Below are 144,179 nucleotides of genomic sequence, written 5' to 3'. Positions count from 1 at the left end.
GAAACACTGCTGTAAGTCTTTGTTGGCATTCCTTTTGTTCCCTCAGAGGTTCATAAACCATTTTTTTTTTCAAAATATATCAAACTTAAATTTCCATAAATACACATTACTTTTTTAGTTGCAAATGATGATGCCAGGAGTTTTTAATCTGCTCTACTGAATATTTTCCCCTCCAACACAATGTCCACAAATCTAAGGACACTGGGCTTCCTCTACCCACAATGCTCAATGGGAAGAATATGTGAATAGTCCAAGAAAACATGCTTCCAAAACTCCAGTTTTCAGCTAGCATGCTAAAGTGCTGTAAGTCACTGGCTGTATGAAACTGCTAAATTATGTACAGGTAGTCCTCACTTAACAACCACTTGGTTAGTGATGGTTCAGACTTATGACAGTGCTGAAAAAATTGATGACCGGTCCTCACACTTACAACCGTTGCTGCGTCCCCATGGTCATGTGATCACGATTTGGGCGCTTGGCAACCAGTTCGCATTTATGACTGTTGCAGCGCCACATGGTTATGGGATCACCATTTTCAACCTTCCCAGCCAGCTTCTGGCAAGCAAAATCAATGGAGAACCACGTGATTTGCTAACGACCATGTGGTTTGCTTAACGTCTGTGGTAATTGGCTTAATGACTGCTGCAAAAAAGGTCATAAAATCAGGTTGGATTCACTTAATGACTGCTTTGCTTAGCAACTGAAATTCTGGTCCCAATTTTGGTCGTTAAATGAGGACTACCTGTATGATCACAGCCGATTTACTGCCATTAGACTGCATCTAGGGGTGGTCTTAAAAATATCTGTGAATCCAGTGATTAGGTTCACACATGTGCAGAGTTAAAACCAACCAACCGCATTATGGCATGCCACCATATTCAAAGAGGTTCACAGGCTGTGCCTCAGTCGTTAAAGTGAGTGTCTCCTCCTGCTGTTCCATGATCCTTCCCTACTGCCCTTCTGTCTGTGTCTATTCTTTACCACTTATGACAAAAATAACAAAACCCCAAACTCCCAGGCAGGGAGGTACTTTTCTGGATGGCAACAAAGCACCAAGTAAGTAAATAAGTAGGTAAATAGCCTATCCATTTCCTCTAGTGCCCTTTATTGCCAGCTAAAATCTTTCTTGAATAGGGATCTCTTGGAAAATGACAATAGAAATAATGCAGTCTTAAACAGAACAGGGAATATATTGGTGTTTTTAAAATAAGTATTCCTTGGCTGAACTGAGCCTTCCAAGAAGGGAGTATATTAGTTGATGCTGCAAAATAAAAGATGCAAGACTGCACTGGTCATGCTTCAGGAGGCTGCAGAAGCTATTATCCTTCCTGAAAAGTGAAATATTTCATGGGCTAGAACATTTGGCACATCCATGCTGTGCTGGCACAGTGGTGTGGAACTGAACGCCTTCAGTGTATTCCCTTTAACCAGGCTGCACATGCAGGAGAGCAGTTCCCCCCATGCAAGCCTGGGTTCTTCAGGGGAAGACTGGATCGAGCTGTAGGGTGTGCGGGCAGATGCACACAGTGGTAATGCCGACGCATCTGTGGCAGAGCTACATAGGGAGGAAAAAAAGTGTGTGGGGGGGAGAGCATCCTGAGCTCCATGGAAGCCTTGCACTACCCGCTCCCCTCTGCTCTGGCCATCCCACATCTGGCAAAGCAATCAGGAAACAACGTTCCTACAAGGGGCAAAGCAAGCCACTCTAACAAAAGGAAGGAGTCCTTATTGTTCAATAGGACGAAATCTGGTCTTCCTTCCTGGATTTAACAGACAGCAGATCTAAATCTATACCAGGTAGCAGCACCTAGCTAACTATGGATAATTCCTAGAACAGCTAATTAGGGTCAGACCTAATTAATGCTTGGATGGAAGCTACCAGAAATCCCAGGGTTGTACTCTATATGGGCAGTCAAAAACAACAATTCTTGAAGAAGTATCTCTTTGGTGGTGGTGGTGGTGGTGGTGGTGTGGAGGAGGAGGGGAAGGAGGAAGAAGAAGAAGATTCACAGGAGGGTTTACTTGTTAAGATCTAAGATTAAGAGTTCCTTGTTAAATTGGGCGCAAAGGGGTCCTAGGCAAGGTGAGTTTTATGTATCACCTTCTCCTATCCACTAGCTGCAGAAACCGCCCCATTTATCTCCTGTTTTTATTTGGCATTGGTGGTTGCAATAATATCTCCTTCCAGTTCAACTTCCAACACAGAAGTGGAACATGATATAAACATATTTCACAATAGCTCAAATGATTAAAGTGGAAGCCACTGAGCTGCATGACATTTCATATAAAAGAATTTTATGAAGAATAATAGGTAGCGGAACCAATCAGAGGCAGCCTTTTGGGGATACACTGGGAAGGCAATGCTTTATTACGTAGGCCTTCCAAAGTCTGCATGCAATTGGTTCAACTGTCTGGAACTTGCGCTTTGTAAAATTCTTTTATTAAAAAGTTGCGTAGGCCATTGCTTTAGCCTTACTCATAGCCCTTACCAGACTGAAGCCTTGGATGAACAGAGGCACAATTGTGGAGAAGAAAATTACCAAAGTTGCTGTTCTGGTTACTTTTTCTTTTGTTTGGAAACTTTTTTCCCCCATAGTTTATTTGAATGCTGTCTACTGAGAATCCACCTGAGGTAGTAACTCCTATTCTGTTGCGGTGTATTCTGAATTATCTGTAAATATTCACTTCGAACCTGTCTCTTCATTTTGTCCCTCTCTTTTCTCCATCTTGTGGTTCTGCTCTATCCTTTGCTAAGACACACCAACTTGAATGAAAAGCACTCTGTTGGCAGCAATCCTGAGTTTATCCCAAGATATTAACTCTTTTTAGAAAAGCTCTTGGATTATTAATATAACATCCCTGTAAAAGAACCACAGGCAAAAATACCCAGATGAAACCTAGTATAGTATTACAGTTGATGAATGGAAACGTTGAGTCATGTGAAAGACCCTTCATTATAACTGTGCTGTGAGTTTGAGCATAGTTTACCAGCTGCTTTTGAACTCTTGTGCCACGGAATTCTGGGGCAATATATTTGATACAGTATTTCTCAGATCGTTATAATTGAATTCCTCTATCCTCTGTTCCTTCCTCTATTTACCTGAGTGAGCTTTGGAGAATTATAGATCTGCTATTTATAACTTGGTGTAAGGAGGAGAAAGTACAAATGATAATCACGAAGTTGGCAGATAATAGATTAGGGTCAGCCCATCTGTGTGAGCAATGAGTAAGGCTTCAGTCTACTTGTCTTAACAGAGGGCTGAGAGAATGCTCAGGTTGCTCAGGCGGTTTTGCACATCTTTCGCTTGCCAAAGATGAGAATTCCATTCTAAAAGCTGCTTTTTAGAAGCTGTTGAGCCAAACTGGGAGATATTCAAGTATTTGTTCAAACTGCATTCAAGTGTTTGAGTGATTCCTTTTCTTTTCAAGAGGACTTTTGATTGCTTTGCTGGAGCACAGGTAAAAAGGGAAAGGGAGGGAAGTTTTGGATGGGCTAAGGAGCATTTCTCTCTAAGGCAGTGTTTCTCAACCTTAGTAACTCTAAGATGTGTGGACTTCAACTCCCAGAATTCCCTAGGCAGCATGCTGGCTAGGAAATTCTGGGAGTTGAAGTCCACATATCTTAAAGTTGCCGAGGTTGAGAAACACTGCTCTAAGGAGTAAAATTCCCTTTGCTTCATTCTGGGTTAGAGGACACTACCACATGTTTTGAGGGGGCTGTGGATTGGCAGCTACACCAGCTGTTACTGGAAATAGAGGGAAATACATAGAAATAATTCCAAGTTACATGAAGTGGGAATTGTTTTTAAAAAGCGATGTTTCAAAGTTTGTCAGTGGTAACTACTTTTATGTTGCAAATGGAAGCTGACATACATTCCATAGAAGGCTTGACTTATGTCTTCATCAAATACAATAATTAACTATTGGTTGAAGGTTGTGGAAAGATCATCATCATCATCATCATCATCACCATCATCTTATTTATTAACTTTCTATACCACCCTTCCTCCAAGAATGTAGGGTGGCGTATATGATTGCCTCATCATCAGTCTGGCAACAGTCCCATGAAGTTAGCTGCAGGATGAGGCTGTTGTTGCCCCAAAGTCAAGCAATACATTTCATAGCTGACTGGAATCCTGGTAGCCCTTTTCTGAATGAGAAATTTTATTCAAAGGCATGAACTTTCATGAGCTGCAGCTCTCTTCAGGAGATACAGTGGGGTGGCTAAATAGATGCAGGATTTAAGTGGAGAGGAGATTGGGGGGGAGGAAGGGGAAGATGAGTTGGTAATTGGGTCCAGCAACTCCATTACTGAGTGACGCGGTTTAAAGCGCAATGTCACATGACCACACTGACTTATGACAGCAGTTGCAGCAGTCCCAGTTGCTGTCATTAGGCAAATCCCACCTGGTTGCAGTGTCCCGTGGTCACGTGATCACCATTTGCAACCTCCTCTCAGCATCCCCATTGATTTGCTTGTTGCAAAATCCCGCCTTAGGCACAGAGCCAGCTGGGTGACCCTCGGCCAGTCACTTTTTCTCAGCCAAAGGAAGAAGGCAATGGCAATCCACTTCTGAAAAAAAAAAAAAAAGAACTTGCCAAGAAAACTGCATGGACTTCTCCAGGCAGTCACCAGGAATCAAAAAGTTACTCTAAGGCACCACCCTCCAAAAAAGTCTTTACCTATTGGAGGTCTCTGTGATCCACACTATAGGCTTTGGGTGGTTGCAAGTGGCCCAAGAATTCCAGATTTCATGCTTCGACTATCACCAGCAGGATCAGTCAGAACTTGTGTGCAGCTGCCTTGAAATGAACTGAAGGTGGTGACTTCTCTGTGCTGTACATTGAAACTCTGGGTTGGGTACTTACGGCTGACCACCAAGACATAGTATTTCAGTTGGATACAGAAGAAGGGAGTACTTCATTTCTACTTGAACCTTATTTCTTTATAATTTTCCAGTACCTTCTAAACAATCCCCAAACTTCATAGCTTCCCCCTCCCATGGACCCACCTGCTTTGCCACAATCCCTTTTCAACAGTAAAGCTGGCTGTGTTTGAACTTTATCTGAATATCAAGGTCTTCCTGAACACTAATTAATCTTCTTGAATTCTGCTTCCTTGACTGTGTTTCTGACCTAGTCTTTGGTCATTGTTTCTGGCTTCTCCCACAGGCACTTGACAACTTCAATGTCAAATTCTTTGACAACTAAAACCTATTACTAGAAACAAAGAATAAAGACTAAAGTGATACAAGTGAAACCAGCTCCAAACTCTAATTTCAGTGTCCTCTACTGTAATCAAACATGTCTCAAGGTCCATCAAGGATGTTGAAAGCAAACTGACCAGGCAAATTGAGTGGATGTACTCCAAAAATTACCATATCCTCTTGTCAAAAACTGCCTCTAGCTATCACTGAAGAATCTTCTGATTCTTCAAATCTTAAATATGTTTTGTGAGGTTTTCTTTATTTGCTCCCTGCTCCCATTCCATTTTTTAAAAGCCAACTTTCCTGTAGATTCCACTCCTCTTGAAGTCCTTTAGAAGATAGTATTACTCAGTGGTCGTGCTGCAGAGCAATACTGTTGATGTGCAAATGAGTTCAGCTGCCGTGAAACATAGAGGCAACAAAAGACAGTCTACCTGCTGTGCTGGGCTTATGGAACAATCTTGTTTCACCCTAAATTAAAGAAAAATAAATAAATAAAAGGAAAAATGGATCATAGAAATGTGCTCAGTGCACCAAAGATCTGAGGAACTTCTTCAAATAGCAGAATTAGGTGAACTGTGCACTATGAGTGTAGTTGTTAATTCATATGGGTAGCATTCATATATCCTAAATTGCATGGCTTTGCCTCTATTTGTTATACAGGCATGAACCTCTCTTTGTATGTGTTTTCCGCGCTATATGAAATCCTGTGGCTCTCTAAGCGGGGACAGAGAGGCTGGAAAATGAAGGACAAAGGATTCCCTTGAGCCTTGTGTGTTCTCCTCTCTCCTCTCCTGCTTCCCAAACTTGGATTTTTCTGCAAAGCAAACCTTTACATTGTCACTGAAAACAGAAAAGTAGCAAAGGTGACCTCCTGGTTCATTGACCATATCAGGAATCTGTATTTTACTCTGGGCAGAGCGGAATCAGGACCTTCAAGAAGTCGACAAACAAGCTCCAAGTCAGTTTAACCCAAACCAGACCTCTTAGGACAGAAGTAATCCAAGTGACTGAGCAAGTTAAAGAAGCCGTGCAACATCAGAAAAGTTTGCTTCATTGTATTTTTGTGTAACATTTTCTCATCTTGGGTCTCCTACTGCTCATTGCAAAGCAGGGGGAAATATTTTTGAGTACATTACTGCTAATGTCTTCTGCACTTTTCTGAATTATTGTCTACCTTACGTATAATCAGGCTCACAAACACCTACCACATTTCACGTAATGAAATTTGAGCCCAGTTTATTAAGATTTTATTGGAACAAGCCGATGAAGAATATCTTTGCTTCTCTCTCTCTAATTAGGATAATAATGTATTATAAAGTGCAGGAAGATTTTGTATGGCTGCCAGCAGAATCTGACAATGGCTAATGTCTGATTTAATTTACAATTGGATGCTTTTATCTAATAAACTGTGAAGCTATTACATGGTAGTATAGTTATATACTGTGTAATTGTGCCATTCTGTTGCTCAATATTCTGTTCAGAGATTTTGCTCTGTAGGGGCATTAGTTTTCCTTTGCTAGCTGGTGCTCATAAAATAAAGATTGATACTAATATTGATACCTCCTACATATATAAAGAATTGATGATGCAACTAATTATTGGCCTTTGAAGATACTATGATTTATAAAAAGAAGACCCCCCTGATTATACGTGTTTTGGAGATGAGAACTGGCCACAACAATATCTGGAGAAGGACAGAATTAGTTACATCGTCTACCCAGGCTGATTGGGGAATTCTGGGAACTGCAACCCCAACATACCTGGAGGAGGCCAGACTGGAGAAGGTGGGCTTAAACAGACCTCTGAAGGAGTCCCCCCCAATGGAGTCTTTCTCACAGGCAGTTTTTTCCAGCTGGGCATCCTTCATGCATGTTAGGACAACACCCTCTGGGAGTTACAGCTAGGCACACCTAGAAGTAGGGCCATCCGCCAGTAAAATAGTCAAGGTAGTGGCCATGACAGTATAATCGCAGCCATCAGTTTAACATTTTTGACCCCTTCTCCCATAGATACTCATCTCAGAAGGGCACCAAAAATTGTCTTAAAACAAAAGCAATTCCCATTCCCAAGTTAAGTAGGAGCTAGGCTGTTTATGATTTTGTTTATTAAAAAAAATAATAAATGAAAAGTTTAGAGTTCTCCAATGCTTTAACTCTCCTTCTTCTCCTTACTACAGCCTGAACCAGTAGGTTACCTACTATTGGGTAGGTTTTCTGCCACTTGAGGAAAAAAGGGCTCTGCTGAAACCTAGCCATGCACAGTCAATAGCACCCCTGGAAATGGTGATTCTCTGGGTGCACCACAAAAGCCAGTGCCAGTGGGTGCTGTAGAGTTGTTTGTGCTTGGAGACCTCTTTTTGCAAATGCAGACTCCCCTTTGCTGGTAAACAGATCTCAAGGTGACATCACTCTGCATCCATGGAGTTCTCTTGGCAGTGGCCTGCCTTTGCCTTCTTCAGGTTACCTTTTCACAATATGCACAAGCTGGATTCAAATGTCCCTTGTGAATTGCACTCTGAGAAGGCTGACACTTGATTCTGCTGTCAGATACAACTGACCAGTTGCTGTCATTTCCTTGTCAAAGAAGGAAGTGGATATGAAGCATACTTTCTGAAATATTTCAGCAAAATATGGAGGAATTTCTATACTTCCTCAGCTGGTCAGGTGCAAACATTGATATGAGAATCCTGTGCAAAGCCATTTTGTATGTGTGCAGGCTGTTCTGTTTACTAATTTTGGAGATGACAAATGCACGTGAGATACAGACACTACTGCAGTCTTCCTCAACATGGTACCACACAAGTATGTAGGAAAGGTGATTCCCAGAATTCCCAGCCAGTATGACCTTGCATCCCCAGCACAGATTGCCCATGTTTATGGGCAAAATACTGGACTAAAATGCAGTGTACTTTATAATGAGTCTATAAATTGTTAGGAGTTTGTCCCTCTGATTTAAGATTTCCATTGTTTTCTTTAGATAATTAAGAACATTTTATTAGGCTGATGCCACTTGGGGAGGGAGCTTCAGAAGACAATGTCACTGCTGATTCCCAATTCAGGAAAAATCATCCTCAGCTGGTTGGTCTTCAGCCCAGCTTTGACTTTCAATATATTTCAGAATAAAATTTAAAAAAAAAAACTGATTCCAGAGCAAAAGGTAGAGTGATAGAGTAGGTCAGAAGTCCCTAGTAAATAATATGAGTTGAATGTAAGTTGTGTCAATTATTTCCTAACCCCCAAAAGGAGGGTGGTGGTGGTGGTGGTGAAGATGATGGTTTTGATGATTTGCCCAGGCTGACAGGTGATGTTTGTTGGTGGTGGGAAAATAGTAGGACAATTGGCAATTCTGAAGATGTGTCTAAGGAGGCCAAAGCTTTGAATATTGATGAGTAACAATGCACTTCATTTTGTATCACTGCAATCTTTCACGTAATTTCTATGAGATCTTTCGTTGTCAGAAGAAGTTCTGCTTTTAATTTGCTCCTCACCCTAAAACCACGTACACACAAATCAACTGTGTGGACATCTGCTTTAAAGACTACTGCTCAAAAACACTCACTGTTAGGATTATATAGGATCAAAGAAGATCTGTACATTATGCTCCAAAGTCCATTTTGTGGGGGAGGGTGGGTTGTAATTTAATTCCCTTTGGTTGCCTAAATTTTTGTTGTCTGTTGTTGCCTATGTCGCTTTCTCAATTCTGTCCTTCCCACTAGGGCTCAAAAACCTGTTTGAACAAATATGAATATTAAAATGGTACTGGCTTGGTCTCTCTTGCCAATGATTATAAGACCCTGAGATCTGCCACCAAGAAGGCTCTCTTTTGCATTCCCAGCAATCAAGCCAAGCTCATGATAGGAGATAAAAACTTTAAGATAGACTGGCCTCAAGTCTGTTGAGCTTTATAGAGTTTTATTGAAATGTGCCTGGAAATGGAATGGTAGCTAACGAAGTCGATATAAAAAGGAAGTTGTATGTATCCTTTAACCAGCCCTGGCTGCAACATGCTGGGTTAGCTGACATTCCTGAAGTGGGATTAAACATTTCCAGGAATGGGTGCAGGAAGCATGCTAACCTTAGTTGGTCAAATGCACTACTGACCACAACTGAAGTTTCAAAACTAATCCAAGGCAGTAAAACAAATCTCTCAGGAATTTCTTATCCAGCCAAACCGAATCCCCATTCCCTGATCTGCTTTTCAACTGAGCAAAAGTGGCTGTGCCTTGTTTGGATTAAGATTCCAGTCCATTGCCAACTGCAAGCACTGGTCTTTAGTTTGAACTACTTTCATAGATTTCATAGACAGGAGAGATGGGTTTGCATGTCATCAGCATAACGGTCCATGACGCTGAAGGCTAAGGACTCTTCCACATGATCAGAATTTCTACCACCCAGCCCTTCTTAATATAGATTAAAATGCAACGCTATCTGCTTTTATTATTTCAGCACAATCATATTCATCTATTTGTTAGTTTAGGGCTTGTAGAGAACCACCAGTGAATCAGTGTTTGCCCTTCCTGGCTAATATCTAAGCACGGAGAACTGCCAGCCAGTCAACTGCCAACCTGCTACTTTTAAGATGGTCAACAACTGTAAGCCTTGACCAGCTTACTCAACTCCATGCCTAAAAGCCCCCAACCCCTTCTCTATCTTCACAAAAAGTAAATAAATTGCCAGCATTCCATTCTCCTATGCTGGGTGACTTTTGCCCATGCTTTTGAATCTTATTTTCCAATCAAATATCAGAAGCAGTCTGAGGGAAACTCAGATCCGAATTGGGTAAAAGACAAGGTAGATTGCCAAAAGTGTAAACAGAAGTACTGAAAACTCTTCCAACTTTCCCACTTAGCAGGGGCGCAAATCACTATTGCCTTCTAAGTGCTAGTAGGCCAGCAATTCTACATTTGGGCTGTTTGTTCCATTAACTAACAGAACATTTGGGCTTGTTGTTCTGTTTTGTTTTGTTTGCTAGCCAGGTCAGCAAACAGCAAGTGATAGGCCCCCAACAATGGGGAGGTGGGAGCAGGCAAGAATCCCCTCCAGTGAAAGCACAAATAATCTCATTAAAGAGTAGACAATATTTATTTATTCGTGTCAGAAGCATCACAATTAAAATAAGGCATACTGTAAAACATAGAATTTAAAATATAAAATTTAAAATATATAAAAGTTAAACAGATCTTGCCCAGAAACTGGCAACATTAACTGCATTTGGTCGCACTGTCATGAGGTCCTCAAATGTGCATTGATCAGGGCACAAAGGACAAGTGTACGTATGTATTGTCTGCATGTCTCCACAGTCACAAAGGGCAGAGGCCACCAGATAGCCCCATTTGTTCAGAGTATCTCTGGATCTTGTTATGCCTGTGCACAGTCTGTTCAATGGTTTCCATACCTCCCAACTTTTGCCAGACCCAGGTGCCAGCTCCTCTGCTGGTTCCATCCAGTGTTGGTTCTTTGTACCTTTCCATGGGTCCGCTCTACTTTTAAATTCATCAAAATCTTCCATCGACCTAACAAAACTTTTCCTGGATTTTAATCTCTGAGGAGCTGGTTGTAGGCCAAACAGAGGGTGTTGTTTGGACATTGACGATTTAAGCCTCTCTCTATATGCTGCTGCTTCTCTACGGACAGCAGGTGGGGCAATGCCGGCTAGGTGGTAGATCTTATCTAGAGAGGTAGGTTTCAGACATCCAGTAATACTTCTACTATTTTCATTCAAAGCAACATCTACTTTCCCATCATATACTGATTTATACCAAATTGGGCAGGTGTATTCGCTAATGCTGTTGTTTTAAGGACCCTTGGTTTGGCACCCCAAGTAGAGCTCGTTAATTTCCTGAGAATGTTATTTCTTCCACTGACCTTCAATTTAGCATTGATACAGTGCTGTTTGTATGTTAGGGCCCTGTCTAAAGTAACCCCTAAATATTTAGGGTTGTAGTAATGCTCCAATAACACTCCTTTCAAAGTAATTTGCAGCTTCCTAGCAGCCTGCTTATTGCGAAGATGGAAGGCACATACCTGAGTTTTTGCTGGGTTTGGCCTTAGCTGGTTATCACGATAGTATTGATCCAGCTCTTCCAGGGCTTCAGTTAGGCGTTGTTCTACCTCCTCAAATGTTTTTCCCTGTGCAGCCAATGCTCAATCATCAGCGTATATATAGTTGTTAGTGCCTGCAGGAAGCGGCTGATCATTGGTGTAAATATTGAAAAGGGTTGGGGCCAATAAACTACCCTGTGGTAAGCCATTCCTCTGATTCCTCCACCTACTTTGTCTTCTCTGGAACTCCCCGAAAAACAAATGGTCTGAAGCAGATTCCTGATGATGTTTGTAAGTTTGTTTTGTTTCTAAGTCCGAAGTACGCAATAATATACTGGAAAGCCATTTTGGTCTAGTTGTTAAAGTGCTGGACTAGGAGTAGGGAAACCTGATTTTCAGTCCTGCCTTAGGCACAGGCCAACTAGGTTTTTGGGTAGGCAAAAACGCTCCCTCAGTCACAGGAAGAAAGCAATGGCAAACTACTTCCAAAAATGTTGCCTACAAAACTGCATGGACTTGACCATGTAGTTGCCAGGAGTCAAGAGTGACTTGAAAGCAAAAATAGAAAGTAATGGAAAAAGAAAGATAACATTGACATTTCTGAAGGGGCATTCACTGCATTGGAATGGCCCAGAGTCCATTTTTGAGGGAGATGGGCGGTGACGAAATTTGATGAATGAATGAATTAATTAATTAATTAATTAATTAATGATTTTTTCCTGTTCAGGGATACAATGACACTGGCCAAGGGCTATGTGTCAGCCCTTCAACGTAGGCCAGGACAGGAAACAGACTCCCCAAGGACTACTGGAACTCTACTCTATTGTTGCAGGGTATAACAACAAAAACTTGAAAGTCTTCCTCCTACCTTCCCATATATCAAAGAGCAACAAGGCAGGGCAATCTTGAATTTCTTTATCATTCCTCCTCCCTTGCAGCTGCTGTTTACATAATGGCAGCTGAACTACTTCTTCAAGGCCATCTCTGTATTCCTCTACATCATGCCAACAATCCTCCAGTTACAATAGCATGCAATCAATGAAGGGTTTAACTTGCACACTGCCAGGAGTACACCTTCATCTGGAAGACCACCAAGATTTTGGATGGCTCCTTCCAAGTCTTTTATTTAAATATTGAATGGTGTTAGGGACAAGAAGAAAACTTGAAGAATGTTATAAGCAAATTGTAGCATGGCGTTGAATAGGAATCACCTAATACCATCTTCTAAAATTCTCCCTTGAAGAAAAAGTGGAAATGCTGCAAAACAGTGAATCTAACAGACCATCTACCAAATTGAGAGTTCATCAGCTAACTGGCTGTGAAAGCTGTGTTTGCTATCATGTAAAGAATACATAGGATATCTTCCTATATTTTAACTTGGGCTTTCATTCAAGAAGCACACAGAACTATCATTCTTGCATAGTTATTAGGGAACTTTCTTACAGGAGAGTCTTCCTTGCTCTGAATTCAAATGTTATCCATTATTTAGATACCTACATCTATATATAATTCATTATAAACTTTCCTATGAGCTACTTTGAGCTCTAATTTGAGCTAATACAGCTGGAATGAAGAAATGTAAATTTATGTGTCTCGAGGAAGCAAAAGCAAAGAAACAAGCAGAAGACAGAAGCCAAACTTCCAGGCTCAGTTGAATCTGAGACCCATTGATATTTATACAGAAATGAAGGCCTATGAAAATGCTTTGCCTCTTCCGCTTGTTCAGTAATAGATTATGGCATCCAAATTATCCCAACTCAGTTTGATTAAAGTAAAAATGAGGCTCTAGAAAGAACACTTTGTCCATTGAAATTCAGAGCATGAAACTATCAATGCCCTGCAAGTAGAGTAGGACACATTTCAGTCCAGGGCCTGTGACAATGAACCTTGCAGCTTCTCAGAAAGGCTTCTGTTTTTCTGCTTATTCTCTTGGTGCTTAAGAACACCTTTCCACTTTTTATCTTTTATTTTGGTTAGTTTGTGGTTTGGGTCTGGGTTTGTTTGGGCTTCATTCATTGATAGAAGTGGCAGATCACTCTTCAAAGCCCTGCCACTTCCACAATACTATTTTTATTTACATTAAAGAGGGAGTGCTATTTTAAAAAAAACCAAACTCAAAATGAACAACCATTCAATGCCTGGATATCTAAATTCAATATATGTGAGAAGGGCTGTAACATCTGCTTTCTTGGCACTGAAATCTTTGCCCCATGCTTTTACTATCACTCCAGTTTTCCTGGACCAAATGAGCATCTTCCAGTCCCCTTTGGAAAGGCTAACCTGATACGAACACAAGACAGGAGTGTATGGCAAAGCCACAATATTAATTTTGCTGCCTTCTTAGTGTGTGATTGCTTTCTTTTGCTCCCTGCATAATGAGAGGAAAATGGGAAATAGCACAACCCCCCTGTCTTTCAGTTTCAGCTCTTTGATCCCTCTGTTGCTCAGCAAGCCTCCACACTCTCTCGGTAACCCTTTCTCAGCTTTTTGGCTGAGCACACACCACCTTACATGCTTTGTCCTCAGCTGCTTAATTCCTTGTGGCCTTATTTTACAGGCTGCGTTTTGCATCACTTTCCGGAAATGTTATGCAGTGCTGAAAGACGTGTGTGCTGTTTGCAAAGGCGGGCTAGCCCTGCTCTTTCTCTTCTGTTAATTATAGATGCGGCTCTTGATGTCTCCGTCTGGTGAGGAAATGTAGCTTACAGGGGATAGTTGGAAAGGCTCGAACAAAATTGTTCTTTGTTTCCCTGCCCAACATCCTTGTCTTTCCCTGCTTGTTGAGTTCAAAACCTCTCTGTTTTTCTCACGTGTGCTGCTTGTTATAATTGGAAGAAAGCATCCTGTAAATATATTGCAGCTGCAGAGAAAGACAAACACAGCCAGGGGAGGTGATGGGAACATTAAAGTAGGTTCCAGGGCTCAGGTACAGAAATGATGCTCTGAAGTTTCAACCTTGCTTACGCTCATTGTGATCCAGCTCCCAGATGTAGAGTTATTCTTAATAAATAAATACATAAATAAAAGGGAGCACTTTTTCCATAGCTGGTGCTACCACCTAGACTTTGATTGGAAAAAGCCAAGCGGGGTTGGATCTGGTTAGTACTTGGATAGGAGTCTACCAGGAAACCCCAAGTTGAAAAAAAAATCATGGAAGAAGGCAGTGTCCAACAATTTCTTTACTGTAGCCCTGGTGTCCATGTAGTGACTAGTAGCTGAGTCTGATTCAAGGAAGACTTTCCCTTTATGGACTTCTTAATTAATCAATATCTCTGTTTAAAATTAATAGATGTGTATGCTACAGTTTGGGGAATTCAGTCCTCAGGGTATCCTACCAAGCATCTGGATTCAAATAAGGAACAAACAGCATTCAAATCACAGCAACTGGATTCAATCCAATCTTAAATCCTACCACTATGGAATCAGGCCCAAAGTACTGGAATAATAACAAAAAGTTTTTTAGAAGTTCTTTTGAGGACAAGAAAGATGCACACATACGCACATAGAGACCTGCATTATTTGTTAATCTTGTGTGATGTCATTTCCTTGATTTAAATGTTATTTATGCATCAGCCCTTTCCTCACCTTCCGTCAGCTTTGTGAGGTAGATCAGACAGGGTACATGGCCAGATTTGCTATTTCTTCTTTATTGTAAAGTTATATTAACAGAATCTTGCAAGTCTGAAAGTACATTTCACCCCCCCCCCATCCCCTTTACAGCCCACGAAACTAGGGAGGGGCCCTTTGGAGCTGCTTGCCCCACCCACTATTCAGCTGTGGGCTAAGCTGCCTTTTATCTGACCATTCCCTTGGCTGTGTCTCTTTGCCCAGTCTTCCAAGGTCATTCCTACATACCATTACATCTTCTTCTTTGCTATAGCCCCACTGTACCCACCAAAATGAGAATGAGAGCCACTCTGGCCTACTGGTTAAGGCTCTGGGCTAGAAACCCAGAGTTCTAGTCCTGCCTGAGGCATGAAAGCCGGCTGGGTGACCTTGGGCCAGTCACTCTCTCTCAGCCCAACTCACCTCACAGGGTTGTTGTTGTGGGTAAAATAGGAGGAGGAAGGAGCATTAGGTATGTTCGCTGCCTTGAGTTATTTATAAAAATAATAAAGGATAGAAAATATAAATAAACAAACAAACAAATAAATAAATAAAATCTGCTCAGGATACTTCCAAAACAATGTGGGATGCTGAGTAATAATAAGAGGGAAGAAAACTCTTCAAGATAGAATAGGGTATCTTCTTCCTAAAGGGGATATTTATTTTCCTTAAGACACTGTGGCTCACTATGGCCAGTTTCTCCTGCCTCCTGTTCCTGTTCCTGTTCCTGTTCCTTCTTCTTTTTCTTTTTGAAAATAAAAAGCACAGGACTGTGCTGCTAAAGAAAGCACCTGGATTCAAATAATGGAGGAATTAATAAAAGCCATACTGTTGTTGATATCTATTATCAGCTGCCCAACCAGGGAGAAGAAATGGAGACTATTTTCTACAAGCAAATTGCACATGGTCAACAGTCAATCACCTGCTTAGGAGAAAAGTTTGGGCGCTGCATCTTCTCTTGTGGTGTGAACAGCTCTAGTTCCCAGGGTGACTTTTTTCAATGTGGGGACATGAGCAGATAGAATCCATGTATCATTACAATCATCATCATCATCATCACCATCACCATCACCATCACCACCACCATCATATATAGTCCATCTTAAGAGTTCCAGTTAGAGCAGAATAGGCATATTTTGTTCTCTTTCTAATTGCTCCAGAATCCCTCAATATGAGAAGTACTAATAGGAGTCCTGGCCTAAACTATTATGAGAAGCTTGGGATAGAAAGTCCACTTATTTTTATTTATGTGCTGGGTCTTAACAACATGGTAACTAATTCCATCTGTCTGTGTAATTAATGAAGAGGTAGTTCACAGGCTTAATATAGGCGAATGTGGCATTTGACTGAACAAATTGAAAATTAATGATAAGAAGTGATTAATGTTATAAGAAGGCAATTACTGTTTGACATTAGGAAGGTTTTCCAAGGTTCCCCTCATTCATGAAGCTGTGCATGGTATACAAATGGAATTTCCACTGATTGCTGGCACCAAAGAAATGTTTTATGATGTGTCCCAACTTAGGAAGAAAAATGGCAAACCATGTGTGGCCTCTTATTCATTTACTTTTTGGTTTTCTCTTCCTTCTTGGTGGAATCTGTGCAGAGATTCTTGAAGCCTCTGGCATTAAACAATCCAGGTGGGCAGGATGCTTCTGATTAATTTAAGATAGATAGATAGATAGATAGATAGATAGATAGATAGATATAGATACACACACACACACTAATATAGAGTAAGGAAGAAAACAGAAAAAGAAAGAAATCAGAGAGAGAACTAAAAGTGCAAGAAAGAAAAAATAGTAAAAGAAAAATAGAAAAGAAAGAAAAAAAGATACAAAGATGTTGCTTCCAATCCTCTTTCCAGCAGTTATAAGTACAATTATAAATTTACCTCTTACTCTGTGGTCACAACAGAGCTCTCTTCTTTCTATAATCTATCCTGGTTAATCATCAAAACCATAAACCATAAGTTTATTTTTTTCTGTTTTACACAAGAAGTCCATAAGGGGGTTCCAGTCAGCAATAAGCGTAGATACTGTCTTTTCTCTATTCAAACAAATCAATCTGGCCATATCAGCAAGTTCTATCATCTTCACCAACCATTCCTCCATTGTGGGTAATGCCGAATCTTCCAATTTTTGTGCATACAATAATCTCGCTGTGGTTATCGTATAAAAAAAACAAAGTTCCATGACTTCTTTTTCCAACTGTTTGTCCATCAGTCCAAGAGGAAGAATTCTGGTCTCAGTTGTATATTAATCTTTAAAATCCTCTGAATTAGTGTATGTATTTGAATCCAAAATTTTCTAGCTTTTTTGCATGTCCACCATGCATGATAAAAAGACCCTTGTTGTTATTTACATTTCCAGCATAGATTTGAAGTGCCTTTATACATTCTAGATAATTTCTCTGGTGTTATATACCAACAGTACATCATTTTATAAAAGTTCTGTTCAAGATTATAACATAGTGTAAATTTCAATCCTTTCAACCACATATTTTCCCATTGTTCGATCTGTATATTATTATCACATTTTTAAATCACTTTATCATACGTTCTTTCAATTGTTCTTTTTCTGTTTCAAATTTCAATAAAAGATTATACATTTTAGCAATCACATATTCATCATTTGTACACAACTCTGTTTCAAAATCAGTCTTACAATGTTCAAAACCATAAACACTTTTGTGCACTTTAAATCTTTCTGATAACTGTAAATAAGAAAACCATAGGCAGCTATATCCCACTGCCACCAATTGTCCTCTTGATTTTATTTTTTATAAAATAAAAATGTATTCTCCTTGACAAAGTTCTATTATCTCATGATACATTAGCCATTTGTGTTTGCCTATTATTTCTCATCTACAAAATGCTTCTTGTGCTGAGAGCCTGGATTTGTATCTATTCCATATTCAAAAAATGGCATGTCTAACATAATGATTTTTAAAATCCACATTAACCTTGACTTTATCATACTACAAATATCCATGCCACTCAAATCTCAGGTCGTATTCTTCTAACTCCAAAAGCCTTCTATTTCTCAGCAGCACCCACCCTTTCCTCAAAACCAAACAGCAAGCTGAAAAAAAAAGAATTTCAAATCAGGTAAATCCAATCCTCATCTTTCCTTCGCATCTTGTAACACCTTATATTTAACTCATGGTTTTTTCCCTTGCCACACAAACTTGTGTTATTGTTTATTTGTTCAGTCACTTCCGACTCTTCGTGACTTCATGGACCAGCCCACGCCAGAGCTTCCTGTCGGTCGTCAACTCCCCCAGCTCCCCCAGGGACGGGTCCGTCACCTCTAGAATATCATCCATCCATCTTGCCCTTGGTCAGCCCCTCTTCCTTTTGCCTTCCACTCTCCCTAGCATCAGCATCTTCTCCAGGGTGTCCTGTCTTCTCATTATGTGGCCAAAGTATTTCAGTTTTGCCTTTAATATCATTCCCTCAAGTGAGCAGTCTGGCTTTATTTCCTGGAGGATGGACTGGTTTGATCTTCTGGCAGTCCAAGGCACTCTCAGAATTTTCCTCCAACACCACAGTTCAAAAGCATCTGTCTTCCTTCTCTCAGCCTTCCTTATGGTCCAGCTCTCGCAGCCATATGTTACTACAGGGAATACCGTTGCTTTAACTATGCAGACCTTTGTTGTCAGTGTGATGTCTCTGCTCTTAACTATTTTACTGAGATTTGTCATAGCATGCATTACCTTGACAGCATCATCTCGCAAGATTTTGAACAATTCAGCTGGGATACCATCATCTCCTGATGCCTTGTTGTTAGCAATGCTTCTTAAGGCCCACTCAACCTCACTCTTCAGGATGTCTGGCTCTAGCTCACTGACCACACTGTCAAAGCTATCCCCGATATTGTTATCCTTCTATACATGTCTTCTGTATATTCTTGCCACCTTTTCTTGATCTCTTCTTCTTCTGTTAGGTCCTTGCCATCTTTGTTTTTGATCATACCCATTTTGGCCTGGAATTTACCTCCAATGTTTCTAATTTTCTGGAAAAGGTCTCTTGTCCTTCATATTCTATTGTCTTCTTCCACTTCCGCGCATTGCTTGTTTAAAAATAATTCCTTATCTCTTCTGGCTAGCCTCTGGAATTTTGCATTTAACTGGGCATATCTCCCCCTATCACTGTTGCCTTTTACTTCCCTTCTTTCTTGGGCTACTTCTAGTGTCTCAGCAGACAGCCATTTTGCCTTCTTGGTTTTCTCTTTCTTTGGGATGTATTTTGTTGCCACCTCTTGAACAATGTTGCGAACTTCTGTCCAGAGTTCTTCTGGGACCCTATCTACTAAGTCCAGTCCCTTAAATCTATTCTTCACCTCCACTGCATATTCCTTAGGAATATTAGTGAGCTCATATCTAGCTGATCTGTGGGTCTTCCCTAATCTCTTTAGTCTGATCCTAAATTGTGCAAGAAGAAGTTCATGATCTGAACTACAGTCAGCTCAGGTCTTGTTTCTACTGACTGTATAGATGTCCGCCACCTTTGGCTGCAAAGGAGGTAGTCGATCTGATTTCGGTGTTGTCCATCTGGTGAAGTCCATGTATAAAGCCGTCTCTTAGGTTGTTGGAAGAGAGTGTTTGTTATGCAGAGTGAGTTGTCTTGGCAAAATTCTATCAGCTTATGTCCTGCTTCATTTTGTTCTCCCAGGCCATGCTTACCTGTAATTCCAGGTGTCATCTGACTTAGCATTCCACTCTCCTGTGATGAAAATAACATCTCTTTTAGGTGTGTCATCCAGTAGGTGCTGCAGATCCTCATAGAACTGGTCTACTTCAGCTTCTTCAGCATCTGTGGTTGGGGCGTATATTTGGATCACTGTGATGTTAGATGGCTTGCCCTGAATTCAAACTCAGATCATTCTATTGTTTTTTGCATTGTATCCAAGCACTGCTTTAGCCACTTTACTATTAATTATGAAGGCTGATCCATTTCTTCTGTGGTCCACTTGTCCGCAGTAGTAGATCTGGTGGTCATCTGATGTAAAGCGGCCCATTCCAGTCCATTTCGGTTCACTGACGCCCAAAATGTCTATCTTTAATCTTGACATCTCACCAATAACCACATCCCATTTGCCCTGGCTCATAGATCTTACATTCCAGGTTCCAATGGTGTGTTGATCTTTAGAACATTGGATTCGCCGTTCACCACCAGCACCGTCGGCCGCTAGCCATCCTTTTGGCTTTGAGCTAGCTGCGTCATCATGTCTGGGGCTAGTTGAACTCATCCTCTGTTCCTCCCCAGTAGCATTTTGACCATCTTCCAACTTGAGGGTCTCATCTTCTGATGGTATACCGACATATCTCTGGTTGTGCTGATCCATTTAGTTTTCATGGCAAGAATACTGGGGTGGGTTGCCATTACCTTCCCCAGGGATCGCATTTAGTCTGACCTCTTTGTCATGACCTTCCCATCTTGGGTAGCCCTTCACGGTTTAGGTCATGGCGTCACTGAGGTGCTGAAGCTGCAGCACCACAACAAGGTAATGATCCTTTGCTGAAGCAGAGAAACTTAGATATATCCTTTTGCCAATGTTCAAATGGTGCATCATTTGTCAAAACAGGTGTTGTCTGAAATAAAAAACATCATTCTAGGCAAAATATTAATTTTTATCACAGAAATTCTCCCCAGCAATGACAGTTGTAGTTTCTCTCATCTTAACATCTTTTTAAACTTCATTCCATGTCTTAACATAATTATTTTGAAATAACATACAGTTCATATTTGTCATGGTGATACCCAGATATTTACTGTTTCTGATTAATTTCAGATACTCTTGAATGGAAGGTACCTATAGGTTCATCATGTGTTTGACTCCATGCTTCTCTTTCCAACCTGGGGGTCAGTGAAGAGGCAAAAGAATGAGGGGTGATGCTGCATGAATCAGATAATTGGCCAAGTCTTTCAGTGCTGTCTGAGATGATCCCATGGAAATATACCAGCAGTGTACTCCAAATGTCATCTCAGTCAATGAGAAACAAAGAAGAAGGGCACCTGCAAGACCTTAATATTCTGGTTCTGATTATTGGGTTGAAGGTACAGCCCACTATGATTCAGAAGTTATCAAGCAAGATATCATGAGGAGAACAATATCTACCATGAAACCCAATTAAGCAGGCAGGTGGCCAGGGAGTGGGAAGGTGGCCGGTAGCAAGGCAGGTAGGAAGTGAATGCGAAAAGCAAGCTGACATAGAGGATGTTTTGACAGAGATCAGATCAATCCTTTGTGTGAAATCTTTAAATAAATCTAGACTAAGAGAAGAAATCTGGAGATGTATAGGGCAACTTGAAAAGTCTCTGCTCTCCCATGTTACTTGATAAGCAGCTTAGTGAGTAGGACATGTCAAATAATAGGTTGTAATGCTGTACTTTCTTCAGGCCAAAGGAGGAGCAAATCACAGGTATTCAGTTCTCTTTTTAGGATAAAGAGCTTCCAAAGCAGAGGGTTAAGGTTAGGAGATCTACCTTCTGGATCTCTCCATTTGAAGCTATTTTGGACTAGTAATCTATTCCTGAAGTTGGTCATGAATTTATCTTCCCAAAAGGAGAACCATTACCCTGCAGGAGTGCTGTGTGAATAAGCTTCATGTCACCACTTTTTTTTAATAAGCAGTTCATGCACATGGGTTATTGATCTTTAGAGATGTCTTGCCAGTTGAAGAATGTGAGGCATTTCAACTGTTTGCCATCTGGCTTTGCAGCAGCGGAGAGGCCCCAGTGGTTGTGTCAATAAGTCTATCTTGCTGGTGCAAATGAAGGAAATAAAGAAGGCTTCCCTCAATAGCTTTTAAGCCTTGACAAAACAAAACAAAATGGCAGTGCTGCTCATCAATGAGAGACATAATAATATGCTCCTTGTATCCTCTGCTGTCTGGGCACTGTCCCCAAACAATTCCCTTCTCATCAGCAAGCTCAAGTATGAATAATTGCTTAAGTCAAGGGAATCACATCTGGATGGGTGACAACACATAATAGAGGTCAAGAAAGATTGTATCACTTGGTCTTCACTTGAATGGCCAGGAGCAGTCTGGATATGGATAAGCATCCTTAGATTGTACTGACAATTTGTAAGCTTTTTGCTTTTCAACATCACAACTGAATTTGTTGCACAAGCAAAACTTGTGGCTGCAATCCAGATCTTTGATAAATTGCTTTACAGCTGACCCAATGAGTTCTTCATGACAGGAAGATTTCTGCACTGGCTTATTCAACAACCTATTTTCTGTTCCAGAAGTCATAACAGGGGAGAGAGCAGAACAGAACAAGAGAGAGCCATGCTGCTTTGTGAAGATTAATCTGAGATACTGCGCCAGATAGTCTTCATATGTAAAATATGTGCCAGACCACAATTTATCTGCAGCTGATTAACTGCATTTATCACTGGGGAAACAGTGGTACTTCTTGACCTATTTGATGCAAGTCATGTTTTGGCCTTTGCTGGATTAGGTTCGTGTTTATTTTTAGTTTCTTGGAAACAATTGTTGCCTTCTAGTTAAAATTTCAGAATACCTTTGCTATTGCTATTAGGAAAGAATAGAAATATTATGCTATCCAGAGTACTTCTTGTGAGATGGGCAGCCATATAAATTTGATAAATAAATATCTTTGTTATATCAATTTAGCTTCCCATAACAGTGATGCCATTGGAAACCTCCTGTTTCTCAGGTGGCCCATCACTAGGGAGAGCCCTTCACAAAATGGTTACAGGGCACAGAAATGAAATAAGCAGAATCTGAATTTGTGTAAGGTACATTATCTGAAGAAAAATATCATCCATCATCATCATCATCATCATCATCATCATCATCATCATCATCCATTTAAGGTTCTAACTCCTTCAACACTTTCAGCCCATTTGCCTGACTCCTCATTATCTGACTAGCGGGAGCAACAAGAAGAAGCAAAGAGATTCCAGGGCATTTCTACAGCAAAGCTTGAGACCAGAGGATGGAGCTGGATTCACGGTTTCAGCAGTGTTGTGCTCAGCTAATGGCAGAAGTCTTCCTTAATATGTCTGTGGAATAGCAATTGCATCTTGAACAGATGGGGGGGGGGGGGGGGGAAAGGCCAACCCAACCTATTACATATGCAGGTCTCATGCAAATATTTAGAGGGCTTCAATAAATATATTGCATTGGCAATAATTTCTTGAATGCAAGATGGCATCTATAACAGACTTGCTTATCAATGCCAAATTACCATTCTTCCACTTAGAATATTAAATGGAAATAGTGGCCCTCTACTTCAGCCAAGTGTGCAACTTGAAGCTTCAAGACTTGCATTTTCCTTCTACAGCTCTCACTCCACTGAAATAAAATTTGCTTTGAAATATCTTCCAACAGGGGAAAACATGCTGGTGAAAGGTTTATGAATGGAGTGGAATGCTTTTGAATGTATTTACCTACAAAGTGACCACATAATATCTGTGAATCTTGTATTTCACAATAATCTCCTCCTCCAAGTTCTCTTCCAACATCTTGGCTTTCCATGAATTCACAAGAGAAAGCTTCATCCAGACTGGAAAGCTTGGCCACTGAGGGAGGCTTTCAAGTGGGGGAAAGATCTGCAGCAGTAAATAACAATAACACAAATAGCAACACCCTCTACTGCAATAGAGCCAGCTCAAAAACACAAGCAAAAGAAAGTAGAAATGTGGAGTCCTTGGTGCTCTCTGAGCTTAGGTAAAGGTAAAGGTTTCCCTTGACGTAAAGTCCAGTCGTGTCTGACTCTAGGGGGCGGTACTCATCTCCGTTTCTAAGCCTTAGAGCCGGCGTTGTCCGCAAACACTTCCGGGTCATGTGGCCAGCATGACGACACGGAATGCCGTTACCTGCCCGCCGAAGCGGTACCTATTGATCTACTCACATTTGCATGTTTTCGAACTGCTAGGTGAGCAGGAGCTGGGACAAGCAACGGGAGCTCACCCCGCCGCGCGGTTTCGAACCGCCGACCTTCCGATCGGCAGCTCAGTGGTTTAACTCGCAGCGTCACCGCGTCTTATTATTATTTATTTATTTATTAAATTTATATCACTGCCCATCTCCCCCAATGTTAGTTGTTTGCTTGCAGATGTTTCATTACCTGACTAGGTAACATCATCAGTGGAAAGGAAAGGAAAGTGGAAAGGAATTCTTAAGCAGCATGAGAAAGGGTATTAAAATTTAGCCTATTTCTTATGGGAAGACAACTTTTGAACATTTGCAAGATGAATTTCAGCATGGCATCAAATGATATTTCATCTGTGTGAGATCTTAGTTCTTTGGGATCACTTTCTATTTTATGATTATCTAAGAATTTGGTTTGATCTTGATCATCTACCCCTTTGAAAATTGTATTAGATTTAAAACACATTGTCATAGCCCACATATTTAGCAGGCAAAGAAAGAAAAGTGCTTGCTGAGGGATGGTGCGTAATGAGAAGTTGGGACCCTGAAGTCTTGTATTCTAGGGAATCAAGAGTGATGTTATCTGGGTCCCAATGAATATTCAGATTATGAGTCTGTAGCCAGTCCATTCCCAGGACTATCGAACAATATTTATTTATTTATTTGATTATTTATTTATTTATATTCCAACTTTCATCACCATCCATCTCACTCGAGTGTGACTCTGGGCGGTTTTGTATGCTGCCTGGCTCCCAACAACTCTGGTTGGCTCACAAGTAAAAACATTTTTTAAAATAGAAACAAAAGTAGGGAATAAAAGATAGCAAGATGACAGAAAGTGGACTGGAACAGAAAAAGGGGAATACACTTGTCCTTGCTAAAGGCCTGGGAGAAGAGCATTTAGCAAGGACTTTAGGTCTTCAAGCTTCCAATATAATGGGGATGTCGTCAAGCCTCCAATATAATGGGGAGGCTACATAAAGTTGCAGGCATTCCTGATTATTGCCAATTATCAGTTGTAGAGATTATGTGCACTCTGTGATGGGTCCTGAACACAAGAATCAGAAATCATTGGTCTCACGCCTAACAAGTGGCTTGCAATGGAGAATTTGCATGCAGTGGAGAATTCAGTGAAGTCGCCCATGACTTCAGAACCTGTTAAGGCCTGCTGATGTAGTCTAGTGTCAGTCTGGGCCTGAAAGGTAACAATTATGACTAAATGTCAGTGCACACCTCTTGTTTGACCTCCTGATTTCTGGTTGCTCTAGCACTTGAGCCCACAAGGGCTGGAACTGTCTTGTTTCTGCAGGATTAAGGTAATCTGCTCTTAGAATGTCCCCCTTCCTCCAAGGTCAACACCTGATTCTTTCAAGGGGAAGGGTGGTTTTAGCAAAGCATTCATATGCAAAGTGGCTATGTTCTCTACAGTATAGACATAGGCCCTTGTGAAATGACAACTTTTCTCAGGTAGATGGGTTCAACTTTTGAAGTCTCTCATATGCAAGTGGAGGGGAGAGAGGGGCATCTTCCTTCCATAATATTCTGTCACAGTTCCTTGAATCTTCCATCAGTGTCCAGATAGACCTGGATTCATGCTGTCGTAATTCCTGGGGTGCCCTGGCAAATGAGCTAATCTGACAGTGCATCTTTGGTCAATTAACTCTCTTTCAGTCCTGCCCACATCCTGAGCTAGAAGCTGAAACTCAGCAGCATATTCCTGTACTGAACACTTAACCTGTCATAAGAGATGGATTTCACAGTTGGCAGACACTTGCTTGACTAGATCCTTGAAGTAGGTCTCAGGCATGCCACAAAATTAGCACAGTAGTCTAAATCCAACCTGTGCTGAATCAGAAGGGGGTTTCCCACTTTAAAGCTCCCTCAGTGTAGGGGATGGGGAGAATTCCTATCCCAAGAGGTTCAGACATGAAACAATTACAGAAAAACATAAGCTTGATCTGTCAATCAAACAAACATGTCAGTGTAAATAGTGGGGAGTGACCATCAAAGCCCAGTAAAATTATACTTTGAAGAACCAATCAGGAGCAGATAAGTTCCCTTCTCAGATGGGCTTTAAAAAGAGGACAAATCAGCTCCATTTTTTCTTTGCTCTGTGCTTTTCTCTTCCATGTTCACTATGTTAGCATCTCTCCTAAAGCCATCTAAATGCCAGATATTTTTAAAAAAATCAAAGAAAGCTGAATTGGAGATGAGAAAAAATATAGTAAAATTAGGGATTAGTAGAGGGTAGATGTGAAATTGGAACTTTGGCTGTTGAATGTTGTTCTATTGAAAAATGATTGGAGTTTGCTTCCTTTTGTTATACTGTGTCTTCTTTCTTTTCCCTTTTTCTATTTGTGTATGCCTGAGTGAAGATGCAGTCATTGAAGAGAAAACTCTTCAAATTAGTTGCTCAGTTCTCCTTTCTTATTTTGTCTTTCAGTCCCATTAATTCCTTAAAATTGATAAAGGCTTGCACTTTTTAATTGAATCACTTCAATTCTTTTAACAGGACTTCAGCATATTCCTACATATTAGGCTGCTTGGAGAAAAGTCAGAGGACATTGCCACTTTCCTCCTTGTGAAATAAACCAGGGCAGAGAAGGACAAGCCCTGGAGTAGAATAGATGGTGACAACATGCTGAACAGGCCTTCTCCAGACATGTGGAAGAGTGCGGTGATAAGGTTGCGGTGGAGGGTATAGGAGCAAGGCATTGAAAACTTGGTTGGCCATTAATGGGTTGCCAGAAATTCAGAAGCCATTGTGCTAATCCTTGATGTTTGGACGATGGCTAAAGATGGGAGTAGGAGTGGGCATTCAAGGTATTAGGCTGTCCTGACTTGAACTGAACAGTAAATCAGGGATTTCCTGACACTCCTCGCTTGACTTGGCAGAAGACTCCCAGACATGGCTTTGTTCAGCTAGACTAGAGACTTTATAGCAGACAAGGATGAGGTCATACAGAACAGTTTATTGCCCACTGCTAGTGCCAAGATAGAAATAGCTTAAGTATCCTCAGAAGATTAAACTCGTGTTGCCTTTCCAAAGAAATGGAAATTTGATGTGATGCTTGATGGCCTTGAAGCTAAGCAGTAATTGGACATTTGCATAATAACCATCTTAGACCTGGGGACTGCTGGCTCCTGCATCATCCACCTCAATCCTTATACTGCCTATTTGATTGTCATGTCAAAGTAATTCTGCTTTGGTTTAGAGGTTTAGGCTGTTTCCATTGGCTCTGTCTTTCTGGTTTTGTGGGTGGGGTGCTTTGGGATTTAAAAGTATCTCTAATTCTCCAAGCAAAGAGTATGTTCACACTAGGCTGCAGCTGCTACTGTTGCTTTCTGCTGCTTTCTGCTGCAGGATGTAAAAGATGGTGCTTGGTAGGTTATACTGTTCTATGAACTGCCGTATTAGCAAGGTTGTTTTACAAACAATTCAAGGCAAAATGTCCGCTTAGTCTACCTTTATGTTTCATTGTTACATGGAGGATGAACGGAGAGGCTTGTTTAAAGAAAGGCTTCAGGATGCTGCAAACTCCACATGGAAGGCACTACAGCGACTGTTGGAGCTACAGAAGAAGTGAGAACTGATTTGTTAAGTGTGAACTTCACTGCTGCTTTTGCAAAAGGAAAATCAATCTGGGAATTTCATTTTATTGTATAATTGTATAAACATATGGTACGTGCATCTCAGTAGATTCTGAATGCAACTCTCCCCCCAAAATGAAAAATTTGAATGACATACTCTGTACCAACTCAACGCTAAATTCTACAGTCTCAAAAGGTAGCACAAGTGATATACACTTGCATTCTGTACATCCGTGTCTGTGCATGTGTAAGAAGTTCTATTTAATCTAAACTTATGGGGGGACATTGTATAGCATTTAGTCTCTTGATTCTTACGGGTTTACTCAATAGCTGTTTTGTTTTAGCTCTTGTACCTTTCCATAAGTGCAAGAAATATGCTTTTAAAAAAGAACCCCACCCAATGATATTAAACTCTGCATCCATACCAGTCCCTAGTTTTGTGTGAGTTCATTACAAACATTTCAGTTAAGGGATTGTGATAAATACATATGACATTTTAAGAGTATAAGAAACATCTTCTTTTGTCTATAATTGTGGTCTTAGCAATAATACCCCAAGAAACTTTGATACATCAGTTGCAATGCAATGTTAATGGTGGCATTTCAGTTGCTTGTTCATAAGATAATACAGGTGTTCCTTGTACCAAATATCTTGCTTTCCTCTCTAAATTTACATCAGGGATAAACAGCATTTAGACTTGTGGTTACCTACTTCATTTTTCAGTAGAGGGCCATAGAGTGGAAGCAGGTTTAAAACAGTGCATCAAGAATGGTGGAATAGTCTACCACTATGCATGTGCTCAAACCAGGAATTTGTTCTCAGACATAGAAGTGCACAGAGAGCTGGTATGGTATAGTGTTGAGATGTTGGTCTGGGCTGGTTGCAGGTTCCTGCTGTGGGGATCAAATGAAGGGAGAGGCCAGTGTAATCTGCCTTGAGCTCTTCAAAGAAAGGCAGGATAAAAATTGAATATAAAATAAACAAATAACTGGAGTCTGTGCAAACACAAGGAATGATCCACATGGTGATCAGACTCAAGCTGTGAAACAGGATTTGCCCACACAGAGTCCAGCTGTCAAAATGCATACTGTCACCTGCATGGAGGAGGGGGCTATTGCTATCATCTCCTCAAAGACTTCATTAACCAACTACTCAGCTTTTCCAAATCAGTTGCCTTGGTTTCTAAGGCTGACATATGCTACGTTGAGCGCATGTTCCTGATTTATGTTCAACAGGCAGATAAGATGCATAGCCTAAAGAAGACCAGAGCATGAGTGACTCTGTACAAGTGGTCTCTATCAAGGAAGTCACAGCTGGAAATTTTCCTTGAGTCAAAAAGGTCATTTGATCCCTCAAGGATTGTGACAGACTAATAATTATTTTAGAATCTGATTTTTACAATAACTGTTGTAAGAAGTTGAACATCATTCACTCCAAATTATTTCCATCTTACTGGAGTCAACCCCAATTTATTTTCATTCATCTGAGTCCATTACTGTGCTTAGATACTGGATTAGGACAGCTATGGCCTCATGAAATCGAAAAAGAACGATGGGTATCATCCGCATATTGGTGACAGAAGAGATCAAATCTCTGGATGGGGGAATAGAATAGAACAGAGTAGAACAGAACAGAACAGAACAGAACAGATCCAAAAGCACAGTGAGTCACTGAATATCAATAATCTTCCATAACTAATTTTGCTGCCCAAGATTAATTCCTAAATCTGAAATCGTTTAGATGTTGAGTTCCTCAGAGCAGAGATTTTATGTATGTATGTATGTATGTATGTATGTATTTATTGCATGTGTTTCTCTGTGAAAGGCACGTGATGCAAATAAAGATTCAAAAGGGCAGATAAGAATTAGCAGATACTTAGATTCCTCCTGCCAAGCCTCTCAAAGCAGGGGAAGATTAAGGCAGCATGAACTACACAGATTATAATAGTTTCAAAAAGGTCTCTTTAATGCTAGTCTGTGATAACTAAAGAATCTTGGGCACTGTAAGAGAAATTTCCCACCCATATTTCTACTGAGTTAAATGAAGGTGGAAGCCTTTAAATGATTTGAAACACCTTTTTCCCAGATTTCTCCCCACCTGGGCTAAGCTGCTGTATATGAGATAACCTATGAACTGATTCACCCATCAGCTCTTGAATGTTTAGATCTGCTCTCTCCTGGTTCCTTCCCCAGCCTTCTTATGGCCCCTCAATTCTCCCTTTAAGGAGTAGTTCCTTTCTTGTCTGCTACCAAAAGCTTACTGTGGTTTCCCATCAGTTGGAAATCCAGGGGCAGAAGAGTGTCCAAGTGATAAAACGTGCTGCCAAGGAACTTGCCACTAGCGAACCAGAAGTGTCCGATAGAAGCCACAATGATATCACATGTGTCATGTCCCTTGATCCTGGAAAATCCTATGCAGAGAGGCAGCCTGTGACTTTCAGCTGCTTCTCCAAACAATAGTCAGTCACTGTTAATCTACAAGATGCTGTCTCAGGAATGGAAACTTCTTCGAACTTAAAAGAAATCCCTGAAGTAGAATGTGCTAATAGCTTTTGATGTTCTTATATTTTCATGTTCTTATATTTCATTAAAATGATTTCTAATATACAGCCCTAAAATAAGGAAGGGATGAGAATCTCATCTTCAAAAGGATGTCTCAGAAACAGAAAGCCAGATGAGAGGAACCTGATAAAATTATCAAGTTAGAGAATGTACTTCATATACAGTAATTAAGAAATTGCCTACCTCGTTTTTGGAGAGAAGTGAGAATATCTCGACCAATGTTTGAGGATCTTTCCAAATTTTTAAAATGTTAATTTAACTTTTGAAGACCCTTTAATTAATTTTAATTTTTTTACTGGCAGGTAAAAATAGATTACATCCTTGTGAAGTTAAAATATGGCTGAAACTGTATTGCAATGTCTTGCATACCTATGTATAGTACGTACATACCTATCACACAATATTATGCAGAGTACAGAAAAGTATTAGGGAATATTAAGCCAAAAAAGTTAAATACACTGTTTCTTATACTTCTTTTTCATATTTAATCTTCTCTCTCTCTCTCTCTCTCTTTCTCTCTGGACCTCATGGATTCCATTGAAACATAGCTCTCATCCTGGGCACTTTCCCCTCAAGTACTTGTTCTGTAATTCCATCCTCATTCATTCTCTTTCCTTGAGAAAGAAAATAATTTACTTTGGACTCGTAATAGAACATTTCTTTGATGTTAATGAACAACTACAATCTCTATTTTTAAAAACATTGTCATTCAAATAAAACCAGTATATTCAACTTATATCCTTATTATCAAGTCTGAAGTAATGCTGGGCAAGGAGATCCTCCTGCATTTTCTATGATTCTCACTGTATATAATGAAATAAAAGTTTCTTGCAAAAGAAAAGAGAATTGCGGAGAAAGGATGAGTACGGTGTTCTTACACTTACTTAGCTAACTAGCAGCTGTTTGTAAAAGTCCTGTTTTTTTCTTTGTATAATAATCTCTCCAGTGGTCTGTAGCTTTAATTTAATCCCCATGGAATGATATCATAAGGGACTCTTCTTGGGCTTTTTCAGTAGCAATGCTACTATCTTGGCTAAAGTAAACCCTTGAGCAATGGTATAAGAATTTCTCTTTTTCCCAAGAAATTTGGAGAAACCATTAGGGCTATGAACACTCCAAAATTATTTAGAAGGAATGCTTTGATCCTCATGGGAGCACAACACCTCTCTACAATTCAACTTTTTTTCAGATTTCTGCACAAGCCTGAAAGGGATATTCAACAAATGACAGACAGGTGCTGTGCTCACAGGAGGTCCAAAACACTTCTTGTGAATGATTTTTTAAGCAAACAAAGCTTGAGACATAATCCATTGAAGGTCCCTGCTTGGAGAATTTCAAAAGGCCATTTGTCCCCAGCTTTCTTTTTAAATGTAATTGAAATAAGATATTCAAGGTATGGCAGGAAGCTACTCTGAAATAGGCCAGCCTGGAAATTCTGCAAACTATAGTCTTGTTCTGAAAGCACCAAGTTGGGGAAGGCTTGATAGGACAAAAGCTTTGTCATTCATGGTGGAACTCTGATGATGGAGGCAAAATCCATACAACACTTACAAGTGATATGAAAGAAAACCTTTCTTTAATTAGCTCTTAATTTCATCAAGTGAACCTGAGTTTTAGCGTTATTGTGTCTGGCTTCCCTGTTCTACAGTACATGGAAAAATTTCCCTCATATCCCACCTGATTCCTTCTGCCTTCCCTTTTGACTGTATATCATGCAACAAACTTCTTGTCTCAGAACAGAGTTGATACATTTCTGTGTAGCTTCTCTAAGCCTTCTGGGGCAATCCTGTCATTATCTCTCTATCTACCATAAGCCACTTTTGAGAAACTCTAGAAAGGTGTTGTTGTTTATTCGTTTAGTCGCTTCCGACTCTTCGTGACTTCATGGACCAGCCCACGCCAGAGCTTCCTGTCGGTCGTCAACACCCCCAGCTCCCCCAGGGACGAGTCCTTCACCTCCAGAATATCATCCATCCATCTTGCCCTTGGTCAGCCCCTCTTCCTTTTGCCTTCCACTCTCCCTAGCATCAGCATCTTCTCCAGGGTGTCCTGTCTTCTCATTATGTGGCCAAAGTATTTCAGTTTGGCCTTTAATATCATTCCCTCAAGTGAGCAGTCTGGCTTTATTTCCTGGAGGATGGACTGGTTTGATCTTCTGGCAGTCCAAGGCACTCTCAGAATTTTCCTCCAACACCACAGTTCAAAAGCATCGATCTTCCTTCGCTCAGCCTTCCTTATGGTCCAGCTCTCGCAGCCATATGTTACTATGAGGAACACCATTGCTTTAACTATGCGGGCCTTTGTTGTCAGTGTGATGTCTCTGCTCTTAACTATTTTATCAAGATTTGTCATTGCTCTTCTTCCAAGAATTAAGCGTCTTCTGATTTCCTGACTGCAGTCAGCATCTGCAGTAATCTTCGCACCTAGGAATACAAAGTCTTTCACTGCTTCTACATTTTCTCCCTCTATTTGCCAGTTATCAATCAAGCTGGTTGCCATCTTGGTTTTTTTGAAATTTAGCTGCAAGCCAGCTTTTGCACTTTCTTCTTTCACCTTCATCATAAGGCTCCTCAGTTCCACTTCGCTTTCAGCCATCAAAGTGGTATCATCTGCATATCTGAGATGGTTAATGTTTCTTCCAGAGATTTTAACTCCAGCCTTGGATTCCTCAAGGCCAGCTTGTCGCATGATGTGTTCTGCATACAAGTTGAATAAGTAAGGTGAGAGTATACAGCCCTGCCGTACTCCTTTCCCAATCTTAAACCAGTCCGTTGTTCCGTGGTCTGTTCTTACTGTTGCTACTTGGTCGTTATACAGATTCTTCAGGAGGCATACAAGATGACTTGGTATCCCCATACCACTAAGAACTTGCCACAATTTGTTATGGTCCACACAGTCAAAGGCTTTAGAATAGTCAATAAAACAGAAATAGATGTTTTTCTGAAACTCCCTGGCTTTTTCCATTATCCAGCGGATATTGGCAATTTGGTCCCTAGTTCCTCTGCCTTTTCTAAACCCAGCTTGTACATCTGGCAATTCTCGCTCCATGAACTGCTGAAGTCTACCTTGCAGGATCTTGAGCATTACCTTACTGGCATGTGAAATGAGTGCCACTGTTCGATAGTTTGAACATTCTTTAGTGTTTTCCTTTTTTGGTATGGGGATATAAGTTGATTTTTTCCAATCTGATGGCCATTCTTGTGTTTTCCAAATTTGCTGGCATATAGCATGCATTACCTTGACAGCATCATCTTGCAAGATTTTGAACAGTTCAGCTGGGATGCCGTCGTCTCCTGCTGCCTTGTTATTAGCAATGCTTCTTAAGGCCCACTCAACCTCGCTCTTCAGGATGTCTGGTTCTAGCTCACTGACCACACAGTCAAAGCTATCCCCGATATTGTTATCCTTCCTATACAGGTCTTCTGTATATTCTTGCCACCTTTTCTTGATCTCTTCTTCTTCTGTTAGGTCCTTGCCATCTTTTTTTTTTGATCATGCCCATTTTTGCCTGGAATTTACCTCCGATGGTTCTAATTTTCTGGAAGAGGTCTCTTGTCCTTCCTATTCTATTGTTTTCTTCCACTTCCACGCATTGCTTGTTTAAAAATAATTCCTTATCTCTTCTGGCTAACCTCTGGAATTTTGCATTTAATTGGGCATATCTCCCCCTATCACTGTTGCCTTTTGCTTTCCTTCTTTCTTGGGCTACTTCTAGTGTCTCAGCAGACAGCCATTTTGCCTTCTTGGTTTTCTCTTTCTTTGGGATGTATTTTGTTGCCGCCTCCTGAACAATGCTGCCAACTTCTGTCCAGAGTTCTTCCAGGACCCTATCTACTAAGTCCAGTCCCTTAAATCTATTCTTCACCTCCACTGCATATTCCTTAGGAATATTAGTGAGCTCATATCTAGCTGATCTGTGGGTCTTCCCTAATCTCTTTAGTCTGATCCTAAATTGTGCAAGAAGAAGTTCGTGATCTGAACTACAGTCAGCTCCAGGCCTTGTTTTTACCGACTGTACAGATGTCCGCCACCTTTGGCTGCAAAGGATGTAATCAATCTGATTTCGGTGTTGTCCATCTGGTGAAGTCCATGTATAAAGCCGTCTCTTAGGTTGTTGGAAGAGAGTGTTTGTTATGCAGAGTGAGTTGTCTTGGCAAAATTCTATCAGCTTATGACCTACTTCGTTTTGTTCTCCCAGGCCATACTTACCTGTAATTCCAGGTGTCATTTGACTGCCCACCTTAGCATTCCAGTCTCCTGTGATGAAAATAACATCTCTTTTAGGCGTGTTGTCCAGTAGGTGCTGCAGATCCTCATAGAACTGCTCTACTTCAGCTTCTTCAGCATTTGTGGTTGGGGCGTATATTTGGATCACTGTGATGTTAGATGGCTTGCCCTGAATTCGAATTGAGTTCATTCTGTCGTTTTTTGGATTGTATCGAAGCACTGCTTTAGCCACTTTACTATTAATTATGAAGGCTACTCCATTTCTTCTGTGGTCCTCTTGTCCACAGTAGTAGATCTGGTGGTCATTTGATGTGAAGTGGCCCATTCCAGTCCATTTCAGTTCACTGACGCCCAGAATGTCTATCTTTAATTTTGACATCTCACCAATAACCACATCCAATTTGCCCTGGCTCATAGATCTTACATTCCAGGTTCCAGTGGTGTGTTGATCCTTAAAACATCGGATTCGCCGTTCACCACCAGCACCGTCGGCCGCTAGCCATCCTTTCGGCTTTGAGCTAGCTGCGTCATCACGTCTGGGGCTAGTTGAGCTCATCCTCTGTTCCTCCCCAGTAGCATTTTGACCATCTTCTGACTTGGGGGTCTCATCTTCCGATGGTATACCGACATATCTCTGGTTGTACTGATCCATTTAGTTTTCATGGCAAGAATACTGGGGTGGGTTGCCATTACCTTCCCCAGGGATCGCATTTAGTCTGACCTCTCTGTCATGACCTTCCCGTCTTGGGTGGCCCTTTATGGTTTAGCTCATGGCATCATTGAGGTGCTCAAGCTGCAGCACCACGACAAGGTAACGATCCTTTGCTGAAGCTAGAAAGGTGGGATAGCAATATTTATTTGTTGAGTTGTAGTAGCTCATTTCTGAATGTTCAGTCAGTCCTGTTATTGGAAAACTATCCTATCCATAGTCAAAAAGCTTCTGGTAGTCAAATAATGTTATGGAGTTCTAATGGATCAGAAGAATCATCTAGTATTTTGAAATCATGGGTTATATCAACCTTTCTCAATTTTTTGACCCTGGCGGAACCCTTGAAATATTTTTCAGGCCTGAGGGAACCCCTGCACATTCAGGCTCAAATATAGGCCAGAAGTCACAAAATTATTATATTCGTTTCATGGGTAGGCCTTAACAGTGTTCTTAAACTAAAAATAAAGAATGAAGCTAACCTCTTTAATGTGAAGTTGCCCAAATTTGAAACAATTTCTTAAATAAATTGTGATCTCCCAGGGAACCCCTAGTGACCTCTTGCAGAACCCTGGTTGAGAAACCCTGGGTTATATATTCCAAAAGAGTAGATTCTTCTTGGAGATTAATGTGGGATTGGAAAGGACATTCCTGAGATGTGCAGACATAATAAATTCATAATAATCTATGAATCTGATTATTTATTTACTTTATTTTCATTTATTTATGTAGATTTATATGGCTGCCCATTTCACTCTGGGCAGACAACAGGAATTAAAATGCAATATACTGTAAGCACAATGTATCTTTAAAAATTCCTAGCTGACTACATAAAGAGTAGTGCAATTTGTAATGTTATCTACCTTAGTTTTGCTGTACAGAGAAAAGTGGTATGACTTTCCATTGGAAGTGATAATTATAGTAAACATTTTTGGCATGGATAGCAAGTTCTATTTTGTGTCTGTATTTAGTTAGTGGGTCTCTCCCTCTCTCATTCTTTTATGTGAAAAAAGGTATTGAAATTTCCTACCCTGGCTATTTTCCACTTAAAAGCTAGCTCCATCCACATCATGTCATAAGAGTTGTTATGGTAAACCATCATCTTCCTGTGCTTGTTTACATGTAGGTGAAAAGTTGTTTCTTGTAACAAGTCATCCTTCATGCAATCTAGAATAAAAGGAAGCACACACAGAAAAGCCATCTGATATAGCTGCAGGCTGGAAGGAAAGTGGGTTTGGTGACCTTGATGTGTGTGCTGCAGTTGTTATGGCAACAAGAGAGTAAAAGCACTGTTGCTAAGGCACACACAAGTAAGGCAATTTCTCTCTCGCTTAATGGTCACTCTTCTGCAATCCGTTAATTCTGAATTTGTTGCAAGCAAAAATAAGAAAAGTCCACATGAGTCAGCAAAATAAATCTTTAAAACATTCAGCAAAGCCAATGCTGGGTTGCTCCAAAAGGAGCCTGTAATGGTAGTGGATAATGGAGTTGACCAGTAAATCCAAAATAAAAATGTGTAAGGGCCAAACTGTTTTCAGACACAATGCCTTACAAAGAGAGGTGGTAACACAGCTCATCTCTGAGCCATTCTTGGTTCCCCAACATCTCCATGCTCTGAAAAGAGAAAGCCTTCCTCGTGGTCTTTATTATCCTGCCTTTCAGCCATGCTGTGCTGGTCAAGGAGTAAGGCAAAGAAGTAACATGATTTGCTTCAGTGAGACACTTTGTGGCACCTCACAGCCTTCTTTCTGATGACATTTTTAGCAACCTCAACTAATACATTTCTACCCTCTTCTGAGTTCAGCCATGAAAGAACATCTGCCATTCTAGCAAGATGAAACAGGATGCTCCAATGCAAGATGCTGCTTGTATTGGTGTCTCTTCTGGCTTGCAAACTATGACTCGTAATGTACATTTTGATAAAACAATATCATGGCACAAACGGACTTCATCAGTCCCAGCCTGCATTTTGGGCTGATGAATAACTGAATTATTAGAAACTGCTATCTAACTTGCCAACTATCAAGTGCCAGATGACTTTGATATCACACCCCAAACCAGAGCTGGCACTTTGTCAGAACTTTAGCCTAAATTATAAACAAACCATGTCATTGCAAACAGAAATTGATAGAAACTAAACTCAGATGAGGTGCTTCATAGTCTCAGTGCAAGGTCCCCTCCCCTCCACACTTTATGCCATATGACATTTAGTGCATTAGCAAACGAGAACTGTATAACCCCTGGAGAAAGGATGAAGGCCCATAAGATCTCAAGTACAAATGAGAGGAAATGCATGTGACTACAGTATATGAAGACAGAAATAGATACAGTTTAGAGAAATATAAAAAACTTGTCCCTCATGTAGGCTCACGGGAATGGTAATAGTAGCTGCAGAAATGTTACTTTTTTCATCAGTGATGCTTGTTGTTTATTAAGATACAGGTAGTCCTTGACTTACAACCATTTGTTTAGCAACTGTTTGAAGTTATGACAGTTCTGAAAAAAGTGACTTGCAACCAGTCCTCACACTTATGACTGTGGCAGCATCCCCACAGTCATGTGATCAAAATTCAGGCGCTTGGCAATGGCATGTATTTATGATGGTTGCAGCGTCTTGGGGTCATGTGATCACCATTTGCAACCTTCCCAGCTGGCTTCTGACAAGCAAAGTCAACAGGGAACCATGTGATTCACTTAACAACCCTGTGATTTGCTTAATGGCCATGGCAAAAATGGTCGTAAAATTGGGTGCGGTCATGTAATGCCTCACTTAACAACCACACTGCTTAATGATGAATTTTCTGGTCCCTATTGTGGTTGTAAGTTGAGGACTACCTGTATATCTAACCCATAATATTTACAACCCAACTAAGCAGTGGATCTCAGATAGGTGTAAAGAAGAGCAATACAGCTGTAAAAAAGCTCAGTGCCAACAGAAATAGACTCCACAATATAAACAAAAGGATAAGTTAAGGCTAAGCCATGTTCATTAAGTTGGAAGATACTCTGTAATCAAGGTGTGAAGAGAAAGGAGGCCCACTTATATTGCTTCCAGTAATGGAACAGAGTACAAGAACTATTTGGGGAGATCTAAATAATCAGGGAGGTGGGTACAAAAAGAAGTACCTCCCTCAGCATCAAGGTCCCAAATGATTTAGGGCAGGAAATACAATTCCTTTTGGATTAGAGTCATGCGATTTCCCAAAGATGTTTCCAACACAATCTAGCTGCTGCACTTTTGCACTCCTGGTTCTAGGTTTTCCTGAAGGGCAGTCTCCAGAGTGTGCACTACTGACAAACATTTTCCTCTTTGAGAATTAAAAAGAAAAGCAGATGAGAATTGGATGGATTTTCCAGTATCCCCCAATTGGGTGGCTTTGCTTGCTGATTTAGTTTTTCTTGTGTTTGACAACTGGACTGGCTTTTTGAGTGAGGCATGAGTTAAAGCAAATTCTTCTGTGACAACAACTTAGGCCATTTTACATATTGGCCTTATTTTACAAAGCAGCAGGAAAAAGGTCTTTGTTACCTTTCCAGAATAAACCACCTATAATATTAAATAAGGAAGGCAATTGAAACCTATGCTTGCCTTTTCTTTTGTTTGAATAGTCCTTCTAACTCAAGAAAATACAAATTTTTCTGCCTCTAGGTTTAAAACTATGCTGTTGCACTGAATTGGTTACAATATATTGATCCAGCATTAATTGTGCTGATTTTCTGACTATTCATCCTTTTACAGTATGGATCAGACATGGGTCTCCAGATATATTTCTAAGCTGGTAAAAACAGGTTTCTTGCTGTCATTATTTCCTATGTTTATACATCTGAAAAAATTATGATGACTGGAAACTAGATTTCCAAACATAGAGAAAAATAGCTCCCTGGGACTGTTAATTTGTCATCCTCACAAAAGTAGAGAGATATCCAATTATCCTTCCAAATCTTTTCCTAAGACTTTTTTTTTAAAATAGTAATAAATACTTACCACCAGCTACTGTGAATGAATCTTGAACATTTATGCTCAATGTGATGCTAAACATATTTGAAATAATATCCGCTTCACTGAGATCAGCTCAATATGACTCAGTAAAATTACTACTCTGTGTTAAACATTTTTTCCAGAGGAACCTACACCATGTTTCAGTTGAGGTGGTTGTATCTGAACTTAACTCAGAACATCATGGGTATAAATTATTTTTAGGGCTGGCACCGTTAATCTTCCTAATATGGATTGAATGGTACACTAAATGTACCTAAAATGTATACATTTAAAGATAATGTGTTTCTGGTGCTCATAATGTATTTGGAGTTCCCAAGAGGTTGGAAAAGGAGGGCACCAATCAGGAGCAAGAAGAATCATATGAAGATTGTCCTGGTGTCATCATTCAGTTGCAAGTCAAATGGCATGATTGAGAAAGCTAATCCAGGATTTCTATGGCTGGTAAGGTTGTATTTTAATGAACTGCAGGTCATCTTTCTGACAACAAAGCAATGTTTTCTAAAATGTAAAAGGTCTGTACTAGCTGGAATAAGGCATCACAGACTGAATTGCCTAAAACTCTCCAATCTATAGCTAATCTCAGTTGAGGTTGCAGACTCCAGTTATACTGCTTTTTGCTAATCTATATTTCAAATTGGTATTAAAAATGAAATGATGGCAAGAGTGCTGGCTGTATTTGGTTGTTGAAAATGAGGTAATACATCTCTGCAGAAACAGAAACTAATATTTCTCTATAAAGTTAATAAAGCCAGCTTTCATTAAAAAGACAGAATTGTGTAAGAGAGAAAGATCTCTTGCTATAATATAAATACAGAATATTCTGAGCTACACACAACTCTTTATCAAGCAAGCAGCACCCTATTTTATGAAATGAAGGTTTAAGGTGAGATATTTGTTGATAGCATATAAGATACAGTAAAGTTATCCTGCTGTTGCATCCTGCACCGTGGATGGGACAAACTTACTTTGTGTCAGCAGATCACAAGCTTATAGTGGCAAAAAGGGAAAAGTCACTGTCACAATACCCTGCCTATTAGTGGAACCCTATAACAAGGGATAGAAGATAGATGTGGTGTTATAGGACTGGTAAAATAAAATCTTTCTAGGCCACTGCTGTTCTTCCCTGGCATTTCTGTAAACACTGCATCTGCAATGGTAATTTTGTAAGTCAGCCTTCCCTAACCTTGTGCTCTCAAGATGCATTGAACTTCAGCCCCTCTATAATTCCCGCCAAGGTAGCCATGGTCCATGCTGGCTGGATATTATAGGAATTACAGTTCAAGCACGTGTGCAAGATAGCACTTTGAGAAAGCTATTTTTTGGTTAATTTGTATATTATAATTTGCACCCCTTTCCACCCACAGGATAGTTGAGGTGGCTAAAATAAAATATCCCCTTGGAATCCTTAGATCAGTGTTTCTCAACCTTGGCCCCGTTCAGATGTGTGGACTTCACCTCCCGGAAGTCACAACACTTTTGGGAGTTGAAGTCTACACATCTGAAAGGGGCCAAGGTTGAGAAACACTGCTTTAGATGGCTCTAACCATTTTTGCCCACCATCTACATTAAGAAGAAAGAAAGTTCTGACACGTGGAAGCTAAACACAACACACCCCAGAGATAGCTAAGCCCAGCTATCTATACAGAGGGAGAAACTTTTTTTTTGCCCACCCACCATGGCTATAACTGAGAATATACAATTTAGGAATTTGGTATTTAATGTTTTGTTGATGGCCATTCTGCCTTAAGGGAGCGCTGGTTCAAAACCAAACCAATCAAATTAAACAACAGTCTTAGCACAGAGAGAGAACAAAAATAAATAGAAAACAAAGAGCTAAGGAATAGCATAGTCCTCCTAAAAACCTTGTAAGTTTTTAAACTTGTAGAATGATGGGCTCATCCCACTAACCATGGCACAAAGATATCCTGCTAACCATTTATAAAGGATATTTTCTTGACAAATGCTTTATTTCATCCCAAGAGCACTGAAGATGAAGCTTAAATAATCTCCAGCTGTTCTGGTGCCAAAGTTGTGTTTCCCTTGTTTTCCCAATGCAAACAGTGCTGTATCTACAGTGCCTCTAACAGTGGTTGATGACAAGGTCAGGGACAGGGCCCATCTTTCACTGACCAGTGTAGGCTGCTTCAGGCATGCTCCCATCTCTCCTGTTCCTGAGCACTGTTCTCCAGAGCTATTCTGCTCTTGGCAGGTCTTTCATACTGGGCTCTCCCCACTGTGCCCACCATGTTTCCAGTTGCTAAAAGCTGCTTGGTGGGATTGGACACCTGGATGGGAAAGAAGCATCTCCCCCTACTTCTCTTGCCATCCCTACCAGGCCTGGTAAAAGATCCTCAGGCTATCAGGGCCCAGAGAGGTGTGAAGAGAAGTATAAAAATAATAAAAGTACAACATTTAGCTGTATAACAATTAAATCATATCAATACTGAGAATAAGTTTGTAAAAACCCACCAAATATTTAATACCTTGGTTCTGGGCATATTTGCAAAATCCTGAATAAACAAACCTGTCTTAAATGCCAGCTAAAATGAGACAGCGTGGTGGCCATCTGCACTTCTTAAAGCAAACAGTTCCATGATTAGGGAACATCCCTGAAAAGATCCTCTGTCAAGTTTCTGGTGTGGATCATGCCTACAGGGTGAGACTGCAAGCAGGCCTTAAACTCATCTTAATCAAGGAATCAAGTGGCCTGCTTGGAAGTAGACTATTCATCCTGGCTCTTACTTAATCTGAACAGCTTCAGTTATGCTTGGGGAGAGAGTAGGAATTTTGGGCATAAAAGCCTTTGCCTTGGCTTAGAATAACATTGGCACAATGTCTAGGTCAGCCTGCTTTAAATGTTTTGTGCCCTCAGTCTTGCTTTGATAGCCTGAATATTTTGACCCAGGGCTTACCACTTGATCCTCTGAACCTGTATCTTTAGATACAGATACAGACACAGAATGGTTTGTCTTGCCCTCCAGACTGGACCTTGACTGTCTCTTTGCTGCAGTCTTTACTTTGCTATGCTATGCTAGATTCTCAATCTCAAAATCTTACATTTTGCCTTCCTGGACAGGACAATTTTAAGGTCTCATTTAGTTATCCAACTTAAAATATGGCAAATGCATCCTGAATCAGCTACAACTTCCTGTTCATCTTGAGGGTAGCCCATGTGGAATGTACTGCAATATCAAAACACCTTGTTATATCAGGCTATACTATCTCCATTCAGGAATTATTGGAGCTCCTGAACCAACTGAATCAAGCTTCCAAGCTACCAACCTGTTCCCTTGGAGAACTGGAAATTTCTCTTACTTTCTCATTTTTAAAAAAAAAAGATGAGCTACGCTTGCCTTTATTGGAACGTTGAAGGTGATGCATTAATTGTGAAATAATCTCCCAACTGCAGTGAGTTGGGCCTATTGGACCAGCTCCTCTTTTGGAAGGTCACGGATGCTGAGGTCTGTGCATTACAGTTGCTTGGGAGATGCTGTTTAAATAGCTGATTGCTTTTATACTGCCATTATGTGTACTTTTTGTATTTGTCATTCTTTTAAAAAATTTAATATTTTCATTATATTTTATTCATGACACATGGTGTGTTTTGATGGCTTCAGTAAGTACTTGGGCTATAAATCCATAATACATAAATTCATTGCAGGAAGACAGAAGTGGATCTGTTATCTAATATTCCTTACAGATACATCCTTTATCTCCAACTGATAGAACATTCTGGTGATCCTAAATAGACAGGAGGCTAAACAGGATACTTTCAAAAAGTGTCTCTTGAACAAGGAGTAAATTAATAAAAGTAAATCCTGGTGGGTTTGCATCAGTATCAAATGAAGTAACTACTTAACAGTTGCACTATTAAAATTAGCATTAAGAAGAGATGTTCTCCCATTTTTTTCTTTTAGTTCTCTTTCATGTAGCTACACCTGTTAAACTTGGGGGCCCTAGATTTGGGAACCGGTTAACCCAAGAATCCAGTGGGACTCTTCCCATCTCCTATACACTTTTTTCTTAAACAAAATTGGCACCAATGTGGTGACTGTACCCTGGCTGAGACTCTAAAGGAATCAATTTCCAACCCCTCCTTGGGAAATCCAATAAAAAATAATAGAATGATCACCTTGTGATGGGAAACATGATTTAGATTTATCACTAGTGTCTTTCAAACATTTTACTGAAAGCAAATAATTAACACAGACAAGCCTCTTAGCATAGGCTTCACAATGACAGAGTAGTTAAAACATAGAAAACTTTTAGCTTGTTTCCAGAATGACATTAATAGCTCTTGTTCACTGGCTTCAATCTTTACCCATTACTCAAACACAGAGGTCAGCATTAGGCAAATGCATGGTCCTTGGCATGAAGAGAGCTATGGCAAATTAGCAAATCTATTCCTACCCCCTTGGCATATCTTCATAAACTCCTTGTTATTCATTGCAGTGGGGGCTGTTCTTTCTACTACCAACAGAAAGCCCTTGGCTGCTTTCCTCCAGTCCTTGCTGACAGTCTGTCTGGTTCTCTGGTGCTTCCTGGGCAAATGCTGATGGCACATAAGAACCAACATTTTTCTTCCTCTTCCTTTACTGACTCTTTACCCCCCTTTCCCACCCTTTGGCTTTTCTCCCCTCTGCTCTATTCTGGCCTTTTCCTAATTCTGCTCCTTATAACTCTGAACACCTCTTCTGGCTGTCTAGCTTTTTCTTCCAGTCCTCTGTTCTCTGACCTCCTCCACCAAATGTCTTCTCTGACCTCCTCCACCAAATGTGCCCTTCACCATTTTCTGTTCTTCTCTAATATTGTCTTCTGCTGTCCTCCACCTAATCTGTCACTGCCCTTGGTCACTGCCATTGGCCCTACTATCTTCTTGGTCTTCTTTCTGGCCGTGATCCATCACCATGCCTTTCACTGTTGCAGCTGCTGCCAAGTCATCACTTCTTCTCCACAGCACTGATCCCCGCCACCAGCCCAACCACACCATCCTTGTGCCTCCAGCTGCTGATACTGGTTTCTCTCCCTGGTGTGGTTTCTGGCCCTGATCTATCCCTTCCCTCCCTTTGTTCTTGGGATACCTGCTTTCTATCTTGCTTTCCCCCTCCTCAACTTTCTCCTAAGTATCTTTCCTTTTCCTACCTGCCTTAGTTTCTCCTAAGGTTCTGGCTAACTTTAATTCCCTAACCTTTAACTGACTGTAGCTCCTCCTTTTCTAATCTGCTTTGCAACTCTATCCTACCTTTCTATACTGCTCAGCCAAGACCCTAAAAAAGGAGGAGGGTTGCATTCAATCTGATGAAAGAGAATTTGCTTTAGAATTTAAAAGATCAGAATTTCAGACAATTTCTAATGGGTGGGAAGTGTGGTAGCCAAGAAGTAACTGTGGTATCTTGTTGTTCACTCTCTGGCAATCTGCAGCTTTCAGTGTTTCAACTGAATCTCAAACAAAGATACCATGATGGAACTTCTCTCATTTTTTTTCAGCAGCAATACCACTGTCATTGCTAACAAGAGTCCTGCTCATGACAAGTTGTTGGAGAATGTCTTCTTCTGAAGAAGGTTTGCAGAATTACCTCTCTGAGCTTGGTTGTTTGCGTGCAGACATTTCATTATCTGAGTAGGTAACATTATCAGTGCTGGTGAGTGTGAGGTTTGCTCCCTGTTTATATATAGTAGCTTGCCTTGCCAGTGTTGGTGGAGCTGTGGTTTTTCTCCTTGGTAGTTCCTGCATCTACATCATCTATAATATACAGTGCAAGGACTGTAACAGCCAGTATTTATTTATTTATTTATTTATTTATTTATTTATTTATGTATTTATGTATTTATTTATATTTCGAATTTCATCACCTCCCATCTCACTCAGAGAATGACTCTGGATGGTTTACAATAAGACTAAGATAAATACAGACTAAAATACAATAAAAACAGTACCATGTAGGGCAGACAGGCAGAAGACTAGCAGAGCACATCCACGAATGCCAATTATCAGTCGGAAGACACAATTAAACTCCTTAATTTCATAACACATGGACAGACTCAGCCATAGTTTCAACTGGGGAACTGTGAGTATCCTAGACCAAGCTGAATCCAAAAACAGTAGGGAATTCCTGGAAGCTTGGCATTCAGACACATCAGCCATCAATAGACACACAGAGATAAACCACATTTACACACCATTCTAAAGAGACAATAAAAAAAGCTAAGAAGGAAACAAAAAGACCAGAACACACCCTCCCCTGCAGCCAACACCCAGATAAGCAGGGATTAACACCCGATAAGCAATCAAGCAGAAAACAATACCCTAATCAAGGAACTACCAAGGAGACAAACAATCAAGCAGACAAACAATCAAGCAGAAAACAATACCCTGATCAAGGAACTACCAAGGAGAAAACCACACCCCACCAACACTGGCAGGGCAAGCTGCTGTATATACACAGGGAACACTCATTCACACTGATGATGTTACCTAGTTGGGTAATGATTGTTAATGGTTTTCCTACTAACAGATTAAGGTGCTATTGTATCTAATCATTTTGGCCGGGTGCAGAGGTTGAATTCAACTGCCCCCTTTTCGAATGTTAATTTTTGCACCTGGGGGGAGGAACCTGCCCGGACTCTTTCTCTTCTGTGCAGGCATGTAGCAAGCCAGGTAGCTCTCAATGAGAGCCACATCCTTTAAATATGTTTTGCTTTTGTTTTGCTTTCTGTAAATAAATTATTTTTATAGAAATGCCTGGTGTGTGTGACTTTTCTGATCTCTCCTGGGCTAAAGGCTTTCCCAGCGATCTGCCAACAATGATATGTCTGCAAGCAAACAACCAAGCTCAGAGAGCACCACAGTTCAACCCTGAATCAAATATATTCTCTTCTGAAATGCTGTAGTTTCTCGTTATGGCCAATGGAAAGTGTGGTTGCACCTACCTTCCTATTCTGGCACAGCTTAATAGTATTGTGGCAGAGCGATACCTCCAGTGTGGGCAACAATACATAACTGGAAAGAAATGCATGGAGCAGCATAGGTATCATTGGGATCATGGGAAGGAGAAAGCTTAAGACAGAACTGTGCACCTGCTTGGGCTGAATGGCATGCCGGGGAGCAAGACTCCAAAGTGTGGATGGTACCAGAGAAAAAACGAATGTGATTCAATTTAAATTTAAGTTTAATTAGATTAAATTCAGTTGTTTTTACACAGCTATTTAATACATAGATCTCTACCACTATCAACTTGAAAATTCACTAGCAACTTTCACAGAAATCCACATGGCCAAATCTAAGACTTGGATGAGGGGACATGCCAAGGTGGAGTTGCAGTTTGCACACTTTTGGCTTGGAAGAAATCCTATAATGCCTCAGGGCCCATTTTCCATCAATATAATGACATAATTTTACACTAGCAAATGTGATATGATTCTACTGCAGTCAGCAGACACTCCCAAGAGAGCCATCCCACACTTTCTTGTTCTCGGCTCACACATGGATTTTGCACCTTACCTTACCTTGCAAGCCATCCCTGCACCAGAAGCAGATATACGTGCTGCTTTTCCAGGTATTAATCCAAAGTTATGGGGATATATAACTTTGTCCCTATGACTTACAGAACTGTAACATCGGAAATAATGGTGACAGGGAAGTTTGTTCAAAGACAGCGTTTTGTGTGCATGAGTTCACGCACACACAAAGCAATCCAGGAGAAGAAGGTGACCCTCGCTATCCTAACAATTCCGATAGAAGCTCCCTGATTTAGCTGAAGCTCTATGGTAAGGCGTCATGCTCCTGTTATCTTACTTGTTTTCCAAACAAATAAGCCAACCCATGCAGGCTGGGGAATTCTGGGAGCTGAAGTCCACACATCTTAAAGTTGCACTAAAGCATCGTGGATTATGTTGGGCAAGAGGAGATGGGCAGCCATTCCCAGACAAATACTGCAAATGGATTCTTTTTTCATAATATGAGCTGTTTTTCTATGCCTCTGACTGGCTTCTTTCTAGAATCTTCCTAAAGGAGCCTCCCTCTTCAGGCCTATAATGTTTATGCTTTGTGCATGCAGGCCCTTTTACTTCTGATCATTCCCCTTCCTTTGTCCACTGATTGTATTAAGCCAGCATTGGATGCTTTTTTACCAGTAGACAACACCTGGTATTTGTTATCTTGGCTTTGTTGTGTTGTCACTGCTTCTTGTTGCTTTCTAGCAGTCATCTTTATTTCTGTTAGGACAATGCTGACAACTCTGTCACTCCTTCTGACAATATCATCAGATAGTGACTTGTTGACATTACTTGTTGATAGTGTTGACATTCTCTGTCTGGCTGTGCTGGTTATCTTAAATCTGATCTGTTGACCCAGCTTTGCTCTTGTGGTTCTGTTGTTTTGTCTACTTTCCTGAGCCTTGCTTCAGCCATTTTACAATTTACTCTTGGCTACATACAAGACACATAACAGTCATCATAATAATCATAATGATGATGATGATGATGATGATGCTGTCCATTCAATCGTGTCCAATTCTCAGAGATTCTATGGATCAGCTCTCTCCACATCTTCCGATCTTGTACAGCTTTTAGTTGTTTTATGCTCTGGCTGGTGTCAGCCACCGCGTTATTGGTGGCCTCATTTCCTTTTACTGCTGACCATTCTGAGCATAACTGCCTTTTCCAGTGAGTTTGATCACATGACATGGCTGAAATAAATGAAGTGGAATTTTGTGATTTTGCCCACCAGCGAAATGTCTGGTTTTATACGCTCCATTGCTTGTTTGTCATCTTTACTGACCGTGGAATGCGCAGGAGCCTTCTCCAATGCCACAGCTCGAACAAGTCGATTTTCCTCCTGCCTAGCTTTTTCAGGGTCCAACTTTCGCAACCATAGGTAGCTATGGGAAACACAATAGTGCAGATTAATCTGCATTTAGTTAGCAGGCTGATGTCCTTGCTCTTCCATACTCGATTCATGCTCATTATTACTGTGTGACTCACTGCGATTTGATGCTTTGTTTCTGGACTGCATTCACTGCTTTGATCAATCTGTGATCCTAGGCAAGTGAATTCTAATTATAAAATATATTATGATTATAAAATAATCATAATACCATTGGAAAAATCTCAGCAGTACAATAGTTTCTTATGAACCAAACAGCATGCCCAGACCTGCACAAGTATTATGTCCAAGGGATATTTGCCTCTCCTGGCATTCTTTTCCATGCCTCAGTGCTCTTCTCCAACACAGGTTCATCATTTCTATCAATATCCACCCAAAGAACCACACAGAGCATTATTATAAATTGAATACAAGTCAGCACTATGTCATGGCTGCTAAAAATGCAAATGTCATTTTAGGTTAACCAATAAAAGTATGCAGTAGTTTCCAAATGATGGGTAGCAATCATTCTACTATTTTCTGCATTGGACAGATCTAACCAGAAGAGTTGTGCTCATTTCAGAGGACCATAGCTTCAGAGTATGTTGAAAGACAAGAAGGATGATCAAATGACTGGAAACTAAGTCTTAGAGCAGCAATGGATGCAAACATTGGAACAGTCAGGCGTATGGCGCAAGACCGAACAGCATTTTGTTCTGTTACCCAGAACAAATGAATTGTAAACGTCACCATGAATTGTAAACGACTCAATGGCAGCAAACAACAACAAGAAGTCTTAGGAGAAGAAACAGGGAACCAGTTTAAGTTTGACACTGAAGGTGTAAAGGAGGTAGTTGCAACAGAAGGATCATTCTAGAATGCAGGAGACAGAGAAATGATCATGAAGAAGGCAGATTCCGACTGAAGGATAGGGAAAGAATTCTAACAGTAAAAACCAGGAGGACACTGGTAGTATTTTTTTCAAACTAATGATTTTTTAATTAAAACAAAAAAAAGCACACACTTTTATCAACTATAGCTCACTTCATCAGATGTATTAAGAGTTGTTCAATAGTGGAACCAATTATTGAGATAGAGGGTGAGCGCTTTTTCACTGTATAAATTCTACCAGAAGTCTCACAGCAGCTTTAATTTTGGATTTCTGCAGTGAGTAGGAAGTTGGACTTGATGGCTTAAATGACCAATTCTAACTCCTCTATGAATTCCATGAAGGAAAAAACAAACCTTTTCTCACTAGCCTTTTAGATTTTTTTTTTTTAAGGTATTAGCAAGCAAGTAGATAGGTGTTCCGAAAGACTTCATGTAACTGGGTTTCAAAAAGCCTTTGACTAACTTCTTCACTGGTAACAGGAAGGTTGCTTCCCTGGATTAGTAACTATTAAACAACAGGAAACAGGGTAAACATAAATAGACAGTTTTCAAATCTGAGATCCCCAGGCATCAGTGTAAGAGCCATTCTTTTAAACTGTATTTACAAAATCTGGGATTACAGCTGAGCAGTGATGTGGCCATGATTGTAGATGATATGGAATTATTAATATTATTAATTATTATTATTACTACTGTGATCAGAATAGTTCCTGTATATAGAACAACCACAGCATTGTCTGTGTGCACATGCACATGCACATGTCCATGTCTTTATTGGTTTGTTTTCTATCCCACCTTCATTATTTTTATAAATAACTCAAGGTGGGGAACATACCTAATACTCCTTCCTCCTCCTATTTTCCCCACAACAACAACCCTGTGAGGTGAGTTGGGCTGAGAGAGGGGGACTGGCCCAAAGTCACCCAGCCGGCTTTCATGCCTAAGGCGGGACTAGAACTCTCCTACCACGCCTGATTGGCTCTTGCTCTGAGAGAGAGGGACTGGCCCAAAGTCACCCAGCCGGCTTTCATGCCTAAGGCGGGACTAGAACTCTCCTACCACGCCTGATTGGCTCTTGGGCTGAGAGAGAGGGACTGGCCCAAGGTCACCCAGCCGGCTTTCGTGCCTAAGGCGGGACTAGAACTCTCCTACCACGCCTGATTGGCTCTTGCGCTGAGAGAGAGGGACTGGCCCAAAGTCACCCAGCCGGCTTTCATGCCTAAGGCGGGACTAGAACTCTCCTACCACGCCTGATTGGCTCTTGCGCTGAGAGAGAGGGACTGGCCCAAAGTCACCCAGCCGGCTTTCATGCCTAAGGCGGGACTAGAACTCTCCTACCACGCCTGATTGGCTCTTGGGCTGAGAGAGAGGGACTGGCCCAAGGTCACCCAGCCGGCTTTCATGCCTAAGGCGGGACTAGAACTCTCCTACCACGCCTGATTGGCTCTTGCGCTGAGAGAGAGGGACTGGCCCAAAGTCACCCAGCCGGCTTTCATGCCTAAGGCGGGACTAGAACTCTCCTACCACGCCTGATTGGCTCTTGCGCTGAGAGAGAGGGACTGGCCCAAAGTCACCCAGCCAGCTTTCATGCCTAAGGTGGAACTAGAACTCCCAGTCTCCTGGATTCTAGCCCGTTGCCTTAACTACTAGACCAATTCAGTGAAGGAAGGGACATGAACAGAGGTATAGAAAACCATAGTATTAAAATGAGGACATAGAAGTCTTTCTTCTTTTAATAGGTGACTTCAGTGGACCAGAAAGCTTGGTAGATGCCAGGGGACATCGATATAGAAACACTGGTGTCCCAGGGCACAGTGCTGAAACTCTTATTTGTTGCTTCCAGCAGTTCTAATTATGAGATGTTGAATATGCCTAGTCATTCCCTCATTGCTCTGGAACTACCCTCAGTGGCAAAAACATTGAATCATCACATCCAACAACTTCTGTTCCTTAAGGCTTATCAGATTATAGCTGGATTCAGCCTAACTGTTTTTGTAATATTACAATGATCAATCACTGATGCTTCAGAGAAGATTCCTTCTTTTTGAACTTCTCACTCGTACTCATTCATGACAGTTTGAGTCATTATATGCTATGATGACTTTTCTAAGTGTCCATTCAGTTTTTAGCATGTGAACTCTTGCTTCAAGGTAACTTGCGCTCCATTGGAAACTAATGAAAAAGTTACTAAGAACAGATGAAATATTACTTCTTCAGCTACTGTGTCATTAATTGCAACGTGAGTTCTGGGTGGGTGGGTCTGGGCTGTATATCATTACAAATAGATAGCAAATTTGACATATTCACCCAAGTATTAACTTCTATGGAATAATTTTCAGGTGCTACCTTGTTCCTAGAGACCAATTTTTCAGGTGACATAGCTTTAGCTCTGTTTTCTACTAAATCATCCTGGAGGAAAGAGGCATCCACCTCAGTTTTATTTGCAAAATTGGACCAGCCTTCTCTTTCGTATTTGTCTTGCCAATCCATCACACAAAGACCTTCAGGAAACTTAAGACAATGCATATTTATTCTCTAGGCATTGATAGTTTGCCCTACTGGGTTTTGAAGTGTACATTGCTTAGATGGTTTTCATTAGAAAGATCTACTGACGATGGAAAGAAAAGAGAGACTCAGTTCATGACACATATCCCAGAAAACACTGAGATTCTTGCAGTTAAAAATGTGTCCAATTTTTCACCTATCCAAACTTATATAACAATGGATCTGGACTATATTTATTTCAAGAATGCAGCATTAGAATTTAGATTGGATATAGAATGGTAAACGACAAGTTTTTCTAAAACAATGACTCCCAAAGTTTTTCCTTTTGGAGGATCACCATGTCATCATGGTTAGCTTTTCTAGAACACACTGAAAGTCATGGGTAGGCATGATGGCATCCATATGCACCATGGTGCACATCTCCTGTGGATGCCTCCACAACATAAATTAATAAATAACAATGATAAAGGCTGACAATCTCATGAGTTTGCCAAATTCCAAGAGATTTTTGAGTTCTTGCTTGAAATCGCATGAGTAGATAAAAATAACTACTAGGCATCACCAGATACAGATACATATGATTAAGTTTCAAGTCATTTTACATGCTGGGATGTTATGCATCATGTACCTAACATAATGAAAACACAATTTCTAAATCAATGGTTCTTAAAATGGAACCCAGACTTTCTTGAAGAGCTGCTTAGGTTACACTGCTTGGCTTACATGCTTCGTAAATTGAATTGCAATATTCCCATAATCTGTGCATGATGAGGGGGTCAGGGTGGGCATGCATCCATCTGGCTTTTGGTTTTTAGATTTTTCTTTTCAATGGAGCAACCTGGTTTTATAATTCTTCCCTGGGAACATTGCACACTACAAGTTCATACGGCCTTAATGGCAAGCCCCAGCTCTTTTCTGCGACATGCACAGGCCCAAGAGCCACAAATATGAGTTGCCTTTTTTTGTTTGGTCTTAGGTAAATGGATTGGAGTCCATTTCAGCGGAGGACAGAGCAACAGGGTGACTAAATAAAACCAAGGAAACCAAGCAGTCTAGGAAGAATGAAATCATTAAAATATATGAAGTCAGCCTCATTTTTGCCCCTTAATCATAATTTCGGATATGTTTCAGGGCTTCTGTTACTTGTATAATGTGTACAGCAATCATGACAGATTTTTCTTGAAATTTAATCCCAAATTCATGAACAGAGAGAGGATACTGCTCTGGTGAGACTACCATATTTGAACTACTCATCCCAGCAATTAGTGTTAAAAGACATTTTAAAAATTTATTTATTTATTCAATTTATATGGTCACCCATTTCATGGCAGTGACATAATAGGTATTAATGGGACCTTTTCTTCCAAAGGAAGCCTCGTGTGGTGCAGAGTGGTAGGCGGCAGTACTGCAACCGAAAACTCTCCCCACAACCCAAGTTCAATCCCGGCGGAAGCTGGATTCTTGGGTAGCCGGCTCAGGTCGACTCAACCTTCCACCCTTCCGAGGTCGATAAAATGAGCACCCAGCTTGCGGGGGAAGGTGACGACTGGGGAAGGCAATGGCAACCACCCCGCTATAGACTGCCAAGAAAACATCGCGAAAGTGGTGTCCCCCCAAAGGGTCAGACATGACTCGGTGCTTGCACGGGGGACCTTTCACCACCTTTCTTCCAAAGACTAGTAAGAAAGGATTTTCATTTGAATCATAGGTAAAGATAGTCCTTGAACATTCAGTTTTCTGCATTTGTTATTAAATGTTTTATTCCAAGCTTGTCTCTTAACAACATTTAGAATAATGTCTGGTTTGGATCCTACTGGTAGCCTCTATAGGGCATTATGCATAGGTGATCTGATGGGATTTTCTAAAGCCTTCAGTGGCCATCTCTTGAGTTTGGGTTCAGAAGTCCTATAAGATTATGTATTGACCTTTGTGGGGCTGAGCTTGAAGTCAGATTTGATCCTGGTGACTACATTGACAAGTCCATGCAGTTTTCTAGGCAAATTTCTCGCTCACATAAGGTGACTCTGGGCAGTATACAACAATGAGATAAAAACAGTGAGTAAATAAAAACAATCATTATAAAAAAATAAAATGATTATTAAAAATATTATCAAAAAATTTTAAAATATACCAACCCCTCGGAGAGAGCAAGAATGTCAGTCATAGTGAAGCCATCTAAGAATGTATCCTAGTCCCAAAGACCCCCAGGCCTGACAACATAACCAGGTCTTGAGGAACTTCCTAAACAATAGCAGGGAAGGAGCAAGTCTAATTTCAGGGGGGAGAATGTTCCACATGGAGGGAGCCACAGCAGAGAAGGCCCACCTTGTGGGATGCACTAAATGCAAGTCCCTGGTAGATGGAACCCGTAACATGCTTCCCTGCTAGATGTAATGGGACAGGCTGATGTAATCGGGGAGAGGTGGCCCCTCAGATATACCGGCCCCATGCCATGAAGGGCTTCAAAGGCCAAAACCAGCACCTTGAACTGGACCCGGAAGCAGACTGGCAGCCAATGCAGCTCTCAAAGTAGAGATGTAATATGTGCTCTTCTCGGGGCACACATAACTGCCTGTGCCACTGCATTCTGTACCAGTTGAAGCTTCCAGATACTCTTCAAGGGCAGCCCCATATAGTGTTACAACAGTACAATCTGGAGGTGACTAAGGCATGAGTGATGGTGAGCAGAACCTCCCGATCCAGGAAGGGGTGCAACTGGCGCACAACATGAAGCTCTGTAAAAGCCCTTCTAGCCACAACTGCCACTTGCTCTTTGAACAGGAGTTGCGAGTCCAGGAGGACCCCTGGATTGCACACTGGGTTTGTCTGGGGAAGTGCAAACCCATCCAGCACCAAAGATGGCATAATCCCAGAACCAGCAGGACCCCAAACCAAAGCCACTCGGTCTTGCCAAGTCTGATGTTCCCCATCCAAACCCTCACAGCTTCCAGGCAACAGGATAAGGCATCCATGGCATCACTCAATTCACCAGGGGCAGAGATGCATAGTTGGGAATCGTCAGTGTACTGATGATACCACACCCCATGGCAACTTTTACTAAAGGAAAGCATTTTTTGGAAGTGGTTTGCCATTGTCTTCTTCCTGGGGTTGAGACGGAGTGACTTGGCCAAAGTCACCCAGGTGGCTTCCATAACTCAAGTGTCTCTGCTCCTAGTTCAGCACTTAGATGAAATGGACTTTTATGGCATCTCTATATATGTCAAAGAATTCTCCCCAAATTCCATGATCTGGTTTGTGCACTCCTATGACACGAGCATTAGAGGAAGTCAGCTAGGAGCATTCGTCTTTCCCTGATCAAAAATCCACAAAAAAGAACTGGGGAGGAGAACATACCACTGAAGGTTTTGTGAAAACAGTGAGAGTTACATTGGGGGAAAAATTTTACATCAATGGATTTTGTGCTTAAAAAGCCTGCATCAGGCAGAAAAAGAATGTGAGCAGGATGGGAATAGCTTGCATTAAAAGAAAAGATTACTGGCAACTTACTTTAACAATTATGTCAATTAGAGGAAGATGCATACAGAGCTTCTATATTTTATGAGATTTTGTAAACAGTTATGAATTTTTTAGTAGAGGAAAATCTGCCAAATCTGGCTATTGCATTATATGAATAGTAAAGGGTTTTTAGCAATTTGCATGTCTCGATTCCTCACTGATCAAGAGCACACTTTCTTTTCCATTGACAGTTTTAAACAAATGTGAAAATAGCACTCTCTTTGATTATGAGTACAGGTTGTCCTCACTTAACAACCATTTGTTTAGTGACAGTTCAGACTTATGATGGTGCTGAAAAAAAACAACTTACAACTAGTCACAGCATCCCCCCAGTCATGTGATCACAATTTGGGCACTTGGCAACTGGTTCACATTTATGACTGTCGCAGGGTCCCATAGTCCCATGATCACCATTTTCTACCTTCCTGGCTGGCTTCTGGCAAGCAAAATCAATGGGGAACCATGTGATTCACTTAATGACCACATGGTTTGCTTAATGCCCATGGTGATTCACTTAATGACTGCTGCAAAAAAGGTCATAAAATTGGGTCAGATTCGCTTAATGACCACTTCTCTTAGCAACCAAAATGCTAATCCCAATTGTGGTCATTAAGCAAGGATTACCTTTAGTAATGGCTAAGGGTCATGGCAAATATAATTATTATTAGTGGTGTGGGTTATACAGTCCATATAACATTACATAACCCTCTTTACACTTTGAAATTCAACAGCTGAATGTCATTACCCATCGCAACTGTCTCTACCAAAAAGCGGCAAGTCTTCTCTCCAGCTTTATAGCTTTTTTCTGCAAGCACTGGAGGAAAAAAGGGAACTGCAGAGTTGTCACACATCCTTTATGGAAGGTGTGAGCAATCTTGTAACTGCTGGGAGCCTTATTTTCCTCTCTCTCTTTCATTCTCTGTCTTTGCATCAAAGTGTTTCAGGGATCATGTGGTTATGTTACTGAGAGTGGGGCAGGGCCAAAAATTGTTGACTTTGGGGAGTATGGATAGTTAAGATGAAAAATAGCTCAGAGAGGTATAAGATTCTGATTTTGCAATATATCTGTGTGTTCTTGGGGATGCAAAAATATAATTCAGGGGCCACAGTTATCTATCCCTGCTGTTTGGTGTTTGTTTGTTTGTTTGTTTGTCTGTCTGTCTATCTATTTAGAAATTGGCAGGAGTTTTTTTGCTCATGGTGATCCCCTGGTCAACAGAAACAGTACGCAAAAGATGCCAAAGGACCAAATAATCTGCACAACTGGTAAAGTTTAAAGGGCAGAACCTCCTTGGATATGTTCAACTGTTATAAGAGATAAGGTCTCCTTCAACATGAACTCAGATCCTGGTGATTTCATTGATTGATCCAGCAGTTTTGTTGGCAACTGTATGGAATTAGGTTGCCAATGCCTTCGTCTGAGATGCATTGGGACTTTCCACACAGACTTTATTGTTGTGGTCTAATGAAGTTTCACTGAACACCTCCTAATGCAAATTGATTGATTGATTATGTGTCATCAAGTTGGTGTTGACTCTTAGCAACCACATAGATAGATTTTCTCCATGACAATCTGTCCCTATCCTGTTCTTTCAAGTCTTCCAACAGTCCACTCATCACCACTGTACCTGAGTCCATCCACCTTGCTGCTGGTCATCCTCTTCTCTTTCCTTCCACCTTTCCCAGCATTAGAGCTTTTTCCAGAGAGCTGGGTCTTCACATAACTGTTATTTTCACATAACACAAAGATATGTCCCAAATCAGATTCCCTGAGTTTGATGTAGACAGCCTATCTAGGAGATTCTCTCCCCACCCCACCTCTAATACAATATCTAAAGTGGCAACACACTAGGGACCAGATCCTTCACACAATACATAATTAATAATTGAACTTCTAGCCACAAGATGTCCTGATGGCCCACATCTTAAAGGGCTTTCAAAGGAGGTGAAGCAAAATAGTGGCCAACCGGTCTATTAGGAACGATTAGCCATGGAATCTCTGAGTTCTAGGTGCTGTAATCTTAAGGGGAAAACAGTATTTTAACATGGTATGGTAACTTAAGCCTGTCATACTTATGGGTTGTGAATGAGATGAAGGCAACAACATGGATACACAGCAGAAAATAGAGGTTAACTAGAGCAATGGTTAGGTAATCCAGCTCTGCTAGCCTTCTGCTGTCATACCAATCTCTTTCTTTGAACTAGAGGGCAATTGTTTAAAACTCTTGCAAATAAATGTCTGTGGGGAATAGTTCTTTGAGTTTGCATTCAACATTCAAGATACTTTGGTGGTGAGGACTGAGAACCACCCCCCACACTCCCCTGGATATCACACCATTGAAATTCAGTAGCAAACTGCTGAAAAGAGTAGATGATTCCTTACTCTTTGGGGGCAGGAAAGGAAAGCAAAATGCATATTTTGAGCCTCCAGTAGGTTTAACACACCCAGAAACTAGGCAACCCCCATAAACCCTCCCAAAGTGGGGAAATGGGCTGAAAATTCTACCCTGTGCTCTCTGGTGAGGTCCTAATATCCTAACCTACTTAGGGTAACTCTTGGCAGAAATGCAGAAAAAAGAGAACCAGAACATCCCCCCTTTCCCACCAGAAAAAGGTTACTTGCCTTGAGGCCATTCTTTCTTATGCCTGGAGTTTCTAAGATTTCTTATAGAACAATAAAAGGCTTTTTGATTTTAATTCCCTCTCCATTGTTACGTGCAGCACAGTATGCCCCTGCCCGATCAGGAGAGGGACAGAATGCCAATTCTCATCAAAGCCTTTCTTTACTTTCTCCTGCTCTAGAAAAATTGCAAACTGGTTCCATTTTCCCATTTCTGAGGCGGATTGTTAGGGGCCCTTTGCTTTGACTCATTCTTTTCTAATACCTGATTCCCAGCCTTCTTCAGACCCTTCACTTGCTCAAACTCCTATTCCTAAGATTTTTTTTTCTTGTATGGTTGTGGCGAAACAACATCCATTGGATCCGATTTTTCTTTTGCTGATTCACATCTGTAATTGACAAATTGTACGTGATGCTACTCACCCAATCTTTGTTCACAGACATTTATCCACTTGTACAATAAATACTGCATATGGTCTGAGCAAACAAATTGGTAGCAAATAAGAGTTTCACACTGTAAGGCTGGAGAAGGCTCGGTCCGTGCGTGCTTGTGTGTGAATCCATTCACTCCACTATTCCCAGTTTTTTGAACTAAGCTCCCTCCTTTTCCTCCTATTTCTTCCTTTTGTATTCCAGATCCCATGTCTTTCCCTTTGCTCATTTTCTTTTCTCCAACCCCCAGGAGATTTTCTTTCTCTCATTCATTCTTTGAGCTTTTAGGAGAGATCTGCATTCTGTAGAACAAAGCTGAGGTTGCACTGATGTTTTTAAGTCCCACAGGAGAAATGAAAATGCCAGGAGTGACTACATTCTTTTCACTAGTGCTCCTGGCCTCTTTTGAATGCTAAAAAGAAAAAAAAAGGGGGGGGGTTAGGGAGAGAAAGAACAGAGAGGCATAAAAGAGTGGGGTAGACCAGAAAGCTTTAGATTTTTTCAAGTGGGTAATGCAATGGAACCCTTTGAAATGTGAGACCCCAGATCTGTCCCAAAAAGGCCAGACCTAGTGTTGCCACTGCCTGCAAAAATTAAGATTAGATATGAATCTGCAATAGGGGAGGGTTGAGAGGAAGCTAGTACACCCATCTTCTCTTTCCCTTTTAGGATGTAGAAGGTAGAATAGAGTTTTAGTCATTATTTAGTCATTATTATTTAGCAATAACAATACTCCCTCTGCATTTCTCCTACTATTGCCTTTTCCCATCTTAAGTATACAGATTGCCTTCTTGAAAATCAGGCAGATGTTGTTGGTATTCATTCAGCATAATTCCAGCTCCTCGCTGTAATTTCTTCACCCTTTGGCCAGATGGTTGACTGCTGCCATAACTATCCCTTTGTTACTATTGCAAGCTTGAAGGGTTGCAACTCCTTATAATTCCCTGCAGATAGTTGTTAGGAAACATCTCTCATATGTGAGTGATCTTAGCTGTCAAATCCAGCAGACTGTTCATGTTGCTGTTATCTGTTTGCAATTCACTTAACAGTCTGAGTTGATTTGGGATGTGGACCTGTGGGTGGCTATGTCATTCCATTGTAACTACCAAGAGCTATGTTATGCCATATATATTTATTGGACACATATGGCACAAATGTGCTTCATGGACCGTGTGAAGTTGGGAGGGCATTTCCATCAAGTGAAGAGGTCTTAATCAGTTTATGACTTATATATAACTTCAAGCCTTCTATTAAATGAATTAGTAGCATGAGGAAATATGCTATTTGTCCTTGTAAGCAGTGAAATTGTAAGCATAAGGCAAAAGTTATTTTAAACCGTGAGCTTGGTTATTTTGTCCTGTCTTTTCATCTCCCAGATTCAGGGAGGGAATGATGCACTTACGTGTTGACGGGCATCACATCAGGCAAGATTGGGGTTGTCAGGATCTTGGATGATGATGTAGTGAATAAGATATTGGTTGGCCTTCTTCTCACAAAGAGCACTGTTGTTTTGACTATATGTAAAAGTCTTATGAGATCTTGGGAAGAATGGCTAGTCTGGTCCTTCTATAAGCCTTAAGCCCTTATGAAACATCTAATCCTTTGAAAAGCCATTTTCTTAATTAGGTACCTGTTAATTCCTACAGTCACCCCAAGTCCTGCTGTACTGCCTTATTGTGGCAGTGGGGCATTCCTGGAGGGATGAGCAAAGAACATTGGGAGTGTATGCCAAGAATATAATCTCATTAGAGTTACCCAAGACATGAAGGTCATCCCAGCTGCCCAGCTAAAGCAAGTAGGAACTTATATTGGGCAACAGCAATAAAAGAAGATGCTGGATGCAGAAGATCACTGCAGTGACAGCAGAAAAGGCACCATTTCATACCGTGTGGGAGAAGACAATGGTAAACTACTCCTGTATTTTACAAAGACTGATATAAAATGATTGATGATACGGTGTTGGATAATGGGCTCCTGAGGTCAGATGGCACTCAACATGCTACTGAGGAAGAGCTGAGGATCTTTCCAAGTGCTAGTGGTGTTTATGATGTGGCTAGATTAAAGCCTTTGGGATAAATAGCTGCTGATGTTGCCATGCAGAAAAAGAAAATCCAAAGCTGGAAAGACAGAATTACAATGGGAATATGGAATGTAAGAAATATGAAAATGGAAAAGCTCAACACAGTGAACATGAGTCAACAGCATATTGAGATCTTAGGCATCAGTGAATTGAAATCAACTCGAATTGGAAACTTTCAGTCAGAAGATCACACTGTTTACTGAGGAGGAGGAACAGTGTTACTTTCATAGTTGGCAAGGGTATAACAAGAACAGTACTTGGCTACAATGCAATAAGTGACCAAATAATATCAATTAGACTGTGTGGACAACACTTTAATATGATGATTATCCATTTATGCTCTAATCACTGATGTAGAAGAAGAGGGACTTGATGAAATTTATGATCAGGTTCAGTTTGAAATCAACCGAATATGCAAGCAAGATATGGTGTTTGTGATTGGAGACTGGCATGCCAAAGTCAGAAATATTAAGGAGATATTTTAAGAAATATTAAGGAGATATCCCCCCCAGCAACTGATGACAGGAAAAACAGCAGAAATACCATTTGACTGAAATTGATAGTAAAGGAAACAATGTTACTGAGTGATAGTACTTTTCTACTAGGCATTCTCAGGCTACTGATTTTCAATTTGCATTCTAGTTTTTTTAATAGCAAAATCTGTATTTATATCTAAATATTTCTATTTTGCCTTTCTGATTAAAAGGAGTTAAAATAGATCAACAATATAAATCATGTTGAAATACAAATAGGAATGTAATCAAAATACAAGTAAGATTGTACAACAGTATCCATATAGGCTGCTATTAAAACAAGGTGCCTAAAAGAACTGGAAGAGTTATATTTTTACAGTCTGCTGAAAGATAAGGTACAGCTAGAAGGTCTTCATTGGAAAGGACCATGCAGAAAAGTTCATCTCTGTTACATTCAGAACAGGACTCCTTGAAAGCTAGCACTGCTCCTGCATCTTGGAAATTGTCCAGCTTCAAAAGAACATTGGATATTGTTAGATTGCATATCTCTTTCAAATGCAGCAGCAATAGTTTAGGTGGGCAGTAATACCTTTTGTGAACTAAGTGTGTACCCTAAAAATATTTTGCAGCATACAGAAGGACTCTTCCATTGTGATCATTAGGGATTTATTGGATCATGTATTGCTGATCCAAATCAATAGTAGAATTATAGCTATCTATTTGTAAATAGTAAGAAAAACTAAAGTGGCTTCATTAAGTGTACGTAGTTGTGCAGAAGGGACTGTTATCTAAGCTGGTCAGCACTTAATTTTCCATTCAGCAGGTTCAGTATTTGGTCTTCTTGCCACACTTTATGAAATTGGATTGAGGTCATGCAATCGACTCTGTGCACATTTGGGTAAATCAATCATTCTGCTGCCTTCCTGCATGGCTGTCAACTGGGATTAATCAGTTCCTGTCATTACCCACTTCCAAAAATAATGTGCATGTTTAGCCTCATGGTAGAGCCTCTGACATAAAAAGAACACATTGTCAATTGCACTTTTGTTGTGAACAGTGATGGAAGGGTGGCTTTTTCTCCCAGCAAAAGTCTTTTTCTTAATATATTCAACATTTGCTAAGTCATTTGTTCTCAGTCTCTCTCTCAGTCTCTCTCTCTCTTTCTCCTCCCCAACCTTTGTGCAGGAGAACTTGGTGTGTGGAAGAACTTCAATACTCAGCAATGTTGGTGTTAAATTAAAATCAGTGAGGATCTGGCCCAGGTGGTATAAGCAAATGAAGATGCTCAAAGTGTGGACAGTTTAATGAGACTTTAAAATGTTAAGGTTGGCATTGTTGTTGCCACTGTCACAGTTTTAAATCAATTTAATGGTGGGATCAGATAGCTTGGCTTTTGAAGTCTAAATAAGTTCCTGTATCACTGAGATTTGCTGATAGATCATTTTGCTTGCTGCAGAAAACTGTTGGCTGTGTGATTGGTTTACTGAAAACAAGCAACACCTTTAAGTAGCTAAATAATACGTATGTCCATGGATTCCATAAAATCTCTTTTCATGTTATTCCTTTCCTTTTCATGCCAGGATAGTATAAAGTTTGTGTGTGTGTGTGTGTGTGTGTGTTACTCATATTATTTCTTAGATATGGATGAATCAGTCAAATTCTGTTATGTGTCACCTCTGAAATGTGCCTAATATAATAAGAATTGTTATACAATCTTGGAAGGATAAACCAGCACTTCATCCAAAGCAACAGATTACTGGTAGGTGTCTGTCAATCGCTGAACTGTTCCTTTTGTGACAGATGGTCAAAGAATAAGATTTTCAAGCAATCAGATCAAATCAAGTTTTCTTGAGTTCTGTTATGAATATACAGTATAAAATCAATGTTGATTGATTAAGTGCCATCAAATCAGTGTTGAGTCTTAGCAATCACATAAATAGTCCTTCTGCAGGATGATCTGTCATTAAACCAGAGCCTTTAGGACATCCAATGGTGCACCCATCATTGCTGTAATTGAATCCATCCACTTTGCTGCTGGTCATCCTTTTTCTCTTTCCTTTTAACTTTCCCAGTATTATGGGTTTCTCCAGAGAGTTAGGTCTTCACATAATGTGTCCAAAATATGATCATTTGATCCTAGACAGCTCTGAATTGATTTGTTCTATGATCCACTTACTTGTTTCCTAAGCTATTCATGGTACTCTCAAGGGTCTTCTCCAACACCAAATTTCAAAAGCATCAATATTCTTTCTATCCTTAGTTTTACTATGCTTCTTGACTTTCATTAGTAGAACTTGCAGATCATTTGCATTTTTAGCTATCAGGGTAGTGTCATCAGCATAGCACAGATTATTGTTGTTTCTTCCTCCAGTTTTAAAACCATGGCCATCTTCTAATCCAGTCTCTCTTAATATATATTCAGCATATAGGTTGAATAAATAAGGAGGGAGTATATAACCTTGTCTCACTCCCTTGCTAATCTGGAGCCAGTCTGTTTCACTGTGTCCCACCTGGTCTGTAGCTTCCTGACCTGTGTCTAGGTTTTGCATGGGGGCAGGGAGATGTTCTGGAAATGCCATTTTCCTAAGGATGTTCCAGAGCTTGACATGGTCAAGACAATCAAAGGCCTTTCTATAATCAATGAAGCACACCTTGACTTCTTTAGGGTATTTTTTTCAGCTTTCTTAATTATTCAGCGTACCTTGCAACCATGTCTCTTGTTCCTCGGTGCAATGTATTGTCTCTTTAATGGAGATCAGCGTTCCATGATTCAGCAGATATGTGTGTGTCTGTGTTTGTGTGTGTGTGTGTGTATCCTTCCTATGAAAACAGCAGCATTCCTTTATTGTTTCTAGTGTTCTGATTTTCTGACTGAAACTGTCCAATTGATATGCTACCTGTTCCTGGCAGGATGGGTGATCCTGGGAGGGATGTGCGAAGAACACAAGGAGTGTACACTGAGACAATATAGTCCCAGCAGGTTCACTCATTTCAGATGCCCATTTAAAGCAAACAAGCGCCAATATTGGGCAGCAGCAGTATAGGAAGCTGCTGGAGGTGCAGGATCACTTTAGCGACAACGACAAAAGCATTGTTCCATACCGGATGGGAGAAGGCAATGATAAACCATTTTGTATTTTTCCAAGAAACCACATGGATGTATCTGTATCTGTATCTGTATCTATCTAGTGTGTCTCTCTTTCTCTCTCTGTGCCCATGTGTGCCCATCTAAATCCTATATTAATATCTTACTTTAAAAAACCCCAAATTTTACAAATATTGCATTTAACAACCACCCACTGAATGGATACTTGTAAAGGAACTGAACTTATGAGCAGGAACAGCACTACAGATCATCTCTGTGTTATTGAGACACCAGGAAAGGGGCCAGAGACAGGGACTGCATGGAACTAGCCAGCAAGAACCTTCTCACCCTCCTGATCATATGGCTCTAACTTCTAAATTGATCTAACAAAATATAGAATTTATAAATAGCTGTTTTATAAGATTATCAGTGAAATCACTCTATAATGTCATGCCTCCCTGGTGTAATTCTGCAGTGCTAATATCAAGAGGTCAAGCTGACAAATTATTCCAAATCACACTGCTCTGAACCTCAGATGTGGCAGCATGCAGGTGAACTTGTCTGGGCTTGGAAGCTAATCAGGCTCAGATCTTGTATGGGAGACCACCAGAGAATCCTAGGGCTGTTGGCTAGAATGGGAAGTCCAAACATTCTGGAGGAAAGCAATGGTTAGCTGCTTCCATGAAAATTGCGTGGTTGTATTCATGTAGTCACCAGGAGCTGAGCTTGACTTAACGGTGCCTCTATTTATTCTGCACTAGTCAGACCCCACACTGAGTGCTGTGTATAGTTCTGGCAACTACACTACAAAATCGATTGGGAGGAACAGAAATCGGTAGGCTGTATACAAGTTAGCTTTGCATATATCCTGGCATGTACATTTGAATCTGCTGTGAGTTTCTATTTCTCTGACAAAGTGTTACCTCACAGGGAGCATAAACACAATGCACCTCAAATTAGAAGTGTGAAATGAGCATGCATCTTTACAAGGCTGTGACATTTAACACTGCAGATGCAAGCCACATTCAACTGACATTTTCACTGCTATCTATGAGCCTTTCTTTAACACAAACAGGACAAAACCCTGGGCACCAGCCACCTTTTCTTCTCCTGCACCTGAAGTCCTTGGGTTATGTAGTTGCACTGGTAAAATCTGGGTGGAACGTGGACTCCCGTTTATGAAGAATCAGTTCCTATAATACATGCAGTAACTAATACATAGGAATTCCTATAGCACATATGGCCTCATTGAAACACTGTTACTTTTGATAACAGATTGTGGATCATACCTGTTATGATCACTAAACACTGGAAAATGTGATCTCAGATCTATACATATAAAAGTGGACTGTATCCATTACTGAATTTTCAGTATTATATTCAGTATTTCTAACACAATGGAAAGAAATGATGCAGGGGGAAAGAATTTATCAAAACTCTCCTGTGCATTTTCCAAATATGCTTTGTCAGTTTGGAGGACTCACAGAAGCTGATATGAGTGTGCATGCTGTTTGCTGGAGGGATAGCAAGGAGCAGTCATATTATATGACTGTAAATCTACTTGGGTAAAGTTGGATGTTGCCCAATGTATGTGCAAAACTTCCACAAATATTCACTATCCCACCCCTATAAAATGTATGAAGCAAATTATGAAAGATCAGGCAACCTGTGCAATATGAGCTACACAGGCTACCAGTTTGCTTCCAGGTGCAATTCAAGGTGCTGGTAGTCACCTTTAAAGCCCTACGTGGCTTGGGGATTGGCTACTTATGGGATTGTCTCTTCCTGGTTGTTTCTATCCATCGGATCCAATCTGGCAGGGGAAGCATGCAGCAGGTACCATTGGCCAAGGAATGTCAGCTGGCAGGGTGTTGAAGAAGAGCCTTTTCTGCCATGGCATCCACCCTCTGGATCATAATCCCTCCTGAGATTAGGTTGAATCCCAGCTGGCCTTTGGTAAATTCCTGAAGACCTGGTTCTGTGCCCAAGCCCAGGGGCCTAGGTGTATGATGGAGCATGTTTCCTGGCTACGTTGAAGGCTTTTTAAAATAGTTTTCTGGCTGATGTGTGTTTTATTTTTTGGTTTATTTTAGTAATTGTATTTTTTTTTTTACTTATTTAAAAGTTGTGCAACACCCAGAGTTATGTATGTGAGATAGGCAGCCATATAAATTGAATAAATAAACAAATATGCCCCATTCCTATTAGGTCAAACAGACTTTGATATTTGGTTGAATTTTTGCTTTCTTCTCAGCAGAAGAACTACCTACAAAGATAAGGATAGTGCAAGCAACGGTATACCCTGTGAGACTCTATGGTAGTGAAAGTTAGACTTTGAAGAGGCAGGATAGGAAGGTGTTGATGCTTTTGAACTTTGGTGTTGGAGAAGACTCAAGGATACCATGGACAGCCAAGAAAACAAACCAATGGATCATCAGACAAATCAACCTGGAGTTATCACTCAAGGCACAAATTACTAGGCTCAAATTATCCTACTTTGGACACGTTATGCAAAGACCTAGCTTTTTAGAGAAGGTTCTAATGCTGGTAAAGTTGGAAGGAAAGAGAAGAAGAGGAAAACCAGCAGCAGGGTGGATGGACTCAGTTACAGTGGTGATGACTTCAGCATTGGAACACCTGAAAGACCAGGTTAGGGACAGATCATCATGGAGAAAATCTATCTGTGTGGTTGCTAAGAGTTGACACTGACTTGATGGCACATAATCAAGCAGGCAGAAGAACAAAACCCGTAGGACAAGGACAAAATGCATCTCCCAAGCTTTGATTGCTGTCTTCAGAGATACCAAATATTGATTACAAAATTGTAAATTTGAATAGAACAGAAGGAAGAAATAGCTAAATATATGACTGGGACATACTCTAATTTTGATTACATGAAAATTAAATTGAACTGAATTTTTGTCCTGGTCCCTCCTGTTGTTTTGGGGGCATGGCTTCCATCATGCCAATCAAAGGCCAAATGTGGCCCTTGAACTGGAAAACATCCTCTTCAGTCCCTGACTTACCGGAAGGTCCTGCAAAGTTGGTATCCTTCTTGTCCCATAAGTGAAAAACAGCAATTTCTTTCCACTCCTCCTAATTGTTGTACAGTAATCTCCATTTGTCTTTCATGCATTCTCCCTCCCTCCCTCCCTCCCTCCCTCCCTCCATCTTTCCCACCTCTTTTTCACTTTGTTTTTACAGAGGAATTATATAATGAAAAGCACAGTTATACATTTTACACAGACTATATACTGTACATATTCGTGCTAATATTTCATTCAAACTGTCCAATGCACCAAAAGAAAAGATACTTCTTTATTGTTATGGCCATTCTATCTCTTTTCTTTTCTGGAAGAATGAGACTGAAGGAGAGATAAATTGCACATAAATAGAATATTGATTTCAGGAATGACTTTTCAAGGCAACATTCACTGATCAACAATTTTCAATATTTGATCTCTGAAACAGTAAACATATTTTTCTTATATATTGGCCTCTCTCTTTTTTCTTTATATTTTTTCTATAGTACATATTATTACTTTCCTTTCACTTTCTTGTTTTCTCTGTGCCAAGATGTTCAGAGAAATATACACAGACTATTCCCCTTCTATTAGGGCTGCCAGTTCTGGGCTGCCAACACCCAGGTGAGACTTTTCTGTCTCTCTGTATTGTCATCTAGTGGTCATCTGGATTTTTGCTGGTAGTCTTAGCAGTCATAACAATCCTGTGAGGCACTAAGTTTCATGGCTGAATAAATCCAGATCTCTTCAGTCAAAACCTACACAGAATGACACACCAACTGGCTTTAGTGCTAGTCATAACTAAGGGTTCACTCATATACCTGTTACCTGGGAATAAATCTTATTAAATTCTATAGGATTTATTTCTGAGCAAAGCATGTACTATCAGTTTCACTGATCCTTTCACAAACATTTTACATGTATCCCAACTACTTTCAGATAGACTGGAACCCTATATTATCCTGTACCAAATTCCCCATTACACACCCAAGTGCAGTTTTTCCAATGTATTGTACATGCAGGCACATCTATACACCCCTCTGATATAAGCAGGCTCTAAATTCAAACGGCATCTAATGAGATTAAACATAAGAGGGCAGTGTTACGTTGAATTAAGTTTCACAGAATGCAATTAGTGCTGACATACTCTGTGGCAGTTTATAGTCATCTAAATGTAGCAATGTTTGTACAATCAGGACATTTATTACTTTTGGAGGAGATATGACAGAAGAAACAGGGAAAATGTATGTGATCACTTTATTTATTGTTATAGAAGCCAATGTATTTATTATAGGAGTTATTTGGTGCCTTCCTGATCTGACAAACTGTTCCATTTGAAGTTGAAACACATACTAAAAAAAGGCCATTGCAATATACAAAGATATCAGTAACAACAACTAATAAGTTGGCCAGCTTTATATCTGGTAGAAGAAATTATATATCTTCGCCCCTGGTGAATTAAGCAATGCTGTGAACATCTTATCCCAGTGCCTGGAGGCTGTGTGGGTCTGGATGGGGAACAACTGGCTTCAGCTGAATCCTGGCAAGACCGAGTGGCTTTGGGTTTTAGAGCCTACTGGTTCTAGGGCTATGCCATCTTTGGTGCTGGATGGGGTGGCACTGCCCCAGACAGACCCAGTGCGCAATCTGGGGATCCTCCTGGACTCACGACTCCTATTCGAAGAGCAGGTGGCAGTTGTGGCTAGGAGAGCCTTTGCACAGCTTCATGTTGTGTGCCAGTTGTGCCCTTCCTGGCCCGGGAGGCTCTGCTCATTGTCACTCATGCCCAATTGGATTTCTGTAATGTGCTCTACATGGGGTTGCCCTTGAAGAGTATCTGGAAGCTCCAGCTGGTGCAAAATGCAGCAGCGCAGGCAGTTATGTGTGCTCTTAGAAGACCATACATTACACCTCTGCTCTATGTGCTGCGCTGGCTGCCAGTCTGCTTCCAATTCAAGGTGCTGGTTTTAACATTTAAAGCCCTTCATGGCATGGGACTGGGCTCTCTGTTGGACTGCCTCTCCCCAGTTATATCTGCCCATCCTATCAGTTCTGGCAACGATGGCATGCTGCGAGTCCTGTCTATTAGGGAACTCCACTTGGTGGGTCCCAGGAGGTGGCCCTTCTCTGCTGTGGTGCCCACCTTATGGAATCTTCTCCCCTCAGAAGTGAAGTTAGCTCCATCCCTCTTAACCTTCCGTAAGTCCCTCAAGACCTGGCTAGGCCATCAGGCCTGGGGGTCCCAGAGGACTGGGGAGATCTTGCAATGGCTCCCTTACTGTGGCTAACATACTTCTCTCCTGTTCTTGTGGTTTTTATAGTTTTTATAATGAATGCTTTATATTTTTAATTAAGTGTTGTACGTCGCCCAGAGTCACTTTTTTGTGAGATAGGCAGCCATACAAATGCAATCAATCAATCAATCAATAAAATCAGTGATAACTTCTCCACAAATTCTGTAACAGGACATCAGCTTCTGGCTTCCAAAACTCAGAAGGGATTTTGTAGAGCCAGAAAAAATAAAAATAAAAATGCAGAAATGACAACCAAAATGTTAAATGACCTGGAAAAGCTCCTCATTGAGGAAAGTAAACCCATCTTTTCAGAGGGTGACTTTATGAAAAAGATGAGTAATGGGAATATATTAGAAATGTACGAAACAATGCATACTGTGATGAAAATAAGGTTTTTTTTTCCTTCTTTCACAATACTAGGGTACTGTATTATTTGATGAAGATCAACAGTGGAAGATTCACGATTGACCAAAGGAGATACTTCTTCATACAACAGATAGTTAACCTAGGGAACATACGATGTGTGGTTGTGATGGCTACTTTGGCTCGATGGATTTAAAATTTAATTCTGTAATTTAAAATTACAGAACTTCCCATAGGGCAACCTGTTCCAACCTGGGCACCCTCCAGACTTATGGACTTCAACTCCCAGAATCCTTAGTAACAGCCATGCTGCTTGGAAAAGTTCAGAATAGGAAGTGTACCTATTTGGAGGATGCCCAAGGTGGAGAAGGGTAAGACTATCAATGACTACTTGTCATGATGCTTAAATGTTGAGGACTGGGTGTAGCATACAGCTGAATGCCAGCTGCTGGCAACCAACATTGGGGGTTACTCATGGTTGTAAGTGCCTATATGCTAGATAGTTCTTCTGACCCAAGAGGGCTATTCTTATAGTCTGTAAAACATCTTCTGAAAAATAGTCTGGTGCTCTAAGAGATAATAGTTCAACAATTTCTAGATTACAAAATAGTAATGTCTATGAAGCTGCTTCACTTTGTCTGAACAAAGTGCAGAAACAACACAATTCTCACTGAGGCTAAAAGGTGGTACTTCAGAGTCTCAGCCACAGTTCCAGTAGCACAAGGAGACCGCAGAAGAGAAAACATAAACCACTGCTGCCACTTCACTTTGGTTTTAGAGGCAAACCGCATTGCTCTGTGAAACAGCTTTACTTTATTGAAGAGAAACTTCCCTTCAACAATCTGGATAGTCCTAAAACAAGGCTCCTTCTAGGGTGCCATGTACTAATTAAAACAATCCTTTATAACTAATTCATATATCAACTAAGTCTGAGACATCAGGGTGCTCTGGATGACTGGCTGTCTGTAAATTTGATGCTAGTTTTTCATTTCCCTTTAGCAGTCAAAATAGATCAGATAGGATGGAAAGGGTGGAAAGGAAGGAGGAAAAAAGGTACGCAACAGTCGTTAATTTTTAGTCCAAGACTTGGACACAAATTGGTGGTCCTTAACAAATCCAAAGAATTAGAAGGACTTGGTGACTTGGAAGGCAAGTCCATTTACACTTCAGAAGAAAGTAATCAGACAGAATTGCCTTCATCTAATTCATCTAACTGAACATCTGAGAAATGTAGGAGGAATTGCTTTTAACTACTGTATATGTTAAAGAAAAAAAAGTCTAGGAACAGAGTTGTTCTCCAAACTTTACAGACTCCTTGTTGTTAAATCAACATCAGGCAAATTTCCTGCAGAAGACTGCCAGGTGTCTCTTGAATAGCAAAACTTCATTGTACCTGAAAGCATAATGCTGCATTTGTAGTTTAATATGCTATCACCTGACGTCATCAAAGAATATTCAGTAGTAGTAAGAGATTGGATAGGATAAGAATAGTTTGATTGAGGGAGTTTATGAAGATCTATCTAACATTAAGCTTTCAAGGAATGGGAAGGAGAAGATGGTGCTGGACCTTCTAGCAGCTGATTTCCCCAAGTTTGGGTGCTGCAGAGATGAATGAGATGGTGTCCATCTCAGTCTGAGGATCAGACATAGGTACGGGAGGAGTGTTCATTTCTGTTACAGGTACTCCCTTTACACATAAGGAACCTTTTACAGACCCAAACATGATCTCCAATAACAGCACGGGTGGGGTGGGGGATTAGTGCAGATGCTGACTGCAGTCAGGAAATCAGAAGATGCTTAATCCTTGGGAGAAGAGCAATGACAAATCTCGATAAAATAGTTAAGAGCAGAGACATCACGCTGACAACAAAGGTCCGCATAGTTAAAGCAATGGTATTCCCAGTAGTAACATATGGCTGTGAGAGCTGGACCATAAGGAAGGCTGAGAGAAGGAAGATAGATGCTTTTGAACTGTGGTGCTGGAGGAAAATTCTGAGAGTGCCTTGGACTGCAAGAAGATCAAACCAGTCCATCCTCCAGGAAATCAAGCCAGACTGCTCACTTGAGGGAATGATATTCAAGGCAAAACTGAAATACTTTGGCCACACAATGAGAAGACAGGACACCCTGGAGAAGATGCTGATGTGAGGGAGAGTGGAAGGCAAAAGGAAGAGGGGCCGACCAAGGGCAAGATGGGTGGATGATATTCTAGAGGTGACAGACTCGTCCCTGGGGGAGCTGGGGGTGTTGACGACCGACAGGAAGCTCTGGCGTGGGCTGGTCCATGAAGTCACGAAGAGTCGGAAGCGACTAAACGAATAAACAACAACGGGGTGGGGGTTTCTGGCAATAATGGTCTGCAAGATCCAGTTGTTTTTTTGAGGATCCTGAAGTTCCTGTAGAAAGTGTGAGGCCTCAGGAACAGGGAAAAGTGAGGCACTGTCAGAGAACAGAGAGGAGAGCTAGCCAGGCAAGACTTGAAATGATGACATGTGATTAGAATTAACTGCAGAATCTGTAAAATTAACCATGGGTCAAGAATTTACCAGGTTCTGAAGGGCCCCAGGGTCAGTGCTGAGTATCATTCATTGTGAGCCACAATTGTGAGACGTTCTTTCTGAGCCCCTGGGAGTAAGGCCCAATTCATTTTCTACCAGTCAAGGCCTGGAGAGCTGAGCACACCTGCCAGCAAAATACCTCTTTTTTCCACACTTACAACACTTAGCCTCACAGTGGGAGGAGTTCAGCAGTGAAATCCTATGCAAAATGCCCCAAGGTTCCACAGCATAAACAAAGACCCTATAAAGGTTGTCTTGCTTCTCTATAGCCAACAGTGGGCCCCTGTTAGCTCCCAGCTTCATGGATTTGATGCCCAAAGACACTGTTGAGCTAACAGAAGGAGGGGAGAGGGAAATGCAGAAAGTAATAGTGATTCTCCTTCTTGTCCATACTCTGTTGCAGTTCTTTGAGCCTTCTCTTTATAGCCATACGGCACTGGATTCATACTTCTAAGGTGTCTGGAAAGCTTTGTAAAATTAGCTCATCCCAAAGTTCATCAGATAGGCCCTATTTTACTGGTCAGTCAAAGCTAGTTCATTCCAGCCCACATCCTGAGAAAAACGTTGAAACTCAGTCAAATGTGCCCATGCTTGATGTTTACCTCCTTGTAAGCATCACTTCTGCAAATGGATGTTGACTGTCTGGTGGAGTCATAGAGGGCAGCTCTCAGTCTGATTATGAAATTAGCATAATTGTTCACATCTGTGCTATTGTGTTCTAGGGGAGTGGCCATTTGTAGCTTCCTTGCTTAAGGGGCCAATTATAAATACAACATCGACAAAAACTAATAAAGATCTATGAAAATAATTATTTGCAGATCTGGAAAAATATAACAGCAGACATTTCAAGATGGACAAAACTAAAGTTGTCCTGTCCTTGTTGATTTTCTGGAAGTCCCTCAAAACCTGGTTGTGCCATCAGGCCTGGGGGCCCCAAGGGACCATCGAGATACTGAGATGGCTCCATTGTTATTAACATCTGCCGTTCTCCCTTAGCCTTTGTGACTTTTAACATTTTTAATAATAATTGTTTTTTAACTGTTTTACAGTCCTATTGTATACCACCCAGAGTCACTTTTATGTGAGATGGGCGACCACATAAATTTGACGAATAAATAAATAAATAAATAAGTTGGGACCATGAAGTACTTTTTTTATGCAGGTCATACTATGTTGCTGAGCTGAGGACCCCAATGATTTGTAGCAATTGCTATACAATTTGTCTAATAATATAATGAGAGGTATGGATCCAAAAATTATTGAGTACTGTGTAGTATGTCATCTGTGGTGAGGAATAAATATTGGTTGGAAGAAGTGAAAAATTGCTCTGTATGATAGCATGTTCCTGCCCGTTTTGTAGTTTGGAAGTGACAGGTGGGTATGTCAGGAGAAACATAAAAGTAAGCTGAATGCAGTAGGAATGTGGGACCTATGAAGTGTGATAAAACAAGAATACATGAGTGCTGAATGAGTGTAGGTTGAATACAATGGCAAATGACAGGAATTAACAAGGTAATCACTCCCCCAGGGCACCCCTGCTGCCTATTTAAGGATGGAGGTAGGGCTCCTTTCCATCGCTTTTAGAATACACCTTGCATTGTTGGGCCACTATAAGAAATTAGAAAGCCTTCAAGAATCCCATCTTGCCAAACTCCATTTTCTCCATTACACAGCTGGGAATCAGTGGACTAAACTTTTGCCACCCATTTTACAAATGTATTCCCTACCATCTTTGGGAGAACTTAGATCTTGGAATAGAGAAAATATTAGAGATTGGCTTTTTGAAAGGGATGCTAATGAAGATGCAACTGCCGTACAATCATCCAAATTTTCATCCTGGTACCATCATTATAAGAAACACAGAAGCCTCTCCCAGTACCTGGTTAACATAACCAGTGCTTTACTGAGAAGGGCTTTAACATCCCTTCACCTGCAGACCACGCCCTCCGCACATCTCGAAGGGAGATTCTGTAAGCTCCCTGTTGAACAACACCTCTGTCCTTGTGGTGTTGGTCAAGTGGAGGATGTTATCCATTATGTCCTCCACTGCCCCATACACAGTGAGATCAGGGCCAGATTATTAATGGCAGATGAACTCAAGGGCTCTGACCTTAAAAAACTGATTTATCTTCTTGCAGATGTGTTTCCAACTGTTAGCAACCAAGTTGCTACTTTTGCTATGCTCCCATTTAAACTTAGGAAGAAATACTTAAGTTCTTAGTTATAGCTTTGGCTCTATTTTGTTGTAACCTTTTTATATTTAATGCTTCTTTTATTATTTTATTTTATAATTTCATAATTTAATTGTTTTATTGTTATTATATTTTATTGTATTTTACTGCATTCTTATGTTATGACCTGTGGTTACAACAATAAACTTTACTTACTACTAGACACATAGTTAGAATAAATGGGTATTAAATTGCAAACCAAATGTATGCAAGAAGAGTGAATGGGTTGAAGGGAAGGGGAAGATTTAGAAAGTCATGATTTGATGAGTTGATAAGATCCTGATAAAGAGAGTATTAAGATATTTAAAGAATAAAAGACAATATAAGAAGAGATGTATTTATTTATTTCTAGGCCATCCCGTTCCAAACACTACACTTGATCTTAGCCAAAAGGCCAGGAAGACAGAATTTAAAAACAATAATAGTGAATGACAAAAAACATCCATAAAATAACAACCATTAAGAAAACAAAAACATCCATCCATGTTAGCAATCATATTTCCTATTCTTAGACCAGAAAGGCAGATACTGTTGAAGGTTTTAGTAGTTTATTATAAGACATGAAAAGTGGGTAGTTTAAGTCTTCAGATCTAAAACATGTTTTAAAATTTCCCCACACTGCAAGTATTAAAGAGGGAAAACTGTATTGGAGGGTATGGGAAGTGGTAAGGGGAAGAAGCAGGCAGAGAGGTGAAGTTTAAACCTTCAGTCCGCTCACAGAATAGTCCCTATCCAGAGCAGTCTTCTTCACCCTAATATTAGAGTTTTAAAAAAAGGGCTCACTTGGAAACTACCTATTTTACCTCACTTGGAAACTACCTATATACCAGGTAGTTGATCTTAAAGGAGAGTTGATAGGTTCTCAGCAAGAATGCTATGACAGTAGAAATTTTCCTTGAATTGAGCAATCTCTCTTGAGGTATTTAATGTTGTCTCCTGCTCAAGGAGTCTGAAGGAACCTACTTTGGAAGGAAACCTTATAACATCTCACCATGGTTTTATCTAGTTATGGCAGTTGCCACACATGAGTGACGTTAGGAACATCACTTATCAACTGATTAGAGAGAGCCAATTTGGTCCAGTTTGCTGGGCTACAAACCAGGACACTGTGAGTTCTAGTCCTGCCTTAGGCACAAAAGCCGGCTGGCTGACCTTGGGCCAGTCCCTCTCTCTCAGCCCAACTCACCTCACAGGGTGGTTGTTGTGGGGAAAAGAGGAGGAGGAAGGAGCAATAGGTATGTTCCCCGCCTTGAGTTATTTATTAAAAAAAATAATGGCAGGATAAAAATAAATAAAATTTAAAAATAAAATAAATTTCCAATGGCCAAAATATTTTTACTGCATGTACTTCCATTCCAATAATGGAGCCTTTACGCTAACAGCCCCTCACTGGTGGTGGTGATAAAAGCAGCCATCTGAGGTTGGGTGTCTATTTGGAAAGGCATGTCAATTGTACCTCGATCACTGATATTTTGTTCCTATTATAAATCATTGCCTTTTTTTTCCTATTGCATGTTTATGATGTTAAGAAAAATATACCTGCCTCCAGGAGAAAAAGCAATTTCCAGTTCTCCTTGCATTCCAACAGAAGAGAATGTCTGTAGCTCAAGGTTGAACTGGGGAGTCCTTGGTGCTCTCTGAACTGGGTTGTTTGTTTGCAGATGTTTCATTACCCGACTAGGTAACATCACCAGTGCAAGGGAGGGTGGGGTTTGCTGCTTATCTGAACATGGGTTGCTGGTGGGAATGTGTTATTGTTTCTTTGTTTCCTTCCTAGGTTTTTTAAATTGTCTCTAAGAGAGGCAATAAATAACACATTCAGACTCTAAATAACACATTCAGATAAGCAGGGATCAGCACCAGACACACAATCAGGCAGAAAACAATACTCACCAAGGAACCACCAAGGAGGAAACTGCACCTCCACCAACCCTGGCAGGGCAAGCTACTGCATATAGACAGGGAGCAAACCCCACCCTCACTCGCACTGATGATGTTACCTAGCTGGGTAATGAAATGTCTGCAAGCAAACAACCAAGCTCAGAGAGCACCAAGGACTCCCCAATCTCCTTGCATTCTCATGAAGTCAAGAATAATGCAGCATTGCAAGTGAATGTTGCTGTTCTCTAATATTGGCCAGTTATTTAATGCTGGTCATATGGATTCTTAGTTTCATTAGCTTGAATAGACCCAGCATAGAGTTTCTTTTTGCCTCAGTTGGGAGTTTGGAGGTTGTGCTCCAAAACATCAGCTTCATTCTGTGAACATTCCTCTTTTGCTTTTATCTAGCTATAAACAAAAGATAAGTCTTACTGAAGCCAGACTTCCTGTTTCACATTAGAAAAAATGATAAAAAATAAAAATCTCTGCCAAAAGGTAGCATAGCAATAAGAGCAAATGATCATTATTCCCCAACAGAGGGAGAGAAAGCTATAAAGGCTTGCTTCTAAAACTGTTGTGGACATAAGCACAAAGGCCAAATTTGGCACTCACATATACATGATAAACTCTGAACAGAAACTATTGCCTGAGACTGCAAAAAGAATACTTATATTACAAACCCAGTTGGTTACATATACATAAAACAGAAGAGGAATTTCCAGCAAAGATTTCTCAAGGGAAATCTATTGTTTCCACTGAAATGGAATGTATCTAATGCATTGTGCATACCCGTAACTCAGTGTAATCTCAACTTCTGATTTTATCTAGCTTTGATAGCTGATGCACATGCATATTTCCTTCTAGTCAGTGGGTATCACTGGATTTGTAATCCTAACAATGCATTGTGACAACTATGCAATGATTGATGTTGTTGTTTATTCATTTAGTCGCTTCCGACTTTTCGTGACTTCATGGACCAGCCCACGCCAGAGCTTCCTGTCGGTCGTCAACACCCCCAGCTCCCCCAGGGACGAGTCCGTCACCTCTAGAATATCATCCATCCACCTTGCCCTTGGTCGGCCCCTCTTCCTTTTGCCCTCCACTCTCCCTAGCATCAGCATCTTCTCCAGGGTGTCCTGTCTTCTCATTATGTGGCCAAAGTATTTCAGTTTTGCCTTTAATATCATTCCCTCAAGTGAGCAGTCTGGCTTGATTTCCTGGAGGATGGACTGGTTTGATCTTCTTGCAGTCCAAGGCACTCTCAGAATTTTCCTCCAACACCGCAGTTCCAAAGCATCGATCTTCCTTCTCTCAGCCTTCCTTAGGGTCCAGCTCTCGCAGCCATATGTTACTACGGGGAACACCATTGCTTTAACTATGCGGACCTTTCTTGTCAGTGTGAGGTCTCTGCTCTTGACTATTTTATCAAGATTTGTCATTGTTCTTCTCCCAAGGATTAAACATCTGATTTCCTGACTGTAGTCAGCAGCTGCAGTAATCTTCGCACCTAGAAATACGAAGTCTTTCACCACCTCTACGTTTTCTCCCTCTGTTTGCCAGTAATCAATCAAGCTGGTTGCCATAATCTTGGTTTTTTTGAGGTTTAGCTGCAAGCCAGCTTTTGCACTTAATGATTGATAGTTTCATTAAATTATTTTCATCCACATTATATACAAAGGTCAACATTGGAAACTGTTCCCATGTGGTTCAATTTCATAACAAATAGGTACCTTCTCCATCCCATTTGATGTAGAGACCACATGATCCATGGCAGCATTACTAGCATCCTTTGGAGAGAAACACTGACCCAGGAATGGCTGTCCCATGGATGGGGTCCTATAATTGTTTAGCCAGCAACATGCTTCCTGCTATAATGAGAAGGGATTGGAATGAGTATTTGAATGAGTAAAATATAAATTAAGTCTCAAATACATCCCTTATGGGGGTTCAGTAACTTTTCGTCTCCATCCATGAAAGACTGATTAGGGAAGAAGTACTGTGTTTTGACCATTATGCTTATTTTTTTAAGCCTGCTCACAAGCACGTGGTTCTTAGATGCCCTTATTTCTTATCCAGCAAAGAGACTTTGAATTGGGAATATGAGTGGGGATAACGGATGTGGAAAAGGCCACAGAAAAATGTCACTCTCCATCAAACTAACAGAGGAACAAAGGATAACCCTAACCCTAACCTTATATTCCTATTTCTCTCTTTTCCTATTTGTAGAATTTTTTTTAAAAATTGGAAGAAATGATAAATGTATCAAGCTTTGGTGTTATAGACATTAAAAAATATATTTTTCTCTCCATAACCACTGCTTTTAAATAGCCTCAAGTGACTAAAATTTGGATTTCAGAGGGATGAAGTCCTCTGTGAAAATTAACTTATCTTGTAATATTGTTGCAATTCCCTCAAGGCTTCTTCTACAGGTTTTGTCTGAGCAGTTTCCACATTTTCACATCTAAGCATGTCCTGGAGTGTGCCAAGGCCTCCTTTTCTTTTAGAGAGCTCTTATCAGTCCCTGGCTCCAGAAAGCAATAGATCTTGACAAGGCCTGATAGCATAGAATATTTTGAAGGCACCAATTTCCTTATCTTGACAATTCTCTAGGCAAGACAATCCAGTACAACGAGTTAATGTCCCACCAGTGAGAGAGGCTAAGCTGATAGATAGTTGAGATGGGACCATGTTGAAAGTAACACCTGGATTGCAGAACCACCTTTCCCAGAGAGCTGAAATTGGTCCTTCCCTCAATATTAATGCTAGTGTCACCTCCAAATTTTATTGTAGGAGGCGTTTTGTTTCTTTATTTCTTTGCATTCATAGTATGTTTTCAAAGCAATCTTATTGCATATTGCCCATAGTATCTGGCAGGCTTAAGCTATGTTTTACTAACTGAATCCATACATAAACAAAAACACATAAGGGTGTTTTTGTTCTCTTGTTAAGATTGATCAGGCTGTAGCAGAGTCTGATGTTATATATAAATTTAGTATTACCAAATCCTTTAAAAAAAACTTTCCTATGAGTGTGATGAATTGGCATCAATTTTTATTTTAAATCTTGCACTAATGCAAAACAGCTGTTTTTATAAAAAGCAAATATAGGTTTTAAGGGGAGCCTTAGACTTGTTGCTCCCTATGTATGATCCATCCTGATCCATACCAAGTTTTGTGGACTTAACATTAAGTGAATAGAGTTAGGGTTCTATTGGAGTTGGAAAATACAGCAGGCTGACCTAAATTTGCTTACTGTCTGATTTAGCCTCAGCCATGGAGAAGACAAACTGTGGAAAATCACTGGGGCTGTCCTAAATTTTTATGAATGGGGCTTGCCATTGTCTCTCCCGATCAACCAACCCAACTGAGATGGTGATGTGTGTTCCTTAATAGCTTGCCATGCACCGCTCCAGGTAAAGTTCTGCCTGAGAAGAACATCTTTTTTAAGAATGTAGAGGCAAGGACAGTCCCATGATACTAAAATTATAAAGTATTCAAGTAACACCTCGGTGCGAGCTTCAGCGTGTGTGAAGCATATTGCTCGGAATACAAGGGAAGGACTTTTTCTTTTCAGCTAAACCCCAAGGTCTTTTGCACAGTCATTCTCCTGTCTACTTTGTATTGCAAAACAACCAATGACAAATACATGGCCAAGGATTTGATGGTTCACTGTGACTGTGACTCACTAAACATTTTCCCCTGAAACACAGAAAAAAATGCTTTAGTCTCGCCTACAGCTTTGATGAGGTTTTGGTATTTGCTGAGCTCTCCTTTAGAACTGTTTGCTAATTTCTAAAACGCTACATTGATGTTTTGCTTAGCTTTCAGTGGCCTGTGATCAACAAATTAGTGTCTTCGACTCCCCTCCCTCAGTTTTTTAAACTAAATAATGTTATTTTTCTCCTCCTTTTAGTTCTGCAGTAAACAAAACTAATTTGTACCTAATACCTCTTCTGTGGCTTTCCTTAATTGCTGTATAGATTTTTGCCCCTCTTTTGCTAAATGAAATGCACATGTACCAGTTTTTAAGCCAATATTATTTGCATTTTGTGTTGCTCAACGTGCCACACCGAACATGTACACATTTGTTATCTCTACAAGCATCATGCATATTTATCATTAAAGAGCAAATATGATAAGGCTTGGCAGAATACAGATATGTATCTTCAAGTTTTTCACATTTTCCTCTTTTTCTAAAAGATCTGAACCTTTCCAAAACATACAATAATTCAGATAACACACATACCACTGCCAGTGTGATATGTCCAAGTATAAGAACACAAAAATCCACGTACCACAATTTACCTATTTAATAAACCTCACAAAACAGGCTGAAAGCAGGGATTTCAGGTGCTTCACTCTGAAGTGGCTTTTCTTTTGTTGTCAATACAAGCATCAAGGTAAGAAGGAAGGAGGAGAAGCACATTTCACCCTTAGTATTAATATATTTCTTTTATACTTCAAATTTAGTCACCGCCCATCTCACTCAGAGAGCGACTGGGCAGTTTAGAATAATGCGAGCTCTTCATTAATAATGACTAGAAAGCATGTTTGCTGCTTAATTTGAGATTCTAGGTTTTATTTAACTAGATAGCATTGCCAAAAACACTACCTAAAACAATCCTTAAAATCCTCAGTTAAACATTATATCCTATGGCCAGAATTTCCTTCATTTCACATTGAGGACTTTTTTTTTTGTCAATAAAGACTTTGGGGATAAGATTTACAACTGCACAAAGGTGAAGACCCTTAAGTTGACTTCTGCAAAGATTAAACCCTGTCTCACTAATCTTTTAATATTCCTCAGGAGTGTCAGCAAGCACATGGATAGGAGTGATTCAGTAGACTTTGTGTATTTAGACTTTCAAAAAGCTTTTGACAAAGTTCTTAAACAAATGTTCTTAAGCAAACAGAGCAGTCACTAAGCTTTCCTATATTGCAGTTCAACAAGCCATTAACAACTGGAAATAAAGAGTAGGACAAACTGGATAATTCTCACAATGGTGGAATAGAGAAAGAAGTTCCTCAAATCTCTACTGGGACTTTCAGATTGGAGAGGTCAGTCTGAAGACCTCTTGTCTCTTTCTGCTTTATGATAATAAATTGGTATCAAATTATGATTCACCCTACCTTTAAATATCTATAATAAAGTAAGTAAGTGCTGGTTCAAATAAAGATCCTTGGAGCATGAACATCTAGAGGAGAGGGGGCAAGTGAGACAAAATGAGCATCTGTCCCTTCCATATGTGCATCATGAGACATTGCATGCCTGTACATAAGGTGTGAAGTTTGCCTCACAATTTTGCAACACTCATTTAATCATTCATACAATATCATCAAATTCTGTAAATTCCTCTGCGTGAAAGTTCCCATTGTACCCACCATGACTGTGAGAATTTACCATTTGTTCCTGATCTTTGTTTTATGTTCCATAATATGCGCCATAATATGTTACAAATCCGTAAGAGGGCCTTTCCCTTTCACAACTGCTGAATCTTCTCAGAAAGCCTTACACACCCTTTTGAATCAGCTTTTATTAGATGAAACCCAATGTAGTGCAAGAGTATTTATACTTGTGAAATGAAAATTCCCTTTCCTCTCCTCATTCTTGTAGCCATTGGGGTAAATGGGATAGGAAACCAGGAGATGGATAGGGAATTTGTTCCACTTGTAGAAGTTTTATTTATTTTATTTATTTCTCAATTTTTTGCTACTGCCCATCACCCCCCAAAGAGGGACTCTGAGCAGAATAGAGAAGTTGTTCTATTAGAAGAGATGTCCCTTGTCTATGACCCAATTAGGTCATCTATAAGTGATTTTTAAATTATTGCTACTCACCATTTTTAAACTTGGGCTGCTTCAAGAGACTTCTGTCTGAAGTGTAGGATAAATTTGTGAAAGAAAGAAAGAAGGAAAGAAAGAAGGAAAGAAAGAAGGAAGGAAGGAAAGAAAGAAGGAAGGAAAGAAAGAAGGAAAGAAAGAAAGAAGGAAGGAAAGAAGGAAAGAAGGAAAGAAAGAAGGAAAGAAAGAAAGAAAGAAGGAAGGAAAGAAGGAAAGAAAGAAGGAAGGAAAGAAAGAAAGAAGGAAAGAAAGAAAGAAAGAAAGAAAGAAAGAAGGAAAGAAAGAAAGAAGGAAAAAGAAAGAAGGAAAAAGAAAGAAGGAAGGAAAGAAGGAAGGAAGGAAAGAAGGAAAGAAAGAAAGAAGGAAGGAAAGAAGGAAAGAAAGAAAGATCTACTATTACTGTTGGATTCCTTGCATTTTCTTAGAATAGACAAAAGACTGCATCCAGATTAATCTTCATATTCCCCATGATTAAAGCCCCATTAATTCAGCATGAACTTAATCTGGCTGCAACCAAAAAGCAATTTTGACAGTGAGTAAAGAATAATATATATTTTTGGGAACACTGCCTTGTAGCCAAAAAACAATGTGTAACATATTAATAGCATCCACTGTTGCCAAGATTTCCACCAATCATGCCAAGAAGAACAAGAATATTGGCTACAGTTTGTTATTTTGTTTCAGGTTTTAAGAAAAACGATTTTCCTATGGAAACAGAGGTCATTTTGACCAGTGATGGCTCTAGTGGAACAAGTTTATATACGAATTAGATGCAACTGTTGATTAATCAGAATAAAAAAAATGTGGTATATCATTACCCAAATACCTCTCAAAGAACAGAGAACTAAGAATCAAATCTAAAACAGCAAAGAATTGCAAAGATGGCTTCCTGACATACTTTATCTGATTTTGTGCTTCTGTCTGAACATGAAAGCAATTTGTAGAATACTATCCAGACCAATGAAGACAAGAAAATGACACGAATAAGTCAGTGACTGGAATAGCCAGGAGTATACATAAAGCTCAAGGTTTGTGGGACCGAACTGGGTCATGATACCTCTGTGGAAAGTTGTAGCTCTTTCAGTAAAAAATTGTTTTAAGTTCTTTGCTTTTGTCCACTATTGATCATTAGTTGCTCACTGCCCGTTTTGGGATCTAAATGTCCACAACTACACAAGCTGTAAATGGCTGTAGTATCCCTCAGCGACTGCTTCATATTCTCAGAGTTTGGCACTTTATGAAAGACAAGCTGGCCTGAAAGAAAAGTCTTGTACTGTCCCCATGACAACACTGTTCTTCTATTTCTTTATTTTTAATAGGGAGAATAAACAGACTATTTGTTGATTTATTGCTACTGCCTGGTTTGAGCTGCACCAATCTGGACTACCACCACATGGCAGCACAAAATGAGAGGGGGTTTTGTATCTTTTTGGTCTCATCTAGTGGTCATCCAGATTTTTATAGCTCAGATTTGGTTGCCCTACCCACGAGTACTGTTTAACAAGCTACTTAAATACTACCTGGGAGGCATGCCTGTTAGAAGGATTCACAGCTGATTTAAAAACTATATGCAGAGAGTGCTGGTCAACAGTTCTGCATCAAACCTGTATGTGCTTCTCAGCCAGCCTTGAGGCAAGACAACCAAGAGAGAACATGAGAGTACTTATTAAATATTTGAAGGGGTGTATGGGGCATCCCAAAATACAGGATACAATATAACGCTTGTGAGCTAGAGGAATGGAAATTATGGTTAAATGTTATGAAAAGCTTCCTAATGATAAGAACAGATTGGCAGTCAAACCAGTTACTGAGGAAAATGGTGAGCTCCCCTTTGCAGAATTGTTCAAGGAGAGGTGGATGGTGGGTGTTGGGAATGTTTTAATTTGGGGGTTTTGGGCTGAATGGGGACTGTAATAAATGAATGCTAAATAGCCTCTTCCAACTCATGATTCTCTAATAACGCAGCCAGGAGCAAGTCACACTGTAATGGTTGCCTAATCCCAAATACTCAGTCTCACAAGCCCGGGCTTAAAGATAACTGATTTATTAAAGGAATAGTATGCAAATACAGAGAAAGCTGAGAATGAGCAAAAGCGCGCCAAATACAAACTTAAAAGCCTTGCTTCCCAGCCCGTCCCGCCCCGAGCGGTCGTTAGCAACCACCCCCTCCCAGGTGCTAGCAACCGTTACATGTGCCTGGGAAAGTAACCTTGAGCAGCATTGCAAACCCAAACATACATTCCAAAGTAGCAAAACAAAGAACAGAGCAATAATGGAAAATACCAGCAAATGGTCCAGCCTGTAATACACGGATCAAAGGTTTGACATGTGAAACGTTACGATGTTAACAGAACATTGAAATGGTGAACATGACACACACTTATTGACTGATTGAGCATATGACATCAAGTCAGTGTTGACTTCTAGCAATCTCACAGATAGATCTTCCAAGAATGATCTGTTCCCAACCTGGCCCTTCAGGTCTTCTAACAGCATACCCTCTGCTGCTGTAATCAAGTCCATTCACCTTGCTGCTGGTCATCCTTTTCTCTTTCCTTCTATCTTTCCCAGAATTATAGATTTCTCCAGAGCTACGTCTTTGCATAATGCATCCAAAATATGATAATTTGAGTTAGGTGATTTGTGCCTCGAGTGAGAACTTTGGATTAACTTATTCTATGATCCATTTGGTTGTTTTCTTGGCTGTCCATGGTATTCTCTGGAATCTTCCCCATTACCAAAGTTCCAGAGCTTTAATACTCTTTCTATCCTGCTTCTTCAAAGTCCAACTTTTGGTTCTATAGAGTATCACATGGAATACCATAGCCCTTTTATTTTTTTAGGTATACACACATTATAGCATCTGAATATCTTTCCCAAGTCCCTTATATCTTTCCCAAGGCCCTACCAAGTGCTATTTGTGCAGCATATTTCTTGACTGTTGGTTCCTTTACCTTAGATACTTGATCCTAAAAAGCAGGAATTATTCACCCCTTCAATATATCATGAAGTGACAGTGGGTGTGAAGAATAATTAAGCATTACACAGTACAAGTTCTGGTATTTGAGGGCCCAAGGGCAAGAGACACCCTTCTCTCCAAATTTCTACTGCCAGTTTTTTGTGCATATACTCTCAACCCACCTACACTAAATGTCCATAGAGAGAGAGGTCAGTTGATGCTGCTGCTTCATTCTTATCACTGCTTAAGTCAATGTTTCTCAACCTTGGTAAGTTTAAGATGTGTGAACTTCAACTCTGCTGGCTGGGTTGGAGAAGGCAATGAAAGCAAGAAGGAATTAACTAGGAAGAGCAAGAAGCAACAGCTGCAAGAGCTGAAAGCACCAGAAAATGTCTGTGAGTGTTCTCTATGACCCCTGTCCAATGTCCAGTGATGCTGGCCCTGATTAAACATGATATAAGAGGACAATCTAGTCATGTGATTTAGTTGCATTTCTGCTTAGTCTCATCCTAAACCATTATATTTATATTTTACAAGAAATCATTACTGTATCATTTTTCTCATCCAGAATTAGCAAATATTTTAAGTTGTGATGCACAGGTAAGAATGCAAGAATTAAAAAGGGTCAACATTTATATTACTTACACATATGTGGTAGTTTGAAGCACAAGGTGACAACAGATGTAATTTAAGCCACAGAAGCTCTTCTTCACCTTAAAAGAATAATTAGTTTTGAAAAACTATATCTAATTTTGTATTCCAAAAATAAAGATCCTCTTTCATAGCCAAACCACTTGAGAGAAATTTCATCTCCTGTTTAATTCCTGCTCAATAATTTTTAACTTTCATTTCCTTCCACTGTATTCCACCTGGCAAATGTCCCATTTGTTATGAGTCCCAGATATGATAAAGTAATTTTTAGGATGTAGGAAGAAGCAGAACATAAAAGTCAGATGGGTATGAGGCTAAGGAAATTTGTAATTTGTAGATATTTAAGAAGAAACAACTAACATTTGCATGGATATAATGATCTCTCTCAGGAAAAAAAAATGTTTGAAATGAGACAAAGGAATGGCATTTTTTTGTATTAATTGTCTAAGATCATTACTTTGGTTTCAGAGAAATTCAGGAGGAATGTAAGTGTGCAACAACTGAGATTGGATTAGCAAAGTGTATGCCATTATACCTACCATTATTACTTTTACAATCATGGGAATGCAACTTTGATGGGCAAACTGTCAACAACAGAATTCCGTTACTTTTTCTGGTAGGTAGAAAAGATGAAGTTTTTCAATTCCTCAAACTGTATTATATACACACACACACACACACACACACACATACAGAGAGATAGAGAGAGAGAGATGCTGAGATTTCCTCTTCTAGCTTTTTATTCTAATTTATGTTCTTCTCTGTGGTTACCAGAACCTGGGGGGGGGGGAGTTTGCAATGGCAGGGCGAGGGAAGGGATTGCGTTTGAAGCGAGGGTTTTTAGTTTGTATTTGGCGCGCTTTTACTCATTCTCAGCTTTCTCTGTATTTGCATACTATTCTTCTAATAAATCAGATATCATTAGGTACCTGCTTGTGAGTGAGTCTATCGGGATAGGCAACCATTACAATGGAACCCTAGGGCTGCACGGAACTCTGGTTGAGAAACCCTGATTTAGATACTCATGTGTCATGTGCAAACCAGCTGTATATGAAAAAGGGAACTGAGGTGGTTCAAAAGATGTAGTAAAAGGACCAAGAGGAAAAAAAAATCACCTGGAAGTAAGAAGTTCTCCTTAACTAGTAGAAGGCAAAGAGTTAGGAGCATTTTCATTTAGAGCAGGGGTTCCTAAACCTTTTGCCATCACATCTCCCTTTAGGATAATCTGTATACACCTCCCCTAAAAATTCAAATATTACAATGAACACAAATGAACAATGAAAACAATACAATGAAACTTTGGGAAAAGTGGATTCATTGCAACAATGTAACTAAAAGGTTCTTCATGCCTTCCCTGAAGAGAGGTACACTTCACAATTTGGGAAGCCCTGCTTAAGAGGAAAACTGAATGATGGAGAACATGAAGCTCATAAAATTAAGCATGGCAGGAGAGGAATATTTTGCCTTCTTAATGACTCTAGAAGTTAAGGTTGCCCAAACTGATTGGCAGGGAAAACAAAAGACAATATTTTCTTACAGGTAGTCCTCGCTTAACAACCACAATTGGGCCCAGAATTTTGGTTGCTAAGCGAACTGGTCATTAAGCGAATCTGACCTGATTTTATTCGTCTTGTCTCGTTTTGTGTCAGAAATGCAGGAAATAGAAAGGGGGAAAGTATTAATTAAAATTTAAAAAGTTAAAAACATTTAATAAAAATATAACATTTATAACACTCTAGCCCAATGCTGGGCCACATTGATGGCAGAGGTGTTTCTGACCAATAAGTCACTCTGTGTGCATGCCGGTCCCAAAAGGCACTGTAAAAGATGGGTAGTTGTTTGAATATTGTCGCATTCACAGCAAATATCCTTGCCCTCAGGGAGAAACCCCCATTTTTCCAGAATGCAGGAAACAGGTAGACTGTATAGCTTGATATAAATTTTACTTTTTTGTGGTGGTCATTAAGTGAATCAACACAGGTATTAAGCAAACCATGTGTTTGTTAAGCAAATCATGTGGTCCCCCATTGATTTTGCTTGCCAGAAGCCAGCTGGGAAGGTAGAAAATGGCAATCATATGACCACAGGATGCTGTGACAGTCAGAAATGCAGACCGGTTGCCAAGAGCCCAAATCATGATCATGTGACTGTGGGGACGCTGCAATGGTCATAAGTCATTTTTTTCAGCACCATTGTAAGTCTGAACCATCACTAAACAAATGGTTGTTAAGTGAGGACTACCTGTACACAGTCATTTGTTCAACTTCTGTGAAAATGAACACTAGAATAGATTTCACTGCCAAGAGATGTTCCAATATACTTTGGTACCACTTTGTGGAACATCAGAATAACATTCCTTGTTTTTTTCTAAAATTAGGTACAGTGATTTTGCATTTTTGCTTCATTTCTAACTGTCTGATACCAAGGTTTATGGTAGATGGATCAGGAAGTGAGTTATATCTTTGAGTTTCTACTTAAAAGACTGTGACAGTGGCTGATTGAGAATTATAACAGCATTTTTAAAAATCTTGGAATATTCATTAGTAAAGATTCTCAGCAAGCTCCTTGTATAGACTGATATGAAGATTGATGTCGATGAATCCATATAAATCTCCTAGCAAATAAAAGTTACTTTATAGATATCTTGACTCTGCTGGATTATAACATTACTCACAGAGAAGAACATAAATTGCAATACAAAGTCTTTAGAAAGGAGAGATTGAGGCAATTTCAATCACCACAATCACTGAAGTGCCTATTAAACTTGTTCAACAACATGTTCTAAACGATATGTCTACTCCATTAGAATTTCTTATTGATTAGAGACCAGTTATCAACCACACTTACAAATTGTATTTCCAGTAAGATGAATCTAGTGTTAAGAAACATGGATTTGCTTTAACTTCAGATTGCAATATAGATTGATCCTCCATAAACAATATTTTCTTTCATTCAGGATCATCTACCAGGAAAGGATATAAGTAATAATATAATCTTCATTTTGGTCATATAATACGTCAGCAGAAACATGGCCACCCTTTAAAGCCAGCTATAGCCCAGTGTTCAAATGAAAATGGGTCCACTTCTCTTTCGTAGATCTTATGCCCTGTGATGGGATGTAATACAGCTCTCTGAAAAGGAAATCCAATTTAATAAGGATACCCAACTATTATATACTTTGTCTGTACAGTGAAAGATACATCTGTATTCTTCTAATGTACATAGCAGGTACATTAGATATGGTTGTGAATTTTCTTATTCATTGATCTCCATACCAACCCACCCAAGCTTTTTGGATAGATTTGAGTGATCATGTGGAATTTGCCCCAGTTTGTCATACAGGGCAGTGGTAGAGATGGAGAGAAACCCCAGAGAGAAGAGGGTATCAGAAAGAGAAAGGGAAAAAGATGAGTCAGAAAGGGAAGAGAAAGTGGTGTTAGTAACAGAGCTAATGGGTGGCCCATTCTCTGGCCATACCTGCTGCCTCTTTGATGTACAGTCCTTCTCATTCCACACTGAAAGGGATTCAGTCCTCAGCACAAAAATGATTGTCCTCCTCTGCTATAGTCAAGTGAGCAGGTGGCATGGTGGCATTTTTAGAAAGTTTAGCTAGTCAGCTTGTGGACTTCTGTTGAGCATCATCCAATGGGTTTGTGGGTTGAACAGTCCCTAGTATTCCATAAACAGAGTGTGGTTGAGCTGTACCATGTGTTCAGTTCCTCAAATCTCTAAAAAAAGGAGGAAAGAAAAAGGTTGAGCTCTTCTTGTGGCATCCTTGATGTAGGGAGGAAAAATTTAAGAAATTCAAGTTTCTGCAAAGAGTCTCATTAGAAACAAAAACTGAAACAATACAGTCTTTGCAGACTATACAGTGTATATGGTATATACTGGAGACTCTAATTGTTCAATGTTTTCCTGTTTCTGAAGAGATAATAGGAAGTTGTCTTGTGTCCATGTGCTAATTGAAATGGGATGTGTATGTTTCTTTATTTACCATTGTGGCCAATTTTTTTCTGGCTTCCTCCATATAATCAAAGTGAGAAACTGGTCAATGAACCTGTGAGAGACAAACAATATTATGAATCAATGGGATGTTTTATCATGAAACAAGGACAATTATACCTGGTCATTTTTTTGCTTCTTGTTTGTTTTTCATTGTTTAAAGTGAGTTGGATTTGTTTTCTGGGAAGACCAAAAGCTAGCATTTTCCTATTAGGGTCCCAATGTGAGCAAAACTCCCAAATCTGGGATAAAATCATTTTACAATTTTAATGATGTGGATTCTTTTTCTGTTTCCTTCCTTGACGTCACATATAACTAAATATTTATGTAAAGGGGCCATGATGAACAAAGATTGCCAGCATGCAATTTGGTCTACTTTGAGTGGATGAATTTATTCTCATTGGTTTTCCAATTAGGAATTTGGTTTTCGTGAGTTTGAAATGTGTTTACAATACCCACATTTTTAAAAAGCAGCTCAGAGGGCTTTTGATGATTCTTTTCTCTTATCATCTCAGTCATTATGATTTTTAGCATTCATAGTCACCCAGGATTTGTGTGTGCACTGGTGAATCCATTATTCCCAATGTCACTGCTGTAAGGGTTAGATTTCCCTTGTACTATAGGTCTGGAGGTCCTAATGAGGTCTGGAGATGTGCCACCTTGCTTGGCAATTGTGCAGAAATGAGAATTCTAATGATTCTTCAGGATAAGGTCAGTGGCTTCTTCTGAGTTTATAATTCACCCTTACCTGGAAGCAAAGAGGCATTAAAATGCTTCAGTTCATTCCCATTTTTGCTGAGTGATTGTAAGGCTCACTCTCTGTTCACTGACTTTGATGGGGAATTAAGAGCTCTAAAGCTAACTACTGCATATGCACACATAGCATAAAATCAATCTTGGTATGCTTGCAAATTTGAAAACCTGGCTGTATTCTTTGTTTCATTTTCTTTTTTGTTTTGCAACCATTATTATTTAGCAGCAGTTGCAAAACTTACTTGGACTGAAAATTTAACAAATATGGCTAGGAAGATGTAACATCCTACAGGGGAGAACCTGACTCTGTACCTTGGAAGGAAGGAAGGAAGGAAGGAAGGAAGGAAGGAAGGAAGGAAGGAAGGAAGGAAGGAAGGAAGGAAGGAAGGAAGGAAGGACAGTTGGTTTGACATCTTCAATGGGAGTGGAAAACATTCTGTCCCACAATGGGTTTGTTTGTATTTAAATGGACTATCCAATAACTCCAGTAACAGGTTTACACTACTACAAAAATTTTGAAACATAGTATGTGCAAACAGACATAAGTTTCCAAATTAATTTTAGCATTTTCTGTTCCAGGTAAACAGTGTGTAAATAGCTACCATGACATGAGTTGGTTCCTTTTTGTCCTGTTTATAATTTCCATCCCATTTGGAAAATGGGGGAAAGAGCTGTCTGTTATCTTGGGGGAATCAAGGATTTGGCTGTAAGAGCTACTGATTCATTTTTCCCCACTTCCTTATCATAGAGTTTCGTGAGGCCAAAAGTTAATGGGGAAAGAAACTGTCAGTTTCTGCTGGCAGTCTGCTGAGAATCAACTAAGTCATCTTTCCTCACATTGTTAAGTAGAATGGCAACCTGTGGGCTCCCCTAGGGCCTCATGTGCTCCTTGCTGGAGCAGGGGACGGGGCGGGGGGAGAGAACAGTCACAGGTCAGGGACAGGACAATATCTACTGACTCCCCTAGTGTCTTATGTGTGCCTCTGCAAGGGGGAAAAAAGAAAAATACCACAGGTTAGGCATAGGACAATGCCTACTGACTATAATGGTGATCATGTGACCGAGCGATGCTGTAAAGCTTGTAAATGGGCTATAAAATTATTTTTTCAGCACTGTAGTAACTTCAAACAGTCACTGAATGAGTGGTGGATAAATGAGGGCTACTGTAGCTAGCAAATACATATTAGTAATAAATAAACAAACTTAAATCCACCTTATTTCCCAAAAAAGGCTTATTTCCCAAACTAACCAGAATGGTTTCTGAAATGACATGGGGATCCCCTAGGTTCAAATCCCGTAAATGTTCAGACTCCATGCAGTTCTCTCTGGGAACTCAGATCTTTCATATAGGCTTCTTCTTGCTTTCTTTCCAGCTAATCATAAGGTGACAGTGTAAAAGAGAGGAACTACATATAACAATGTTGAATTAATAAATCTCATCACTCAAAGAACACATAAGACTTCTGGCCACAGCAAGTTGTCAATCTTTGACTGAGGACGTATTTGACCATTTCCATTAATTACTCTTCATAGGACATCCTGGTTCTGAGCAATAAATTCAGAGATCTGTGTTTAATGCCTTCTGTGAAGTCACAAATTGAAAAAAATTACCTTCTGATCAAGCCATATACTTAATTAAATATCTGTAGTTCATACTAATCTGATGTGCTTCAGAAATGTTGGCCCTGTAGCTGTTCCACATCTCCAAACTGTAATAATTTTTAAGGTCAGTAGAGAGATGTATGATCTAATCAGGACACTCTGGGAAAGTACACAGCGTTACCTTTCTTCCTGGAAATTCTGGCATTGCTGTCTTCGTTGCGTACACAATTCATGTACTTGGTACAGTAAGCATCATTTTCTGAAGCTTCTTATAAACAGCCACTTCCAATGAGACAGATGTTACAGAAATTATTTGCAATCCTGCTTCCTCCAGCATGTCTCTATTATGTCGTCATGAATATTAACTGAGTTTAGAAGATGTTTCTATAGGGAATATGTATCAGGAAGGAATTCCAGCAGCACTAATCTTGCCACAGATGCGTGTGGCTATGTAAACTCCAAAAACACTGTTCCTGAGGTTCGTTGATCAAAACAAGAAGAAAGCATCTGCATGCTGCTGCTGAAGACAGCCCTTGCTTCTGCTCCTTATCTCTAGTTATGAGAAATTGTAAGGCTCTCTTCTGCAAATGTCAGGGTATAGAAGTGTGGATTTTATCCGCCCACTGTTTGTTGGGGTATTGATTCTACTGAATTGGTGGAGGAGACAACACAGAGTGTTACAGATAAGGATATAATTTCCTATTTGTGTAGAGCTGGGATGGCATGCCCAAATGATTTAGAGGGAGTTATTGTGCTTTTAAAATATGCCAGAACTTGATTCCCATGATTTCCTGAAGTCTTAATTTACCCTGATACTTTAAAAAGCATTAAACCCTCTCTCCCCTTCTCCCACCAAGCTAGCTAGATGACATTAGAGCTGAAACCTTTCTGTCTGTTCAAGTTGGCATTTTTAAGATCACAGAATCACATCTGGAAAAACCAACATAATTTAAAGGCATTCTATTTATTTTGAACTTAAGCTGGTCTGAAAGATAAACAAGTTTTATTTATTACTTGATACATGTGTATTCTGTTTTTCCATAAAATGATGCTTGTAGTAGCTAGCAGCAGCTGAGTATCAAGTAAAACAAAACTAAGATAAAAGAGGTAAAACAGTAAGTTGGTCAATGAGGTAAAATCAACTGCAACTGATTTTTTTTGTCAACTAAAGGCCTTTCGGGCAACACACGCCAGTCTCTCTTGCAGCAGCTCTTAAGGGAAGCATGTAGGTCTCCTGCTCCCAGAATTGTGGGCCTAAATAGTTCAGGGCTGTGTCTTGCAAAGGAATGATATACTGTATAAAGGGAAGTTGTTTCAACAAAACTACAAGTTGACTGAAGCCAGCCATGTGGCCTTTTTCAGGCAGGGAGGTCAATGGCTTAGCCTTGTTTGGGGTTTTATAAACCATTCTGTGGACTGTTGCAGTGAATTTAAAAGGACACATTTCCCATTTGGAGTTCTAAAACACAGTCCTTCCCTATTTCTATCTCTTCGGTATCGCTGGCTCTCAAGGGAAACTTTATAAAAATAAACAAACCAAATATTCTTATCCAGTGTAAGGAGAAAGAGACAGAAAAAAACACCCCTTCTGATTAATCTTCTGCATCTGGTCTTACTGTTTAAATAGTATTTAAAGCAAAACGCAGGCACGGACACCGAATGGATTTTGGATTTCTTTTTCAGCTAGCAACATACCATGTCAAATCCGATAGAATATTACCAGCATATTTATATTTGTACCAAATATGCTGTTACCCTCCCTCCCTCCCTCCCTCCCTTTTTCTCATAGTGCACTTGCAGACATTTTTAAAAAAATTATTGGCCACTTTAATAGTACAAGAGCCAACATGAAGAAAGAATAGAAGAATATAAATAAATCAAGGATTTTAAAATGTCATGGAGGTTATAGCTTTTTAACATATCATTAATTAGTTGTAAATTTTGAATAATTAAATAGTTGTTAATAGTTTAACCACTACACTAATCTTCCTTAGATTTTAAGGTCAGCTAAAATCAACTGTACGCTGTTTCCAAGATGCTCAGTGAAACATACAGAGATATTAAAATAGAGGCACTTTTAGGAAACATTTGACCTCCACTGGATAGCAAAACTTTATCTCATTTTGTGATTCTTTGCAAAGACCTTTAGTTTGTTTGACAGTGCGACTTCCCTGAAGAGCAAGTACAGCTGACTTATGTTTCCCAGTCAGTATTCACAATAGGCCTCCAACTGGTTTAGTCTTTTTTTTTTTTTACTTTGGCAGTGAAATTGCGCATCTAGCTTCAGTTCAGACCATTTGCTTATGGATATGTAGAATGAATAAGACTTCTACTGAGAGCAGAGTAAAAATAACTTCCATCTTGGTTATAAAGCTTTAGGAAGTTAGCTATGTTGCCCTCCCTTTGCTCCTTACAGCTGTGTGCATCCGTGTGTGACTGCATGGGGGTTCTTTTTTGTTCCAGTGAAGTTTTTTTTTACTCTTCTACAATGTCAGTGCAATTTTATAATATTTTTCAATATAAAGGATGTAACATATAATTATAATTAAGTAATTGAGGCCTGAATTTCTTTCATTCCATGTGCTGGTAAGTCAAAAGAGAGTTAAGTGCACTTAAAACCATTAATTAAAATGCTCTTATAACTGTATATGTTTATTTGATTCATATCACATCTATGTAGGTGGGCCATTTGTTCTATGTTATTGATTGGAAACTATGAAACTCTGTTTACTTGAGGGGAAAAAACCATACATGTAAGTATATTAATAGTTTTGTATATTAACACTGCAATCCTAAACATGGTGTGGAAGGAAGTTTTCATAGAAAGGTCTGGAAGACACCCTTTCTATGTGTATCTTTCTCCCTTCTGGTTTGTTGTTGTTGTTGTTGAATAAAAGGGCCTTCCCTATCAGGTAGATTTCCAAACATTCTAGATGGGATAGGAATCTCTGTTTTCATGGCTGGCTGCGGAATTATGGGAGTTGAAGTCCACACATCTTAAAGTTGCTAAGGTTGAGAAACCCTGGTTTGGAGACTTCTGTCTTGTTTGGACTACGCAACCAGGCATGATATTGTCAAAAATACTCTTTATTGAGTAACTATTTACAATAATTGAGTCCAAATGAAGACTTGGTCCAACAAGCCCAACTGGGCCACAACAAGGCAGAGGAACAGGACTTCTCACTGAAACTATAAGCTGCATGCGACTGGAATGCAGTGTGCTGGAGGCAGCAGGTCTCAAACTGGAACGGTACTGGAACTGTTCTGGTGCTGCATCACTGGATATTTGGAGATTTGTTTTGGACTGGAAGCGGCAACTGGAACCTTGAAGCAGGACTGTGAACAGCGAACAAAGCTGGGCTTGACTAGAACTATGGACTGAGCTGAAGACTAGAAGCAGGAATAGAACTCAGAGCAAGGCTAGACTCGGCTGAGACCCCTGGACTAGGCTGGAATTGTCTGGACTGGAGACTTGGAGCAAGGCTTGGAACTTGGAACAAGGCTGGACTCAGCTGGAAGCCCTGGACTAGGCTGGATTATCTAGACTGGAGACTTGGAGCAAGGCTTGGAATTTGGAACAAGGCTGGGCTTGGCTGGAAGCCCTGGACTAGGCTGGAACCCAGATCCTGAACAAGATAGCTGTGAAATTCCAAACATGGCTGAGCGTGTGAAGTGCGGTTGCACAGGATCGAGGACAAACGGTGGTACTGGGATTTCAAGGTGCGACTACGCTGCTGGGGAAATTGTGTAGTTTCAAGGCTGGATGAAAGGCAAAGGCTGCTGGGCATGGCTGATGCAGATTCCTCACTGGCAGCAGAAGCAGATTTCAATCCCTCCTCGGAGTGGAGCAAAGGTGCTGATTTCTCTTCAGCAACAGACGCTGTCTACAACGCAGGTAAGGACTCTTCTTCTGAAGCTGCGGCTTGGAGGATTGGTTGTCTCCAGCAGCTCACTCTTCGTGTGGCTTTTATTTCAAACTTTGGCACGCTTGGACCCTTCTGCAGCCAATCGGGCTGCTTTCTCCTTCGTGTGCTTTTCAGCTCGTCGTTGGCATGTGCTGATTGGAGGATTCAATTCCTCCTCTGAATCTTGGCCAATCAGTGCCTTGGATTCTTCCTGCGCTGCCAACTCATCTTGGAGTTTCATTTTCCCAGTTTCAGCCTGGTAAGTTTCCAATTCCTCCCCTGACTCAGAGTTTCACTTTCCAAGTCAGAGGCAGGCTTGGTTCTGACAACTGCCATTTTGTCAGAAGGAAGAAAGAAGACTTTGTCTGAGGAAGAGGATGACATGGAACATTGAGGGACTGAGAAGAAGACAAACAAAGGCAACTGCAAGCAGTCAGGCAGCAAAGAAAGCAACGAAGAAGGAATCAAGAATCTAATAGAGAGTTGAGGCTTGCTAACAAGTGATTCACCCAACATACAGCCAGAAAAGGAATCCGCAGAGAGCAAAGCAGAACAGCAGAAAAGAGCTGGTAGGATAAAAGATAACAAGGATAAAAGGGACTGAAAATGAAAGTTTAGAGAGTGGCTGGAGTGAATGCAGCATTGCTTAAAGAACCGGTTACCAATTTTGACAGAGACTGTGTAATAACTTGATTTATAGACAGCTGTTTATATACAAAAATCTGGAAAAAGGAAAGAAGCACAGGAGACTCTATACACAAAAGTAAAATATTGGAGCACTTGGTAAAGCAGTCAATAGGTTAATAGCAATAAACCTGGGGATCAGGAAGTTGGAGAAAATAGGCACAGGAGTAGGAAACAGTAGGTTTGCAATTTATGTTAGGAAAACTAAAGTTCTACTTGTGTAACTGTTGAGCAAAAAATAAATCCTTGTAAGAGAAGGACACAATCCTATTTGTCATCCTGCTTGCATAGGTACAATCTGGAAAAAGGGGCCCCTAAGAGATGGTTACTCAGAAGTCAACCCTATTTAGTGTCCTTGCATTGATATTTGTTAATTTTTCTGAATAGAATTATTCATTGCATGAGCCAGATTTTTGTCTGACCAAATCTGACCTAAGACCAAGGCCCTGAAATGAATGTTAATATGTATTAGGATTGCTTCAGGCCTTCCCACAGATAGGGACTTAGGGAATGTAAGAGATGAAAGTGGAAAAACTTGGGCTAGAATGAGGAAGGCTAGAAAGACCAGGAGGAAAATTTAAAGATATTACAAAGCAAGTGAGGGATATGTTTTATGTTTTTGGGACTGGACAGTTTTGGGGATAGATTTGTATACTGAGAATGTGTAGCATAGGATAGTGAGTTTCAGGATGATCCTGCAAGACAAATATGTATTTTCTAAGGACACAGATGTAAGCTTACATTTGGGGGCTCAAATCCCACATCTGCTATTAAAGATTTATAGGCAATTTTTCTATATTTTAGTATATCCCATTGTGTCTTACCTGCAAAGAAAGCTTCCTATAGAGCAGAAAACTGTCCCCAGAATAATAGTTTTGTGTACTGTGACTCACCCCATCCCTGCCTAGTGTTCAATTCTTTCAGTCAAGTTATGTATATTTAATTTCTGTGAAAATTAAAATATACCCACCATGCCAGCCTTTTTGTGAAAGAACATTCCTGTTTTTAAAAAAAAGTGTCAAGGTGCCAAGGATATTTTTTTCAATGAATCCATCTAAACAAGTTGGAGATCCTGTAGTAAAATCAATAAAACTCAATCAGGTTTAGCATACAGTAGATACATATTTGTTCAGTTATTCCATGCTGAATTTGGATACAGAGCAAAATGTCTGTTTTCGACATAATTAATGGCCTGATACCAATCATGGTAAGAAGAAATTAAAAGTGGTCACCAGACTGGAAGACACAAAGACCCTGATTGCGTGTCTCCCATAATCGAACTGACTGCTCTGGAAAAAGAGCACCTTCACTAGAACTTGGGTCCTATGCACCACATATGTTATTAGACCAGAGAAGCAAAGAGAATGAAAAAAAAGAAAGAAAAAACTCTTGGGGAAAACCATGAAGAAATAGATATGAAAACCTCTGGGTCTCATATCTGTTACATATCTATTCTAAGAAAACAAGAAAAAAAAAACTTGGAGTGGAAGTAAATAAAGCAAATTTGATGAAGTAATTTGTTATTACTTGAAGAAGCAAGCAACAATTTGTGTCTGTATTAAGAAGCAAAATGGAACTAATTGCATTTCCACAAAGCCTGAACAATTTGGGTCAGTCTTTTTCTGGGAAAAAAGTTGGTGTTTCTAGAAAGAGGAAAATATGTTAACCAAAGCAATGCTTGTGTGCTCAGCTTTTCAAACAGTTGTACACAGTCAATCCCCAATACATTTCGTTAGAAGCAAGTTGTTGCACTGAATTATATGGGACTTAAGGTGAGCAAGATATGCCCAGAGTTGCAGCTTCACAGTCCTATCCATATGTATTTAGAAACAGCTTTAACTATATCTAGTGGAATTTATTCCCTGATACCTGCACTGAGAACAGCATTTTCTGTTTGCAATGTTAGAGAAGCCAAGCTCAGCTTCCTATACAAAGATGATTTAGTAGTTGAGGCCTGGATTCATTTTGAGAACATGACAGAATTCCTTGGAACGTGTGTATAGTCTTGTTTTTATTGCAGTCATCCAACTTTTTCTTCCCTTCAGAATAAAAGAGAACATCCTCTGCTTTTTAGAGTCACCAGGCATGACTACATCTCTTTATTTGAAAATTGCTTGATTTAGACATTTATCCTAATTTATCCAAAGAAGGAGGTTGATTTAAAATATTTCTAATAATGAAAAAAGAAAAAAAAAGCTCTTGGGGAAAACCATGAAGAAATAGATATTAAAACCTCTGGGTCTCATATCTGTTATGTAGCTATTATAAGAAAACAAGAAAAAGATTTCCATGGATTGGAAGTCCTGGCCTCTGTATTTGGGAGCAGGCCCCTTTTCATAGGGAGTAAAAGAATTTCTAGAATGATTCTTCTCGGGTGCAGATGGGGAGAGGTACGCTAATGTTATTTTGCAGAATGTGGCTGATTTTTTAAACTTTATAAAAGCCTCAGCGTGCACATGTTGACCTGCATCTTGCAGGTGATTCTGCTACAGAATGATTGCCTAGCCATGCAGGATTGTGTGGTCACAAGACACAAGCAGAGAGGAAGGTAAAGTGATTTCCCCATTGAAAATTGAAAGATTTTTCTTGTCCTTCTTTTCTGTGCATCCTGCTTTTAATTCACCCTTCCCTGCCTTCATGAATGGAATGAAGGAAGGGGCATGATGTTATTACAACACTAGTAATAATACTAGTAATAACAACATTTGGGGGTAGGTTGGGGGTTGATGATCTATATCTATACAGGAAATATGGAAAGGCAACACATCCTCCTTTTCTCTTTTTCACTTACAAAATTGGCAGATAGATGAGGGGCCATGATAGGTTGAGAATCGCACTCCAAGAATGCTAGAAAAGATTTGGCTATGATTCAAAAATGCCTCTAGATACTTTTGAGTAGAGCATTCAGGTTTTGGACTTTTTCTCCATAAAAAATCATCTACCACCCTCTAATTAAGGGCTGCTTATATCTACTATGTTAATTCTAAATTAAATATTTGGAGCTGTATTATGGGATCTAGCTTTTGAATAAGTAGCAGGAATCTTGACACTTCGAACAAATACATAAATTCAACTCAGCGTTTCCATTCCTGCTGCCAAGCTTCTGGCAGCTATATTTGGTAACTATTGTCTCTCAATCAGGAAGGCAGAAACAGATTTTCCACATGTTTCTCAACTCAAAAAGGAAAGTAGCATATCCTGTGCAGAAATCCAAAATGCTGCTGATTGTAGAAGGATTAAACCCCCTGTGTATCATTCATTCATTCTTATATATACAGTATGTATATGTGTGTGTGTGTGTGTGTGTGTGTGTATGTACATGCATGCATGCATGCATGCATACATACATACATACATATATATATATGGTGAAAGGTCCCCTGTGCAAGCACTGAGTCATGTCTGACCCTTTGGGGGGATGCTGCTTTCGCAACGTTTTCTTCGCAGACTATAGCGGGGTGGTTTGCCATTGCCTTCCCCAGTCGTCACCTTCCCCAGCAAGCTGGGTACTCATTTTACCGACCTCGGAAGGATGGAAGGCTGAGTTGACCTGAGTCGGCAACCCAAGAATCCAGCTTCCGCTGGGATCGAACTCGGGTCGTGGGGAGAGTTTTCGGTTGCAATTGTCATGAGTAAGGATGGCGAGCAGGGGGCTCCCATCCAGGCTGTAAAGTGCATGCGTAGTACTGAGGAATTAGGTGGCCATTCAAAGAGACACAGATCAGGCCCGCCTTAGCCTTTGGGGTTTATATGTCTGGGTTTTTCCCACGCTTATTCAGTTTGTTAGGAATCGGTTTATGCAGCAGTAATAAACATTAGAGTACTACTCCTCATCTCAGCGTGTGTCTCACTGTTAGGACATCAATCCTAACGAACTCCTACTCCCATCAAAAGAGGGAGGAACAAGAAATTAAAGGAGAGACATTTGGAAAATGTCTTCAGAAAACCAAGAAATTCAGCTCGCCATCCAACAATTGGCAGCAGCCCTGCAACAACACCAACAACAGGTAGATCTACAGGTCAACACATTACAAGCTGCCATGCTACAGCAGTTACAACCAGCTCCGATTAACCCACAACCGGTGCCAGCAGCAGCAGCAGCTCCGCCAGTAGTCTTGAGATCCCAGGGCAGTCTACCAGAGAAGTTTGGAGGAGAAGCAGGACAGTTGAGAACCTTTCTTGTTGGCAGATGCTGGGAAAGCCTTTAGCCCAGGAGAGGTCAAAAAAGTCACACACCAAGCATTTCTATAAAAATAATTTATTTACAGAAAGCAAAAACAAAAGCAAAACATTTAAAGGACTTAGCTCCCTTTTTGGAGCAAGCCTTGCTGAGCTACATTTCCAGCAGAGAGAAAAAGAGGAAGTGAGAAGACAAGTCCGGGCAGCTCCTCCCCTCCCCCCAGGCTATTTGCATGAAGCACGTGAGAGGAGACAATCTAATACAACCCCTTCACCTGGCCAAAATTTGATACAATAGCAGTCTTAATCTATTAGTAGGAAAACCTCAACACTCCCCTTTTTACACTACAGATTAAGATGCAAACCAATCTTCTCTGACTTTATATGTCTTTCCATTCACATTACCATTATCTCCCTTTTGGTTTAACAGAAAGCTACCATCCTTCTTCCTGTGTTTTTCCAAACCTAGGTAATTGGTCACAACTCCAAGGCTTTTTAATATGAAATGGCTTTTCATGCAGGCTTCAAAATCAAGCCTTTGTTTTTTCTGTTGATGTGAATAGCAGCAAATCATCAACATAAATGCACAGATACATACAGCCTTGTTTGTCCTTCTTCATATATACACAGGGATCTGCTTTTCCTTTTTCAAAACCAAAATTCTGCAGTTTTTCATCTACTTTTTGGTTCCAGGATCTAGCAGCTTGTTTTAACCCATAGATTGACTTCTGCAGTTCACAGACTAGATTCTCCCCTTTTTCATAGCCAGGGGGTTGCTGCATGTATAATCTGTGGTCTAAATCACCATAGAGAAATGCAGTTTGAATGTCATAGTGGTTAACTGACATTCCCTTGAGTGCAGCAACTTTTAACAGTAATCTAATTGATTCACCTTTAGTAACTGGTGCAAAAGTCTTGTCAAAGTCTAAATCTTTCCTTTGAGTGAACCCTTTTGCAACCAACCTTGCTTTATATTTTTTGGATTTTGCCATCAGCATCCCTTTTCAGTTTGAAAACCCACCTACAACCCAGACAGCGTTCATTGGGAGGTAGATTTACCAGTTTCCATGTTTTATTTTCTTTCAAGGATGCTAATTCCTGTTGCATGGCAGAATGCCAATTTTGTGCAATCTCTGGTGGTAAAGCATTCACTTGTTCTAAAGACTCAGGTTCTGTGAATATGTGAAAAGCCTTTACTGTTTCAGCCTGAAAACGTGATGGAGGAACGCCTTTATTACTCCTCTGAGATCTGCGAGGTAATACAGGGCTTAAATTTTGACTCCTATCACTTTCCTGAGAAGCATCTGTCTCATCAGACAGATCTTCAGTTTGCTTTTCTGGTTTAATGTCCTCATCAGGCAAAAGATCACCATCAGCAAGTCCTTGCTGTTCTCTTGTGGTGGTCAGTTCAACTGGAGAGCTAGAATTTAATCTCCCCCAGTTTTGTTCAGCAAAAGAAGCGCTTTTGCTAATTATTAATTTCTCTCCCATTATGAACCTGTAGCTCCTCTGGCTTTGTTCATAGCCAACAAAGATGGCTTTCTTTGTTGTGGGGCCTCCTTTCCTTCTCTGCTGTTTTGGAATGTGAACCCATGCAGTGCTACCAAACACTCTCAGATGGCTTACCTTTGGTTTCACACCATAAAACAAATGGAATGGAGTGTCCTGAATCACAGAGTTATACAACCTGTTCTGAACATAACAAGCAGTCGATAAAGCTTCTCCCCAGTACTTAAAACATAATCGTGAATCTTTTAACATGCATTCCATCGCATTTTGCAAGGTTCTGCCCTTTCTTTCAGCAACACCATTTTGCTGAGGGGTGTACGGGTTAGAAAGAATTTGTTCTATCCCTTTTTCCACTAGGAACCTTCTGAATTTGTGAGAAAGGTATTCTCCTCCTCTATCACATTGGAGTGCAGATACAGGCCTAGGGAATTTTCCATTTGCCCATGTCACAAAACCTTTAAATTTCTCAAATGCCTCATCTTTATGTTTTAGGATGTAGATAAATGTGTATCTTGAGAAATCATCAATGATGGTCATTGCATACCTTGCTTGTCCAAGACTTGGAGCAAAAGGACCAATAATGTCAGAGTGTACAATTTCCAAAGGTCTAGTTGTAACTCTGTCACTGTGCTTACTCACAGGAGCTTTCAGTGTTTTGCATTCTTTGCAAACTACACAGTCTAAGTACTTATTACAGGGTTTTATCTTTAGGTCAGCACACAGCTGTGGCATTTGTGCTATATACTTGAAATTAGCATGACCAAATCTCCTGTGCATCAGGTGTACACATTGGTCATGATATGGTGTGTTGCCAACTGCAGCCTTGCAACTTGGCTTCCTTGCATTTTGCACAATGTACAAGGAGTCTTTTAACATACCAGTAGCACACAATTTCCCATTTTTACGTATCTCACAACCATTTTTCTTAAATGTTATGATATACCCTGTTGCAGCCAATTGTGCCACAGATAAAAGGTTTGATTGTAAATTTGGCACATACAACACACCTTTTACAGTTTCTCCTAAGCAGGATAAATACAAGTCACCTTGTCCCATAATTTTGGTCACAGACCCATCAGCCAAAGATACACTTTGTCTTTCAGTTTTAGACAGTGACACAAAAGAGCTTTTACAATTACATAAATGACAACTGGCCCCAGAATCTAACACCCATACCTCAGAATTACCCTTCTCAGCAACCTGTGCAATTTGGGTTGTCTGAAGAGCCTTCTTCTGTGTTGCCCTTGTGTTCTTCTGCTCTGTCTTTCTACTCTTGGGTCTCATGGCACAGTCTCTTTGCAAATGTCCAGCTGAACCACAAGTGAAGCATCGCTGGCTTGCTAGCGCTGTGGCCTCAGGTTCCTTTCCCTTCTTTTCCCTCATTTTCTGGTCTTGTAGCTTTCCAGAAGAGATGGGGGGGGATCTTTCCTCTCTCTTCTCCCATTCAGCGAGTAAGCGCTGTGTAACATACGATGGGGTGAGATCTGCTTCAGGCATAGCCTCCAGGGTACAAATCAGCATGTCCCACGTTTCATTTAGTGAGGACACGAGGATATATGATTTTGTGAGAGGTGTAAATTCCATTCCTCTCTCCTGAAACTCAACAAACAGCTGCTGAATAAAATGCAGGTGCTCATGAAGGATATCTCCTTCTGCAAGGTAGGCTCTGTACAGCTTTTTTGTCAGGGTAACTTTACTCCCTGCTGTTGCCTTTACATATAAGTCTCTCAAAGAATCCCAAAGTTGCTTTGCAGACTGCATACCTCGCACGTGGACTAGCTGATTGTCCTCAACTCCCAAGATAATGGTGGCTCTAGCCCGCTCATCCTGTCTCAGCCATTCAGCACTGGGATTTTGGGGGGTTTGCTCACCAATTGGCAGCCAAAGATCCTCTCTGCGAAGATACATCTCCATCTTCAGGGCCCAATTCAAATAGTTGGTCTCTGATAGGTGCTCCAGAGGCATTGCTGAGGGCTGGGAGGTAGCCATGGCTTCTTCCTTCTTTTGCAAGTCACCTCAGCTGGCTTCTTTGTCCTGTAGACCGGCAGTTGCTGGAAAATCTCCAGGTGGCTCCAAAGAAAATCTTCACAGGTTTTTGCTACCTGCCTTTAAATTGTGCATGAGGTGTGGAGCTGATCTCTCTGGGTTTTACTGCGTTGTTTACTGGGCACATAACCTGTTGGCAGATGCTGGGAAAGCCTTTAGCCCAGGAGAGGTCAAAAAAGTCACACACCAAGCATTTCTATAAAAATAATTTATTTACAGAAAGCAAAAACAAAAGCAAAACATTTAAAGGACTTAGCTCCCTTTTTGGAGCAAGCCTTGCTGAGCTACATTTCCAGCAGAGAGAAAAAGAGGAAGTGAGAAGACAAGTCCGGGCAGCTCCTCCCCTCCCCCCAGGCTATTTGCATGAAGCACGTGAGAGGAGACAATCTAATACAACCCCTTCACCTGGCCAAAATTTGATACAATAGCAGTCTTAATCTATTAGTAGGAAAACCTCAACATTTCTCACACAGTGTACAATGTTTTTCGACAGCAGACCAGCAGAGTTCCCCACAGACAGAACCAGAGTCACCTTCATCCTAAGTCTGCTAAAAGGCCCAGCAGCCAAATGGGCTATTCCCATGGTGGAGAACAACGACCCAATTCTCAATGACTACCAGAACTTTTTGGCAGGGTTCCGAGCACACTTTGACGACCCGATCAGAAAGGTCACTGCCAGCCGGGAAATTCGGAAGCTCAAGCAAGGTAACAACAAGGTGGGAATCTACATTGTTGATTTCAAGTTGTTAGCAGGAGATCTGGACTGGAATGAGAGTGCATTAAAAAACCAATTCAAACAGGGGCTGGATGAAGAAATTAAGAATGAATTAGTGCGCCAGGGAACACCAGCTAACCTAGAAGCCTTATATCAGTTGTCTGTGGTCATAGATACCAGGCTAGAAGAGCTCAGACAGAAGCAGCCGGGGAGAGGCAGGGGTCTCAGGACGCTTCCAGGATTTCCAGCTCTCTCCGTAGCATCTCCTCACTCAGGACCAGAGGAGCCGATGCAGATCGGGGTGAGCAGGAGGCTTATTTCTGAGGCTGAGAGGCAGAGAAGGAGAGAGAGAGCCCTCTGTTTCTACTGCGGAGCCCAGGGGCACATGGTGAGAGCTTGCCCAGCGAGAAGCCAAGCAACTTCAGTAAGAGCCCCAGGGCAAGCAGCTGAAACAAGAGTCATCTCTGCCTCTGCTTCCAACCAGGGAAACTCCGTTGGTCTCCCTCCACAGAGCTCAGCAGGGAGACCATCAATCAGTTAAGGAGGGCTCATTCCGAGGATTCCAGGCAATCCTTTTACTACTTACCAGTAATAATGCACATCAACCCAGAGCACCAGGTCAAGCTAGAGGCCCTCGTGGATTCCGGAGCTTCAACCAATTTTATTGATGTGCAGACCATACAAGACTTCAACATCCCGACCATAGAATTGCCATGTCCCATAGAAGTGGAGACCATTGACGGCCAGCCCCTCAAGGCAGGGCCGATTAGAAGGTTCACAGAACCAGTGCAACTGACAACGGGAGACCACACTGAGTGGATCCAGCTTTATGTTACTGCATCGCTTAATGTGCCTGTAATCCTAGGCACGCCTTGGCTGAGGATCCACAACCCATTGCTGAACTGGACTATGGGAGCAATCTCCTTCCCAGCTAAGGAATGCCAGCACCACAAGATTCAAGCCGCTCTCCGCTCTCCAGCAACCAACGCAGTCACGGAAGCAGGGGGGGGTCCAGTTGCCAGCCAAGTATGCAGATTTCGCGGACGTTTTCAGCGAACAAGAGGCCACAGCACTACCACCCCATAGGGACTGTGATTGCACCATTGAGTTGATACCAGGAGCCAGGATTCCAGCAAGGAAACAATATCCCATGTCTTCCAAGGAACTAGCCACCTTAAAGGATTACTTGGACTCTAATCTCCAAAAGGGGTTCATCTGACCATCTACTTCCCCAGCGTCTGCTCCTACCTTCTTCGTACCAAAGAAGCCTGACCCGTTGGCACCTGCAAACCAGGAGACACCCATGAGAGTGGTCCACGATTTCAGTTTTTTAAATAAACTCACAAAAAAAGAAACTTATCCACTGCCCCTAATATCTGATCTGCTGGATTGCTTACAGAAAGCACGCATTTTTACCAGGTTGGATCTCAGGAATGCATACAATCTGATCCGGATGAAAGAGGGGCACGGATATCTAACTGCCTTCGACACCAGGTTTGGTAAATTTGAGTACCTTGTTTTGCCCTTTGGTTTGTCTAATGCAGGAGCCATATTTTCCCGATTTATGAATCAAATTTTCTCTGATTTACTAGATAAGTATCTGGTCATTTATCTAGATGACATATTAATTTTCTCTGAGGATGCTACAACTCATGTAACCCATGTACGTAATGTCTTACAAAGACTGAGAGAGAACAAGCTATTCGCCAAGCTAGAGAAGTGTGATTTAACTGAATTACATTTCCTGGGCTATAAAGTATCAACAGAAGGCATATCCATGGATCCTTCTAAGGTCCAGGCAATTCTCTCTTGGCAACCTCCCTGAAATGTTAAAGATGTACAAAGATTTCTAGGATTCTCCAATTTCTATAGGCGGTTCATAAAGAATTTTAGTGACAGGGCTAGACCCCTCACACAGCTTTTGAAGAAAGGATCAAAATTCATTTGGGGGGAGAGAGAGCAAGCAGCCTTCCAAGAATTTAAGCAACGCTTTGCATCCCAGCCACTGTTAAGACACCCTGATCCCACGAAGCAATTCATAATGCATTCAGATGCTTCCGATATTGCCATTGGGGCGGTGTTATTGCAATATACAAACAAAACCGAGAATACATTGCTTCCGTGTGCCTTTTTTTCACGCATGCTCTCACCAGCAGAGAGAAACTATGATGTTTTAAACAAGGAGTTGCTGGCAATTAAAGCAGCATTCCAAGAGTGGAGGCACTGGCTAGAAGGTGCAACCTTTCCTGTGAAAGTTTGCACCGATCACAAGAATTTACAGCTTCTACAGAACACCAGATCCCTCACCCCACGCCAGATCAGATGGAGCCAGTTTTTCTCCCGTTTCAATTTTGTTATTTCTTATGTGCCCGGGGCGCAAAACTGCTTGGCAGATGCCCTGTCTCGATCCTTTCAGGCAACCACCGCCCCTCACCAGGAGGTACAGGCTACTATATTACAACCTCACAACTTTGATCAGTCTATGAGGGGGAACCAGACAGAGATTTTAGCAGCAGGCAGACAAGCAGAGGACCTATTTACAAGAGTCAGAGCTCAGCAGCAACAGGACCCGTATGCCAGGGCCAGGATGGATGACCTCCAGAGGGGCCCGCAAGACACTGCCCCCCCCCCATTCAATGTGGAGGCAGGAATCCTCTGGCATAGTGGGTGATTATATATTCCCCCTTCATTGAGGGAAGAAGTACTGAGACTTTGCCATGACCATCAAACGGCAGGCCACGGAGGTGTTTTCAAAACTCTCCATAGAGCTCTGAGAGACTACTGGTGGCCTAAGATGACTGCAGACATAAAGGGTGACGTTGCTTCTTGTCACACCTGCAGACGAGCCAAGCCTCTCCCAGGCAAGCCCACAGGACTCTTGCAACCCCTACCCACCCCCAGTAGGCCTTGGGATACAATCTCCATGAATTTCATCACTGATTTACCCCCGGTCCAGGGGCTGACTTCCATACTAGTGGCGGTGGACCTTTTCACAAAAATGGCGCATTTTATTCCTTGCAAGGGCCTCCCATCTGCACAAGCCACAGCGCAGTTGTTCATGGACCACGTTTTTAGGTATAGAGGCATGGTGGATCACTTGGTGAGTGACAGAGGCCCACAGTTCACTTCCAGGTTCTGGAGGGCCCTTTTCCAGTCATTAGGGATCCAGATCCACCTGTCATCATCACATCATCCTGCTAGTAATGGGCAAGCCGAGAAAACTCATGGTTACAGCAGTATCTCAGGTGTTACACCACTTATCAGCAAGACAATTGGCCAGCCTGCTCCCCATGGCAGAATTTACTTATAACAACTCTGTCCAATCCTTGACCAAGATGTCTCCTTTCCAGGCACTCTACGGGGTTAACTCTTGGGTGTTGCCCACCTCCTCCCAGTAGGGAGCTGTTCCAGCCGCGGCTGATTTTCTTAAAGAGCAACAAGCCGCACAGGAGTTGTTAAAGGAGCAGCTGAACAGGGCAAAGAGTGCTTACAAGAGAGCTGCAGATGCTCACAGACAAGAGGGGCCAGCGATTGCAGTAGGAGACAGAGTGTGGCTCTCTACCAAGTTTTTGAACTCTACCAGACCCTCCAAGAAATTGGACTCTAAGTTTGTGGGCCCTTTCACTGTGGTACAGCAGATAAATCCAGTGGCTTATCGTTTACAGCTACCAGCATCCATGAAAGTCCATCCAGTGTTTCACAGATCATTGCTAGCCAAAGACCCTCCCCCAAGTGCCTTATGATTGCAACTGCCCCCCCCCCACCTCCAGTAATTGTGGAGGGGGAGGAGGAATACGAAGTCGAAATTCTGGACTCTAGGAGGAGGGGAAGGGGCATCCAATATTTCATACACTGGAAAGGGTATCCTGAGGAAGAGCACATGTGGGAGAATGCCAGAGATGTACATGCTCCAGCACTGGTTCATCAATTCCATCAGCTTTTCCCTCACAAACCCAAGCCTCGCACTCTACCAGAGATTCCTCACTTGGATGAGCAGGCAGAGGAATTCGTAAGTGTGCACCTCCCCCCTCCCCTGCCTGAAGCCTTGACTCCAGTTACAGAGGAGGGGGGGGGCCCACAGCCCTCCACCTCAGGCGTGCATTTCCCAGGGGGGAGGGGGGACGACTCTTCTAATTATCTAGCTATTTTCCAGCAGCAGCCACCTGGGCCAGAAGCGTTATCAGACCTGGAGAGCAGCACTGATTCGTCCTTGGAGGAGTTTTCCTTTGAAGACTTTCCATCGTTGCCCAGTTCCCATGGGACCTTAGAAGGAGACGTAGACTCTTATCAAGCCTCTGGAAGGGAGGGGGCTGAAATGGAATGTGAATCTGGAGGGGAGGGTGATGTCATGAGTAAGGATGGCGAGCAGGGGGCTCCCATCCAGGCTGTAAAGCGCATGCGTAGCACTGAGGAATTAGGTAGCCATTCAAAGAGACACAGTTCAGGCCCGCCTTAGCCTTTGGGGTTTATATGTCTGGGTTTTTCCCACGCTTATTCAGTTTGTTAGGATTCTGTTTATGTAGCAGTAATAAACATTAGAGTACTACTCCTCGTCTCAGCGTGTGTCTCACTGTTAGGACAGCAATACTGCCGCCTGCCACTCTGCGCCACACGAGGCTCTGTCTGTCTGTCTGTCTGTCTGTCTGTCTGTCTGTCTGTCTATCTATCTATCTATCTATCTATCTATCTATCTATCTATCTATCTATCTATCTAATATTTCGACTGGGAAAGGCAATGCCAAACCACCCCACTATAGTCCGCCAAGAAAACATAAAGCAGTGTCCCCCCAGGGGGTCAGACATGACTCGGTGCTTGCACAGGGGACCTTTCACCTTTACCATATAATATTTCATTGTGCTAAATCCATGTAAGCTATCCAAGTTCATAAAATGCTAGGCTTTCTGAAAATACTGTGCAGGGATGGGAAAAGAGGGAAGAAAAATCAAGCTATCTCTTCTTTCAGAAAAGAATAAAGATTCAATAAACATATAGAGAAAGAGATATACAGCACACAGATGTATTTTTCCTTGACTGCAGGATGCAATAAAGAATTGTTATTGTGAAACTGGACTGCCAAGGAAAGCATCAAAATTAGACTTTTAAAAATCAATTTATGTATTTTAAAGCAATAGTTACTTCTAGCATCATCTAGAATCAGCTAAGCAGATTCATGATCACGTGCAACTTTGCCTGCCTACAAATGTAATATTTTGCACTCTTCTTCTATAGGTTCATTTGAACAAATCCTCCAAGTGCTGAGTTCTGTGCTAACAGGACTAATGACGACTCTGAAGCTTAAGGAGCAGAGGGGGGTGATTACAGGCTGGGTGTAAGGTCAGCATTCAAAAACCAGATGGCCCTATTTGAATACTGAGACTATCATGGCCATGTTCCAGTCAGGCCATCTGGTTTGATGATAATCCTCTGGGCTAATATCAAATGTAATACATGAACTATACTTGTATGTTTTATCCCATTATGACCCCCAAGTGACCAGAAGCACTAGGAACCTCTGTGAGGGTGCAATGAACACGCTTGGACTGACACCTACTGGAAAGGGTCCACAACTGAAAGCTGTGATCAGTGGAACAAAATTGGCCTGGTACACACACCGTGTTCTGTTCTGTAACTCTTTATCTGAGGACTATATATATTTAATACAAAAATTATTATCAACTTTTGCAGTGATACATTTCAGAATAGAATCTAGCCAAATGTATTTGCCTACATTATAATCATTATTGTGCTTTTATTATTAATATTTGCTGTATATCTCTTTCTCAATCTCTTTACTGAATCTTTAGCCTTTTCTGAAAGAAGAGATATCCTGTTCCAACTGCCTCTCACTTTATGTGTCTGTACTGCAAAATATAATATGTCATTTTTCAAAATAACACAATTGTCAATGCTTCCAATGTGATTCCAATTTGTATTTGTTGTTAAGGCACTACCCCCCATGATGTCACTCCATTAAGTTGTATTCTTTGACATCACCTAACTCACTGGGTTAGGTTGAGTCTTGATCTAACTCCCCATCCCTGCTTTGTAACAACTTTAAAAATAATCATTATAGACTCCAGAGGAATCACAGCAATCATGGCATAAAAGAAGTTCTCATAGGAAACAGTAACTTGTCAAAAAAAGAAAAAGAATAAATGCCAAGAAAGGAATAAAAGATCAAGATCTCTCAATGAAGGAATATAAACAGTTGGGTCCCACAATAGGACTGATGCTTGTTCACACACACACACACACACAAACAGAATCTGGAATTAAGTAGTGAGATGTTTAAATTTGTTGAAAGAACCAAATAGCTTAGTTGAGATTAATTAAGGTTTTTCTTTTTCTTCTTTTTTTTAAGGCAAAGTAACAAACTTTCAAAGAATCTGTCTACGTTGGCTGGATGGACATTAAATGATGTCATTAAATGAATGATGGTGTCAGCAAGTATAAAATGAAAGATATTGAGACAAAATAATCAGACTATCATGGATCTGCTGATGAGATCTGAGCGGCCTATGACTATTCAAAGAAGTGATCTTGGAGATATGATTGATAGCTCAGGGAAACTTAAACTGAATGTGCAACTGCTATGAAAAGGACTCACTGGGAATGGAAAATGAAAACAAAACTATTAATCTTAGTATAAGATATCTGATACAGCTGGGTTCCTCTTATGATCTTAGACTAAGCAGCAGAGGGAAACAAGAACAAGGAAAATTTGCAAAAGCGTTCATGAAAACTAAGATATTAAAGAGGGATTTTATATAAGTACAAGAGGAGTAAAACAACGAGGAAGTTATTTTGCTTCCTTAAAATCAAAGTCACATTGCTCCATAGAGTTCAGGATGGGAGATATTTATAGATACTCATTTCATGTACATATTTTTTGCCTAATTGTCCTTAGGCTCCAGTTTTCAAGATCAATTTAATGCAAAGAATCTAACTTCTGAATATTTATCAATTAACATACTCCTTATTGTTATAGTCTTCATAATTGTTATTATTGGGTCTATTATTATTACTGAGTCTATTATTGGAATTTCTGCTTCCAAATTTGGAAACTCCACCTTTGAAATCCCCTTTCTGATAGTCTAGATTGGTAATAATATTCTGTAATCCATTTGTTTTCCAGGGTATTTTCCCCATTTTTGTTCACCTTCCAGTTGCTTTGCAGTCTCTTGCTCTAGTTGCCTAGAAGAAGGACCTGAGCCCTGAGCAAAATTGCCACCTGATGCCCAGGAACCATAGCATCAGACTCAGCCCTGCTTGACTCAGGAGAGGGCCTATCCAGTATGGAAAACTGTTTTCTAGTTTTCACCACTGTAAATGCATTGTGGGATACTCTTAGCCTTGGTCCTAAGAGTTGCATGAGTGACTTTCCAAGAGCTAGAGGGGAAAAAAAATGTTATTCCAATTGTAATTTTGACCTCTTGGTGCTATACACAAAGAATTCGTGAAATTTTAAACTTAGTGTGGACTTGACAGCACTAGCCTTGCAAAAATTACTTGAAACAGCATACATATTACATTTTACTTGGTTAGGACCCAGCCAAGTCAACACCCAGCCAATTAGACTGTGATACTCATTTGGACAAATATAACAACAACAACCACAACAACCATAATGTCCCACCTTTTCTCAGAGAGTTCAAAGTGAAGCTTCTCTGATTCTATCCCTCCAACAACAATCCTGTGAGATTGCAAGAGAATTATTGGATCTTCTTGGTCCATGTCTGCAGCTTAATTACTTAATTATTACTTAAGTAGGAGTACACTTTTCATATAGGATTTTTTATATAAAAATGTATGATAAAATATCATGGAGAAAATCCATGGTTGTTAGGAGTTGAAAATGACTTGATGGCACATAACCAATCAATGACAAAATAATATTTAATTTAAAAAGTTATTACTAACTTTTGGAAAACCCACTCGACTAATTTATTTGCTTGTCATCCACTAACATTAGAACAAAAATATACAAACAGAACATTTTTAAAAAAGGAAGCCTGCATGGAATAGATAACTATTCTCTCAACGTCAGCTCCACTGACTCCGACTTTTCTTCACCCATGAGAAATAAAATAATAATCATTTTAATGTTTACAGGATTGATCTGTTACTGCTGTAGCCATTGACACAACAGAATTAAACCTGCCACCAAATTTATGAGGACATTTACTTTTCTGGCACTGATCTGCTGGTTCCTATCTTTGGAGTGAACCAACCAGGATTAACATTACTCTTACTCAGATTGATATGAAGGAACAGCTTGTTAAGAATTTTGCCTGGGTTCACACAACATGCTTTCCTACTGGTACCTTAACTGTGAGTCACATGCTAGGCTAAAATGAGAGTTTAGTTTTTGAAGTCAATGTAGCATGTAAATATAGCAGACAAGTAGGGATTTATATTAATTTAATCTAGTTAGAAATGTCCATGTCATGTTACTGTCAACAGAACTATACTTAGTGTTAATAATTCAGGAGACATTTCGTAATTATCTGGAGATTTTTCTTTCTCATGTAAAAGGGGCCCAAAAAGTTAAGATGGCAGTCATCACTATGTAATCAAAGCCCTGCCCTGTTTTCTGTATAAGTGACACATAGCACCCATATATGAAATAGTGGGGTTTTGACAGTGTGGTCAAGGCTGCATTTTGACTTCTGTGGATACCTTTTCATGTGATTGCTATTTGAGGTTGACTTTATGCTTAAGCTTGCCACAACTTTATTCCTAATTCTCATTCCTAATTCTCATCCTAATTCTCATTCTCATTGTAATAGTCATTTTATATTTCTAACTCCTGTGATTTTCTCATGTAAAAAATTAATAAAACACTGGAAATGTTTGTTTTGAACTGTGGACAGGGTTTTCTGGGAAATAGCTAAACCTTGGGAGACGCAGACAAACTACCATCTTAAAGCAGGAGAATCTAGAAATTGTTTACCACTTTCCAATTCCCATACAGGTAGTCCTTGCTTAACAACCATTATTTTAGTGATGGTTCAAACTTACAACAGTGCTGGAAAAATTGACTTATGACTGGTCCTCACACTTACGACCATCACCATGTCCCCATGGTCACATGATCACAATTTGGGCACTTGGCAACTGATTTGCATTTATGACTGTTGCAGTGTCCTGTGGTCACATGATTGCCATTTTCAACCTTCCCAGCCAGCTTCTGGCAAGCAAAATCAATAGGGAACTGCAGTTATTCGCTTAACGACCACCACAAAAAAATTGTAAAACCAGGTCAGATTCGCTTAATGACCACTTCGCTTAGCAACTGAAATTCTGGTCTCAATTGTGGTTGTTAAGCGAGGACTACCTGTATATACAGTATAGCATGTATAATGTATTTAACCCTTGAAAAATTAAAATCAAAGTTATGGGGTCTCATCCATCAGAAGCAAACTCCTCTAACCAGCTTTGCATATGTTCTTTATTTCTATAAATCTATGATCTTCCAGCATGGCTCTCTTAATAACAAGAAGCAAGAGGAGGCAGAATAACTTCATGGATCTTTTTTTATGTAAGAAAAATCTAGCATCTAGCTTCTACTTGCTCGCCAGTCAAATATACCCAAGTTGTGACTGGATCAGGAAAATAATCAGCAAGGGAGAACTGCTTTTATAACCCAAGGAAGCTCCTTGAAAGGGACAGGTCAGTGCATTTCAGCTCCAGCCAAGTGTTCAAAAAGATGGCAGACAATTATGATGGACGTTTATTTTTGAGGTATATGCCCTTTGTTGATAGCTTCACCCTGCTCCTTTGAAGAAAGGAAATGCCACCTATCAGTCTGCTGAAACTAAACATGAATCTTTGGATCCCCAGATGAAGTATTTTGTGTTTAAAATGTGGGGGCTTGCTTTAAGGATAACAGAGGGCTTAAAAGTAGTGTTTTTAAGGCCACTTTGTTCCTCAACAAAGGAAGATTTTTTTTAAAAAAATTACTGATAACAATTTTCATTAGTTCACAGTGCCACAAACGTCTGTCTTGTGCCATGCCAAGGTCTTAATATAAAAAGGCTGAGAGATTAAGTAGAGCAGTAAACTGTCAGTTTTGACTCTTAAATTATGGAGAGCTTTGAAGTCTGAGGTTTCCCTCTCCCCATTATACTGTGCACAAAAGAAAATCTCATCTTCTGAAGCAGAACTTTTAATGTTATTTTAATTTCAATTAACATTTTCCCCCCTTCTTTCAGCTTTCTCCCATTCATCAAAATTCTTAAAGGCAAGCTGCCTAGTAATGTGAAAGGCTTGACATTTAGCACTTATTAATATTAACTTGAATCTTCTCAAAATTCTTTTCTTGTTCTGCTTGGATTTTTTTTTCCCTCCACCCTGACTGGAAGAGCAATTCTGCATCACTGTAAGTAATCATAACCCTTTAGATGGATTATAGCATGATTTCTTCCAATTAAAGGGCCACACTTCTGCTTTGCTTTACGGAACAGGGATGTCGATCCATGTAATGTGTTACCCATGGTCTTTAAAAAAAAAGTAGCATGGAAACCTCTGCCCATCTTATGCCCATCTCTACACATCAGTCATATCTATTTTTTAAATACAGAGATCCTTACAACTATTCTGCTATCATAGTTCCAAACTCAATCCCTCTTGAGGCTGGCCTTTATTTAATAACTTGATCAAAAAACCCTTTCTGACATTTGTTCTACAGCCCCTACCAAGCTTCCTATCAAACATAATTTTCAGAAAGGCAGGAGACTGAACCAGGAGGACCACTGTGCAAGATGCATATATTGCATCATTGGTATGACATGGAATCTCTGAAGTGTCATGTGCTCCAGCTTTCTCTTTAATGTCTATGAATATTCACTCAGCCCTCACGCTGGCAAGTGGGTTTATTCAAGGGCAGAGTCTCAGTGCAACATCTGTGCTGTGTTTATACCCATGAAAGCATGAGGGACAGGCTGGTGACTTCCCCATCTTGTCTCCAGGAAATACATTGCCCTGCATAGGCTTCCCCCCATAGCAGGGATACTTTAAAGCAGTGTTTCACACCCTTAGCAAGTTTAAGATGTGATGCTTGCTGGCTGGGGAATTCTGGGAGTTGAGGTCCACACATCTTAAACTTGCTAAGGGTGAGAAACACTGCTCTCAAGGAATCCATTGCCACCAACAGCTCCATTCTCTTATTAGCATACAAGAAGGTAGTTGCCTCGTCCCTTTCCCAAATGCAAAAGCCAAATTGCTGCCAAATAAGTGCACTCTTAAGCCAGAGAGTGCTACTGGGTGGGGAAACCACTAGTGTGTCTTTCTGCTTTTTCTGGGGCTCACTCATCTGAATAATAAGCCACCACTATCACAGGAGGACATAGCAGTGTTGCTAGGAGATTTTGCTAGGGCAAATATGAGTTCCAGTGAGCCCGGCCTTATTTTGCAGGTGCTAATACTGTATGATGCAGGTGCAGGTCTATAGGCAGATTTCTGAGTAGGTACTTAGATTCCTACACCGATGTCAGAAGATGTGCCATTCTGGTGTGTTCTGACCAGCCTTCCTCTTTGCAAACCTTCATACTAAGAGGGAGACATGTCATTTCATAGTGAGCTTCTTGTTTTTGTTTTTGTTTTATTTCTGTCCATATAACTGGGGATGCGGGAGGGCTGGAATGACTCTTGGCATGTGAAATACATTTTTATTGTTCTCCTCCCCTCTGCCTCCTCAGGTTGTTGGAACATCAGATGTTACAACCACAGCTTCAAAGAATTGTGCACAGGCTACATCTGGTTATAATATTGCTAACAAAAACAACATAACAAAACAAAGCAGAGCATGAACAACTTGCTTACTACAGGGACACATCAACCCAAAGGTTGTTTTGTTAACTATTTTTTTTAACGTAGAAAGGGAAAGGGGTCTTTGCACAAACTGGTCCTTCTGTAAATCTTGTATTCTTTTCTGTAGCCACCAAGTCCTGATATAAATTCCAAGAAAAAGTCCAGCATTGGAATAAGTAAAAGACAAGGGGAAAAAAAAGTGCAGGTGGGTGGGTGGGTTGGTATTCATTTTCTATAATGTCTGTTTTCCTCATGGCAGATAAAAAAATTACAGTCCAAGAGGATAAAAGCCACGAACAGGCAAGTGCAGGCAGAAGGCAGCCTAGGATCAGTAGCTCTCTCTCCAAGCAAGTACGCAGAATTAATCATTGGAGAGTGTTATCCAAAGGACCTTTGCCTTTGCTTACAAAATAGTAGCTATTAAGTCTCCAGGATGCTTTAATTCAGAAATGCCATTCAAAAGTGATTCAGCTGAATCTCCAAATCAGACAGACATTTCACATCAGACTAAGGAGTCAAACAGAATTGTCAAGTTGGATGTCTTTCCAAAAAATTGATCTAGAAAAGCAAAGCTACTGGATTTTCCAACTCAATTTGAATTGGAGCAAATCAACTGCAGCAAATCAGTGATTTGAATCAGATCAAATTGTTTCATACACCTTAATCACTGTTTCAGTATACTGACAAAATTCCTAATCATGGCCTCTGAAAGAAATTTGGTTACCCATTCTTCTGTTGCTGGACTACTGCATTAGAAAGAAGGCCCAAAATTTGCCTTCCTATACAAGGAGGACATATCTATACTTCCTCAACTAGAAAATAATTGCTAATACCAGAAAAGGGAGCTATACTGCTGCTAACAATATTTACTATAGCAATTAATTGCTTCTCATTACAAGATGGAAATAATAAAATAACATAGACAATCAGCTGAATTCACAGTGTGCCAACTGTGGTTGTTAAATCATGGTTTATTTACCAAACCACAGTTATCTCAAAGCACATAATAGCTTAGCACAAGACATTAACACCACAGCGGATTTTTCCTGAGCTACATAGATATAACTCTCATCTAGAGTTGTCACAGCCTATCCTGACACACCTGCTTAGGGACTATGCTGACATTGAGCAAAGAGCCCCTTTCAGATTTTTTGCATCTCTCTTCCTGTCTTAGCAGCCTTTCAGGCCCACAGAGAAGGCTTTTTCCCGCTGCTGCTGCTCAAAGATTTCCAGATCAATTCTCTTTGGCAGCTCTCTGACAAGGACAAGGCAAGTTAATTGCAAGCCTCCTCCCCAGTAGAGTCACTTGCTAGCCAGAGCCAACCCTCTTCCAACCACTTTCACCAGCTCCTTCTTCCACTCTTCCCTAGAAAACTTCTTTTAAAGGCCTCCAGGCCCATCTCTTGTCAAACTGTCTCCCTATTTCCAGCCTTAAACTTCCAGCTTATGGTGGGGAGCTAAATATTGTTAGCAGCAGCTGCTGCTCTTCAGTTGGAGCTAATACCTACTTCAGAAACAAAAAGGTTGCTTTACTGAGAGGGGTTCTATCTAAATGTTTGATACAGGAAATTCTGAAAGAAAGTATTAATAAGAGAGCTGGACCTGATGTTGTACACAGCTTGGATATGCAAAACCTTTTTTTCCTTTATGGCTAAAAGAACTGTAATGCTAAGAAAATTATGTGGGCATGCCTATGAAATAGAGTGGGTATCTTTATCTTCTCTCCCTTAATATAATGAAATGTAATACTTAGATGTACAAGCTGGGTTTAGAAAAGGCAGAGGAACTAGGGACCAAATTGCCAATATCTGCTGGATAATGGAAAAAGCCAGGGAGTTTCAGAAAAACATCTATTTCTGTTTTATTGACTATTCTAAAGCCTTTGACTGTGTGGACCATCACAAATTGTGGCAAGTTCTTAGTGGTATGGGGATACCAAGTCATCTTGCCTGCCTCCTGAAGAATCTGTATAACGACCAAGTAGCGACAGTAAGAACAGACCACGGAACAACGGACTGGTTTAAGATTGGGAAAGGAGTACGGCAGGGCTGTATACTCTCACCCTACCTATTCACCTTCTATGCAGAACACATCATGCGACATGCTGGGCTTGAGGAATCCATGGCTGGAGTTAAAATCGCTGGAAGAAACATTAACAATCTCAGATATGCAGATGATACCACTTTGATGGCTGAAAGCGAAGAGGAACTGAGGAGCCTTATGATGAAGGTGAAAGAAGAAAGTGCAAAAGCTGGCTTGCAGCTTAACCTCAAAAAAACCAAGATTATGGCAACCAGCTTGATTGATAACTGGCAAATAGAGGGAGAAAATGTAGAAGCGGTGAAGGACTTTGTATTTCTAGGTGCGAAGATTACTGCAGATGCTGACTGCAGTCAGGAAATCAGAAGACGCTTAATCCTTGGGAGAAGAGCAATGACCAATCTCGATAAAATAGTTAAGAGCAGAGACATCACACTGACAACAAAGGTCCGCATAGTCAAAGCAATGGTGTTCCCTGTAGTCACATATGGCTGCAAGAGCTGGACCATAAGGAAGGCTGAGAGAAGGAAGATCGATGCTTTTGAACTGTGGTGTTGGAGGAAAATTCTGAGAGTGCCTTGGACTGCAAGAAGATCAAACCAGTCCATCCTCCAGGAAATCAAGCCAGACTGCTCACTTGAGGGAACGATATTAAAGGCAAAACTGAAATACTTTGGCCACATAATGAGAAGACAGGACACCCTGGAGAAGGTGCTGATGCTAGGGAGAGTGGAAGGCAAAAGGAAGAGGGGCCGACCAAAGGCAAGGTGGATGGATGATATTCTAGAGGTGACGGACTCGTCCCTGGGGGAGCTGGGGGTGTTGACGACCAACAGGAAGCTCTGGCGTGGGCTGGTCCATGAAATCATGAAGAGCCGGAAGCGACTAAACGAATAAACAACAAAAAAATACTTAGAGAAAAAGTGTTACTGGTTACCAGTAGGCTTCTGGGTTCAATTCAAGGTGCTGGTTTTTATGTATAAATCCCTTCACGGCATAGGGCCTGATTATCTAAAGGTCTGTCTGTCTTCATGGGTTCTGCTTGACTTGTATGAATGGGCAGAGTTGGCATGCTTCGTGTCCCATCCATAAGGCAGTGTCACCTGTTGGGCAGCTAGAAAGCCAGCCTTCTCTGCCATAGCACCTGTCTTCTGGAACACTAACCCTCTTCCCACAAGATACATCTGATCCCTACACTGGCCATGTTCAGAAACGCTCTGAAAACTTGGCTTTTTCCAAAAGTCTTGAGTTAGAGTGAGGGACAGGTCCTGCATATTTGGTTGTCTTTTAATGGATGCTTTTCTTCTGGTGTTTGGGTGCCATTGTTTTTTAATTGTATTGTATGACTGTTTTAGTGTAAGCCTTTCAGAGTCATCGTAGAGTCATGTCAGCCCCCCTAGGTAGACCAGACTAGGAAATCAACTCCACAGGAAAGTTAGAACTACTTTTATTGAAACTGTCTACAATAACATAATCTTCTTATACCCCAGTGAATCAGGGAGTCATCTGCCTGAGCTGCTTCCAAATGTTATTTCATTGCTCTGGACTTAAAGAACCTAGGTAATTGTTGATGCATATTTTGTCAAGGACATCTTCCTTACTCTCTACAAGCTGGATGGTTTTATAAATGTCTAAAACAAACAAATGATAAACGAGATGACACAGTTGCATGCACCATTTTTGAGTTGTAGGCTGCACTGCAAAATTAGAAGGATGTGACTCTTGCTATATTCAATCTCCTATTTGTATATAGGTCAAGGAAGTGTGAAAAAGGTAGGATCCCAATCAGATTACTTCAAAAGAAGTTATGTCTATTAGTAGAAGTTAGAAAAGACTTCTGTATACTAATGCAATATTGTAAAATTAACCACACATTTAGGGAGTATCAGAAATATTTAAAATGGCTGATAATTAGCAAAGTTACTTAATTTGAGGTAATTTTTTTATGTGTTCTCAAATATGTGAACTCTGATGAAATAATTGATTTTGCCTTAGGGCTTGTAAAAAAATAAAGGGCCATTTTGAGTAGAGCTTCAAAAGGACAAGGGGTTTGCATACTTCCTTTTCTAATCACCTTTGGGAATTGCTTATTAATTGCTTTTCAGCTATTAGGAACCTTCAGATCAACAAATTTTACAGCACTGGGTGAGTTTCCTTCAGTCCTTAGCAAAAGAAGTTTTAAATAGAAGTTTAAGGACTTAAAAAATGGGGTGTGGGGGGGAATAAACAGCAAAAGGATGATTAGAACTTTGATTTTGGAAAGTTATAAAGGGTCCAGATGGATTTGTAATAAGATTTTGGAATTCATTGTAAGACTCCTTCTTATGGGAAAATGCTTTTGTTTTGAATTATCTTTTAAAAAAACATGATAGGATGATACTTTGAAGGTTGGACACTAGAGGGAACCAGAAGGAACTAAGATTACAATTAAAGGAGAAGAACACTTAAGTTTGATTTTCTAATACAGAATGAAGGAAAATATTTTAACATTGGACATACTCAAGGATATCTTTAAACAATGGACCCAGAGGTTAATTTTAAGAGTTTCTGCTTCTATAGATAGACTGTGTTTAAAAGATGCTATGAAAGAGGGACAAGTTTTACTTTACAAGATTGAGGCTGATTTGAAAATGGATTTTAAAATGACTTTAGTCATTTAAGAGCCAGATTTTCTTATCCAGAAAGGAGCACAAATACAGAACAGCTATAGATATTATTAAAAAAAGCTGGATCCTCCCAAACAACAGGAAGCAATGCCAGATTTAACAGTGTTACCAATCTGAAATCCTGAGATTTAAGGAGCAGTACAGAAGGCCAATAATGAGGATGCTAACTTTACCTCCTGAGAGAGGTTATTCCAATGTATAAGGGTCACAAGTGAGAAGCACTGTCTGTGGACCTCTACCCCTTCACTTCACATACTGGGGGACTACCAAAAGATTTTGCCAGGCTGCATGACTATATGAATTGGCCAGGTCACTTTTATGTGGGATAGGCAATCCTAGAAGTGCCATGAACTCTTGTGCCTTCATGGAACACATCCCTTGGGCATGGAGATTGAACTTCCCTAGCACTAGTAGTTGAGGGGACTCCCAAACCATCTGAATTACAAGGCCTATGTGTTCAGGAAGAAATCCTGCCAGACAGCAGGAAACCCAGTGTGTGAACAGGAACTTCAATTTGTTCCAATTGCCCAACTTAATACACAGGCATTCATGACCCACCACTCCTGGAATGGAGACTCTGGTCAGAGGCAAAGTATATCTCAAGATTTTTGCTGTCCCAAGAAGATGAGACTCTGGAGGAACCCAAAGATTAAAAGGGTGGATCATCAAGAGGATCACATCACCTTCCTTACCAATCCAGGTTTCCATAATGCATGCCAAGTCAAGTCTGTTGTTGTTTATTCATTCAGTCGCTTCCGACTCTTCGTAACTTCATGGACCAGCCCACGCCAGAGCTTTCTGTCGGTCGTCAGCACCCCCAGCTCCCCCAGGGATGAGTCTGTCACCTCTAGAATATCATCCATCCACCTTGCCCTTGGTCGGCCCCTCTTCCTTTTGCCCTCCACTCTCCCTAGCATTAGCATCTTCTCCAGGGTGTCCTGTCTTCTCATTATGTGGCCGAAGTATTTCAGTTTTGCCTTTAAGTCAAGTCTACTTACCCTTAATTAGATTGTGAATGAAGATGCCCTTATTATAAATGTACCTGGCATTCACCATGGGCAGGTCAATGTCAGAGTCATGACAATCCAAGTACCTGGATCAAGGAACGGAGCATTCTGGGAACCAGCCCTAAATTGTTAATCTTCCTTTCTCTGCAATGTTCCCCACCATATCCCCCACATGCAAATGACACAACTAGCAAAATATTTGGCCTGTGAGAAGTGGCCATGCTTTACCTCAACCAGTCATTTTCTCCAGAAAGGTGACACAATTCATCTTGTAAAGGTGCAGCAATATCTACACAACTCAGTTCACTGAGCCTTTTGGCATCACTCTTTAACTCCAGCACATCCAGGGGCTAGAAGAGGCTTCTCTGCATGCACTGCATCTAATAACTTACTGGATTTGCTGGACGACGTTTCAGAAACAATACTAAACAAAAGAGTGCCCAACAACTGAGTTTCTCTTTAGAAGTGGGGAACAATATTGCTTTGTAATCAGTTTGGAGGGTATGGTTCATTTAATGTTCTATCCAAGTGAATCATGTCTCTGAAGGTTTGCACCTTTTATTCCAGAAGTTTCTGTGATGTCCCTTTTGCTTTTCTCAGATCTGAATTATGGTGATTTGGGAGGAGGTCCATGTGGAGAGTCAAAGAACTAATGGTCCTTGTGAGGGTGATGGTCCATTTTAATTAAAAGTTTTAGGGCTTCTGTCCAGTAAATGTTTTATATTTGGTATTGACAGGAGATTCTTTTCATCATGATTTTCCTTTCCTTCTCTAGTAAAACAGCACTATGCCACTACAAAGTTAAAAAGAAAACAAATCTGTAATTCCATTTCTTTCTCTCTCTCTCCTCCCCATTAGTCCTGGTAGAAAAAAAAAGTGATCGATTAATCAAGGAGTAATTTACCTCTAATTCCCTAGGAGGAATGCTTGACAAAGATGGGCAACAAGTGTGAAGAGGAAGTCATGAGTCACTACAGCAAGAAGACAGACTTTTGTATCTGAAAAAGGACTTTACCTGCTAAGGATTCCTTTTTGCCCCAGTCACCTGGCAATGTGGTCTAATTTGGCTTCAAATGATGTTTTTGCTTAGGACACATTCCATTTAGGCTGCCAAGTCCATTCTCCTCCTCATCAGGGCAGAAAACCAAATTAAATGATCTCTGACAGATAGTTGTCCAGCCTCTGCTTGAAAACATCCACGTAAGAGGATTTTACCACCTCCCTCAGTCATTAGTTCCACTCACACACATTTGCAGATTAGAGCTTTTTCCACTCAGAAACTATAATCACAAATTCCTGCCTTTATTGCATTCCCTCCTGCTTGGCAGATCTGGCCTTGTATTATATGTAGCATTGCATCAATTTCAACGCCACTTTGATGTGATTCTAGAAAAGCTGTGCCTTATTTGCTCTTCAGCACCCTTAAATATTTTTGAATGGTCTGGAAGGCTGAAATTACTTTGTAAAAATCTATCTTCTACTTTCTTTCAAAAAACACAATTTTCATTTCATAGTATTTAACTGCAATCTAGACAATAGAGATTTTCGTGAATGCCATTTGTGCATTACTGCTTCTAGCACCTTTATTTAAATTGTAGCCTAGCGTGCAGGTTTTCAGTTCTGTGGCATTCAGAAGCCTCCGTTACATTTAACCTATATTCTGCAAAAAGGAAGCTTTGCTTTAGGCTACCAGCAATACTTGCCTTGTGTAAAAATATATGAGGAGAGGGGGAAAAAACCCCATTCTGGGTAGGGATTTAAAAAGTGACAATGGACTTTTGCACCGCTGGACAATAATTTCTAGTTATTACTCTTTTATGGAAAATGTCTCTGTGCTTTGATAAATAATTCATTTCCAGCCCATTTATCTATATTAGTTTAGGTTGTGTTCAGGGTTCCTCAGAGGAAGAGAGAATTCCTTTTGTAAGATAATGTTAAAAGAAACAAAATCTCTTCAGCCCAGCATAAAGGATCTTGAGAGGGAGATAAGATTAGATTACGCTTGACCAAGATCAGTAAATTTAAACAGAAGCCCAGAAAGAGTTATGTAGGTGAAAGGCGAATGCAAAAGAGGGGATGCAAGCTGTCAGCTAATGAATTAAGACGACAAGGGGAAGAATCAGACAGGCTGATCTTACGAGACAGAACAGCTCTCCGTGACCGGTTAGATGAAAAAAGCAACAAGGACACCCTCTCTTTGTTTGAAGGAAGCACTGTTTAGGAAGGCAGCAATTCTCTATGTGCATGTAACACAATAATATACACAACCCAGATTTTGTTTTTGTTTTTTTAAAAAGCACATTGCAGTCTTTAAGAGTTCCTCTTGCATTATGCATTGTGCCCAATCTCTACTGTCTGTCCACGCTCATCTTTTTTTCTCACCAAGGTTTATTCCATCAGGGCTAGAACACTTTGTGTAATGAGGGCACTCTCAGTGGATCGGAAAACTGTACTGAACAGACCGGGCCTTGCAACCAAAGTGCCCAGCAGAGAAACCTCTGTGCATCTCCTGTCAAGTGCTTTTACTAAGGGGATCTGCCTGATGTAAGCCTTCTTTGTAGAATTTGCACTTCCCAAAACATGGGCCTATTCTACACACTCTTCCAAGATGTAAAAGCTGATCTTCAGCAACTTCTTGAATTTACCTATCTGAGAACAGTCAGAGTTTATCTTCTTGGTAAAGACAACAGTACAAGTAAGTTTCATTCAATTTAGCCAAGAAATAAACAAGTCATCCATTTTTTAAAATAAAACATGTAAAGGTTTTATAGCACAAAACCACTGCCCACATGTTTTGATTTTTTTTTCCAAGCTGTAACCCCTCAGATGGCCTTTTCCCCTTAGTAAAAAACAATTAAGTTATATCTGCTTTGATTTTGCTATGATGTTGAGATTTGCAAAGCTTCAGATTTCCCAAAGGAAGACTTGGATTTGGAGTTGAGTGAAATCAGGTGGTCTCTCAAGCAATCTGAAACAATTGGTTTATTCTCAAAAGCACCAAATAAAGGCTTAACCTGAATCTTACAGTTGGCCCTTGTTCTAAAACAGTGTTTCTTAACCTCAGCAACTTTAAGATGTGTGGACTTCAACTCCCAAAATTCCCACACTGTTCTAGACTGGAAAAGATCTATAGTGTAGGACTACAATTCCCAGGAGACATTGCAGCAGGTAGGAAGAAGAAAAACTTAAGAGTAGAGAAGGAAGCAAAGTGGAGAAGTGAGTGCTGGTGCTTAAAATGGTTATCTAATAAAGACTTTTAAGTAGGAACTTACGCTGGAGTCTGTCTTAAAACCTCTCTATGAAAGAACACAACAGTCTCAATTCTGAATATATTTTCATTCTCTATCAACAGAATGAATCTCAAAGGGTAAAGCAGAAAACATAAAATAAACAAGGCTGGCCCTGTTATGTGACAAATGAGCCCTCTTCCTCAGGCAGGGAATCAGCTGGGGCAGCAGATGGCAACCAGAATCCTCATCAATCACTGAGAAAACCATGATCCTTTATTCAGAGGAGTCTTCAGTAAGGCAGTAGGACAGATACACTGAGAGCCAGGCTAACTCTACTGTCTCTGGGATGCCCGCCCTGATGCCCCATTCTGAAGTCCTCAGGACAAGCTGGCCGCTGCAGAGAACCACGCCAGCTACTTTCTTTGATCATGAGTCTTCTTACCTCAGATGGTGGGACACCACTAAAAGTGACAGTGCTTTTATGCTCGTGCTGTGAGACATGAATTGTGAAGACTCAACTGTTTTTAAATAACTATATTATCTAAGAATATTGCTTAATGAAATGAACAGCATAAAGGTTGGAGAATCCCCTTTCTTGTAGGGTTTCAAGCCAAGAATCAACAGCCAGTTAGTAGTTGTAGATGAGCCTGTAATCTGATATGTTTCTTTAAAATCCTGGAATGAGTCCTGTTAAACACAGTGGTCCTGTTTCTGAGTAGACATACATAGGATTACATTGCAGTCTTGCATGGAAGGTGCTTTATGGAAAGGAAAGTCTCCTTCAGAGCAAGGAATTTGATTAACAGTCCACCAAATTCCTAATAGTCTAGGATTCTATGAAAATCTTCCTTGGCTGCTGTGTATTTTAATTTTTGTATTTATGATGGAAACTCATTTTCATTTTATTTTAAGATTGTTCACTGCCCAGAGTCACTTGCTGAGATAGGCAGCCGTACAAATTGAAGAAATAAATGAACAGAGTCAGTAAATTCATTCCTGTGATAAAAAGGAATGGCAGAAGTTTGCAAATGGTACTTCCTTCATGAAAACAATGAACACCATCCAGCAGACATACTAACATAATGTGACAATATTAATTCAAATTCATTATAGTTGGCTTCAGGATGAGTGAAAGTGAACCTTCTACAATTTAAGTATGCGAAAACCACTGCCCTTTTGCTCACCAGTTTCTAGGGGGGGAAAGGGTAATTGGTTATACAGAGCAGAGGCCACTGAACCTATCCTGAGTGATTTTAGACAGACATCTTGTATGTTAAAGGGTTGGGGAGAAGAGAAGAATTGACCAACTGACTCTCCAGATAACAGGTAAAAACAAGTATTGGCAGAACTGTCAGATTTTTCCTCTGTCTTTTCCAGTCTTAGGCATCTAAGACTGCAAATTTGTTTCCTCCTGAAAATTAAAAGATGAATTAATTTATTAAAGGAAAAGGAGTAATGATACTGATTATGTGACCAGAGGGTACCACTCACTTGGCGTATCTGTTCTTCAGTATGATGGCCAATGGTACAGAATAATTGGTCCTTCCTTCCTTCCTTCCTTCCTTCCTTCCTTCCTTCCTTCCTTCCTTCCTTCCTTCCTTCCTTCCTTCCTTCCTTATGGGTGTCTGAAGGCTCCTGCTGCTTTTGTCAAATGATGAAAGCAGCATTGCACTGTTATGTCAAAAGCCCCACCCCCTTTGGATGTTCATGTGACATCACAATGCACATACAACAGGGGTGGGACTTGGGTCCCAACAGCATGCCTCTGCTTTTTACTGCCCTGTTTGACCCCTTCTGCAGATGCTGCTGCTGGGGTTTAATGTGCTGCCCCAATCCAGTGGGGACTGAGCAGCTTACATTTCCTTCTTTCAGTAAGAAATTTAAAATCACAAAAAGACAACCACTAGCAATATGTAAAATTATGAAGCAAAGGAAACTATGGCCACCAAAGAACAGTAAATATCTGTATATCCATAGAGAAGAACGGAGAGAAAGGGATTGGTAGGAAGAAATTCAGATAATACTGAATTTGATCTAAACACTGAGGAGGGTCCTCAGGTGGGAAGAGCTCAACCAATATAATCTGTCTGAAAGAGTACTATATGCCAAATGAGTAATGCATTAACAGGGCTTTGATAATGATGTGCTTTGGGAATAACCAGTGAATGTTTGGGATAAAAATAAATGTTATTTCAAGAATCTTCATCTCATGCATAATGATAGATGCATATATATGTACCTCAATGCATTGATCTCTGAAAATTGTAACGTCAGCCACAAAAATTTTACCTTAGTGAATTTTTGCTTTAAGCTCCTAGAATAAAGGTAGGATATGAATCTACTGCTACTACTAATAGATTGCTCACCAATGGTTCCTCATCAAACAGGATGCCACTAGGTTCAGTCCTGTGTCTTGCAGTCTTCAACATTTTTATTAATGACTTAGATTAGAAGTGGAAGGAATACTTATCAAGTTTGCAGATGATGCAGAATTGGGTGGGATAGTTACTACTTTAGAAGACAGAAATCACATTCAAAGCGATCTTTATAAGTTAGAGAGATGGGCTGAAAATATCAGAATGAAATTTTACAGGGAGATTCTTCACTTAGGACACAATAAACAAATGCCCAGGCATCAAACAGTGGATGGCAGTAATACTTGTAAATAAGATGATCTTGGAGGAGTGGTTGATTACAAAGTGAAGATGAGTCAGCAATGTGATGTGGCTGCAAAAAAGGCATATGCAGTTGTAGGTTGCATAAAAATAGTAGAGTTTCTAAATCAAAGGAAATGATTATTTCATTTTACTTCCAGTTCTGGCCACCATGTTTTTAAGGATTCAGCTAAACTGTTACATGTTCAGAAAACAACAATGAGGATGATCAGGCATTAAAAATGAGGGCTGTGCAATAATCAGGACTCAAAGGAGAAAAGATATGGAACATGTCTTACGCATTTAGAAGCTGTGCCTTTTTCTGCACTCACATGGCTGCCACTGCATGTTCCAAAGATGTCTAATTTAAGGAGGTGCTGACAGGTGAAATGGGTACTCTGAATCACCTTTCCTCCTTTGAATGTGAATTGCTACATGTCATGATTTGAAACTAAGTCCTATGAACAGGCCCACAACTAGGGTCTGTGTCACCTGGGGCAAACATGGTTCCTGCGCCCATTTTGGCACCACCCCCAGTGCTCATTTTGGCACCGCCCCAGCACAGTGCCCAGGGAACATGCCCTGCTTGCCCCCCACCCCCCGTTGCGGCCCTGCCTATGAAGAGAGATTGAAAAAACCAGGATTGCTTAGCTTTGAGAAAAGAAATTTAGATAGGGTATGTAGAACTGTTTAAATACATGAAAAGATGTCACATAGAAGAATGCTAAAACCTGTTCTTTATCACCCAAAAGGGCAGAACAAGTTGACTCTTAAGAAAAAAATCATAATTTATTTATTATTCATTAATCAAATTTATATGGCCCTAATAGAGGACTTTGACAGTGGAATGAATTGGCTTCCACTTCCTCAGATATCTTCAAGCAGAGGATAGTCAACCATCTGTCATGGATGTTTTAATTTGGATTCCCATGGAAAACAGGCAATTGGATTTTTTGGCCTGAATGGCCTCTTTGAACCCTATGAATCTGTGAGGTTTGAGCCCGCTTCTGTCTCCGAAAATGAAACTTATCCAGAGTCAGAAGGGAAAAACGAAACTTATCAGGAGGGACTTGGAGAAGCTGAGCCAGGAAGTGACTCAGAGGAGCAGGAGAATTTACAGACGCGGATTGGACAAACTCCAGAGGGGGATTTGAATCCTCCAATCAGCACTCGAAACACGAGACCAGAGAAGCACGCAAATCAGAAGGCAGCCCAATTGGCTGCAGGAGAGAAAAGGCACGGAAAGGATTGTGTTAAAAGGCAGGTGCGCGAGGAGCAAGCTGCCGGAAACAACTGATCCTTCGAGCTCACAGTAATTGCGGAAAAGTCCTTACCAGCATCAGAAGCTTTGTCTGTAGCCAGGGTGGAACCAGCGCCAGAGTCTTCTGCCATCGTAGACCTGCCTTCTAAACAAACCGCTTCAATTGTGCCTCTCCCTGCTGTTTTCCTGTGGAGCACAGTCTCACATCCAGCTCCAAGCCTCATTGCAGTGCTCCAGCGCATTCCAGGTGTGCTTCCAGATTCAAGCCTTGCCTAGACTCTCCAGGCCAGGCCAGGCCAGGCCAGTATCGCTTCCAGCTCTCAGCCTTGCCTAGACTTTCCAGTCCAGTCCAGCCTTGCTTCCAGTCTGCAGCATTGCCTAGACTCTCCAGCCCAATCCAGTCTTGTCTCCAGTTCAGTCCAGCCTTGTTTCCAGATCTCAGCGTTGCCTAGACTCTCCAGTCCAGCCCAACCTAGCCTCCAGCGCCAAGCCTTGCCTAGGGGTTCCAGTCCAGGCTTGCCTAGCCTCCACGTGTCAGTCCAGTCCTGTCTCCATGCCAGCTCACAGATCCTTGCCTCCAGCTTCTGCCTTGCCATGCGCTCTAGCTTCACCAAGTCTGACAGCTTTGATCAGAGAGTTAGCTGAATTCTGCTTTGCTGTTCTGCCACAGTCTGATTCTGCAGCCCTGCCTGTTCATCTGTCATTGCTTGGGTAGTCTTGAATTGCTTGCTTGCTTGCTTATTTAATCACCAGGACTTTTACTGTTGTAAACAGTTGTTTTTAATAAAGAATTTGATGATCATCCTGCCTGGCCACCTCAGTCTGAACAGGACAAAATCTATGACTATGTGATAACACAATAAGACAGTAAACAACAACAAAAAAAGTCCAATAAAATAATATATACAAGGAAGGGAGAATTCACAAGTTTTGCGGTAGTACACAAACTTAGAGGTCCTCCCCACTCAAAACAACAACCCAAAGCAAAAAGAAAATACTTGAGTGATTTTGCTTTTTATTTTTGCAAGGGGAATGGAAAATTGCAAGGAAGGTGAAATCGAATAGCATATTCTGGAAAGGACATGCCAGGTTGACTATCTGCCCAATACAAGACTTGAATATTGTTGTTAGTCTCAACTGTTAGTTAGTATTGTTAAAAACTATGATTCAGTAATAATGCTTGTAGGACTGCTAGGCTCCAATTTAACAATGGAAAGGTAGCCAAATGTCTTAGTTATTTCTACTATTTAATAAGTTCTTAGTTATGTGGGGAGGGGAGTATTCTTATATCCTTCTGCCATGAAGACTTGTGTTCTTCCCCCATGTGCATACCAATAATGTGTTCACTAATTACTGCTGACATCTATTAACTCTAGTTGCTTTTAAACAGGAACAATTATATACATAGCATGATCACACTTATTACATTACAGTTAAGATTTATATTTTCACTAGCCGTGTAAATCACCACTTCCAGATGTTATTAAGAAAGCAAACACTTATCCAGAGGAACTCTGGATAAGCTCTATCCTGTGCCTAGAGATTGTTGGCATGTTGCTTAATTTATTATTTCCCGATCTATCCCTTCCAAGAATCTGTATTGTGTTGATCTTGTGTGCAGTGGATTATGGAGGACAGCAAACAACCCCAGCAGAAAGATGGAAGAACATGCTGCCACAAGGGATTTGCTTCTGAGTTTTCTTTTTAACCACACCCACACACATAAATAATTTTCCCCACCCAGTAATAGTTCAAGGTTTCTGAAGAGGGAAAGATGGAATTATTAAAGAACTGAACATTTTATTTTATTTTTAATCGCAATTAAGATTAAACATAAAACGAGAATAAACAGGAAACTTAGGAAAAAGCAGAAATAAACAAGAAACAGACTTTGGGCCAGTAGCCAGGTAGTAGTTAGGAAAAAGGATAGAGAAACCATGCTGATGAGCTGAAGTGGGAGACACTAGAGACTGATACTTCATCCTCTTGTTCGTTCAGTGCTTCATTATACTGCCTTTTCTTCTTTAGACTTTTCATGCTTCTTCTTTGAGGATCTCATCAGTTCCATCCAATCACAATTGTCTTGGTCTTCCCCGTCTTCTTCACTCTTCCTTCATATATCTGATTTGCAATTTGATCCTCCTCCTCCTCCTCTTTCTCTTCCTCCTTTTTTCCTTCTCCTCCCCCTTGCCATTTATAACTTGCAATCATTCACTTGATTTTCCCTGTGAAACTCAGCTACTTTGGTCTTTGATAAAATAATTTCTGGTTCATACTCCTCAATGCATCATATAGTTTATGTAACATTCACTGCAAATTGTTTGGTTGCTCAGACATGGCATCATCTGGATACAAAAGTACACATCCCTTTATGTACCCAATAAACAAACTTCTACCATCACCACCAGTATTCCTTCTACAATTATCACATATCTTTCTTATTTTCTGCTCTGTACTGAGCCATTCCACTTATTCTCACTCACTTAATTCCATCATATGTTACTTTTATCACATTCAGCAGATGTCAACTCCATATTTGCACAAAACATTCCATAGTTCAAGCTTATTCACTTCATAAAATGATTTATCTAAATAGAATGTTTCTCAACCTTGGCAACTTTAAGATGTGTGCACTTCAACTCTCAGAATTTGGCTGGGAAATTCTGGGAGTTGAAGTCCGCATATCTTAAAGTTGCTAAGGTTGAGAAATACTGATCTAAATCAACAAAACATTCAATATTCTTTTTCTCATATCCATACATTTTTAAGGGACCTGCTGAAGATGAAAAATCTGGTCTATATACCTCCTGCCCAGCACAAACTCACATTGCATGTCCCAGATTTTGCCCATTGTCGCTTCTTATACACTTTCAATCATACTTCTGCCAAACAACTTCCCAAGCATACTTAATTTAATCCCCTTGTAGTTTCTGAATTCACTTTTGCTAGCTTGCCCTTTCACAGAGGAGCAATAACAAATTTCTTCCAATCATCAAGCAGAAATGCAGTCTTCCTACACATATTAAACAAGTCACACAGCCACTCCATGAGCAAACTACAGACTTAATCCAACATTTCTCCAGTTACATTAACTATACCCACTTCCAAAACAATTTTTAGTTCCAGAAAAATCACTGTTTTCTCTTCCTCTTTTAATCTTCACCAGCCTGCTTTTATTCCTTACAACTGTTTTCTTCTCTATGCTCATTATACAATACCTTTTTTCATCCACAGCCTCTGTTAGTTCATCATTTCACCAAGTATGTTTTATCATACTCCCCATTACCATAACTCCATACAATTCTGTGCAAGATAATTATTTTCAATCTATTCCAAAGTGCTTCCATATCCTCTGTCCTTGTATCCATTTTCCATTTATTCTGTTGAGTAATTAATCTATCTTTTAATACTTTTTCATACAGGACTTAGGAATTTGAGGAAATGCCATTGGGTGTGGGCAACAGGCAGAAGACCTGTTCATTATTTCTTGAAAGAATATTATAAATACCCATTCATTCTCTTAATCTAATGCAAGTACCAAGTTTCTTTTAATAGAAAGAAATTAAAATACATGGTCATATTCCTGAAGATTACCTTGAAGTTAACAAATGACATGATCCATATTCTTGCTGATTAAATTCCATCTTCAGTTTCAAGTTTCTGTGTCCTCCCCTCCCCCCCCTTTTTTTTGGTTTTAAAAGTAGTATTTGTGATTTTGCTTTCAGCTACATTGTCATCTCTGTGGCAAGGAATGCAAGGAAACTATTTTTACATGTAGAAAAATGCTTAATGTTCCTTACTGGCATTTGAGGTTAGATATGGTATCTTTCCTAATGAACAGTATTTTCCACAGCTTCAGTATTAAGCTACCAGTTTGTCTCAATTCCAGTTGGTGGCATCTACTCATTAAATTTCATTGAAGGGGGTTTTCTGGCTGACGATGCATAGCATATTAGACAGTGCATCCCAAGTGTCTTTAAATAAACAAATGAAGAAACCTGTTTTTCAAGCAGAAGAGGCCACATCCATAGGTCTTCTGATCCATCCGACCTCTGTGATAAATATGGCAATATAAACATGACTATAAGGACATCTTTGCACTCCAAAAAACAGAACAATTTATTTAATGCATTGGCATTCTGCAATTTCTCCAAGGATAGGAAGGTTAACAGTATTTATTGGCTTATCTTGTTTTCCTGCCCTCATTTTTCAGGCAGCTGAGAGAAAGTGCAATAGAATACAGAGGTCGCAACAATTAAATGTGCAACATGAGGCATGTTTATTCCAAAACTGAAACATTCTGTCTGTGCATGTGAGCATCCCTGAGAGCAGGAATCTGACCTGAGTAAGGATTAGTGAATAATTCCTTATAAAGGAAAGGAGATTATCTATAGGAAATACATTATAGAAGTAGGCAAAACCCAGCACCTAACTAGCTACATTCTACCAGGAGGACAGCCCAACACCATGTGCTCTGTGTGTGTGCCTGGGAAGAAAGGCAGAACAAAAGTCGCCTCAGATTATCAATCTCTTAGATGAGGAGGGGCACAAATAAATTCCTAACTCTCTACCTGTTCCCTACTCTCTCTCTGTGGTCATGAGGAGTCAGTGCCATTGGATTTGGACCTCAAACAGAAATAAAGGTAAAGGTTTCCCTTGACATTAAGTCCAGTCGTGTCCAACTCTAGGGGGCGGTGCTCATCTCCGTTTCAAAGCCAAAGAGCCGGCGTTTGTCCGTAGACACTTCCATGGTCATGTGGCCAGCATGACTACACGGAACGCTGTTACCTGCTCGCTGCCCGGTACCTATTAATTTACTCACATTTGCATGTTTTTGAACTGCTAGGTTGGCAGGAGCTGGGACTAGCAACGGGAGCTCACCCTGTTGCGCGGATTCGAACCGCCGACCTTCCGATTGGCAAGCTCAGCAGCTCAGTGGTTTAAGCCGCAGCGCCACCGTGTCCCTATCAGACAGAAATAACATCCTAGTAAATGGATATAGGATTGCTGCTTTAAGCTGAGGGAAAGAGATAGTGCTCACGTGACATTCATTCAACCAATGAATTTCACTGCAGAAAAGTAAAGTAGCCATGACTTCTACTATGCACAAAATAGTCTTCAGTTTGAAGGATGTCTAGATTTTTAGATGGTAGGAAGGTTTGTTCCTTCCTATCAGCAAGCAGTATTTTTTTTAGTCCAGGAGAGAGTAGTCTTTGGAGTACTTCAGTTGCTTTACTTTTGAAGGCAATTAATGCTTGTTAAAATATCATTCAGTTATTAATTTTGCACAAATAAAAAGCCTTTATATCAAGAGAATGATCAATCTAATTTCATCTGTTGACAATGAAAACTGCAGCTGTTGTCCATCCTATTCTCCTGAAAAGATCATTCAGCTGCTTTAGGTGTGCAGAACTGAAAGGAAGCACATTTGGCCTTTGACACAGACAGGGCACAAAAGACATTTGGGGGTGTAAGTTCTGCACACTAAGAAGAACATCATGACAAGAGTAGAACTGGCTTAGCCACATTCATCCTCTGACTAGAAACAGAAGAACTACAACAGACCTTGCTCCCACTAAGATCTTTTGGGCATTTCTCATTAGAAGAGAATGTCTGAATGCTGATAGGTGATGAGATTCATTGGGCATTGAGTTTAGTTTGGCCAGAAGGAGGTCCTTGTTAACTCTCTGAGAAACTCAGGGGTAAAATATTCACCTAAGCCCCTATCCTCATACCACTGTCTTCTTGTTGCAGCCCACATCAATGTAACTTTTTCGTCCATCCCACCCCCCCAAATTAAAAAGGGAAAATCTTAGTGCAAATTCCACCCGATTTGTACTCTACTTGTGCTGTTATATCATACAACGTAAGATTGCAATGCAATTTTCATCATGTTGACAAAATCTGGATTTGCTGCAGATGCCCCTGGTCAACAGTGGAATGGAAATTAATACAGAAACTCCCCAAACCGAAATAACTGTTGGAATTAACTTAGTAATTTCATTACTAATAAATGAGTGAAATATATTGATCAGTCTGATCATTTCAAACATTCAATTATACCTTTCGATGGAGCTATCTCCTTCCCCTCTGTGGGGCCCAGAGAAAATTACAACCATTGTCCTCCCCTTTTAAATAAAGGCTCTGGCTAAAAGGCCACTAAGAAAACCAAGAATCCGCCACAGGTCAGTTTTCTCCAGGCTGAGCTTCCTAAGCATGGAAATGTTCTAAAGCAGGATTTGCTAGTCACTACATATTCATGCTTCAGCAAAGGATCGTTACCTTGTTGTGGTGCTGGAGCTTGAGCACCTCAATGATGCCATGAGCTAAACCGTGAAGGGCCACCCAAGACGGGAAGGTCATGAGAGAGGTCAGACTAAATGCGATCCCTGGGGAAGGTAATGGCAACCCACCCCAGTATTCTTGCCGTGAAAACTAAATGGATCAGTACAACCAGAGATATGTCGGTATACCATCAGAAGATGAGACTCCCAGGTCGGAAGATGATCAAAATGCTACTGGGGAGGAACAGAGGATGAGTTCAACTAGCCCCAGACATGATGACGCAGCTAGCTCAAAGCCGAAACGACGGCTAGCGGCCGACAGTGCTGGTGGTGAATGGCGAATCCGATGTTCTAAGGATCAACACACCACTGGAACCTGGAATGTAAGACATATGAGCCAGGGCAAATTGGATGTGGTTATTGGTAAAGATAGATATTTTGGGCGTCAGTGAACTGAAATGGACTGGAATGGGCCACTTCACATCAAATGACCACCAGATCTACTACTGTGGACAAGAGGACTACAGAAGAAATGGAGTAGCCTTCATAATTAATAGCAAAGTGGCTAAAGCAGCACTTGGATACAATCCAAAAAACGATAGAATGATCTCAATTCGAATTCAGGGCAAGATATCTAACATCACAGTGATCCAAATATACGCCCCAACCACAGATGCTGAAGAAGCTGAAGTAGAGCAGTTCTATGAGGATCTGCAGCACCTACTGGACAATACACCTAAAAGAGATGTAATTTTCATCACAGGAGACTGGAATGCTAAGGTGGGCAGTCAAATGACACCTGGAATTACAGGTAAGCATGACCTGGGAGAACAAAATGGAGCAGGACATAGGCTGATAGAATTTTGCCAAGACACTTCACTCTGCATAACAAACACTCTCTTCCAACAACCTAAGAGACGGCTTTATACATGGACTTCACCAGATGGACAACACCGAAATCAGGTTGACTACATCCTTTGCAGCCAAAGGTGGCAGACATCCATACAGTTGGTAAAAACAAGACCTGAAGCTGACTGTAGTTCAGATCACGAACTTCTTCTTGCACAATTTAGGATCAGACTAAAGAGATTAGGGAAGACCCACAGATCAGCTAGATATGAGCTCACTAATATTCCTAAGGAATATGCAGTGGAGGTGAAGAATAGATTTAAGGGCCTGGACTTAGTAGATAGGGTCCCGGAAGAACTCTGGACAGAAGTTCGCAACATTGTTCCGGAGGCGGCAACAAAATACATCCCAAATAAAGAGAAAACCAAGAACGCAAATGGCTGTCTGCTGAGACACTAGAAGTAGCCCAAGAAAGAAGGAAAGCAAAAGGCAACCGTGATAGGGGGAGATATGCCCAATTAAATGCAAAATTCCAGAGGTTAGCCAGAAGAGATAAGGAATTATTTTTAAACAAGCAACACACAGAAGTGGAAGAAGACAATAGAATAGGAAGGACAAGAGACCTCTTCCAGAAAATTAGAAACATGGGAGGTAAATTCCAGGCAAAAATGGGTATGATCAAAAACAAAGATGGCAAGGACCTAACAGAAGAAGAAGAGATCAAGAAAAGGTGGCAAGAATATACGGAACATCTGTATAGGGAGGATAATAATATTGGGGATAGCTTTGACGGTGTGGTCAGTGAGCTAGAGCCAGACATCCTGAAGAGTGAGGTTGAATGGGCCTTAAGAAGCATTGCTAATAACAAGGCAGCAGGAGTTGACGGCATCCCAGCTGAACTGTTCAAAATCTTGCGAGATGATGCTGTCAAGGTAATACATGCTATATGCCAGCAAATTTGGAAAACACAAGAATGGCCTTCAGATTGGAAAAAATCAACTTATATCCCCATACCAAAAAAGGGAAACACTAAAGAATGTTCAAACTATCGAACAGTGGCACTCATTTCACATGCCAGTAGGGCAATGCTCAAGATCCTGCAAGGTAGACTTCAGCAATTCATGGAGCGAGAACTGCCAGATGTACAAGCTGGGTTTAGAAAAGGCAGAGGAACTAGAGACCAAATTGCCAATATCCGCTGGATAATGGAAAAAGCCAGGGAGTTTCAGGAAAACATCTATTTCTGTTTTATTGACTATTCTAAAGCCTTTGACTGTGTGGACCATAACAAATTGTGGCAAGTTCTTAGTGGTATGGGGATACCAAGTCATCTTGTCTGCCTCCTGAAGAATCTCTATAACGACCAAGTAGCAACAGTAAGAACAGACCACGGAACAATGGACTGGTTTAAGATTGGGAAAGGAGTACGGCAGGGCTGTATACTCTCATCCTACCTATTCAACTTGTATGCAGAATACATCATGCGACATGCTGGGCTTGAGGAATCCAAGGCTGGAGTTAAAATTGCTGGAAGAAACATTAACCATCTCAGATATGCAGATGATACCACTTTGATGGCTGAAAGTGAAGAGGAACTGAGGAGCCTTATGATGAAGGTTAAAGAAGAAAATGCAAAAGCTGGCTTGCAGCTAAACCTCAAAAAAACCAAGATTATGGCAACCAGCTTGATTGATAACTGGCAAATAGAGGGAGAAAACGTACAAGCAGTGAAAGACTTTGTATTTCTAGGTGCAAAGATTACTGCAGATGCTGACTGCAGTCAGGAAATCAGAAGTCGTTTAATCCTTGGGAGAAGAACAATGACAAATCTCGATAAAATAGTTAAGAGCAGAGGCATCACACTGACAGCAAAGGTCTGCATAGTTAAAGCAATGGTGTTCCCCATAGTAACATATGGCTGCGAGAGCTGGACCATAAGGAAGGCTGAGAGAAGGAAGATCGATGCTTTTGAACTGTGGTGTTGGAGGAAAATTCTGAGAGTGCCTTGGACTGCCAGAAGATCAAACCAGTCCATCCTCCAGGAAATCAAGCCAGACTGCTCACTTGAGGGAATGATATTAAAGGCAAAACTGAAATACTTTGGCCACATAATGAGAAGACAGGACACCCTGGAGAAGATGCTGATGCTAGGGAGAGTGGAGGGCAAAAGGAAGAGGGGCTGACCAAGGGCAAGGTGGATGGATGATATTCTAGAGATGACGGACTCATCCCTGGGGGAGCTGGGGGTGTTGACGACTGATAGGAAGCTCTGGCGTGGGCTGGTCCATGAAATCACAAAGAGCCAGAAGCAACTGAATGAATAAACAACACACATTCATGATTACCAATTGTGGTTCAAAATATTTTCTCTTTTTAGTTGCAAACTCTTAGAGAATACTTCACAGGCAAGGAAATCTGATGCCTTTTCCTCTCCAGGTTTATAATGTATGACAAGCAGTCAGTGGTATCTCAACTCCTTTGGCTGTTAACAGAACATACATTTTAGCTCCAACGCATTTATCTTTCTATAAGGGGTGGGCTACACTCTTCTGCTGTCAAAGTTGGTATTTACCAGACCCTCTTCCAAGAATGGGTCAATGAGTCAAAGTAGTTCCTAATTTTTAGCAATACTTTCCAGTGTCTATTTTGGGGAGGAGATTACATACATTATAGAAATTGCTTCTATTTACATTAGCTTCTTTGGTGCAAGAAATATATGCTCTAACTCCCCATTTTTTCAGACTAGCTATTACATCAAATGCACATTATGTTCCCTCCAATAATACTGAAACAACAAGCTGCCCCCCCCAGATTTTCACTTCCTCCACCTCTTTTTCTTTTAAAATATATACTAAATAATCCCAAACACTTTTAGTTTCATAAGCATATGCAGATATATTCACATGATTTGCTATCCTTTGCTTCTCCTTTGCTCCAAAATGGGTATGATTTGTACTAATGGAATGGAAAAGAACTTCTGGGTCAATAAAAAGGTGACTGAATAACAGCGGTAAGTCAAGTGTGTGGCCATTCATGGTGACGAGGCAGAAAGCACATTTGGAAGGGTCTATTCCCAGCTCACACTTCATTTTCCAGTCATACCCCCTTTGGATTTTGTTTTAGGTTTGGTAGAAAACCACTTCCCCACTGCTGTATTCATCAGTTCCCCTAATGTTAGCCCTATAAGTCTGCTAATCTGATAGCCTCATGATTCCCAGATATTTTTTTGAAATACTTACCTTTGCTTTAACATTTCAGAACATTTGACAATTTGCATCTCTAAGCCACTTTGCCAAGGTTTGATCAAACCCTTTTGGGCCCTTAGCTTGAGGCTGGCTGCATTCACTCATGTCATAAGCTTGGTAAATAAATGCGTACAATCTACCACAGAGCTATTAGTAGTTTCATATATTAGTGAATTAATCAGGTCTTGAGGTTTTTGTGTTAAAGCATACAAGCACATGGAAGTTATTCATTGGAAGTGGATTTACAAATGACAGGTTACAAGAATGGCATGGGAAAAGACGTTACACCGGATATACAAAAGAAACTGGCTGATGTTTTAATACAAACCTTAAACCAGGAGAGTGACTGGACAGTTTTTCTATATTGGACTTATAAGAGAGACTTGTTAAAGCTTTGAAGAATCTTGTGAGAAGAGACAGAGAAGAAATGAACAGAAATCAAGTTCCTTGACATTACTTGAATGGATTAAAGATTAAGATGAGAAATAAAAGGAAGGAATATAAAATTGGTTTATTTGATCAAGGTTAAAACAAATATGTTGTTATTTCTGGTAACCCTTAATGGACTTTTGCTGACACCAGGACTGAAATGGTGATGTTTTATGGATTTGTTTATAGATAAGAGATGGGATATGGGAAGAAGAGATCATTTGTTGTAATTTAAAAGGAAGTGAAAAGTTACTAAAATTGTTTATACTTGTGATGAAGATTGGAAGTCACTTCTGCATATATTTTCTTTACTATATTCTTTTTCTTTCTTTTCTTTCTATTCTTTATGCCTTTTCTTTTTTCCTTTGTACCTTTTACTTTTTTCCCTATTTTTCTATCTTTCTTTTCATTTGTATTCATTGTTACTACTGTAATTATAATCTTTAATAAAATTACTTGGGGGGAAAAAATAAGTTATTCATGCAAGGATTACCTTCAGAAGAGAGGCTTATTCCACCAAGTCAACTATCAGCATATCCTAAATCACATCCTCTCATGAGGGAGCCAGGGACTACCTGGATGATGGCAGGTACTCATAGTATTAAACTTGCAGTCTTTCCCTGGAAGCTGGGAGTGCCAAGAGAGATCCTGCATTGTACAGGGTCTGGTAGCATCTGTCATTCTTAGCTCAGATATTTAGTACAAAACAGCATATGTTTGTAAAAGAAGTGTACAAAAAAGTGTTGCTGTAGGCATGCAATATTTAGATTGATACATACAGTACATCCCTACTTAGGAGCACATTTTTCTGAACTCAAAGGGTTTTAATTTTAAAATCTGCAGGATTGCAGTGTAAGTGATTAAACAAACCTAGCTGGTTGCCAAACACACACACACACACACACACACACACGGTAAAATACTTCAGTTAATGATTATTTAACTCAGAATACTACATTCATGCACAAACATTTTACAGACAATATTGAACAAATAAATTAAAGAGTTAATACTGTGCTTCCCCTCCTTTTATCTTTTCAATATACACACAGATGGCAGGTGAAGGATTAATGGACACTGCAGCTAATGTAAGACAGATAAGGACAATGAAGGAAACATTCATCAGGCAGGTTATTGACTGTTTCATAGAAATTATTAGCAGGCTAGTATCGATGAGTTGTGTTTGTGCATCATCAGCACTTCCTGAGAGTTGTTACTCAACTTGAGAAAAGTATATTTGTGTGTAGAGCTGGTGGCTCGTTAGCAATTTAAATGATTACAAACAGAATACAAATAAAGGCAAAGTCAGTTCAGTGCAGAAGAACAGGCAATGCTGACAAAAGAACGAGGAAACCTGCACTGTCTCAGGGCCTTGTGCTTCCCAATAAATTCACCTTATACAGACTTTCTCTAAGAATGGGATGGGGGCCACCCTTACTCTTTTGATGTGCCCGGAGCCACACCCCAGAAAGTAGGGAAGGCTAGTACAATAACTTTGATTTTTTAAAATATATAATTGTATTAAAGATGTTCAAAACGAAGATAAAAATTAATACAAACTAATATAAAGTGAGCAAAAGAAAAGAAAAAAAGAAATCAAAGAGAAAGCTAAAAGTGCAAGAAAAGGAAAAATAGAAAAGAAAAAAGATACGAAGTAGCAGCTTCCAATCTTCTTTACAGCAGTTATAAGTACAATTATACATTTACCTCCTACTCTATGGTTACAACATAGCTCTCTTCTTTCTACAATCTATTGTCTAATCATAAATATCATAAATCATAAATTCATTTTTTTCTATTTACACAAAAAGTCCATAAAGAGTTTCCAGTCAGCAATAACTGTAGTTATTGTCTTTTCTCTTATCAAAGAAGTCAATTTGGCCATCTCAGCAAGTTTCAAAATCTTCACCAACCATTCCTCCATTGTGGGTAGTGCCAAAACTTTCCATCTTTGTGCTGAATCTTGCTGCAGTTATCATGTATAAAAACAAAGTTCCATGACTTCAATAACTAAATAAATTTGATTGAGGTTCATTTGGTGAAATTAATACAGATTATATTTGTATATTTATAATATTTGAGAAGGAGAGAAAGAACGGGCTCTGTGTGTGTGCGCATGTGTGCATGCACCAACATTTATTATACAATAGGAAGCTGAATAAATCTTGTAGTCCAAAATTTTTGACACTCACTGACTGGTTCTCCATACTTTGGGGTGGTTGTTTCAGTCCTACACAGAGAAATTTCTGAGCTGCTATTTTTCCCCCACCAGAAGCCCTCTTCAGGCATAAGGCTGAAACTGTACTGAGTGACTGGAGTTAAGCATGCTGTCTCTTTAGGTTCAATGATTAAATGGAAAGTCGTCCTTTTTTTAATGCAAGTTCCTTCAGAATTCCCAGTTTGATGCTTTGAAAAAAAAACCCTGCATTTTATCTTTTTTTCTAAATCCAGATAGGTCAGGAATGTGTTTTTGATTTACAAGGAAAAAAATAGCTTACATCTTCTGTTTTGGAAAAAAAAAACCACGGTGGTTGGATGGGGAGGGCTTCCCAAACAGCCAGGCTAAATGAGTTATCTAATTCATGCATTATCTAATTAGATAACTCACCAATGATTTCCAGCAATAAACATTTAGTCCTAATCACCCTTTGTGATGCTTATCAACTAAGTCTGCATCTTGTTTTGTTAAAGATTGCCCTTGAGCTATTTAGAGTTTGTTGTATTTGGCTTTCAAGGATGATGGAAAGACAATTCTGGTTTTTATTCTACATGAATTTAGTTAATATTAAGTTCCACTGAATATCTGAGAAAAGCTGCAAGGGTTGCATGACCAAACTATGAACGGAAATATATTTGGACTCACAATGCAGCATTTAAAACACTGGAGCAAAATTAAAAGTAGCATAGCTTAAAAGTTCTCACAGCATCTTGGGACAATATACTGTAGGCTGTTTTTGCTTTCTGGTGCATTAGTTAGATTCACATAATTTCCTTTCCTGTGAAGCAAACAAGTGAGGAAGACAGGACAGAGAACACTCCAACTCCATTCTGTCCTCCCGCACCTTAGCTCAGCTGGGAACCCAGTAATTCCTTTTGGACCAAACCAAAGACCATCTAGTCCAGCATCCTGTCTCCCACAACAGCCAATCAGATTCTTTCCACTAAGTCCAAAATCAGGGAATGAAGGCAATCCTTGTTGCTCTTTGCCTACCAGCAACTACCATTCAGAGGTATATTAGGCATAGATATTCAGTTTAAATTATGGCAATCAATAGACTCTTCCTCCTCTATGGATTTATTTGACCTTTTATTTGCACAGATAAATGCTTCCTTTTGTTGGTCTTAAGTCATTCCCCTTTCCAGTCACCTGATCTATGGTCAATATTTAAGGTTCAAACCAGCTCCTATATGGCGCATGCAAGTTGAGTGCTTATCTGCTTTTAGAAGAAGGGAACCTGATTTTACATGATCTATTTTTCAGTTAATCAGAACACAACATGGTTTTGTATCAATTAATGTATGTTATGTCTCTGTATTACTGGTAAGACAGACTACAGAATATATTAGGTTAGCCTTATCTGACCTGGGTGCCCTCCAGATATGCGAACAAACTCCCAGAACTCCCCAACTAGCCCAGCTGTAGCTGAGAATTTGGGAAAGTGTCCAAGGTGGGAAGGCGTGTTTGGAGATTTCTGTTTGGACATTTGGAAATCAGGTTGATCTTGCTTGGACCACTTCAGGTACCAATTGTTGGGTCTGGATATGAATGAATACCCTGATTTACAATCAGGGCCGCAACTAAGGTCTGTGTCACCCGGGGCAAACATGGATTCCACGCCCATTTTGGTGCCCCCCCAGCACTCATTATGGCTCCCCACCAGCCTGGCGCCCAGGGTACATGCCCCGGTTGCGCTCCCCCCCAGTTGCGGCCCTGTTTACAATTCCCTTTCTTCCTCAATAAGGTGAACTGCCTGTACTGTTTGTAATGTTAGTTTTTATGAGCTTGTTTTTATAGAGTTGGATGACTATTATGAGCTTGGGTATCTTCTGGGGATGAAAGCTGCTAAATCTGAGACAGAAGTCTTGTGCAAGGTGAAAATACAGGTTTAAATTCAATTGCATTCTAAAGCCTGTTTCAATATATAGTGAAAGCATCATTGGTATATGCCATGGTTTAAGGGGAAATGATA

The sequence above is a fragment of the Candoia aspera genome, chromosome 2 (genome assembly GCF_035149785.1).
Source record: "Candoia aspera isolate rCanAsp1 chromosome 2, rCanAsp1.hap2, whole genome shotgun sequence".
Classification (NCBI taxonomy): domain Eukaryota; kingdom Metazoa; phylum Chordata; class Lepidosauria; order Squamata; family Boidae; genus Candoia; species Candoia aspera.
This window is presented reverse-complemented; position numbering follows the sequence as displayed.